Source organism: Tasmannia lanceolata, unplaced genomic scaffold, assembly GCF_043159265.1.
Source record: "Tasmannia lanceolata isolate RefF3 unplaced genomic scaffold, GAP_Taslan_0.1 ptg000008l, whole genome shotgun sequence".
In the NCBI taxonomy this organism is placed as follows: Eukaryota; Viridiplantae; Streptophyta; class Magnoliopsida; order Canellales; family Winteraceae; genus Tasmannia; species Tasmannia lanceolata.
In genome coordinates, this window is record NW_027518685.1 from 7,929,624 (window position 1) to 8,073,226 (window position 143,603).

General features: G+C 40.8%; 8 protein-coding genes, 2 long non-coding RNA genes, 1 other non-coding gene and 3 pseudogenes across 14 annotated transcripts; 11 read left to right on the forward strand and 3 right to left on the reverse strand.

Moving 5' to 3' along the window:
• Positions 1-3,539: 3,539 nt before the first annotated feature.
• On the reverse strand, positions 3,540-20,912 carry UBP25 (ubiquitin-specific protease 25). Its single transcript, XM_077387643.1, has 10 exons — positions 20,537-20,912; positions 19,976-20,453; positions 19,787-19,862; positions 19,611-19,703; positions 13,429-13,515; positions 12,495-13,303; positions 11,828-11,956; positions 4,462-4,595; positions 4,276-4,319; positions 3,540-4,155 (listed from the first exon to the last, which is right to left on the reverse strand). Exons 1-8 carry the CDS (start codon positions 20,700-20,702, stop codon positions 4,475-4,477), a joined length of 1,959 nt encoding a protein of 652 aa, XP_077243758.1. The 5' UTR covers positions 20,703-20,912; the 3' UTR covers positions 3,540-4,155; positions 4,276-4,319; positions 4,462-4,474.
• Positions 20,913-40,959: 20,047 nt separating this feature from the next.
• Positions 40,960-43,272, forward strand: LOC143884203 (putative glutathione S-transferase). The gene is made up of 2 exons (XM_077387646.1): positions 40,960-41,346; positions 42,750-43,272. Exons 1-2 carry the CDS (start codon positions 41,035-41,037, stop codon positions 43,092-43,094), a joined length of 657 nt encoding a protein of 218 aa, XP_077243761.1. The 5' UTR covers positions 40,960-41,034; the 3' UTR covers positions 43,095-43,272.
• A 2,221-nt stretch (positions 43,273-45,493) lies between these two features.
• Positions 45,494-48,175, forward strand: LOC143884205 (putative glutathione S-transferase). The gene is made up of 2 exons (XM_077387648.1): positions 45,494-45,954; positions 47,699-48,175. The coding sequence occupies exons 1-2, from the start codon at positions 45,640-45,642 to the stop codon at positions 48,041-48,043; spliced, it is 660 nt and encodes a 219-aa protein (XP_077243763.1). The 5' UTR covers positions 45,494-45,639; the 3' UTR covers positions 48,044-48,175.
• A 205-nt stretch (positions 48,176-48,380) lies between these two features.
• On the forward strand, positions 48,381-51,374 carry LOC143882637 (uncharacterized). Its single transcript, XR_013252286.1, has 3 exons — positions 48,381-48,694; positions 49,359-49,510; positions 51,106-51,374. It is a non-coding gene; the product is annotated as an uncharacterized LOC143882637 (long non-coding RNA).
• On the reverse strand, positions 50,051-51,082 carry LOC143885577 (malvidin galactosylase UGT88C3-like; annotated as a pseudogene).
• A 4,137-nt stretch (positions 51,375-55,511) lies between the features above and the next one.
• On the forward strand, positions 55,512-56,590 carry LOC143884204 (putative glutathione S-transferase). The gene is made up of 2 exons (XM_077387647.1): positions 55,512-55,936; positions 56,021-56,590. Exons 1-2 carry the CDS (start codon positions 55,622-55,624, stop codon positions 56,363-56,365), a joined length of 660 nt encoding a protein of 219 aa, XP_077243762.1. The 5' UTR covers positions 55,512-55,621; the 3' UTR covers positions 56,366-56,590.
• A 4,830-nt stretch (positions 56,591-61,420) lies between these two features.
• LOC143882638 (putative glutathione S-transferase parA) lies at positions 61,421-62,955 on the forward strand. Its single transcript, XM_077386101.1, has 2 exons — positions 61,421-61,879; positions 62,433-62,955. Exons 1-2 carry the CDS (start codon positions 61,565-61,567, stop codon positions 62,775-62,777), a joined length of 660 nt encoding a protein of 219 aa, XP_077242216.1. The 5' UTR covers positions 61,421-61,564; the 3' UTR covers positions 62,778-62,955.
• A 27,517-nt stretch (positions 62,956-90,472) lies between these two features.
• Positions 90,473-92,540, forward strand: LOC143882639 (putative glutathione S-transferase; annotated as a pseudogene). The gene is made up of 3 exons (XR_013252288.1): positions 90,473-90,757; positions 91,050-91,245; positions 92,137-92,540. The product of XR_013252288.1 is annotated as a putative glutathione S-transferase (transcript).
• A 7,619-nt stretch (positions 92,541-100,159) lies between these two features.
• LOC143884208 (putative glutathione S-transferase parA) lies at positions 100,160-101,341 on the forward strand. The gene is made up of 2 exons (XM_077387649.1): positions 100,160-100,613; positions 100,763-101,341. Exons 1-2 carry the CDS (start codon positions 100,302-100,304, stop codon positions 101,105-101,107), a joined length of 657 nt encoding a protein of 218 aa, XP_077243764.1. The 5' UTR covers positions 100,160-100,301; the 3' UTR covers positions 101,108-101,341.
• Positions 101,342-101,440: 99 nt separating this feature from the next.
• Positions 101,441-101,544, reverse strand: LOC143885685 (small nucleolar RNA Z161/Z228). Its single transcript, XR_013253550.1, has one exon. It is a non-coding gene; the product is annotated as a small nucleolar RNA Z161/Z228 (small nucleolar RNA).
• A 2,159-nt stretch (positions 101,545-103,703) lies between these two features.
• LOC143884206 (putative glutathione S-transferase parC) lies at positions 103,704-106,199 on the forward strand (annotated as a pseudogene). The gene is made up of 2 exons (XR_013252770.1): positions 103,704-104,667; positions 105,572-106,199. The product of XR_013252770.1 is annotated as a putative glutathione S-transferase parC (transcript).
• Positions 106,200-110,762: 4,563 nt separating this feature from the next.
• On the forward strand, positions 110,763-122,946 carry LOC143884209 (putative glutathione S-transferase). The gene is made up of 2 exons (XM_077387650.1): positions 110,763-111,297; positions 122,415-122,946. Exons 1-2 carry the CDS (start codon positions 110,986-110,988, stop codon positions 122,757-122,759), a joined length of 657 nt encoding a protein of 218 aa, XP_077243765.1. The 5' UTR covers positions 110,763-110,985; the 3' UTR covers positions 122,760-122,946.
• A 2,977-nt stretch (positions 122,947-125,923) lies between these two features.
• On the forward strand, positions 125,924-127,272 carry LOC143882640 (putative glutathione S-transferase parA). The gene is made up of 2 exons (XM_077386102.1): positions 125,924-126,342; positions 126,775-127,272. The coding sequence occupies exons 1-2, from the start codon at positions 126,028-126,030 to the stop codon at positions 127,120-127,122; spliced, it is 663 nt and encodes a 220-aa protein (XP_077242217.1). The 5' UTR covers positions 125,924-126,027; the 3' UTR covers positions 127,123-127,272.
• A 3,660-nt stretch (positions 127,273-130,932) lies between these two features.
• Positions 130,933-134,448, forward strand: LOC143884210 (uncharacterized). 2 transcript variants are annotated; one of them, XR_013252772.1, is made up of 4 exons: positions 130,933-131,265; positions 131,462-131,494; positions 131,561-131,595; positions 131,695-134,448. It is a non-coding gene; the product is annotated as an uncharacterized LOC143884210 (long non-coding RNA). The 2 variants fall into 2 exon arrangements; XR_013252771.1 differs by having other exon boundaries at positions 131,561-134,448.
• The last annotated feature ends 9,155 nt before the right edge of the window (positions 134,449-143,603 follow it).

Consider the following 143,603-nt stretch of genomic DNA (forward strand, 5'->3'; position numbering starts at 1 on the left):
GGGTTGCCCTAGCCGCTGCCTACACCTTGCCCTATCCGCCTACCCCTCCTTGTTGCTGCCCCGCTTATTATCCTTCTTATTTCTTAAGTTAAAAAAATTGCATAATTTCAAATAATAAATTACTTTGCTTTTATCCAATTCTTTTTTAATGGTCTATTTATATCCTTTTTTACTTTACATTTTATATGTACGAGGGTGATTTAGGAAAAAAACTGACTTTAACTTTTATAAACTAAATATTTTTTTTGTGAAAGGTGATTGTTAGTGTCAACAATGTGGATGCGGGTGGTCAACTCCTAGATGATAGAAGTTAGCATCCGTCATTTGGGGTGATTTCAATAAAGTTCGATCACCAGGGGATGAGAAGGATAGAAGCAAATGTCAGACTCATAGTAATAAACTTATTGGTTCCAGTAATAGCGGAACAAAGCACATTAGAAGACACCTGGATCATTGCAACAGAAAAAGAAAACATCTCTCTCTCTCTGTTGTTTTTTTAAAGGAAGCAGGATTCTTCCCTGGGAGCCTTCGATTCCTGTTTTCGATTCCCGCTCTGGCAACCTTTAGTAGGATTCTTCCCTGGGAGCCTTCGATTCCCGCTTTCGATTCCCGCTCTAGCAACCTTGGGTTTTTTTTTCCTTTTTCTGTTTCTTTTAGAAAAATCCTAAAATATCTCTCAAATCTCATCAGTTTCTTATCTTCTTTTTCTTTAGCCTTGGGTTTATTGCAAACCCTATTTTAACTCTCCAAATCCCTCAAATCTCTCTCTCAGATCTCCCTGTCTCTTGTGTCTGTGAGCAAAATCCCTAAAATATCTCTTGGAAACCCCATTTCTATGTTATCTACACACCCTACTCCATATTTTCTCGCATCTTCTGTGTTTTCTCTCCTCCATTTCTCTCGGTGTTAACGCATCTTGCGATTAACAAGATGTTTCTCTCCATGATTAATCGCATGATGCGATTATCATGCAGGCCCTTTCAAGCAATGTTAATTGCATGATGCGATTAGCTCTCTCTGTTAATCACATCATGTGATTATCAAACATTTCCATCTACGATTACTTCTTTTTTTGTTGCTATTACGCATTTTTGATGTATTTCTCTTCGTATGAGATTACCCATTTTCGATGTATTTCTTTTCAGATCTGATTCTTTCTCTCTTTCCAATCTCATATTCTCTAGTTTGAGTTACAATATGAAGAGTTGTATAGTGTTTTCTATGTCTTTTATGTAGTTCTTCAAGGCGCACACAGTATTTGCTCAAATGTCTAAGAGAGGTGTAGTGCCTTGTTTATCTTCGTTTCTTTGTCTTCTTTTTCAAGGCGCACACCAAGTGCTCGATGAAATGTCCGAGGGAGGTGTGGTACCTTGTTTGTCTTCATTTTCGTTGCAAGTTTAAAGTATTCGACCTCATGTTTTTCTTGGAGTTGTTCCTTTCTCTTAATGTTGACTTTTTCTTTGTATTGTCTTCTTGGGGGAGTGTTGTTATGTTATCATTTCTTGAGGGAGAGTGTTATCGTCTTCTCTTTATGGTCTTCGTCCGTCCCCTTGGCGGTTGTTATTATTTTCCTTGTTGTCTTTTCTTGTCTTGTCTGGGCTCATGTAGTCTCGCCCGAGGGGGAATGTTGTTGTGTTCCCTTATGTTCTTCGTCATATGTCTTCTCTTGGTGTAGTTTTATGTATTAGTTTCCAGCTTTATGCCTTATCTCTCTTATAGGCGACGGCTTCGTTTTTCCGTCGGCCACTCTTTTCCGAGGGATGGTGTCTCCATCGTTGGTCGGCTCTCTTACAGGTGACAGCTTAGTTTTTCCGTTGACCTCTCTTTTTCAGGCGAAGGTGTCCCCATCGTTGGTCGGCTCTCTTACACGTGACGGCTTCGTTTTCCCGTCGACCTCTCTTTTCCGGGCGATTATGTCCCCAGCGTTGGTCGGCTCTCTTACACGTGACGGCTTCGTTTTCCTGTCGGCCTATCTTTTTCGAGCGACGGTGTCCCCATCGTTGGTTGGCTCTCTTACGGGAGACGACTTCTTTTTCTCGTCGGCTTCTCTATTTCGGGCGATGGTGTCCCCATCGCTCTCTTGCAAGCGACAATTTCGTTTTTCTGTCGACCTTCTTTCGGGGCGGTGGTTTCCAACCGTTGATCGGCTATGTTCAGGCGACAGTTTCCCCATTGACCTCTCTTTAGGCGACGATGTTCATGCGTTCGACCTTGTCACCAGACGATTGTTTCCCCATCATTAGTTGGTTATCCTCTTTCTCTTCTTCTAATCTTTAGGCGACGGTTTCCCCGTCGACCTTGTATCCGATGGTTTCCCATTGGTTGTTATCTTTTATTGGCAAGGTGCCGCTTAGCTGGTGTTCCTGCTTGTGGTGCTTCGTCGTTTCTCATGTGCGCAACTTTGGTGTGCCTATTTTGCTCAATGGATCGCTGATATTTTCCTGCCGAGGTGTCACTGTTCGATCCTTCATGGTTTGCAGATGTATTTGCTGGGCTCTCATTTAGGGGGACGCCCTATTTTTTTATCGCGCTCGCCTTCGCGCTAATTTAGAGGGTTGCTCCGTTTTTTATGGCCGCTGATCTCGCTGCTATACTCTTAGCAGTTGTTGTGTTTTTTGTTATGTTTTCATTATGCATTTACCACGCCAGCATGAGGATGAGTGTTATACCAAGCTTGATGCGTATGAGCTTATTGTACTTTTTGATGAATGGTCCTTTTTGTTGTATTTTTAGTTGTTTTTTTATAGTTCTTTGTAGCATGCTGGAGTTTCATGATATATACACTCCAGCTTGAGGGGGAGTGTTGAATAACATGTAAGGATAGTTTAGGTATTACTTGTAGTCTTAGGGGTATTACAGTCATTGTACATTGGATGCCCTATTTGGGGCCTATATATACATCATATACATGAGGAGCTCCTTAGTGGAGACTCTCCATCTCTCCATTCCTCTTCTTCTTTCTCATTCTAACCCTAATCTCATTTCTAACAGCTTTCAAGAGGTAGTTTGTTCCCCTAGAAATTTAATAACTAGACAGAGGAAATACTAGACATGTGCTCCGTTATTGAAGTATTGTTCTAGCATGTGTTGAGAGAGCATAATGAGGCAGCAGATGCCTTGGCAAAGGATGGGTTGTGGCATGAGAAGCTAGTGGTGGAAGGGCAATGGCCCTTCTAGCTATTGTGACCTTGTACCTTGGTCATCAAATTACCTTTTTCTTATAATAATATACAAGTACTATGCACACACGCGCACACAGAAAAAAATGGTGCAAGCATGTCAAATGCAAAACCACAAACCTATAGAACAACGGGCAAAGTCTTCCATAGGAAACCATCATGAGCCAACTGCAAAGAAGAAAAGATCACTTTGTGGTGATTTAAGAGGATCGCCGGAACATGTACCATAAAAAATAGCAGAAAGCAGGGTGATGCAATTCTAAAACCAAGAGCTTGAAAAAGTTAATACGTTTACCTGATGGACCATTGATATCAACTCAGGACAAGAAATAGTGTGGTATAACTAAAATACTAAAATCATGCAGCCCAAGGCACTAAGAAATAATTTCATACACTGATATTGGATTCACCTGTCATTTTGTCTGGAGTTTCGACAAATAAAACAGAAACTGCATGATAATAAACCTAAAAGAACGCACCCAGCTCATGCATTCAAAACCAAAGCAGCGGCCAGAGAAAAATCACAGGTCAAAGGCAAGCCGAACTGCCGGTTCTAACAAAATAAGTAACAATGTGCCCCAAGAAAATACAATCTCACGAGTGATACAGTTCACGAAACTCAAAGATGACATATAGCCTGGAGATAATTGTATCTAGCAACATTTGATCAGAAAACATTGTCAAAAAGGATATCATACATAATAAAACTCATTCGCAGCCGAACCAAAGCTGCAGCCTTGAAGATTGAAGGAATTTAGTCGAGTATTAGACCTGCTAATAGAATGTGATGTCATAAAATCCATTGCAAAGATTGTCAAAAAGGATATCATACATAAGAATAAAACTCATTCGCAGCCAAACCCAAGCTGCAGCCTCAAAGATTGAAGGAATTTAGTCGAGTACTAGACCTGCTAATAGAATGTGACGTCATAAAATCCACCCAGTTTGCCTGTATGGACCTCAATTTGGTGTATACCTAATTCAGTACAGTTACCATGGATGAAGTTAATTACCTCCAAATGAGATGATGCGAGATTTTATGCTAACTCCAAAATTCCATACAAAATACAGTCTAGAATTGACTTCTGTTACATACCCATGGTTATTGTTTAACAGAAGAAAATGATGGCCGCTGAAATGCTGCAAAAATAATTAATAGAGATTATAAACCAGTCCAGGCAGCATACATATCAAGAGACTGCAAATATGGAATGTACTAGTGGATTAATGCCAGGATGCTACTTGAAATACTGGATTAATGTGAGTTGATTTCCTAGCATACCATCATCAGTTATTTAAGAATCCAGTAACTGATTTTCTCCAGAAAATGATCTAAGGCATGCAATAAGGTGCTCCTTCAATGATTCCGGAATTTGACGGATAAAAGTCTTTCTGGCATCAGCAATAAGTAGCTTCCTGCATTGCAAGAAAAGGAGGAAATTAGATACTAGTGTGAAATAAAAAGATAGGTGATTACTTATATCTCCAAGACCTAGCTACTACAGAAATTAGAAATTTAGAATACCATGAAAAAGTCTGACAATGGGCAGATAGAAGTGGGGCAAGAAAATCAGTGGTCAACGATAGGAAAAGAAAATTTCAAGGAGACAAGGGGATCCGATCCATGCAATCCCTTTATTGGATGAAAATGATACAATGGGAGAAATGAAATATATGATAGATAAAATAAATACTTATATAGCTGTGAATCCTACTGAGAAGAATCAAGAGGCACGCTATCTCTTCATTTAGTAAGTTTCACCAACCAGACCTAATATGCAATTGAATGCAATATTTATAAATGAAAGGACAAATAGTTATGAAGTAAAATATTGTGATTAGTTGAGTAATTGGTTAATTTCATCCATAGAGCAAGTGACAGCAAACAAACATGTAAACTGATATATATTTGTCAAAATAATTTAAGCACTGAACAGTGACAAAAAAGAAATCCAATATAAGAGAAACAATGATTTCAATAGTAATAGTTTTCCTCTGCCCTCTTACCCTAATCACGAATTACTCTTAAATTCTAACACCAAGAAGCTTACGCTTAGGTTCTTTGGGAGCTTTTATGCTTTGCTTTCCAGCTTTAGCTGTTGGTCAGAGATGAACAAGGACTGTTAGATGTTCAGTACAAAACTATACATCTTTTCTTACCTAAAACTCAACCCTCTGCCTTAATGCCCAACCTATAATCACTCACTCCTAAGTGGTGGCCTGTAGGTGCTATTTCAATATAATGCAAGGTTTTAAATTTCAGTTTCGGTCACCACCAAAACCGAAACGTTTCGGTTTCGGGCCGAAATTTTGGCCGAAATCATGTAAAAATATGATTATGATTATTATTTTTATTTATTTTTGATTGAAATGTCTAAAATTTCGATGTAAATTTTGGCTGTTTCGGTGAATATTTCATAAATTTCGGTGGGAATTATAACATTTCGGTGGACTTTTTGGCAAAATTTCAGAATTTCGGTGAAATTTCGCCGAAATCTTATAAAGAAACGACTTCATGTAAATTTCATTTCTGTTGCAGCCGAAACCGAAATATTTCGGCCAAAACAAAACGTTTCGGCCAAAATTTAAAACCATGATATAACGGTGCCCAAAGTATGAATAGATTTCAATGGTAAATGTAAATAAGTCAATTACAAAGGAAAACAAATAGACAAGAATGAGCCTAGAAGGCTGCACCCAAAATAAAAGATTTCCCAACCTTTATCTTCATTTACATATGATAGCTTCCCTGACCTGAGCATACAAACAAAACATTTGGAATGACAGACAGTTGGAAGTGCCATCAATTAAGTTGAAAAGACATTTATAAATCAAGAAAGGAGAAAGGTAGAGGATTCGGAGTCTCAAGGAAATGAATCAAGTTTAATCATTTTTTTTAAATTGTATATTTTTCCATGGTCCTTCTCGGTCCCTATCTTTTAATGAATCTATTTGTCATTCAAGAGAGAGAGAGAGAGAGGTCATCTAAGATGTGTCCAAGAACACAGGGTAGAGGGCTTCAAGAGCCTTAGAGCCATATGTAGGGTGCCGGAATAGTTTAATTGATGACAAGTTTTAGAGTGGTTGTGTCACGTGCTAGTTCTATAGCAGTGAGTTTGCTCTTTCCCTTTCCACTCTTAGGCCCTATGGTGCTTGAAGGAGAAGAGAAAAAAAGATGAAAGGAGGGTTAGGTGTTGGAATGACACCAACTAGGTTGGAGGGAGCATGGTTTTAAATTTCGGCCGAAACGTTTCGTTTTAAACGTTTCAGCTGAAATATTTCGGTTTCGGCAGAAAACGAAACGAAATGCACAGAGTTTCAGACTAGTTCGAAATTTCATCACCATTTCGGTGAAATTTCGGAAATTTCATTAAACTTTCGAAATTTTGATTTTACAAGATTTCGTCCAAGATTTCGTACCGAAACCAAAGCGTTTCGGTTTCGCTGATGATCGAAATCGAAATTTAAAACCTTGGGAGGGAGAAGGTGAGTTTCAAGAGAAGAAGATTGTTCTCTTGATGCCAAACACACAAAGAAAGTAGCCCAAGTTGTCATACTACTCAAAAACCCTTCAAATTTCACTAAAAAGCCTTACATATAAAGAAGATACATGGCCTAAAATATAGCCTATATTCCAAATCCGGGATTAACAAGACTTAACTAATCTTAGCTTCCCTAAGTACCACTAACACACTAACATAGGAAAAAGTAAATGTATTACATAATTCCAAAACAAAGAAATAAGTCCTTAGGGCATTAACTCCCATAGAGGAGATTTCCAATGTGGTCAAGTCTTTGTTCCAAGCTCCCTATGTAGAAGTAAATAACTAAAGTCCCAAGAAAGTCAAGTGGATAGGTAGTCACGTGGTCAAGCTTAGAATTCCAACAGCCCCCCTTAAGCTAGACCACTACCATGCCGAGTTTTGTCTTCATCTTGATGAATGTTTCGGTCTTCAAAGCCTTCGTAAAAATATCCACAACTTGATCTTTAGTTTTGCAGAAACGAACATTGACAATTCTATCATTTACCAAGTTTCGAATGAAATGATACTTGATCCTTATGTGCTTGCTTTTGCCATGAAAAACTGGATTCTTTGTAAGTGAAATCGCCTAACTATTTTCACAAAATAAACGTGTACCATGTTCTTGAGAATGATTGAGTTCTTCCAACACCCATCGTAGCCAAAGAGCTTGACAACCCACCGTAGATAATGAGATGTACTCCACTTCCGCCGTAGAAAGAGCAACAACCGATTGCTTCTTTGATGCCTATGAAATTGCACCCGAACCAATGTTAAAAACATGAAGATATTCAAGATCGAAGGATTGTGGATAAAATACTTAGAATTTTAACTCGAAAATTTGAGTATATTGTTGTTGCGATTGAAGAATCTAAGGATTTAGCTTCTTTATCCTTAGAAAGTTTATTGGGATCGCTCAATCCCATGAACTACGAATGAAGCAATTTGATTCTTTTCATTTAGAACAAGCTTTTCAAACTCAAGTCTCTTTTAAGGGAAGCTCTAGAGGAAGAGGAAGGGGAATAAATTCTTTTGGTGGAAGAGGGAGAAATGGTAGAGAAAGAAATCAATAATATGAAAAAGATAAAAGTGATTCTTCTACAATAGGAAGAGGTAGATGAAGACCTCTATCCCAAATTCAATGCTATCATGGTCAAAAGTTTGGTCATACCATGAAGTAATGTAGAAAGAAGATTGCGGAAGAAAGCAAGAAAGAATCTACCTTCATGCATGAGAAAGATGAAAGTAAAGAAGAAAACACTATTTTTCTTGCTTGTAATGTGCAAGAAGTTGCTCTTGATGAGACGTGGTATGTTGATAGTGGTTGCAGTAACCACATGACCGGCAACAAAGGCATACGTGTAAAGTTGGATGAATCTCTCAAAAGTGAAGTTCGAATGGGTGATGACAAGAGACTTTCTGTAAGGGGAAGTGGTGATATTCTCGTCCAAACAAAGAAAGGCGTCAAGCGCATCTCCAATGTTTTCTACGTTCCCGGTCTAAAGCACAATCTCTTGAGTGTTGGGCAACTTTTAATGAAAGGTCATGATGTCCATTTTAAGGAAGATGTATGTGAAATCAAAGACAAAAATCAAGTTCACATAGCCAAGGTGAGAATGACTCAAAACAAGATGTTTCCTCTTAAGTTTCAAAGTGAAGCTTTTCCTTGCTTCAACACCATTGTCAAAGATATGTCATGGCTATGGCATCTTCGCTATGGGCACTTGAGCTTTAGCACTTTATCTCTCATGAACAAGAAGCATATGGTGAGAGGCATGCCGAACATCGACCGCCAAGATGAAGTGTGTGAAGGATGTGCACTTGTAAAGCATCAAAGAGACTCTTTTCCCATTGGAAAGGCTTGGAGGGCATCAAATCCTCTTGAACAAGTGTCAACATCAATTGGAGGTAATCGATATTTTCTCACCTTCATTGATGATTATAGTTAAAGAAGCTAAATCCTTAGATTCTTCAATCGCAACAACAATATACTCAAATTTTCGAGTCAAACTTCTAAGTATTTTCTCCACAATCCTTCGATCTTGAATATCTTCACCATTAACTCTCAATTGAATCACAAGAGAAATAATTCCATTGAAAAAATCTTCAACCGATTCTGAATCCTTCATCCTTAATGCTTCAAACTCGCATCTAAGAGTTTGTAACCTCACCAACTTTATTTTGTCTTCTCCTTTGAATGATGTATAGAGTGTATCCCATGCTTCTTTTGCCAAAGTCACCGATGAAATTCGTTCAAAGGTGACTTCATCCACAGCTTGATAGATAAAGAACAAAGCCTTCTTGTCCTTCTTTCGACCGTCTTTCAACTCATTGAGTTGTTGTGGAGTGAGAGCCGCTTGATCTTCCGGTTCTTTAACGCCGGTCTCAACAATATCCCATAGATCTTGAGAACCATACAACACCTTCATTTGAATGCTTCATTGGTTGTAGTTCTTGCCGTTGAATCGAGGAAGTTGAGGTCGCAACATATTGTTGGAAGCCATGATCAACCTTCAACCTACGCTCTGATACCACTTTGTTGGAATGAAACCAACTAGGTTGCAGGGAGAAGATGAGTTTCAAGAGAACAATCTTCTTCTCTTGAAACTCATCTTCTCCCTCCAACCTAGTTGGTTTCATTCCAACATTAGGACGTGAGTAGAGAGAAGATTTGGATGGTTTAATTGGAGGAAAACCAACCTCTAAAGAAATCTCATTAATCAAATCTGATCTTCCAATTACAACCGATGATATTTATTTATTTTTTAATGGTACAACCAATGATATTTATATGAATGTACTAATAGTAATCCAATATAAACTAACCTCCTATGTGCTGTGCAATACTTCCCCTAAACATTAGCAACAAACATCCTATGAGCATACTCTTAAACAATAGCAAACTTTCCTAAAAAATTGAAAAGAGATAACAACCTACACCAATCGTATTGACTAAAATCTACCCAAAACCCATGTTGATTATCCCAACTACCACATCATCATGGTTATCCCAACAACTGCATCATATAGCAAGATCTGGAAATTGGGTTTTCAATTCTTCAAAGTTTTCCCAAGTACCTTCAGCCAGAGAAAGTATGTGCATGTGTACTAGTACCTCTTCATGTCTCTTCTTATTGCGACAGTTTAGAATTGCTTGAGGGGATGGAAGAATAGAACCATCTTCTTCTCAGACTCTTGGCAATGATGGCTGACAAAAAAAGTCATCGATGCAGAGATTGATAGCTAGTTCACGAGGAGCAAGTGAACGAATGAACTAACACGACTGCTTTTATTAGAAATAGGTACCAGCTTTCAGATGCAAAGCTCTTAGGCCTTATTCAGCTATTTAAAAAAAAAAACAACTAAAAAGGTGGACTTATTTTCCCAACATAAGGGTATTACGATCTTTGTTCAGTGCGGTGTTGTCCATCCTATGTTGGATTTTGTTACATGAAGTTGTCGATCTAATGAATGAGAACTTTACCATTCAAAAAGAAGCAAAAAATTGTATGAAAAGTTTGCACACTGACCCAGATCTGGAATCACATTCTAACAGTTTAATGTGAGAATAAGTAAAAATAAAACAACGTTAATCAAGCATATAGAATCCTACAAGACAAGCCCCAACCCCAAATTCTTTGCGTACAATCTCATCTCTCTCAATGTCAGGGTATCGCATATGCAAAGAGCCCCCGATGGGGACATCAACAATGGGCATGAATTCAAGGTTTACAAGCGCAAACGTGGACGAGACTGATCGTGGAGACTCTAACATGGGCCACAGACATGGGCGTCTTTTTTTTATTATTTATCTTCAATTTTCATCATTTTATTTGTAGCCTACTTTTTAGGCATCAAATCTCATCCGTTTGATGTGTTTTTGTATTATTAAAAAAGGTTTTTCAATTACCTATCTAATGAGCCCAAGATCACATGATTTGGAGGTGTTATGAGTGTTTTTAGGAAGTGGTATATGCCTATTATGGGATTACTATTTTAGGTAAGTTTTTATCTTTTTTTAGTTTACTTTGGATTAAATGAATGGTTGAGATTAGTTGATTAGGTTTTAAGTTATATTCTAGGGTTTCTTTTCTTAAAAATACATCTTATGAAAGTAATGTACAGGACTTTTGAATATTTAATAGAATTGATGGTTTTTTGTGTGAGAGCTATTGTGGCTTGGACTTCTTCTCTTCTCCTCTTGGTGGCTCAGAGCCATTCTTCTCAATCCCCTCTCATCTTCTCACTTCTATTCTCCTCTCAAATCATCCCCAAACAAGGTAAGACATCAAATCTTTCAATCTTTTGTGTTTCTTTAAACCTAGAGTTGAAAATCCTAAATTCCAAATAACTTCTTTAATCTTCAAGATCTCAACTTGAGACTTTGAAGGACTTTATTTGAAACTAAACCTCAGCCAAAGCATCTAAGATCCATAGCTTTAAACCCCTTTTGCAGCCAATTGAAAATTTGCCCCCTTTCAACCCTAGAACACGTTTTCTTGGAAATTGATGTTGCAACGGCCATCAAAATTGAACCCTAGGCCTGATATTGGTTTTTTTTTCATCTTTTAGATCATACCCTACGAACCACCAGCCCTAAATTCCGAAATTACAGATCTGTCTAAATTATCAAAATACCATTTTAGCCTAAAATGGACTGATTTGACCCCATTTTGTTGCTGCAGAAATTTATTACGAGTGTAGACTTGTAGGATTTTCCCCTTAGTCCTACAGTTCCTATAGTCTTTAATCCCATTAGGAGTGTAGGATTTTCCCCTTATTTAGGTATTGTCCTAGATCATACCCTACGAACCACCAGCCCTAAATTCCGAAATTACAGATCTGTCTAAATTATCAAAATACCATTTTAGCCTAAAATGGACTGATTTGACCCCATTTTGTTGCTGCAGAAATTTATTACGAGTGTAGACTTGTAGGATTTTCCCCTTAGTCCTACAGTTCCTATAGTCTTTAATCCCATTAGGAGTGTAGGATTTTCCCCTTATTTAGGTATTGTCCTACATCAGCGCCCCCCCCCCCCCCCCCCCCCCCCCCCCCCAAAGCAGAAAAGTTAGACGATATACAAGAATCAAAATATGATAAATGTTTATGAGATAAAGGGGTTACTTTAACTCTATGGTATCGGTAGCTTCGCCTGTTGCTTTTGCACAAAGCCTCTTTCGGGCATGCATGAAATCCTGTACTTTATCGACCCAGCCACATGATAGCAGATCTGAAGATGCATCCTTAGCAAGCCTGAGAGATCCATCAACATTACAATAAATATTTAATCAATCATAATCGATCAAGAATAATGTTCACCAAAAAAGATGTGGAACTCTGAAACAAATAATATTTGCCATCACGCAACTTCTAGGCAGTGATACAAAACACATGCCTTATCCAGGATATTAAACAAAAAAAGAGTATTTTAAAGATACACATTGGAGTTTATCTTTTGTCTGTGCAGTGCAGTATATAAATCAAGAAAAACTGCTACCAAAAAAGAAAAAAAACCCAGAATGATTTTTATTTTTTTTGAAATGCAGAAAAAAAAAAAAAAAAAAAGACCAGATGACCATCCAGAGAAGAATAACTGATTAGAATGTTCCATTTGGTCCAAACAATTCAAATCACCCAATGAAAAGTTAAATGACCAGACAAGTTTTTCAAGAAAATTAGTAAAGAATTAAATGACATCTGCAACCACCTTTACTTTTATTAAATTTTTTAATAAGTTTTCCATTTGAAAAAGCAAGAGATTGAAAGATACTTCAAGTAGAGTAGGGCTTACATGTCTTTAAACTTCTCTAGTTTTGTCCCTGTCTCACAATTTTCAGTGTCTGGTGATTTTCTCTTAAATCCTCGAACATCAAGGTGATACTTATCATTCTTGGCGTGTGCTGCACAATCAGAATCGGAATCTCTTCCAACTGCTACCACATTTCCAAAACCATTATCCTTGCAAACTTTTCCTTTCACTGGATCAGCATCAACCCTCTGGATTTCTCCATTTCCATCTGGTGATAGAATTGTACGGTTGCTTTCATGATCCCCAACTTCACCAGATTTATTTCCAACAGCACCATTACTGTGTGATGACATCTCTATCTTTCCGGTGACTCTAGGTTCCTCAGAACAGTTAGATAGCAATGATGTCCTTGCCTTTTCCATACCTGATGACTCCTTAACGTCACTGTGCTTCGTCATGGATCCATTATTATAAACCTTAACATTCGCATTTCCATTTGCATCAACTCTTTGGTCCTCGGTTTTTTTCAAGTTACCAAACTTTATACGTGAATTTGAAGGCACTTTACCATTCGTTGATATGGTTGGAATATCCTTTTCAGGATGATGTACCCCATTTGGTGTAGAGGTTGGCGGTTTCAATGCAGATGTTGCCTTCTGGTTAACTGATAGACCATTGTCATAGCTACCAGGAGACTTCAAACCATTGCAGGCAAAAGAAGTTTTGGTTGGCTTCGGTTTTTGATTGGTTCGAGAGAAAAAAAGAATATAAACCTTCTCTGACAAAACCTCATGTAGGGTTGACAGTGAAACATGAGAGTCATTGCAGCAATACCAGCGGCCAGTTGCATCCTGTAGACCATATGGAGAAATTAAAATCAGCCAAGTATAGCAGCTTATCTCATAGAAGAAAGTAGAAATATATCCAATACAGTAAGAAAAATAGGGCAGATCAACAGACGAAAGTAAGCACATACCTTGATGTATGCATAATAGTGTCCAGATTCCGGCGAGTATCCCGAATGGACAATACTGCCAAAAAGGTTATACTCTGGATGTGGGTCCTGCATTGCATCAGAAATGGTGAAGCAAAATACGGTCAGACATGAGAACTTTGTAATGGAATCCATCACACCAATAGGACCAATACTAAGATCAGAAGGATAAAGAATAAAAGCAAGAAAGACCCTACCGAGGTCAATGTACCAAACAACAATACATCAAAGAACGCACCACAGAATGCATAAATGCCAGTATCACAAGTACAAAGGTAGGTCATTGTTAGAATAATCTCAGGTGGACATGGGAGGCATGGAAACGAACATGTAATATTAAGGTGTATGTGCCATATGACACTTATTTCTTATATTTTACTTTGTTTGAATAAAAAGAAACTATATTCCTTTCCTGCAAGTTCTTTTGATCCCCATACTGCTCTTCAACTACTTACCATGTAGCTCATAATAGAGAAACTAGCTGAAAATGCCCGTCAAGGACATATCAGAAGCCACCTACGCCTTTTGATTTCTTTGATGCATTCTTTCATCAGTTTAACTTCAATGTGTCTATTGAAGGCCACCTGGCACTTCGGATTTCTTTGATGCATTCTTTCATCAGTTTTACTTCAATGTGTCTATTGACCATAAAAGTTACGGTTGTGAAAGGCCTGTGTGAGAGGCTGTCACTCAACAATTGTGAAGCACTAAATTTCCCTTTTCTAAAGCTAAGCAAATAAGATATTGCAATTCAGCCAAGGTCATGGTTTTAAATTTCAACGAAATCAACAAGAAACGACCGAAGTGTTTCCGTTTCCATCCCCACCAAAATGCATGTCGAAATCGAAAGCATACCAAAACCAAATTTTAAGCATATCAGTGGTATATTATATCAGTATTTGTTGCATAATTATATTTATATGAATTGATATGAAATGTGGCGTATGTATTATGTATAAATATTTATATGAATTATACTTTTACATACTAAATTATAAGACATCGGTGACAGTGCATGTTACTAGGTGTTTGATGTTGTTACACCATTATGGACGGTCATCTCACTCATGTGATGGTTTCTAAGTATGTATCACTGCATTTATGCTTATTATAACATTTCCTGGAGTTTCATCTTATAATTCTATCATTAGCATATGTCCATGTTGCTACACCATTATGGATGGTCATCTTGCTTATGTGATTGTTGCTAAGTATGTATTACTACATTTATGCTTATTATAGCATTTCCTAAGGTTTCATCTTAAAACTCTATCATTTGCATATGTTTCCATAAGTTTCATGATTTTACAAGATTCCCAAGGAAATTACTCACCGAAACTGGAATATTTCGTTTCTGTGGCGACTGAAACCAAAACCGAAATATAAAACATTGGCCAAGGTTGTCGGGACCTTGCTTGATGCAATAAAATGTGATATCATTTCTTGTTTTACCTTTTAGCAAGTCTTTCATGGGTGCTTAGATCGGTTGGATACCTCTGGAGGCCATAGGCATTGACTCGAAAAACTGAATTTCCACAAACAAACAACTGACAATAGTTGTTCAAATTCAGACCAAAGAAACTTAGGTACATTTGTGCTTCAAAGGATTTATAGAAGGAAAGAAATGCAAGGGCCTGCTCAAATTACTTTATTAGATATATTTGTATGTATAGTAACTAAATTGCGAGTTTTCAGGTTTACTCATAGAGGTTGGTTCAGGTTAAACCCAAAAGAAGTAACCCAAACAGACCCAGTTTGTATGATGATAAATAACAATGTTAGCTCGAAAAGTTTAAATAATATTCTATAAGTTGTTGGAAGATCCTTAAAATGATGTGTGTGTGTGTGTGGGTGGGGGGGGGGGGGGGAGATAGAAAAAAAAAGTGCATATCTGTGTGCGTGTGTGAGAGTATAAAACTATGTTACATGGATTCTTTTGAATGGGTGAAGTATCTCTGTTGGACACATCTCGGATTCCAATAGTACAAGATTCACAGCGACACTTCTAGGTCTCTTTTATTTGTTTTTCTTAATACTACTACCACAATTATATTTACTTAGCCTATTAAATTTTTTAATTTATTGCTATAATTAAAATTTAAGAATTGATTAAAATATTTTGGCAAATCCATGAATCTTTCTTTTTGAGGTTTGCAGAATCCGACACTAGATATCCGTGTCGGATCTCTTACCCATACTGATGCAACATAGATCCAAAGACATTGCTCACCCCCCCCCCCCCCCCCCCCAACACACACACACAAAAAAAACCCCAAACCACCACCACCAACAACGACAGCGATAGAATGGCTACAACTCTTTTTTTTTTCTCCGTGTGTGTGTCTTAGGAGTCCTATCGCCCAAAGATTATGATAGTAGTTGAATTATTGCTAGTTTGTGTGAAAAGGAGGTAACGCATTTTGGCTTCAACATACATGCATGGGACAACATTGCTCAGTGGAGAAATGACTCAAATCATGTATCGGTATCCTACTTGTCAATGCATTTTCATTTCGTCTGAAACAAATGAAATGTTTCGAACTAGTAGCAGAAACAGTACGCAAAGCATGAACAAAACGCAATGGTCATAATTTTGTTCTGTACTGATCCGTTTCAGACAAGAAGGGGCAAAATGCCATGCTTCTTCTATTTTTTTTCAAAAATTACAAAATAAGCTTCTTCTTTTTCTTTTTGTTCCTATTTCAGCCTCATTTTCGGCCCATTTTATAGATTTTCTAAGGGGATTTTATGTCTTTTTACCCCCCTCATACATATGAGAGAGTTAAAAAACATATGAAATGCCAACTACATCAAGATTTCCTAAAATACCCTGAGAGAAGCAAATCCAAAAATAAGATTTCCTTCTGTGGTGCTGCTCCTACAGGCCTGCACTTCCAGCGAGCGTCAGTGCCACACACATTAGTCCGACGACATGATAAATCACGGTCATAATATGATTCGAGGACTTGACTCTCCGACCACAAAATCTCATATTCAAGATATGAACTCATACGCTTTCCTTCCTCAATTCCACCCAATTCCACGCACAAACAAGCTAGATCGACTAGAGAGAGAGGCGATGGCAAGTTGTTGTGTCGAACGACCGTTGCAAGGACTGATGGTGATGGGTGATCGCATGTCACATGGGACATGGAAGGAAATTGACAAGTGACAGAGAGAGCAAGACCGGTGTTGTTGAAGGAAGAGATCCATGAAACTAACCTTTTTGGTCAGTTCCCAGTTTCAAATCAACTGAGAAGACAGTTTCAAATAAACTGAGAAGACCAGTTGATGATCTCTCCAAGCCACATAACAAGCAAGGGTTTGGTCAGCTTTCACACATGCGGTTTCTGTAGCGTGGCTCATTCATTAATCTGGTGAGGCAAAACATCAATGAAATGGGCCTTTGCAGGACCCATTGGAGTGGCCGACTCTAGCAAGGCGGAGGTACGGGCAATCTACCAGGGCATCAGGTTACTAGGGGGAGAAGATTTAGATAAAGTGGTGGTAGAAGGCGATTCTCTCAACATCATCCGTTGGTTGAGTGGATCTCATGCCTTCCCGTGGAGATTGGTAGACCTATTTGAGGAGATTGGAGACATCTTGGGTAACTCGAGTATCCCATTCGATATATCAGGAGATCGGCAAATGGAGTGGCGGATAGGCTCGCTAGGGACGGGGTTCGCCTGGAGGCCCCAAAGGATTTTGACTTTTTACCGCCTTGAGTCTTTCTGTTCTTTCGTTATCTTTTATTATTATTTGTCGTGTTTATCTTTGGCTAAATTTCTTCTTGTTTCCAATTGACCATCTCGGTCCTTCTCTTTTAATGAAATTTCAACCATTCAAAAGACACAAAAAAAAAAGAACAATCAAGACATCTACGACAACAAGGATGCCAACAGTGTGCCCAGCATGCAATGCTGTTAGACTTTCAAAGGAAGAACAATCAAGACATCTACGACAAAAAGGATGCCGAGAGTGTGCCCAACATGCCATGATATTATACTTTCACAGAAAGAACACTGAAATTATGAATCTAACAATATGATTTTGAGAGCAAGACGTCGATCAAAGAGGTTAACTCTGTAGCCAGTGTTTGCCACGCTGAAGTCATTTCAGGTTCAGTTTCAGCAACCAAAGAGAAGGCTACCCAGGAACCATAGGCGGAACTCTCTGTCGCCCAAAAGGGCCCGACGAGGAGAAATATGGGTTGAGAAAGATGGAAATTTTCCACAATTGGAGGGCAATGTAGGTTGGTCGAAGTCTCTGATTGGTGAATGTGTTGACGATGCTGACTTTGGATTCGCAATACAAGTCCGTTTCCAAGAAGGTTAGCTGTTGACAAAGGATGATGAATGAGGTTTCAATGATGGCGAGAGAGAAGCAAGGAAAAAGAGAGGAGAACTAAGATTTAGAAGAGGAAGAATCAAGTTTCTCAATTGCTTGATAATAAGGGATTCAGATGGACCCACATTCAAATCTTGTCATAATTGATAGTCGTAGGAGCATCCTCCAATATGTCCTCTTAGTAGAACCCTATTAGATATAAGGTGTTCACTACAGAGAGAATCATGTCTTGGGGAAAATGTGATTCAATTAGAGCCTTTCAGTGCCAGTTTCCCTGAATTAGCCTGAACAGCTATGAATAGAAGGATGCTTGTGTATTAGGGCACAAAGGGGTAAAATACTTAGACCCATCTTTCACGAGAAATATTCAAGATGAGGAAACTGAAACTCCTTGCCTTTGATGATGCAATCACTGAAAATTTACATTCTTGGCATGGGGGCAAATAGGAGGATTCAAAAGCAGGCGGCAGCGGTTCATTTTCTACTAAAACATTTTATAGGGTTGATCGTTTGAGGGATGGGGACTAGGAAGAGAATAGGTATCGATGAAAAAGGATTAGGATTTAGCCGCACCTCTTAAAAACCAAGAGTTAGTTCAAATTACACTCTTGGATAAGACTTGAACAAGCAAACCATCGTCAACCTCATAGCTTTAGATTCCTGAACATGTGTAAGCTTTTTGGCCCAAGGCAAAGGAAACTACTTAATTGCAAATTTGCTCAAAACACATCAAACTTCTTTGCAATTTTTTTGGGCTTTCTTGGCTCTTATTAGATATAAGGTGTTCACTAGAGATAGGATAAAGTTTAAGGACGATTATGTGATTTGATTTTGGGTGCTAGTTTCCTCGAACTAGCCCAAACAGCTATCAATTGAAGGGTGCTTGAGAGGGACTTTATGGGGAGGTGAGGGGTGGAATAGTTTTGAGACACACCATTCATGAGAAATGTTCATGATGAGGAGCCTGAGACTCCTAGCCTTTGATGATGCCATCAGCAGAAACTTGCATTCCTAGATTGGCTGCAAATAGGAGGATTCAAGAGCAGGAGGCAGTTGCTCATTTTCTACTAAATCATTTCATAAGATTGAGGGATAGGGAATGAGAAGAGAAATGGTATCTATGAGAAAGGTGTAGGACTCTTCCGCTCCTGCTAAAAACACTGTGTTGGTCCAAATTACACTGTTGGACAAGATTCATACAGCAAACCATCGTCAACCCCATTGCTTCTGATTTCCCCGATATGTGTAAGCATTGTCCCAAGGCCAAGCAAACTATTTATAACATCTTCATGGCAAATTTTCCGTTAACAAATCAAACTTCTTTGCAGATTTTTTGGGGTTTCTTGGATCTTTACAATTTCAGTAGTCATGTTCCTAGTGAATACGACTTCTAGGGCCTCTTTTATTTGGACGGAAGTCATTTGCAAAGTTTGTTCCTTATGCGTATGATGGAGCAATGATTCTAGAGGTCCAAACGCCCACATACAGGTTGTTCCATTACTAACAAGATGACATTAATTATCAGGAGAAAAGAAAAAACTTTAGAGGTTTAATGATAGAGGATAAAGAAATTAGACCAACAACACCACACAACAATGCTAACAATTATCAGCTTAAAATTTGCGCCAATTTTTGGCGATTAAAGTAAACCATTCATTAATTAAAAGATGTTCTTAAAAGCTTACACCTGCTTCAGTTCTCGTCGATTAACATATGGACTCATCAAAATGAAAGGAACTCCACATACATAAGACCAAAATTTTTTATCAACAAATGCGAAAAGAGAAATAGAAGGTACATTCGGCAACTGAACATACCTGGCTTCCTTTGGACATGTAATTCGAAAGCATCAAAACTTCCTCAAACGCAATTGCTCGATCAATCTTTCCACCATCAATACCCTCAAATCTCTAAGAAACCAAAGAACACACACTCAATGTGAATCTAAATAGAAAATCAAAACAAAAAAAAAATCAAATGAATAGATTCATACCTTCAACTGGATTACAAGTACATTAGGCGCTCGAAGAACAGACATTTGCTTCCTCGCAGCTGACAATTTCTTACAACTGAAAACACATTAACCCGCGAAAATTTAAGAAACCCAAAAAGAGATAGAGCAAAATTTCCCTACTAACAACTAAAATTGAACAAAAATGATATTAAAGAAAAAATTACTCACTTCTCACATTTGTACTTGTTATTCCCATCCAATACCTCAGGCTGGAAAAACCGACGCAGAGCTTCTTTCAAAGAGCTGCTCTGGAACAAATCAAGACTAATATCCATGATCTCATCCGTCTTATTCGATTCCGCCTCGCACGACAAACATTTCACCTGGTTCTGGAGGGCCCCACCAAATATCTCCTTCACAACAGTGTCATGATAATAGGTTTCCTTTCCACCTCCATTATTCCGATGCTTCGCATTCCTCTCCTTAAGCAACTTAACACAGGTGTTATGGCACGCATCGATTACATAGCGTAAAAATTCATGAGCATCCTCCTGCCTCCCGTACCTAAAGTGTTCGGCAAAAATCCTCAAAGAACTCTGGATCTTAGACGGAGCATCGAGCGGAATTTCAATGCTTAAAGATCGCACGATCCGCCGCTCTAGTATACAGAACGGGCAATCGCGTTTACGGTCCGTGCTAGAATCGCCTGAAAAATTATTTCAGAAATCAAGATTGGAAGAATTCAAGAAAATCAAATCAAGATTCGAATAATTCAAAAAATGAACTTACAGAGAGAGGAGTGTTGATTTTTGAGGCAGAAATTAGCGAGAGGAGGGGTATAGGTTAAGCACTGTAAAACGCTATTGAGATAACAGGTATTGCCTAAGTTTTTTAACCCTAGAGGGGCTGATTTTCGGCGAGTGAGATTAGGTTGCCAACTCATTTGCAAGGCCATTAACGAGCGGCATCGGGAGCTGAGCACCGGCGAGAGAGCATCGCCGTTGGATGGATTTTCTTCGGTTTTGATGCCGGCGAGGTAGGGGTAGAAATGGGGGTTTTTCTGACTGTTGGGGGTGATGGGAAGTTTCTCTCCCCGCGCGGGTTTGCCCGAGCGACGAGTAAAAGAGGGCTCAGTTTCTTGTCTTTTTCGCTACATATTGGAGTTCCACTTCCTAGGGCTGCTTCCCCTAGCCCAACTATTACTCTGCCCAAGATATTTTTGTATGAGCCCGTTAGGGTTGGGAGGAATGGGCTTGGGCTTTAAAGTTCCTGCACATATTTTGATAGTGGGCGGTCCATGTTTGGATGGGTCATGGACAACTCACTTTCTAATTCTCCTTTTTTGGACTTCTAGTTACCAGCACAGTATCAAAATATGGTTGTGGTAATATTATTTCTCATTTTAGAGGAGATTTTGTCTGATATGTGGGTAATTTTTAGAAAGTACGGTGGGCCCACTTCATATGATTATCCGAACTGTACATTTGTTGGGCCACAAGGAAAACAGGCTGTGTTTACAGATTTGTGGGGATATGCCAAAAAATAAACTCATTAGGATCATCCTAACCCTTCGATTTGTGGGGGAGGATGGACAGATTTGTGAAGGTTTATACCCGCATTTCCCAAAATCAAAATATGGTTGTGCTGACAGCATGATAGTATTTCCCATTCTATAAGAGATTTGAAATGATGTGTGCATGTGAAGACATGTATTTTTTAGAAAGTACGGTGGGCCTACTTCATATGATGATCCGAACTGTACATTTGTTGGGCCACAAAGTAAACAGGTTGTATCCCATAGATCATATCCTGTGGAGATGATCTACCCAACAAATGAACGATTCGGATCCTGATCATTCTATTAAATGGGGCCCATAATACTTTTTGAGAAATACTGGAATTCACAACACACCATATAAAATCTCATATTTATAGAACATTAAAATACATGCGGGCCATCTGTTGAACTTAAGATAATCCAGCCTCTAAATTTCTACCCTTTTGTAAAAAAGTTCAAGGTGCTTCGTGGGCTTCTAATGGGCCTAGGCCTCCAAATCTAAATGGGCAAGATTCACCACTAAACGCTAAAACTCAATCCATTTTGTGATTGGTTCAGTTTGTATATAATGTTCGTGTGGGCCCATCTTGTTTTAAGATCCAAACAATTTATTTGTAGGGCCCAAATAGGTTGTCCTATGTTATAAGTCAGGCTTAGCAACTTCTGTCTGATCCCAAGATGGCCCACTTAGACATTGCGAGGCAATTGACACTGTCCCTTGTCTTCGTACTTTGTGGATAGCATCTTAATATTTTATTATATCTATGATTTTGAAGTAACTATGAAAGATATTTTAAAAAAAAACATGTTTACTACCAACATCTCCCTCATCTATATTTTTTAGTACATGCGACCATTGCCCCTACATGCATGTATGATGAGATTGATGTACACATTATCTGCCATCCATAGGAAGTCTGGTTAGGACATCACACGAGCAGCATAGATCTCATCCGTGGATCAAGGACACCAGTCTCTTCTAAAAAATAAAAGGAGTCTTTATCCAATCCACATATAAGGGAGGCTGGTAGTGCTCGGTTAGTTTGCTTTTCCACCACATACTAGGTCCGTTGGACTTTGGAGGTACATAATATAAAAGTAGAAGGAAAGGAATATAGATTCTTTTTCTTTTTTCTTCACTTTCATATTTTCTTGGTTTGAAAGGAATTAGGGGTGCAGTTTGGCTCTGTGAGCCACGACCCACACTGAACAAGGTCTCGGTTGGATTTTCCAACCCTGAGGGCGGGTAAGGGTTCATTTTTTAGGCCCTGACTCAAGGTAGGGTCGGGTTCAGGGTTGATACATCGGGTCAGCCCGACCCGGCCTGGCCCTATTTTATATTATAGAAGTGAACCATCTGTGCATATTTCTTTTGTTAATGTTTTCTAGATGTTTCTTTAGATTATTATTATTAATTGTCTCTGGTGGCCCGTCATGTTGTTGAATTCATATTGTCTTATTTTGTTCTCTTTTTTTGTTTACTGATCATTTTATTCTATATGATATGTGGCTGCTTTATTTTTGCACTCTTAACAGGTATATGCACTAGGGTTAATTAGCGCCGGCCCGGTCCAATCAAGGCCAATAGGGCGGGCCAGGGCCGAGCTGAGCCCTGCAGGCAGCCATTGGGTTGAGGTTTTTTGGCATGACTTAGGGCGGGTCAGGGCCCAAATAATGGGATCCAGGGTTGGGCTAGGGTTTTGAAAAACCCGGCCCAACCCGACCCTGTTGCAGCCCTAAAAGGAATAATGTAATACGGCTTGCATTTGGTAAATTTATGGCAAACAAGTAATGACATGGGAATAGTATATGGCAACCAAGCAATTCTATGAAATGGAAAATGTATTGGGACCATCGTCGGACTTAGACTTCTTATTGTTGCTTGCCCTGCGCGACTACTACACCAGATACTAGTATTTGCCAATTAGGGTAGGTATGAATGGGCTTGAGTTTCAAAGTTTTGGCCCATATTTGGATGGGCCAATACTGTATTCTTGTAAATTTAGCCAACTAATAAAAGTGAGGCTCATCGAAAAACTTTAATCCATGCATTTTTATTCATTTAGATGCAGATTCTTACTCACTTTCTAGCTCTACTTTTTCCCACATTCATTTGCTAGCACCATCAATCCAATGGTTAAGATTGACTGATTAATATATTTTGTAGAACATGAAAATGTATGTGGGACATCTATTGGATTTCAGCTGCCTCTTAATAGTTGTAAAAAAACTTAGATGCTTCTGGGCTTCTAATGGACCTGGGATTCTTATATTTGGGCGGGGGAGAGATGCACCACTACACTCATTCATGTCGTGTTTGGTTATCCGTTTGAAGGAGAGCAATATAGATGTAGAAGGAAAACTGATTCACACTTCTCTACTCTCCTTTTTCATCTTTGTTTAAGAGAAATGTCAAATAGTATAAAAGGGCTTGCATTTGAACAATGTACAACCAACAAGCAAGTAGCATGAGTAGGCTTAAGTGGTTTGTAGTTCCTGAGCTTTTCAATAAGGGCCGAGAGTTGTCACACGTATGTGTTTGGCCTTAAAGGCTTTATATTCAGGGGACCAACTTGGGATTAGCTCGGGTTGGGCTTTTGCTAAAAAAATGAATTGGATTCAACCCGAACCCAACCTGTTCCCAAAAATCAACCCGAGTTGCACCCCTAGTTGCATTAACTGAAGCAGGCTTGCCTTAACATATTGTATAGGGCGCCACATGAGAGTGTCCTTGCCTGATGGTCATGGATGATTTTACTTGCTCATGCATCTTTTGTGACATGTATGCGCAGTCGAAATTGTTGATCTAATAGAACATCCTGAGGCAACTCACATGGTCTTGGTCTTACACCGGATTGGGCCAAACTAGTTTTAGGACCAGCCGATTACACAATGTTTTTTGGACCATGGGAAATCTAAGGTAAGCCCAACTAGGTCGATCAAGTTGAACCCGCATTTGAAACCTCAGTTTGTATTGGATCGCTGTTCTAAAATAAAATAATACCTCAAAAAGTTCTAAAAAGAGAAAATAATAAATGAAGCTAACCCATAAAAAAATGATAAAAGAGATCTTTGCAGGCAGTTGGAAAGATGAATAGGTTTGGACAACTTCTTTGAAAATCCATTCTTTCTTAGTCAGTATATTGGGAATCTATTTTCAAAGTATACTGAGCTTTCTCCTTTATCCATATGATTCTAGGCAAGGTATATGATAACATGAGAGGTTGGTAAGGAGAACTAGTTTGAGAAATGGGAAACGAAAGATGTTTGGAAAGTGGAGAATCCATGTTTCCAACCCCACTTTTCCAAAGATTTTCCCATCTACTCAAGCTTTGTCATCTCCCATCTCTCTTGGAAGTGGGTATCAACTCACTTATTGCGGAAAAATAAAGAGCATGGCCCCACTTGACCCTTTTTGATTAAAAGAATAGATTTGTTATTGAATGCCAAGTTGGCCACTGGCGAGCCTTATTACTGTCCAATCTAAATTGCATGATGACCAGAATCAGCCCCCACAAGGGGCCCATTGGATCTCATTCATTTCCTTAAAGCCCTCTTTGGATTACGGGAAAAATATATCTTGTTGAAAAAAAATTCTAACAATTTTTCGGTCTCCGTAATTCATAGTACTGTTTAAAGTATAAATGATTAAATAACACCACTAACAGCTTATTCCCTGTTCGTTTGGGATTATGACAACTTTGCCACCCCCAATCCGATTATTGGAACCCAAAATTAATGTAATTTTGGGTCCAATAATCAGAATTCTGTGCAGGGGGGTGGGGGTGGGCCGGTGGGGTCTACAATTGGTTGCCACAATCTCAAACGAACAGGGTCTCAAGCTTTTGGAGTAACTGATTTTTTAACATGGTATCAGAGTTTTTCCTTCAACTCCTTCAATTGGTTATGGCTTATTTTGACGGGTATCATTATAAATTGAAGGCCCCTCTATACAAAACTTGAACCGATACGTTCAAGTTACATAAATTACTTTTTTCGTATGTAATCAAACAATGAAAAAGCGAGTTCCTGAAAAATCCTGCAATCCAAACGGGGACTAAAAGTTGAAGCAAGTACAGCCCACTATTAAAATGCAATGTGGCTCAGATTGGGCTGAGCTTTTGCTAATAGATCAGATTTGATTCGAATACGACATGATTACAACGTCAAAGATTAGCAGAATTGAATATGTGCATCCCCTTGCTGCTTCTTGTAACCATTCGATCTTTGATCCGACGGCTAATAAGGACCAACTAAATTGAAGTTCAGTTTGGGAAGCTTTCACGCAGAGATATCAGTTGTCTGTGGGCTAAAACAAAATTTTGAAGGGAATGTTTGGCATGCCTCCCTTTCTTTTGCTAGGAAAGCTGGAAAGTGAAGTTTAACTAACGAGGTTATGCAAAAGCTTTAAGTCCAGGCATGCCTATGATTTAGATATGTATCCAACACCAACTAAAAATTAAAGCTTTGACCCAATCTGATGTTAAACGCTAACTTTATTATTGGTGATCAAACATTAGATAATGGATAGAAGCGGGCCTCACAGAATCCTAAAATCCACTAAAAGTGGGTCCACCTCTTATAACCGTTTGATCTAGGATGATGACAAGGATCGACCAGAGTGATGTTTTTCTTTCATGTACTGTGGGCTCTTGTGGTTAGCCCAAATAACACCACTAGAGACGGTCAGGCCACTAGACGAACGATAATGATTTGCTCCTACTTTTGCGACAAACTGGCCGAGTGTGTTTGGATTGCCGGAATCAGGTGCTGGAATCAGCATCTGAGTCCGATTCCGATGTTTAGTTCAAAACAATAACAGAATCAAGGGAACATAATTGACACTGGAGCGGTATTAAAGGGGGAAATGTCCAACTCTATTTCCTGTCCCAAATAGGTGGTATTTTGATTCCGTCCTTAGTCAAAATGGAATTTTTATTATAATTTTTTGAATTAAAATTTTTATTTTAATTTTTTTCTCATGTTTCAGGGAGAATCGGAATAGGAAATTGAATATGATGTCTATTCTGATGCCTAATTCATGAAATCCAAACGCTGCCTAATTTTTTTAATTTATTTTTCCCCACCTGGATTTCAAATGAAATGAGATTAAAAACAAAAGCTTTAGGGGCTGTTTGATTGTAAGATAGATAGTCTTCGATTAGGCATATTCCAAGATAAAGGTTATTTATTGTTTGTTACACAACTATCCATGATAAGATCTAGTTATCCCATAAAAACACCATCTTTAAAAATTAAGATAAATGTGACTCCTACCAAAAGATTGTTAAACATCCAATTACTCCGAAAGCTTAAGCTGTTAGAGTTGGTGTTATTTGATCATTTGTACTGTTAACTCTCCCCCTTATGTGTGACCCCATTTTTTCTTGTTCTTTTGAGGGTTGGCAGTACATGTGACGCATATGGCCCCTCTTTTGTGTTGGCCGATACACATGAATTTTTAATATCAAGGAGTTGTTGGGTTTTGAACCTAGGACATGTTATCTGGCTATTACTTTGGAAACAGATGGAACAACCAATAATTCTGAAAGCTTAAGCTGTTAGAGTTGGTGTCACTTTAGCAATATTTTTTCAGAGATAACAATCATATGGGTAGAACATATCCAGACAATCTGTCCTGGAATACAAGGAAATCCAAGATAAAGTCTCATCCACGTAAACCTATCCTAAAATCAAACAACCTATTACGGTCCATGCGTATCTATTATGGTGACTCTAAAATACGTGTTGCCAAGTCAAATGGACTTCGACGTTTACCTTATCCGTCTTACTAATTCTCCACTCCTTTGAGCTCATAAGTTTATTTCGATATAAGTTTTATTCTGCCGTTCACGGCTCTGTTTGGTTAGATGGGATTTTAGTGGAAGTAGTAGTAAAAAAGGAGGTGACAAGGGTGGGATATGTGTAGACTTGTCTAGAGAAGATTAGAGGGAATTTTGGTAGTGTGTTTGGTTAGATGTCAAAGCATGTGGGAGAATGGAGGGGTGTCATTAACAAAATAAATAGTAGAAGAGAGAGAAAGAGGAGAGAGAAAGAGAGAAAAAAATAATGATTACACATGGCATATCATATTCTACTCTTCTCCCCTCTAAAATTTACTAAAAACAAGGTTTGGCATTGGAAAAGTATAGGAGGGGACAATCCTGCCACATAGGCGCCACCTAAGCAAAAAGTTAATAATGATGTCTCTTCCATGTCTAGTAGTCCAATGGGATTTGAGATAAAAAATGACAACCAAACAACATTTGGTATTTCATACTTTTTGCAACCAAACAGAGCCTACCATGGGAATTCCTTTAGACTGCATTTGGATTGTAGGAATCATGAATCATGAATCGGAATCGGCATTGTATTATGATTCCTCTAAAATGGAATGGACAAATTAAAATAAAAATTTAATTAAAAGTTCTAAAAAAATTTGTTTCATCTGAGCTAGGCTGAATCAGAGAACCACCTACTGGGGCTGGAAATATATTCCTGCATTTCCCCCCTTTAATTCCGGCCTGATGTCATTTCCACCCTTTGATTTTGTACATTTTTTAACCAAATGCCGGAATCAGGCAGAATTGGAATAGGATATGCTGATTCCGGCCAGCAATCCAAATGTACCCTTATTATATTGGTTTGTACTAAAAGATAGAGAAATTATATGGTGCAGGGCCTTTGTACGGTGGAAGTACCACCTTGACATTTGATCCAACATCAGCTCCTCAAAATGTGAGCTGCTGTTGGATCAAATATCAAGGGTGGTACCCCTACCGTTGTTGTAAGCCCTTACACCATATAAAATCTCAGATAGAGGTATATCTATAAGGAAGATCGACTCGGAGAAAAGTACAAGATAATGTAATTGTTTGATTCATTGCTAATACATTTGTAACCGTCAAACCCTAACTTATTATTAATTGAAAAAGAGAAAAGGAAAAGAGGGGAGAGACTGACATGGCCCATACTGCCGCCAATTAGTGTAGGTGGAGTTTAGTTCGGACCACTTGTCCTTATGATCTGTATCACTTTTGTTTAAGAAATAATTAAATAAAAGAAAGTGATTAAGCAAAACATATTATTAATAATAATTGATTGTATCCTTGCAAGGGTTGCACAGAAATCTAGGTTTAGTTGGTGGGGGAAGGGTGATAAAGAAGAGAGAAGAAAAAATGAAAGTAAAGCAAGTGAAGCTTATAGTTCCAAAAGAATGGATTAGATCTCTAAAGAAATTAACTAAAAAGCTTCAAGGATAAGAAGATGATTGAACTTTATTCCTTTGTCTCTTTAGTAGTTACGGGGGCAATGTTGCGTTGTCGACCTTACCGAGAGAGAGAGAGAGAGTTCCACAATGTATGATTATTAGCTTTATTGCTCTAGTAGGAGACCATCAATGATTCTAATGGCCTTTTGATCAACATCTTCTAAAAAAAGTGGCGATTCCTTTTAATGAAAGCAATAACAGACCCTGTCGTCGTGTCATTATTCCTTCTAAGATGATAAAAGTGAGAGGGAAGGATTATCAGTTGAGAACGATATAATGGAGTCGATTGAGAACGTGGGTTGTTCAAACCAAATGATTTTGTTTTAGTTCCGTCTCTTGGCAGTATAGCATGGTGTGACAGCCTCCAACATCTGATAATCTAATCCTTCTCATGTTAATTAGTTCAAGTGAAAAGAAAAATGTAATGGTAAAGAACCCTTTTGACATGCCAGCCTAGCCAAAATATGAAGGACACATGTCTCAATGATATTGTACATGAGATGGGGAGTGTGAGTGTGTGTGTATATATGTACATGTGCCTCTATGGGCTGGACCATAGTTAGCAAAACTCAGTTTTAAACTCTGTTTTTTCTGAAAAAATGTGTTTTATTGGTGTGCCGTTTAAAACTTTCACAACGAGTAAAACTCCGTTTTTTTAGGCACACGTTTTAAACACGTTTTTTGGGCTAGCTTTCCAATTTTACCCCCACCATATTTTGTAAATGACAAAATTCTAAACTCATTTTCTTGTGTTCCTGTTTTTTTTTGAACCATTACCGTATTAAACTCGAATTTTTGCCGTCCCGTTTTTTGGCAAATCACGTTTTGCTAACTATGGGCTGGACCATAGTTTGACTTGAGCGTGTCTAAGATCATCAAGTCTCTCTCTCTCTCTCTCTCTCTCTCTCTCTCTCATGTTCTTCCCAAATAAGTCTCCCACCAGCTAGGGTGGGAGACCTTTTTTTTTTGTTTGAAACGGTTATATGTAGTTTAAGCCTAGGGAGTAGATAAGTTATCTACTCTAGGGAGTAGGAACTCTTTTCTCTCTCTCTCTCTCTCTCTCTCTCTCTCTCTCTCTCTATATATATATATATATATATATATATATATATATATATTAACAGAAAAAGAAAATCCTAGACTAAGGCGGTCAGGAGATGAGTACAACACTGGTGAGATAATACAAGTAAAAGAAAGAGATAAATCAAGGAGGAAGAAAATAAAAAATCTTCAGACCCCGTCCCTAGCTAATTGATCCGCCTCACTATTAGTCAAACAAAGGATGAGATGGAAATGGACGAGATGGCCATCCACACGATCACGAATCTCGTCGTTAAATCCGCATATCTCCACGGGTACTGCCTATTGCCATCCAATAATTTAATGGTGTTAAGGGAATGACCCTCGACAATCAGCCTATCTAAGAGGCAGTAATCTACTATCCTCATTCCCTGGAGAACTACTCTAATCTCTGCCTCGCTAGCATCCTTGTCCCCAATCGGACCTGAGAAAGCCCATTTAATTGCACCCTCCTCATCTCTAGGCAAGCCTCCCACATCAGCTTTTTCTTGGTGACATCAGCAAAATCTTGTCTTGAAAATGGTGGTCTCTCTTTCTTTCTCTACCCTCTCTGTCCACTCATCATAATATCTTTCTCTAATTAATGCTTGTCCCCTCTTTTGTCTCCTGCCTTTACCCACATAAATCCCACGAAAAAAAAAACCCGGCAACCAAACGGAGCAGGGGGCAAGTAATCGAAAACCAGCTATCCAAGATATCTGATAATCCACGGGGAAAACCCAAAACATTCCAAATTTATCTAAAATTCTGCACCATACCTCTCTAGCAAAAGAGCAATGAAGCAAGATGATCATTAGATTCTCCACTTCTCAGACATAAGGCACACTGATCGACAGTCTGCATGTAGTTGCTATAGAGGTGGTCAATCGTTTGGATTTTATAACGGTAGGTTATCCACCCAAATGCCCGGACCCTAGGAGGGACCGAAATGCTCCATACAATCAATCGATTTTATTTGGGATAGATGGGAGGGATGCAAGGAGGATGCAATATGGGAGGAGATAGATTTTACACTAAAAATTTCTTACTTTTTTTTACACATGAAAAAGGATAACTTGAACCAATCATATTCATTTTTTTTTTTGAAATTGTGAAATTTTATTAAATAGGCAAGGCCATGACAGAGATAGTCATGGGCTCAAAAGGACAAAAAGATTAAAAAAAAAAAAAAAACACTACTAAGCGGTGGTGGAGCCAGGATTTATGCATAAGGGGGCAAGCTTATACATGCTTATACATAAGGGGGGGGGGGGGGGGGGGGGGACAAGCCTTCAAATTTTGAAGGGGGCTGGGCCCAATTAAGTTGGGCATATTAAGGATTTGGCCCAGCTTAACAGGCATAACTGCCCCCCTTATCCTACATGTAGATCCGCCCCTGCTACTAAGACAACATAGCTTAGGGAGGTACAAAATCAAAGATCTCTAACGCCGATCTAGACACTCTTGTGTGAGCTAGCCGGTCCGCTTCCCCAATCAACGACCTCCTCACATGATGGAAGCGAATCATGTGACCCTCCACACGATCGAAAATCTCGTCTATGGTCTCTGAAAATCTATAGGGATGGGGCCTATCCAGCCATCTGATAATGTTGAGGGGTTGGTAGACTCATTCTCATCTCTAAGGACCACCAATTTCTACGAGTCCTGGGTTACCCAAACTAGGAACATTGGAATTTAACTTTAACCAGCCAGGGTCAAGGGATTTCCATCTTAGGGCGACGATCTCCTCACAGTCCCTACTAAATTTATGATGATATCCTACTAAATTAATCATAATAATATCATTTCCCTCTATATTGTGGAATGAAAAATACTTGGCTCCAGAACGGTTTGGAAAAGAAATAACTTCCCATAGAAACAAATCGAAAATGTTTTTCTTACAATCCAAACAAGGTCAAAAGGAATGCAAATTTAATATATTTTTACTTACTTTTCAGCACTTCTTTGATTGACTATTGAGAGCGCGTGCGGTTAAAAAATATAAAACCAGTTAAGTTTGTCCCATTATCAAAACATGATCTGGCGAATATCATACCCCTTTTCCTCATCATAACCATCACCCGAAATCCTTAAAAAACTGGGTTTGGAGGACAAAGAATATTCAACGTATGACTTTTGGCCAAACGAATTCTGGAGTTCCAATCCAAACACGGAATAAGATTGAATCAAGCGCGAATCTCGTAGCCATTGGGTGCACCATGGTCCCCCAGCACTCATATTAATTTATCCAAATCCTTAGCCATGTCTTTTTTTTTTGCCTGGATCCTTCTCTACCATATCTCTTAAACCATTATTATAAGTTTACTACATAGATAAAATCAACTAAACTAATGAGAGATAGCCAACCAGCAAAAGCAAGCACATAAAATAGGTGCGAATACACTTGTTTCACACATAAACAAGTTCCCTGTTCCCAGTTCTTTTTGTATAAAAGATACTCAACAAAGTTTCAAAAGCCAGACATGCAGTGCAAGGAAGCTTAACACGGAAGAAACACAGGCAAGAAAGCTCGTATTATTGAACTAAAGGAGGTCTCAAGTTTTAAAAATGGAAGCTATTGGTGATGGGTCCCACTCGCCCACCCCAACAACCTTTATCTCTCTTAATTGGATGAGTGTAAGATTTATGGACAACGAACTTTACCTGAAAGTCCCCATGTCCATTTGACCATTTCTTCTCACTTGGAGAAAATACCCCACGAATGTTAGGAGGATTATAATTCTAGGGAAATAATTTGTAGACCTCATACACGACTATTGGAGTATCTCATACACGACTAGGATGCGGTTTTTTTAATCTTAGAGATGATATTCTCACTCCCCACTTTTGATACTGATACTCCTCTTTTTTTTTTCATATCAGCACTACTGTACTTTGATGATCGCACACCTTTGTTAAAAGTACGGTATGGCTTGCAGCATACGATGATCCAAACCGTCCATTAGATGGGTAACACCCAAAATAGGTTGTGCCCCAAAAATCATTTCCATAAGTTGATCCTAGCCCTCCGATCTTAGAGGGACTGATCGGAGGGTTAGTGGATCAACCTATGGAAATAATTTTTGGGGGCACAACCTATTTAGGATGTGGCCCATCTAATGGACGGTTTGTATCATCCTACGGTGTGGGCCATACTGTATGTTTAATAAAGTGAGGAGTGCGATCATCAAAATACAGTAGTGCTGACAACATTTCTCAAAAAAAAAAAAAAAAAAAAAAAAAAATAATTCTAAATCTTCTTTGATTTCATGCTGTTACCTTATTAATTGTGGTTGAAGAGAGCTGTAGGAAGACACACCCCGTGTCAGGAAGCTTCCTAACACCCCACTCTATTGTGCCACTTACCCATGTATTAGTGATTACTTTTAAATGATAAAAGTACCCCTGTATCTTTGGAGAAATTATGTGGTGGTGGACGGCCATGCAGCCCAAAAATACAGTGGGGCCTACATTATTTGGGTGATCCAAACCATTCATTTGTTGGGGCCTAGCCCCTAGCGCAGATAGAGTTTGTCTAGAAAATCTTCGATCTCCATAGGATGATCCGAACCCTTCGATTTGTGGAGGTTTATAATGGATGGCACATTATGGAAACATCCACAGATTGGAGGGTTAGAATGCTCCAATGGAGAAGATATTATGGGCACATTCTATCTATGTCAGGGCCCAAGAAATGTAGGGTTTGGATCACCCAAAATACGTGTGCCTCTTTGTATTATTGGGCTGCAAATGAATGGTTCAGATCACCCGAAAAATGTGGGCCCCATTATATTTTTGGGTTTCACGTGCATGCGGGGCCGTCCGCCATATAAATTCCCGTTTCTTTGATAAAATATGGCAAAGATGATAAGGACATGGCAATCTTAGGATGGCTGTTTGGGACAAGCCTAACACAATAAATGGGTTGAATAATTGAACACACGCTCAATTTGTATTTGGATGAGAAATGCTTCAGTAGGACCCAACCTCATTGTATATTATGACAGGCAATTATCTCGATTTTTTGGCCATAAGAGACCCAAAGCAAGGCCTATAAAATGGATGGTTCGGATCATTCAAAGCTGGGATCCACTCAACCGTAGCCGACACACACATTCTACTTTTGAGTATCGGCTCCCACCTGATGAACTAAAGAGGTTTGTGGACGTAGGGAAAAAATTATAGAAAATAAAATTTTCCATGGAAAATATTATTCTATGAAAAAAGTTCAAAAGTCTATTTGGTGTGTAATTGCTTTTTTAATTTTTTTATGGGCAAGCTGAGTTGGTTTGTTATTTCTCTCGAAAATAGGAAACCTTTTCGATTTTGGAGAAAATTTCATGGAAAATGAGTTTACCGGAGACACTGATTGTATAGTCTATAATACCCCTTTCACTTTTATTTCAAAAAAAATACCCCTTTCACTTTAAACCTCCTCCAAATTAGTATTTTCCAGGGAAAATAAAATCATGTTATTTTTCCATTTTCAGGAATGTTTTGTTCCCATATGTCGTGGCCAAATTTGTGAGTGTGGGACCCATCATTACGTGAATAGATGGTCAACGCCTCAAAAAACACCCTCCGTTGGATTCAAATTCAATCAGCCATATTCATCACCATCCATTTGCAGGCCACTAATCGGATGGCTAATATTGTCCGATTGGGATGATTGTTGGGGAATTTCCAATCCACTGTATCAAGGGCCCCACATTTTCCTATTCCAACCCAAAAAATCACCTGCTCCCTACGTGTCAAGCATAAGACACAAGTGGCTACTTTTCAGTTCCCCATTGGGCTCTGTTCACTTGTTTTCTAGCTGCAGGAAAAGAACAGAAAGGAAAAAGAATTTGACGTAAAAAACTGGAAAAGAAAGGAAAAGAAACTGTGAGAAAATTCATTTTCTGATAAAATTATGTTGTTCACTTGACCGAGAAATGAAAAGAAAGTATGCAGGCAGAGTGATTTTCTCACAAAAATGATTTTCTCATTGGTGAAAAAATTTAGAGGGAAAGTGCAAGAAAGTTAGTTTTCAACATCATTATTTATATTTTCCACTGTGTAATTTTGCTTTCTTGAGAAAACGAGTGAATTGCATAATATGTCAAATCACGAAAAAATTTAGCTTACTTTCTTCTCCTTTCCTTTTTCAAGAAGGCAAGTGAACAGAGCCCAAAGAAATCAGGGCTGTCTTTGTAATTTTCCCAAAGAAAAATGGCATTTTCTAACAAGTGCTTCAATTATTTGCCTTTGTGATTTCTCACTTCCCCTGCCTATAAAAACTGCCACCACTAAAAACTTGTACCAACTTCCCAAACACAACAGAAGCAAAAACCCTCCAAATTTCCCTTTCTCCTTCCTCCTAAAACATGGCAGAGCCGGTAACTTTACTGAAGCCCCAAACCCTCTCAATCTCTAACACAAAGACAAAAATATCACCCTCTGTTTTTCTTTTCATTATCTCCTTCTCACTCCTATTCTTCTCTCTCCTTTTTCTCTCCTTCGAAGACACCAAATTCTGGTTCTTATTCTCCAACGCAATCATCTTCTTTGTCGCCGCAGATTCTGGAATCTTCTCCTCCTCTAAATCTAAATCAGATCTCTACGAAGAGTTTGTACAATACTCCAAATCCAAAAATACGTATTCAAGTACGTATCCCATCTCCCAGTCGCCGGATAGTTCCCGGAAAAGTGATATTCCGGTGGTAGGAGAGAGATATTATCGGAGCAAGTCGGAGAAAGCGATAGTTGTGGATAAGAAGATTCTCCGGCGATCGGAGACGGAGAATGTTGGTAGGAGTTTGAAAGAGAATGATGATCTTTCGGCCATGTCGGATGAAGAGCTGAATCGAAGAGTTGAGGAATTTATAAAGAGATTTAACAGAGAGATTAGGCTTCAGGAGATGAGAGAACGAGAAACAGAAATTAAGAGAATATAAGAAGAAATATCTCTGTTTTCTGTTTTCTGTTTCTTGTGTGCAACACTTTTGTAAAGAACAGAGTAAATAGACGTTGTGAAGTTATATATCACTCCAGTGTATTTATGCCTACTCTTTAACAGTACAGGGAGCTATCCCAGGGTAGAAAAACGGGTGATTATATCATTTCCCTAATAAATTAATGTCTGTAAGAAGGTGGGTCCACGAAAATACCTAGCAAATCCCTTTGCTTTGTTTGGTTGCCAAAAGGCTAGAAACTCTGCTGATCTTCTAGACATCTTCCGAAGCATGTTTGGTTGCCAAATTTGCAATGAAACTCCTTGCCATAGTTTAAATTAAGTTTTTCTAAATAAAAACATTCTGAAAAAAAAATTCTTTCCCAAACTTTTCCAAAAAATTCGTACAATCCAAAATGGCTGGAGTGGAAGGTCTTGAATTGCCAACTCCCTTGGACTTGGTCATAGAAATTGACGAACCACACATGTGTTTGGTTGCAAAAAAAACTCGGATGGCCTAGCGGTTTTGCTTGGCATTTGGGTTCCACATCAGCAAAACCTTGTTTGGTTGGCGATATAACATTGACATCCTACCTGACTACCAGGAATGTCACCTTGTTAATCAGTGCATGTCTGCTGATGTGGCACCCTCATCCCCTTCTTACAAACTTCAAGCCAAAATTTACAAAAAAGTGAAATTTTGCTTGGATTTTTTGGGAATTATGTTTTCCCCCCTCTGTCTCTCTTCTCTCTATATTGGTAATGACCGTGCCTACCAATACTTTACGAGGTCGGCAACCAAACACTACTTACCACTATTATACATGTAAGTAGCAAGAGGTGTGGAAATATCAATTTCTTTTGAAAATAAAAAGTAGCCATGGATATTGATATTTCCAGACCCCCTGTTATTATTAGAGGGGCTGGAGGTCTACAAGGTAAATACATACAAGTCACTAGTCATACATTTCATTAATATTTTAATTATCTTAACATCAATGTTCGGTTCATACTCTGCAGTTGCCTTGTTTGTAGTTCACATTCTTGAGATAAACAACATTAGCAAGCTGGTTTTATTTTATCCGACGAAAAAAGATTCCAAGGCTACTACAGTTGATGGTTTACAGAAAGTTGAAACAGATGTCTTGAGCGATGAACATCCACCCGCAAATATATGATTATGCCTTACTATCGGGGGCTCAAGATCTTTAATGAGATCTTTGATGTCATTCGTTACCTAAAGTTGTCTTGCTTTTCATTAATAGTTCTCTAAACAAAAGTTATGGATGTTAATTTGCCTCTTAATATTTTTGGTCTCTTGGTTGTCTTCTACTTCTTTTCTTATCCCCATCATTAATTTATTTGGATTGAAGTTTCTTAAAACAACATAAGAAAAGAACAATATGCATTTGCTTAAACTAGTTTACCATTTTTTACTATACCTACATGTGCAATAGATCATCTCCGTATCCAATCCACCTATGGGATCTCTATCCGTCAGAACCTTTTCAAGGTGCTTCTTAGGTTCCTACTTTTGAGTTTTGGGTCACCATCCAATTCAAATCGAACTGTCCATTGGACCGTGTCAGGTCTTTCTTAGGTTGCACATAGTTAGGCCTTAGGGTTAGGGGAGAGAAGAAAAACGAACCCCAAAAGGAGAATTGTCATCCAAATGACAAGTGAGAAAGTGAAATGTGTTCTGTCATTTTCATTAGGGTTTTTAATTTTACGAGATTACGATTTTCTTAACTATAATTTTACGAAAATATCGGTCATAAGTAGACATAAGTGAACAAAATATGAATATCTTACATTAGGACCGTCCATTCGGACCTAGGATGCTTCATCTCATTTCTATTGCCAAGTCTGGGTTCACAATCCTAAATAATTTCGGATCGTAGGATATGGATCCAATGGACAAGGTTCGGATCCAACTACTATGCCCAAATTATCTCCACTGAAGTTAGGACAAGGTCCCATTAATACCTCTAGCAAATTTCCACCTTTTCTTTGTTAATTAATTTTCATGGCTGAGGATGTTCATGGAATGAATATTGGCCACGTTTCCACCAACCGCGTCAATCACTACCTACTTTCATTTTCATCTTTGATTTATCACTCCAACAAAGTGGCAACTAAGACAAAGATCTCCACCAAAGAAATGGAAGCTTTCATTATGTTTGGTGCAAATACACGAAAAGACTGCAACCGTTACACGACACACATGTAACTTCCCCACCGCCCCCTATCACTCACTTTAGCTGTGATTCTTTTCCTTTCCATTTTTTTTATTCAGAGGCGGATATTGGTACCCATAAAGTTACTACTCTTCTATACAATTCAGTTTGATAACAAGTGGCAAACATATCAAAGAGGACAAAAAAATGTGAATAGAATGTCACAAAAAAAAGAAAGGAAGCATTCGTGGAACTGCCGTGTATTAGGTGTGGTAATGCCACCCTTCTTAGAAATGAGTGACTGAATTAATAATATCTTCGCTATCCAAGAAACGCGGAACATAAGGATTAAGACTGAGTAGAAGATGATCGTTCTTGATTAGCGGAGATGGCCACGAATTGCTTGACATGTGTAATTGTTTTTGTAATCGGGCCCATTGGTTGGCAAAGATGCCTACATTCCTAGGAAACCGGAGTCAGGCCATTGTAAGGGACATAATGTCTACTTTATTTGGATTTTGTTATTACACACATTTTCTAGGAGTTGGGTATACTCCCAAGAATTCTAGGGGAGCCCTTTGATGCGACCAATTATGTATTCCTCATAGTCACACAAAATAAATATCACTTAATTATATTTTTTGTTATAGGGGTAGAAGGGGTCCCCCGCCCCATTTTTTTCTTTTTAACGGTTTTTTTCCCTTGTATCATGTTGGGTTAGAGGCAAGGTCCTATATATCTTGTAACTGTTCTTTCAAATTAATAAAATTTTAAGGTGCCGCCCCGTATTCCTAGATAAATTCTGGGTTAAAAAAACAAACAAACAAAAAGATTCCTACATTCATAGGATAGAAATACTATCTTTTTCTATATAAGAATGAAATAAGTATTACAAAGAGATTCGCGCCAATGACATAAACACAATCCTCACGCTCTCATTCTCAGAACTAGCTTGTAGATTGTCCCAAGCTATCATCACGTCCTACAGAACCGCCCTCTCTCTCTCTCTCTCTCTCTCTCTCTCTCTCTCTCTCTCTCTCTCTCATGCACTTAGGTTAGGTAAGCCCTATGGTTTTAGACACAGCCCATCCCCCCACCCACCCCAACACACGCACACACTCTTTCCTAACGTAATTAGAAAATAACAAGAGATTCCCCTTGAGCGAAAGCAAGAAAATAATTCCAACCTACCTTTTGGTTACTTTTTACCCACTATGAAGATTTTTCATTGGTGTTTCCACATGTTTGTCATCACTGCGAAAAACTACTGGCCTTCTAGAAGTCATTAACTAAACTCACCACAATATCAGATGGTTCTAATTCCGTCCGTCTCAATCAACACGGCCAATGCATATTTCTCTGAGTTAACTCGCATAGTCAACTTTAAAGAGAGACATAGATCTGTCTCTTCTTATTGCAAGAACTTTTGCCCCCTCATCATTTTCTTTACCTTGAAAACATGTCATAGCTCCAACAATAAAGTGACCTTGCATACACATACATCACTCTATTCCAAAATATTCAAAATTCAATCGTAACCATATTTCAGACGATCGATATATATCTTTATACTTATGTCCTTTTCATTAGAAGTATAAAGCAATATGTGATTTTTTTTACTTCAATTAATGCAATTGAATACCTTCTGCCCTAGAAGTTCAATTGTCCTGCACTCGGCTATTGTCTTGAATAGACTTCCTCCTAATCTCGTTTGATAAGAAAGACGCAGTTACTTCTTCTAGCTTCACATATCATTCATGTACAATAATATGTAGTCACTAGATTATCGTAATAATTATGAAGTGAAGAAATACGCAATAAGGTTTTGTAGTTTCCTATCATGTTCCCATCCCTAACATGTGTAGATTCACCCACAATTTTGGCATTCTTTTCTATTTCAATAATGTTAATCATATGGCTATCATTCAAACATAGAGTCCAATTGCATGTGTTGACCGCCTTGAACTCAAAGTCCTCCAACTTGGCATCCTTCATCTTCTGTGGCATGTCATCCTTTCTCTTCAACACTTTAGCCATATCTTGTTTAATTGGCATGTCCTTCACTCTTCTCTGCCAAAGACTGAAGTTTCCCTTTCCTAAGTTTATTAATCTAAAACAATGAGTTTAAATAGCCTGTAGTAATTTTAGACCAGCTTGTGTGCTTTGGAGGGAAAATATCAATTTCATGCTCTCTAAAAAATCGATCAAAAGGGATAAAAGCCATCTCGCGGCTCACTTTTTCAAAAGAGAAACACCACGTAGCAGATTTTGTCCTATTCATTTAATTCATCTAGGGTGGATGTTCACTCTTGAAGAAGTGAGACGGGAAATGGCTTTTGACGGAATTACCTTTCCCAAATCCCTTTGACGTTGATAAGAACCTTCCATTTAGCAGCACCTTAGGATGGCATGGCATTAACGTGAATGACAAGGTTCAAACGAGGAAAGACTTACGGTGGATACCTAGGCAAGTAAGCTACGAAGTCCTATTGGACAACGACTTAGATGCATTTGGGAGACTCGATTTCAACAAGGATGTATTTTAGAGTTCTTCGAAAAAGCTGGCTACAACAAACACAAATATGAGGGGCGCGACTCTTGAAATACAATCATATCATACAAATGGGTACAATCAGTAGCATACAAATGGGGTGACTAACCCCGGACCAAACGGTCTTATTCGTGATTAGTGCAGTTTACATGTCGATCGAGTGTTTAGTCTATTGATCATCGTCCTCAATGGAGAAATTGCTTGACTTTTGAGGGACATCTTTTCAGAAGTCACTAAGACTAAAGTCTTCGAGAGCTGCTACGAAGACACGCATGTGTCACGAACGTACTAACTTGTCTTCATATCATTACATTATTTGTAGCATAGTGAATCCCTCTTGGCTCCGACTCGATCACGAAAAGATTTAAATTCCATTACTCCCCTTGGAAACTTCTTTGACTTTTGACCTCCTCTTTAGGAGTCCCTAGACTGAAAGTCTTTAATTTAGAGAGCTGCTACTAAGACACTCCACGTCTCAAGAACGCCCTAACGTGCCTTCATATCGTTTCCTTATAAAGATAAAAGATAATAGAACTCCCTCGAATGTCTAAATTTAGGAACTACTAGGAAGGCACGCCATGTGTCACGATCCTCCTAACGTGTCTTCATATCTTTTCCTTACTTTTGTCAAAGATAATCCCCTTGGGCTTTGACTGACCTCAAAAAATGCAATAAATTTCATACTGCAGCTCAAACACCACACTATCCTTTCTTCCTTTAGCGATCATTTTTGGAGTGCAATGGCGGGCAAAATTCTTCTCTTGAATATGTGGGCTAGCCCTTTTGGGATGAGAGTGATAATAGCCTTGGATGAGAAGGGTGTCAAATACGAATACAAGGAAGAAAATCTCCGAGAAAAGAGTCCCCTTCTCCTTAAATCTAATCCCGTTTATAAGAAAATTCCTGTACTGATCCATAACGAAAAGCCCGTATGTGAATCTCTCATCATCGTTCAATACATCGACGAGGTTTGGCCTGAGAAATCTCCTCTGTTGCCCAAACATCCTTACGAACGGGCCCAATCCAGGTTTTGGGCTGGTTTCTCTGACAAGGTGAGTTTCTGTCGTGTTGATTAAATGGGTAGGATGGTTTAATCATTTTGGGGTTTTAGATTGAATTGTTTGGAACATTGGATCAATGAGCATGAGATCTGATTGGACGCTAGAGATTAATGATCAGTAGGCCCTATAACAGATGGACGGTCCAAGTTCTCCTAATCACATCTTTGAAATTTTTTCATTTTCTCATTGTCGTAGTAGAGAATTCTGTACTTTTTTAATCATTATAAACATTATTTTTCACCTTCTGATTAACTTCCAAAGAAGTGAGAAATTTAGGAGTTTTTATACTGTGTGGGCCGTTATAGTCCCGTATTTTTCAAAAAGTACTATACGGGCCACACCATTGGATAATCCAAACCTTCCATTTGATGGGATGGGCCACAAAGTAAATTTGTTGTGCCCAAAAAATCATTTCAATAGGACGATCCTAACTGTGTGCATCTATAGAGACCTCTATAGATAGGAGGGCTGCGTTCATCCTATAGAAATGAGTTTTGGTACACAACCTATTGACGTTGTGGCCCATTACATGGTTGGTTTGGATTAGACCTGGCAAAAGCGACCCGTGCCCACGGGTCGACCCGACCCACCCGCAAATTTGCGGGCACAGGTCTGAGTTTTAGTGACCCGTCAAAACTAACCCGCGGGTGACCCAACCCGCAAAAACACGGGTCAGGTCAACCCGCGTCAACCCGCGGGCACCTGCAAGTCACTTAGCTTTTTTAAGGGTGGTGATTTTGTTATGCTAATCTAGTTAGATGGCTTTTTTTTTTTTTTTCTAATGTAAAGGATGGTGATTTTGTCATGCTAATCTATTTTTTAAGGGTTTGATGCCTGAATAGGTTATGGCTGGCACCATAGAATATAAATAAGTTGTGGCAAGCACCATAGGTTGATCCCAACCCTCCGATTTGAATGTTAAGGGTTGATCACTTGATCCTAACCCTCTATAGATCAGAGGGTTAGGATCAACCTATTGAAATGATTTTTGGGGCACAACCTATTTAGGCTATGGGCCATCTAATGGACGGTTTGGATCATCGCACGGTGCCGGCCATACCCCCCTCATCAAAATCCAGTGATAATATTTTAAAAAATAAACAACTGTTTGAATTTGCAGGTGACCCGCGGGTTGACCCGGCCCACCCGCGGGCCGCACGGGTCACCTAAATTCTGACCCGCAAAATGCGGGTCATCTCCTGACCCGACCCGTGTGACCAGCCCCACATCCCCCGCGGGTTGACCCGGCCCGACCCACCCGTTTGCCAGGTCTAGTTTGGATCATCATATGGTGTGGGTCGTACAGTACAATTGAAAAATACTAGACTATACGAGCCTACACGGTACGTGTTATGTTACATGAAAGTGCGACATTAACGTTTTCTTTTCCACAGATATATGAAAATGGGACGAGGATATGGAGGAACAAAGGAGAGGCTCGTGAGGAAGCTAAGAAGGATTTTATAAATTGCTTGAAGCTGTTGGAAGGGGAGCTTGGAGACGAGACGTATTTTGGTGGCCACACCTTCGGCTTTGTTGATGTTGTTGTCATTCCCTTCGCATCCTGGTTTTATGCGTACGAGACTCACGGTAATTTCAGTGTGGAGAAGGAGTGCCCTAGGCTTATGGCTTGGGTGAAGAGGTGTATGGAGAGGGAGAGTGTCTCCAAGAACTTACAAGACCCCAAAAAGGTCTATGAGTTTGTTTGCGAGTTAAGGAAGCAGTTTGGAATCGAGTAAGAAAGGGAAATATGTAACTAAACCAAGTGGAAGAGTCTTGAGTATGGAATAGCAGAGATAAGGAAGTGTTCTTGTTTTTTTGTTTTTGTATGTATTTGTGTAACTTTTTTGAGCTTGGACCTTGGAGTTGAGATGTCGCCAATAACTTATCTAATAGTATATATTACCTTCAGCTTTCTGTTTTTTTTCTCACCTTATTTGTACATGTGAGAGAGAGATCGAGGTAGGATGTTTCCCACTTGATTTTGATAAAACACAACTGGACATTAAGAAAACTCAACTATCCATTATCGTAATTCAACTACAAATTATTGAAACCTAATTTCAAATTACCGAACATATTACCGAAATTCGACGACACATTACTGAAACTCAACGACACATCAATTTTTTCAATCTGTCGTCGGGATTTTAGTTTTATACTGGAAAATCGTTCCAAATTTTCTTAAAAGTATCCACAATCCAAAAATAAATGTTGGATACACTTGGGGTTGGCAATCCAACCGAAACCAAACTGAAAATTCGGTTTCTGTTTGGTAAAACCAAACCGATTTAAATTTCGGTTTGGTAGAACCAAACTGATTCAAATTTTAAACCGAACTGAAACCGAACCGTTGCCCCCGATTTCCAATGATTATGAGTAAGGGGTGGCGAAATTGGCCGAACCGAAGCCGAACCGAAAATTCAAATTTCAGTTTGGTAGAACCAAACCGATTCAAATTTCGGTTTGGTTCGGTTTGGGGTTCAACCCGAACCGAAACCGAACCGTTGCCACCCCTAGATACACTTTAGTACTTTACTCTTTATCTTCTGAATATACGAAAAATATCAATTATAAGTTATGTTTTTAATTATGTGATGATGTTTCATCTTTTAAGTAAAACGTTGTTGAGTTTTTAGTTTTATATTTAAAAAAAGTTTTAAAAATATTTTAAAAATACCTAAAATCCAAAAAACTGTAAAATCAAAAAACTTGTAGGAGGCAGGCTCTTTATTTATATGATAAAAATATAAATTTATAAATTAATTTTTTTATTATGTGATGATATTTTATCTATTAAGTGATGTGTCGTTGAGTTTCTCAAGGTTTTTGTTTTATATTTGAAAATTGGTACAAAATATCTTTAAAATACTTAAAATTTTAAAAAATCTTCAATTTATATGATAAAAATAACAAGTTGTAAATTATTTTTTAATTATGTGAGGATATTTTATCTTTTAGGTAATGGGTCGTTGAGTTTTTTTATTTTTTATTAATAATTTGTAAATTCTTTATCTTCCATTTATATGACAAAAATACCAATTTATAATTTACTTATTCAATCATTTGATGATATTTCATCTCTTAAGTAATGTGTCATTGATTTTTCTCATTCCGTGATTGAATTTCTTGTTTTATATTAGTGCCAAAAAATTAGTAATAATATATATTAATGAGGAAAAGGATTGTACGCTCGAGCGTACCAAGCTTATGGTACGCTCAAGTGCCCAATCACATATGGGCCCTCTTTGTTAGGATGATCCAAAGCATTCATGTGAAAGGCTCTATCATAGATAAGGTGTGCACCAAAAATTAGCTCCATAGGATCATCTTAACCCATCCATTTGTGGAGGGCAAAATGGACAGACCACAAATCTGCTCATTTTTGCCCTCTACTTTTGGAGGGGTTAGGATGATTCAATAGAGCTGATTTTTGGTACACACCCTATCTATGATAGGGCCTTGCAAATGAATGCTTTGGATCACCACAAAAAACGTAGGACCCATGTGATTGGGGCACTCGTTCGAGAGTACAATCCTTTTCCTCTGTATTAATATATATTTCTCATATCATTCTCCCAAATGCATTATTCATGAGTTTTCTGGTTGTTAATAAATCCTCTTCCTTCTCATTACTATCAATTTTTTGAGTCAAAAAATTGTTTTTAATAATATATTTCTGGTATCCTTCTCCCAAATGCATTATACACTAAACCCCAGCTTACCCATCAAAAATAAAAAATAAAAGATGCATTATACACGAGTCGTCTGGTAGTTAATCAATGAAAAAAATGATCTCTCTTTCAGCAATAACAAAAGTTGAATTACAATTTTGGGACGAGAAAATTCTAAATGAGCATTGTTTTTCATTTTATGATTAATGGGTGTATGGATATTGAGGTCCATAAAAAATCAGGCATTGACATCTTTTCAGAACTCTCTAGGATTAATTTAAAGAAGTGATATATCCCCCCACCTTTCTTTCATGAGCCACCCCCACTATTGTATCTATGATTAGACTACCCTTTTGAAAAATACATGAGGGTGTCTGGGAAGAACAGGTGGAGAATATATCATTTTATCAAAGATGACCCCTCTCGATTCACAAAAGGCTATAAATTCCACCACTCTCTCTGTTGCCCTCCATCTCTAACAGTCCCAACAACAAACTCTTGAGGCATAAACGCCTCCCCCATCTTTCCTTTAGCCATCGTTCTTTAATCATCTCTCTCTCTCTCTCTCTAACAATCGTTTCTTTCTTTTTTACAACTTTTTCAGTTTCAAATGGCGGACGAAGTCATTCTATTGAATTTTTGGCCCAGCCCGTTTGGGATGAGAGTGAAAATAGCCTTAGCAGAGAAAGGGGTCGAATACGAATATAAGGAAGAAAATATCCGAGAAAAGAGTACCCTGTTCCTTAAATCAAATCCCGTTCAAAAGAAAATTCCTGTCCTGATCCATAACGGAAAGCCCGTCTGTGAATCTCTAATAATAGTTGAATACATCGATGAGGTTTGGAATGAGAAATCCCCTCTGATGCCGAAAGATCCATACGAACGGGCCAAGGCAAGGTTCTGGGCCAATTTCATGGAGAAGAAGGTTAGTTTTTTGACTTATTTCGGGAAGGAAATTGACCGTGTTTATCAGAATGTACCCTGAAATTCGTTATAAGGTCCATCTCTAGTATCATGGGAACCTCTTCACACACACAAACACATATGAGAAAAGTGTTCCTTCTCATCGAGTACTTAACATATCTACTCCATTGCCCAAAATACAGTGGCGACCACATTGTTTGGTGCAAATCATTCATTTGATGGGCCCTGATATAGATAGGGTCGATTTGTGGACGTTAAAATGGACGGGTATAAACCTCCACAGATCTGTCCATTTTTTACCTCCACAAATTGAAGGGTTAGGATCATCCTGTGGAGCTGATTTTTTTTGGGCACACCCTATCTATGTCAGGGTTTATCAAATGAATGTTTAAGATCATCCAAACAATATGGGCCCACTACATTTTGGACCAACGGAGTAGATAAGTTATTTACCCGATCAAGTAGAAACACCTTTCTCTATGTATGTATGTATGTATCATTGGTTTGATGGTAGGAACGTTTAGACGGTGCGAGTTTAGAGTTTGGGATTGAATTGGTTGGATATTTAGATCCATCATAAAGAGAACTGATTAGACACTAGAGATGTTTATATATCGAGTTTAGTATATATCTGGTTCATAGACAAGTGTCTGAGGTTAGATTACCAGGTGTGATAACTGGTCGGTAAATCCGAGTGGTGTGTGAATTGTGATGAATGTGAGGGTTTGCCAATTGTAAAAAATCTAAAATTCAATTATATGGGCAACCCACATCCGTCCCATGGGATTGGATTTTAGGCGATTGAGAAGAGTAGGTGAACACCTCATCTTCGTTGTGCTCTAATTCCTTTTTGAAAAATGATATAGAGACCGAGAGTACCACCAAGCAGGGGACCTACAATGAGAATGAGCCATGTGTGCAAAATTTTTTTTAGTTTTTGTTGACTTTCCTAAAGCTAAGGGATTGCTCACGTCGCTTGTGAGGATGTGGCGATAATTAATGTGTTCGGTCCCCTTTTCGGTGGTGCTCTCGGTTTCCTTAGCATTACTCTTCCTTTTTAGATAAAAAGAACTTTCCAATGACGCACGGCCAAAGTGACTTCTTTTATGTAGACACACGTAGAATGTAAACGACACGTCAATACACACAGATTGTAAAGAGCTTGCGTTAAGGATGATGCTCATAGAATGCAAACGACAACGTTGATGAGAAGGCAAGGGACTAACCTCTTAATAAAACAACACAAACAAGTGCTAGTGCGAAGGATAGAGAAACTACAACTACTGATAAATAAAAGTAATTAAAGTTGAAAAAGTAAATGAAGCCTTTCACAACAAAAAAGAAGAAGAAGAAGAAGAAGAAGAAGTAAAGTTTGATGTTGGTTCTGGAGCCCTTCCATTTTATAGCTTTCTTCTGTATACACAATTGCCCCACGTCCTTTAAGAGGGAATTCATTACAACTGCCAACTTACGTTTTGAAATTTGAACTTCCACTTGTTTGAGAATTACTGTTGCCTCTATCCTCTAGAAAAAATGACAGTTAAAAAAACTGCTTTGATTCCAAAGGGCAAATCATCAACCGATGATTCGGTCTCACATGACCGATTTCAAATTCAAATATAAGTCTAAAGAACAAAATGCTATTTTCTTTGTTTCTTTTTCCTGTTTTGTGATTGGTTTCATTTGAGATAACAGGTAATTGTATTAAATGAGCGTGATGAGGGCTTCATGTTTTCATTCCACAGATACATGATTCTGGGTCGAGGATACTGTGGAAGAAAGGAGAGGCTCAAGACGAAGGTAAGAAGGAATTTTTAGATTGCTTGAGGCTGTTGCAAGGGGAGCTCGGAGAGAAGCCTTATTTCAATGGCGATACCTTTGGATTCGTCGACATATCCTTCATCCCCTTTGCCTGCTTGTTTTACTCGTACGAGACGTGCGGGAATTTCAGCATAGAAGAGGAGTGCCCTAAGATTCTTGCCTGGGTGAAGAGGTGTATGGAGAAGGAGAGTGTCTCAAAGTCCCTTCAAGACCCCCAAAAGATCTATGAGTTAGTGGGTGTCTTCAAAAAGCTGAATGGAATCGAGTAAGAGACGGAAAGATACTGTTAGAATTAGTAGAAGAGTCTCCAGAAGTATATAGGAGATTTAGGGATGAATTGTTCTTTCATCCTTTTTATGGTTTGAATGGAAAAAATATATTACATTTTCTGCTTTACTTCTTCCCTTTTTTATGTTTTAGTTTAGTTTGTCTCTATGTATAGGAGTTTTGAGTTTTCTTCCATGGACTTCTGTACTTTGGATTAAGAACATTGACGAGGAAAAGAGAGGCGGATTCTATACTTATATATAGGTGATTCCCAAACGATGAACTCACTACAAGAAATGTTATTTTTAGTGGCAGTCAGTTACCAGCGGTCATAGAAATCGCTGGTAAAGATATACCTATACGAGCGGTCTTTTAGTAACCCGCTGCTGAAATCAGATTTTATAAAAGACACGAAATCGTGCCCTATGCCTCGCCCACGAACATATCCCGCGCAGGAACTTTTCCCCTTTTCCTTCTCAATCGTGCCCTAACCCTTTTACTCAGAAATCGATCTTGCACTCTTCCCTTTTCCGGCTACGTACTCCGGCGGCAACCTCTGACCACCTCATATTTTTCCTTTCCCTCTTTTCCGTTTACCCATTTTCTCCGACAAGCTCGTCCGGCAACAAACTCCGGCTATTTCCACTGGCAAGGTATGCCTCGTTCCTCTCTCTTTATCACTCATTTTTTTATTAGGGTTGTAACTGGTTTTACAGATTTTGTGTGAAATTTTGGGTTTTTGTTTCTACTCTATTGATTTGGGTGAATCCATTTCCACTGAGCCAAATCCACGTTTTTTGTGTGCTTATGCTCATGTTCTTGCCTTTCTCTCATGGATTCTGTTCTCTGTGTAGATTTTGTTTGAAATATAGAGTTAAATAGATCCATAGGCTCAAACCTTTTTCTTTCTTTCTTTTTCCTTTTGTTCCTTCTAAGGCCCTGTTTGGATTACAAAAATTTTCTGCAAAAGTTTGGAATGGAAAAATAGTTCTTAAAATTCGTAGTTTGTTTTACACAAGAACACAGATAACTTGAACCAACTCTATTCAGTTTTTATTTAGAGGAACCTTCAATTTATGATGATATCCTTTATATTAACCATAAGAGAAATCATATTATTTCCCTCTAAATTGCAAAAAGAAAAAATTTCTGGAGAAAAAAGTTTTCACCAAAAATGCTTTTCTAGCAACCCAAACAGGGCCTAAAACAAAAGTTGCAGATGGGTTTTTCTTTATAGCTTTCGATTTGTTTTAATTCTAGTTGAGTATAAAAGATGTATTTTGACCTTATTTGACATGGGCTGATGTGGTTTTGCAGTTACAACAACAAATCAGGCAATCAGGGCGTTGGAGCTGTTGAGGGAAAACAAAGACAAATTCGACCTGGTTATTAGTGATGTCCACATGCCAGACATGGATGGTTTTAAGCTTCTGGAGCTTGTGGGTCTCGAAATGGACCTACCGTCATAAGTAAGTCATGGACTACTTGTGAGAGTTTTTCATCTGTTTTCGAAGGAGTTTTTTGTTTGTTATTTTTGTTTTTCACGATTTAATGATTCCCATGTTTTTAAATTCCTGTAATTGAAAGATAAAATGAACATTTGGTTCTCTGATATGCTCACAGAACAGATTTCAATTATAAGATTTCCTCATTTCCACTTCTTTCAGACAACCTTTGGGATTAAAAATCAGATCTTTCTCATTCTTTTCATTGTTTTGGGTAATTTATTTACGTAGGAAAAATCTTTCTGAGTGTAGATTTGAGTCAATTTGATTCATTTGTAGTGTTCTTTCAAAACTATGAGTGGATGTTGACATTTCACTACTTATCACGGGTACATACATTTCACGATCCACAAGCTCTCACACCTGGAAATCTCCAATACCCATTTTAGCAGTTACGGGTTTGCACTTCATCTACTATAAGGGAGGTTTTTCTCGGTTCAATTTTTCCTTGGTGGTTCTTGTGTTTTTTTGAAGTTCTATAATTGAAAGAGAAAATATCAAGAGGCTGACTCTTTAGCTAAGGAGGGGTTTTTGTTGTCTGACACCGTTAATTGGGGCATATGGTATTCCTTTGACGTAGCAGTTTTACCCATAGTTTCAAAACTCCCCCATGCCATTGTTGACTCGCCCAAGTCGACTCCTTTTAACCTTGGCCGCGTTCTTTTCCAAGTCCGCATTTTGCCCTACAAAGTCAATTAAAATTCATTTGACTCTCTCAAGTACTCGACCGGTCAACCAAGTACTCGGCGGCGTCAACCGAATACTCGGCCTTCATTTGACTCTCTCAAGTACTCGACCGGTTAACCCTTCCCCTCACCTTCATTCCTTCCTTGCTGTCCCCCATCAAACACCTCACTCCCCTCTCCACCTCGTCCGCACTAACAAAACCCCCTCCCTCATAATCCAATTTCAGCTCCCCTGCCAAACCCAATTCCCTCACCAGCTGAAACCCATTCAGCTTCTTCTCAGCATACAGCGGCCATGCCAGAATCGGCACCCCATACCACAAGCTCTCCAGAATGGAGTTCCACACTTCCACCCACAGTGTGAAACGAAACCCCCCACAGCAGGGTGTGCCAAGATCACTGTTTGTGGGACCCAAGATGGCCATACCAATCCTTTCTCTTCGGTCCATTCTAAGAACCCTTCCGGTAAAACCTCATCCAGATTCACATCCGCCAACATGCCAAACTCTTCTCCAGAACGGCACCTCAATGACCATAGAAACCGAGACCCACTTTGTTGTAACCCAAGAGCTATCTCCTTCACCTGAGGCTCAGGGAATGCGCCATTACTCCCAAAGCACAAGAACACCACCGACGCCGGAGGCTGCTTGTTTAACCATTCGATACATGGGTTTTCCGACAACGATGACTCGTCATTGAGACTGAGCAAGGGTCCGACTGGGTAAATGGGTGGAGTCGGATGGTAAGGCAAGCATCGACCCTCATTGATTGCTTCCAGCACCGTGGATTCTAGCTCAACTCTCTCTGTCTCTCTGTATATACACTTCTCTTGATTAAACTGACGCTGACAGCTTTTTGGATTTTGGTTAACAGAAAATTCCAATATGGTGGAGATGGTATTATTGGGCTTGCCCTGTTGCTTGGTGGGAAAATCAGACGGAGTAAAGAAGATGTTGAAGTTCCAGAGAAGATGAGAAGTTCCCCTTTCTGTGCAATGAATCCTTTTGAATGGGTTCCAGGAGTATCTGTATAGACTATAGACTCTTATCGTCATGGTATTCCATGCTTAGTCACCAGGTTTGCAACATATAGATGATATATCCCAATATATAACGATTTATTCTGATGAGAGAAAAATCATTCTATAGCCTTATTTATCATATCACCTATATACCACAATATATTATTGGCTATGTTGTCTTATATTTTTCTTTTTGTACCTTTTTCACGGATTCATGCAATATTTTTGATGTGGTCCTATCGCTGTTGTATCGACCATTTCGGTCATGGGGGTTTCCCCTCCTTTTCTTTTAATAGATATCTCTGTCATTCCAAAAAAAAAAGACTATAAATAAGGAACAAGACTATTTTTGTTCTTTTCATGGGAGATACTACTTTTAGAGGTATGCCTGAATTTTTATTCCTTATTTTGTTATGATGTATGAAATGCAAGAGGTCAGGTCCTCTTTTCTTTTGCATATTTTTATATTTTGATTTTTAGAGAATTAAGGTGAATCTCTAAACTTATATGTCAAGAAATTTTAATAACTTTCTTTTTCAGGGAATTGCAATGTATGGATTGGGGAATTGGACGGAAGTTGCAGAGCATGTTGGTACCAAGAACAAGGCACAATGTATTGACCATTATACAACACAATACATGAACTCCCCTTGCTATCCTCTTCCGGTACTTATTTTATTTTTCCATCTTGAAGTTTTGTTGTGTGAATTGTCACCTTTTTTAAAAATAAGATGTGTAACAATAACATATCTCTACTTTTATGCATGTATATAGATTTGCAGGACATGTCTCATGTTGTTGGGAAGAATAGAAAGGAACTTCTTGCTATGGCAAAAGTGCATGGTGAGGGCAAGAAAGGTTTGTGACGTTGATGTTGATAAAGAAACTGTTCATTCATTCTAGTTTTGATCTTTACTCTGTTCAATGCACATATTTGGGCAAATACATAGCTTAACAGGAGCCCTGTCCCTGCCATTTTTTAAGAAACCTTCCATGGTTTTGATGCCATATCTTTCAATGCTGGGCCAATCCTAGAGGATAGATGCATCTTCGTGCGAAAGATCCATACTAGTGAAAATTCAAATGATATGTTAACAAAGACAGTTAAGGAAGAGAAGCTTTATCTCTTGGACGTTCTTTCTGGTGAAATGTACAATGTGTCTTCAAGTGGGAGTGTTAGGAAGTGAAGACCATGGAGATCCACTCATTAGGAGTCTCGTTTTACACATGTGGTGTCTTTACTTTTTCAACAATGTTTTGTAGTGGGACTTTAATGGGGTTGTTAAAGGCACTTGCCAATTTTTTCTTCTGTAGAAGAAAACCTGTCGAATTTTTCTATAGTGTACCCGATGACATTGATGAAGACGACCTTATGGGCGGTAATCTAACTACATATTCTCGTTTGGGAGTTATTTCCATATGTAACTTGCATCAGAACTAGTTTCATTTATGGGTTTATGATGGTCATGGTCAGGGGCTCTTGGATTCTGTACATTTTGATTCACTCTCTTTGTTTCGCTTTCTCTTTTGATAACATGATTTCAGAGCTTGATGCCTTGGAAGCTGACATGGGAACGGAGATTGAGCATGATGGCATGCCCTCATATCTTGAACCTGATCTGGAGGCTGAACTCAATTTGCCTTCAGCACCTTCAGGCAATGCAGCAATGCCACCTGGTAGATATAACGCACAGGTAGCATTCATCATCTCCATTACCTTTGTTAAATTGCTAAAAATTCACACAGGCGACTCTGATTGGTTTAAAAAATAGAGTTACAAAACAAACAGGTTCTAAATGCAATTATTGAGCCCAATTAGAAGGCTGCAAATCATCAAAATGAGGGTTGCAGTATTGGATTCATTTCAGCATTTGAATAACTCGTGCATTATGATGACACACAAGGATTTTTACTATAAAATGAAATTGTTTGTTTTCTTTTTTCCTCTGTATTTTCATGTAATTTTCTTGTGTAACAGGCTGAAGATGAACTGGGTTTACCTGCCGTGCCTCAAGCATCAATTCGTGGTTAAGAGGGAGCGGATGTATTGTATGTAAAATTCTTGGTTTATATTGGTCTATAATATCGAAGAAACCAGTTTATTGGAAATATGGATGGTATTTTCTCATTAGAATGGAGCCTCATTTGAGTGTGCTTGGTAATCAACAAGAATGAATGAAGGCGAAAAGTCTAGCGATGTAAACACATTTTTTTTTAATGTTGATGTAAACATTGATCGATTGAAATAGTATAGTTTTTGGTTTTTATAAATGTGATGTGTATATAACATGTTGTAATTGTAAAACAGGTTATGTATCAAACAAATTTGTTATTCCCGTGTTTTGGGATCTGCTGAAAATTAATTTTTTAAAAAAAAAACTGTAACTTTTAGCAGCGGTCATGACCGCTGCTAAAAGTTCCAGATTTAGCGGCGGTTAAGACCGCTGCTATATTGGCGACCCTAGACACTCCTCAGAGTCGAAAACAGTAGCGGTTATAACCGCTGCTAAATAGTTTCATACACAAGCGGTCTATTTAGCAGCGGTAGTGACCGCTGCCATAGTATATAGCGACGCGATATTTAGTAGCGGTTAAAAAACCGCTGCTAAATGTAATGGTAGCGGTTTATCCTTCTTTCAGCAGCGGTCTTGCCCGCTGCTAAAAACCATTTTTGTTGTAGTGACTAGAAAATCCCTTCCCAATATAGCAAGCGAATAACGGTAACCATTCCGGCCAATGGTCTTAAAGTAGTTGGTCTCGGCAATTTTGGAAGTTGGAAGGGTAGCCTGGTCCCAGGTAGACCTGACAAACGCGACCCGACCCAACCCACCCACAAATTTGCGGGCACAGGTCGGGTCAACCTGCGGGCACCCGCGATTTTTTGGATTTTTTGTAACATTTTTTATTTTAAAATAGAAAATGAGATCAAGGGCTAAGAGCATCTCACCTTTTGAGCTGAAATAGTGCACTTGTGTTTGGAAATCAACCCTTCTAACAGCATCTCACTTTTTGAGGGCTCCCAACTTCCAGCAGCTCATGAGCATTACTAATTTACTATGTACGAATAAACTTCCTATTTTTCAAAATGAATGATTGGAAGGTACAGCCCACACCATAGGATGCTCCAAACCGTGCATTTGATGGGTGATAATGTAAATAGGTTGTGCCCAAAAAATCATTTGCATAGGATGATTCTAACCCTCCGATCTAAAGAGGGACTAAAAATATGGAAACTTCTATAGATCGAACGGTTGAGATCGTCCTATGGCAATGATTTTTGGGGCACGATCTATTTACGTTGTGGCCAATCAAATGGACGGTTTGGATCATCCTATGGTGTAGGCTGTACCATCAATTTTAAAAATTAGGGAGTGAATTCATACATAGAAGGGGGTGAATTTATCATTGCCCAAAAAAATTTTTGTTCTGGAAAAACATGCGGGAAACCCGCGGATCGACCCGACCCACCCGCACTGGGTAAGGGTCACATGGTTGCTGACCGTAGGAATGCGGGTCATTTTGACCCGCAACCCTTGTGACCCGCACCCGCATGACCCGCGGGTTGACCCGACCCGACCCGACCCACCCATTTGCCAGGTCTAGTCCCAGGTGTGTAGTTTAGAATTCAAGTCATCTTAAAAGGGAATTAGACTACAAATGGGCAAATTTCTTGTTACTCAATCGGGATTTGCTAGGGTCCATCACAAAAGGCATTTGGCAGCTGGTCTGTCGCATGTATGACGACGCACCTCGTGAATGGAGACAAAATGACAAAACGCTATTGTCTCATTTCACGAGGTGGATGGATAGACAGACTAGCTGCAAAATGCCTTTTACGATAGACGCTAGCAATTCCCTACTTAAGAATGTTATTTTGGACTTTTGAGTCATGACGCGAGCAGTGACATCTTTGGAAATGATATATTAAATTGGCCCCCTTTCTTTCCTGGCCAACCCCATTACTGTATTTATGAGTTATGAGTTATTTTTTTATGGGTTACGAGTTTTGACCGTGGTTATAAATTTCGGCAATTTCGGATTTCGGTGGGGACCGAAACCGAAATTTCCCGAAATTTCGAGAAAATGTCCTTTAAAAAGAAAAGAAAAGAAAAGAAATGTTACAAAATTTCGGATTTCGGTGGGGTCCGAGATGGAAACCGAAATTAAAACCTTGGTTATGACTACTCTTTTTACACTAATTTGGGTTGGCCAGGGAAGAAAAGAGGGCTAATTATCATTTTATCAAGACGACCCTCTCGCTCCCCAAAAGGCTGGGAATTCCATCACTTCCCCTCTGTAGTTCTCGATCTCAAACGCTTGAAGCACAAACACCTCCATCATTTCTCTCTTCTTTTTGTAAAATTTCTCATGGCCGACAAAGTCATTCTCTTGGATTCCGGGTACAGCCCTTTTGGGATGAGAGGGAGAATAGCCTTGGCAGAGAAAGGGGTCCACTACGAATACAAGGATGAAAATCTCCAAGAAAAGAGTCCCCTTCTCCTTAAATCAAATCCCGTCCATAAGAAAATTCCTGTCCTCATCCGTAACGGAAAGCCCATATGCGAATCTCTCATCATTATTCAATACATCGACGAGGTTTGGAATGGTAAATCTCCTCTGTTTTCCCAAGATCCTTATGAACGGGCCAAGGCCAGGTTCTGGGCTGATTTCGTTGACAAGAAGGTTAGTTTTCTAACATGTCTAGAAGGAAAATCATCACGTTTATTAAATGGGTGTGTTAATGGACTTGATGTTTTCTTTCTACAGATATATGAATGTGGGACGAGGATATGGAAAACCAAAGGAGATGCCCGAGAGCAAGCTAAGATGGAATTTTTAGATTGCTTGAAGCTGTTGGAAGGGGAGCTTGGAGAGAAGCCTTATTTTGGCGGGAATAACTTGGGATTCGTCGATGTGGCCTTAGTCTCGTTTGCCTGCTGGTTTTACACATATGAGACATATGGGAATTTTAGCATAGAAGAGGAGTGCCCTGAGATTATGGCCTGGGTGAAGAGGTGTACGGAGAAGGAGAGTGTCTTCAAGAGCCTTGGAGACCCCCAAAAGATCTATGAGTCAGTGGGTCTCTACAAGAAGTTTCTTGGAATCGAGTAAGAGAGAGAGAAAATACTATTGGAATTAGTAGAAGAGTCTACGAAAATGTGTAGTAGATTTAGGTGAGATTTTGCACTTTTCTTCCCTAATAGTCCAGATATCACAATGACTTTCTGTTTTATTTCTTCCCTTCTTTTATATCAGTTTAGTTCGTAATTTCATATCTGTGTTGGAAAAAAAAGGTTGATTTTGATAATACATATCATTTCCTTGTTCTTGCTTTTAGTGGTTTGTTTTAGTTTTAGTTGTAAGATCAAGTCCTTGTGTTACTTGTGTGAGATCAAGTTGTTGTGTTAAGTTTGAGATTTAGTAGGCAGTTGTATTTAGTTAAGTTTGTTTCATGGTAGACTCTCACTGGGTGTTGAGAGTTGTCCGTTGTCACAATCATCCGGCATCCACTATTCTGACGCATGCTTCAGAACTTCCTCTCATCTACCATCATGTGGTTCGAACAACCTGGATCAACGATCCACACTTTAGCGTCGTCAACAGTTGCTCCCCTCTGGTCATGCAATTTGTGAATTCTGTAGTGGCTTCCTATGGCAGTATACATTGCAGACAGTGGCTGTCAAGGCTAGCTAGCTCTTCAACTACTTTTGTCGTTTGCTCTGTGACATTAGTAACAGACATGTAATTGGCTTAAGGGCCAAGGGCCCCAATCCTCATTATCACTTGCTCCCCCTCGCTCACTAACTCTAGCACGCCGTGAGTCCTCGATAGCCGGATTACCTTCAACAGGAACAAGTTTCACTTCACAATCACGTGCAAAATTACCATGCTTTCCACAATGATAGCATGCATTTTTTTTGCTTATCATGTGCGTTCTTGTTATTTTTATCTTTATTGTTGTTGTCTTCTTTAGATCCGCCTTTCCCATGCCTTGGTTTAGACTTGTTTTGCCGCTTACCTTTATCTCCCTTGGAGAACATGGCCTCCTTGTCTTCAATCTTCAAGGATTCGGTTTTGACCAGCACCATCTCGTGGCTAATGACTAGACTCTCTAACCCAACCAGCGCAACGTATGCTGCATACTCTAGCCGTAGATTGTTGATCAAGAGTCTTCGCAGCTTCGCTTCTAAAATCTTGTTCTCTAAATCCAACAGGGACATCTCTCTACACAAGATCTTCATCTTTTGGAATGCTCAAATATGGATGATTTCTCTTGATCCAAGATTTTTTTCTCTTTCTCCAAGAGTTGAAGCCGGTGTGTGTTCTTCTTCGCGAACAAACTTGCAAAAGTGTCCCATGCCTCCTTTGGTGTCTTCGCATCTAAGATGCGAACAAGCATGTCATCTTCAACCGATTGCTTGAGTGCCCTTCCAGCCTTGGCGTTCGTCTTCTGTCCGGCATTAGTTGGCGGCTCCGTGCTTTCTCCACAAGTCACGTCCTACAAATCGTGCCCTTGCAAATACGACTCCGTACACGATTTCCATAAATCGTAGTTGTAGTTGTTGAGCTTTCTTGAAAAAGAGAAGCCCGAGTCACCGGCCATCTTCTTCTTCTTCTATCAAATCTCGATCCTTCCGATGTGTAGGATCAAGATTGCCTAGTAGCGAATCCTTGATCAGATCTTCAAGATCGAATCCTCTCATGTTACTCTGATACCAATTGTAAAAGTAGAAATCAAAGCACAAAGAAAGGATATCAAAGCAACAAAAAAACTAGAAAAGCGAAACTCAAACACAGAGTACCGGAAGAGAGAGTGAAGCTTTTCTCTTGAATAATAAAAAAAAAATAGAGACTTACACCACTTCTCTACAATGCCTCAAGTTTTGCACTTCTCCTTATACAAGCAAAAAGTGGAAAATCCTATTCTAATTCTAACCAACCAATCACAAAACAACCTATTTAAAATAGTTTTCCTGTCCTAATCAAACTCAACTACCTAATGGTTAAGATAAAAATGAAACTAATCTTCTAGAAACAAAAATACCTAACCTAATTTAAAACAAATTCTAATTTAATCTAGTAGGCCCCACGGGCCCTACCCCTCCGGTGGATCAGTAAGAGTCACGTTGACTCTCAACACCCCTAACACACTAACAAATGTAAGGTAAATGGCTAGTAGAATTCTAGAACAAAAAATTAAGTCCCAAGAACATTAGGGTGTGTTTGGCAATGATTCTGATTCTGTTTCTTGATTCTGTTTGGTAACTGACATAAGAAAAATGTTTTTTTTCATTTTTGAAACAGAGTCACAGAATCACATGTGGCTGATAAAATTTATTATTTTCTACAAGTAATAGACAATTAGCAGTAATACAAAGCATTGTAAGAGCGATGTATAAAATGAAGTTATACTAACCAAGTATTAATAAAAGTGTCAGGAAGGTGATGTATGACACAGCGCAAGTGCGCGAAAGCGTCCTTTGATGCAAAAGTCACCCAAGGAACTGTCGCGGTGGTGGAAAGAATGATCTTGAGCTCAGCTTTCTAAAGTTGCAAGATTTTGAAATGGCTAGTTGTCCTCTGTCTTTGATGATCTTGGATTTTGAAAGAGTGATCTTGATCACGCCACTCAATGTGAAGCTCGGATTGATCCAACCCCCTCGACACGATTCCGTAAAAAATATGTTTCATTTTGGCCTATCCTAAATTGAAAAAAAAAAAAAAAAACAAAAAAATCGATTCTCTTGAAAGTGTTATACCATGCCAAACATGTTTTTCTATTTTTCTGCTTCTAAAATCCAAAAAAACATCAAAAACGTTTTTAAAAAATGTTGCCAAAAGAGTAGATTTCCAATGTAGTATTGTCAATGTAGCAAGCTCCCAATCTAGTTGTCAATGTAGCAAATTTCCAGCTTAGGAACATTCAATGGGTGCATCTCCATGTAAGTAGTTTCCAAAACAATGAGCGGTCAAATGGTCGAGTGGATTAATGATCAAGCTCAGATTTTCAATAGCCCCCCTTAAGTTAGAACAACAATTTGAAGGACCATGAATTCCACCAATTCACTCACACCGCTTGGATTTTGATCTTGGTAGTGCCTAAGACATCCCTCTTAGCATCATCATAAGCATGCACTGAAATCTCCGACGGCTCCAAGGCTTATCTTCTTTAGTCACAAAACTTCTTCCAATAGATCAATTAGGTGGAAGGTTCATGCTGCTCACTACTTGGTTAGGCCTGGACCCTTTCTATTATAACGGCCGGCAACATTGAACGCACTACCACTAGCACTACAAAGTAGGGCTGCAACTCGAGCCGGGTTTTACCCGACCCGCATCGACCCGACCCGAAAATACCCTGGGTTGGGTTCAGGTTTCATGGGTTTCGGGTCGAGCCGGGTTGAGCATTCAAAAGCCTGCATGAATCTTGGGTCAAGCCGGGTTTGAAGGGGCCCGACCCGACCCGACCCGAGTTACATAAGTTATAGTATGTACATTTTTTTTCTATTGTTAGTTAAAAATTAAAAGTGAAAACCCACGCACCCACTGTTACTGTATGTGAGTGTAATTTCTGCTTCTATGAGTTGAGTTGATTCAAGTGTTTGATTCAGCATTGTTTGATTGTAATTACAACATTGTTTGATTACAGCATTGTTTGATTCAAGTGTAATGTGAGTGTAATTACATCATTGTTTGATTCAAGTGTAATTTGAGTGTAATTGCTGCTTCTATGAGTTGAGTTGCCTTGCCAAACAAGAATTTTCCTTAAAAAATTGCGTCAACGTGAAAAAACCCGACTTGACCCGAACCGACCCGAGATTTATCATGGGTAGGGCCGGGTTTGGGAATCGTGGGTTTTCCGAAAAAAAACCCGACCCGACCTGACCCGAGATATTTCTCGGGTAGGGTTGGGTTCTCCAAAACCCGACCCGCCCGACCCGAGTTGCAGCCCTACTACAAAGTGGCCATTATCTTCTTTAATAATTCGGATATCACACTCGACTTTCTAATTTATTTCTTCCCTTTAGTTTAGTTTAGTTTGCCTCTTTTATGCAGTGGAAAGGAAAGGTTGATTGTGATAATACATATTGTTTCCTTGTTCATGCTTTTAGTTGATCATAATTTTCAATAAATTTCATGAGACTTTATGAAAAAAAAAAGAGCAAAATGTATAATCATACGTTTGATATTGTACTATATTAAATTAGGAAAAAGGTTTATGAGCTCGAGCTTAGAAACCACTGCTCCCATAGTTGGTTGAGTCATCCAACCCATTTAGTTTATAGGTTATGCTTAGGGTTATGGTTATGGTTAGGGTTATGATTTGTGGAGATTTAGAATGGATGACTAGAAATTATGGTCTTATAGATCGGATGGTTAGGATTATGGTATGGAGTTGGTTTGTTAGGGACACCCTATTTATGTGAGGTAGCGTAAAATGAATGGGTTGGATGATTCAAACTACTATGGGAGATGGTGTATTCTAAGCTCTAGCTCAGAGCTCAAAAACCATGCCCGCCTATTAAATATGTATCTGTTATATTGAGGATCGACAATGGTGCTGTAGTGGATGCATTTCAAACTTTGGCATCATTTGAAGATATTGGTCATATATATTTTGAGAACGATTCCTCTTTCCTTTTCAAATTTGGTCTTTTAGCAAGCAAGAATCGCATCATTCTGAAGTCTGAACACAAAATTCCACTTTAACAAGAGCATCCCCACCACGGACTAATGCCAAAATAGTTGGAGGCAGCTTTAAATTTGGGAATAGTTCTTGTCCAGTACTGCATTCTGCGTGGGTCTTCCTTTTTATTACTAACAATTTTTGTGCATGTACGGCCGGCCACCGTATAATTCTCCTATTTTAAAACGTAACAGCTAGATAAGTAATGGGTAGTTTTGTGATTTTGAAAAATGCCAACGGAGAAAACTAAGTAGGACTCTTTTTAATAAATCGCTAGGAAAGTTTAGGCGTTTGTATAGGCAGGGACTAATCGGCAAAAATCCCAAGTTCTTTTGGAGTTTTGAGTCATGACGCTAGCAGTGACATCTTTTGAAATGATATAATCGCCACCTTTTCTTTGCTGGCCATCCCAATTAGTCTATTTATGAGTTATGAGTCTCGTGACTACTTTACATTACGTTGGGGTGGCCACAAAAGGCTATAAATTTCATCACCCCCCTCCGCTGCTCTTCATCTCTAACCTTCTCAACAACAAACGCTTGAAACACAAACCTCACGCACTCTCTCTCTCTCTCTCTAACATTTTCACCCTATCTCTCTCTCTCTAACATTTTCTGTTTCTAATGGCGGATGAAGTCATTCTCTTAGATTTATGGCCCAGTCCTTTTGGGATGAGAGTGAGAATCGCCTTGGCAGAGAAAGGGGTCGAATACAAACAGAAAGAAGAAGATATCCGAGATAAGAGTCCCCTTCTGCTTAAATCAAATCCGGTCTATAAGAAAATTCCTGTCCTCATCCATAACGGAAAGCCCATCTGCGAATCTCTCATCGTGGTTCAATACATTGATGAGGTTTGGAATGATAAATCTCCTCTTTTTTCCCAAGATCCATTCGAACGAGCCAAGGCCAGGTTCTGGGCCGATTTGGTTGACAAGAAGGTTAGCTTTCGGACATCTCTTGAATGAAAATCATCATGTTAAAAAAAAATGCACACTGAAATTCGTTATATGATCTATCTCTATTTCTCCAGCATTATGGGAACCTCTTCCCAAATGTATATTCATTGGTTTTATGATAGGATCGTTTAACAGTGCTAAAAGCTAGCCGTTAGAGGGAGGGTGCTCATTCCCTTATAACCCATCCCCATCCACTTCACTTATCTGAGGACGTTGAATCTAACCGGGTAGAACTCACCCCTAAAATCTAGCCAGTAGAGGGAGGGTGTCCATTCCCTTATAACCCATCTCCATCCACTTGACTTATTCAATGTGGGACTATTTGTTTTGTGTGGAACCCCCAACAATTTTGGATTGAATTGGTTGGATTTTTATAACTGATTAGATGCTAGAGATGGTTTGCACATCGAGTTTAATATCTGGGTTTACATACACACGATACCAGTTTCTCTGTTTTTCTTTTTTGTTTTGTGATTGCTTTCATGTAATTGTATTAAATGGGTGTGTTAATGGGCTTGATATTTTATTTCCACAGATATATGATTGTGGGACGAGGATATGGAGAACCAAAGGAGATGCCCAAGAGCAAGCTAAGAAGGAATTTTTAGATTGCTTGAAGCTTTTAGAAGGGGAGCTGGGAGAGAAGCCTTATTTCGGTGGCAATAACTTTGGATTCGTCGATGTCGCCTTTGTCCCCTTTGCTAGCTGGTTTTACACGTACGAGACATGTGGGAATTTTAGTATAGAAGAGGAGTGCCCTAAGATTATAGCCTGGGTGAAGAGGTGTATGGAGAAGGAGAGTGTTTCAAAGACCCTTCCAGAGCCCCAAAAGATCTATGACGTAGTGGGTCACTTCAAGAAGTCTCTCGGGATCAAGTAAGAGAGAGAAAGATACCGTTAGAATTAGTAGAAGAGTCTACGTAATAATCAGGTAAAATTCTCTTTTGCCTGGAGATGTAACTGTGGAAACTTGAGTAATCAGGTAAAATTCTCTTTTGCCTGGAGATGTCACTGTGGAAACTTGAGTTTTTAGCGTCAACTAATAAAATATCTCTTTCAAGTAAGAAACTTAAAAAAAGGCCATCACTTTATTGTCCTTTTATCTTAATTTTCCTTTTACACAACCATTTCAAGTGAATTGAACAACTAGACAGAAAACCTCCAACTCACAAAATACCCTCCACGGGACAGATATGCTGGCAGCAGCAGAATGATGTTAACACTCCCTAGTATTGATATGAAAACCCCGCCTTCTTAAAAATAGGACAACTAAGAAAGTCACCATTACAGTCATTGGTAGGATGATTTTTGAGTCCTTTGAAGTGTTGGCCCCAAGACCCCAATAACATGGATCGATTATATTGTGATGTAATCGTAAGATCATGGTAAGGGAGCTTTGGAGATACACGGCCAAAGGGCACGTGTAGAGCTCCACCAAAAAACAAGTGTAATACCAAAACAAGAACTCTTTTCATATATCAAAACAACTTACAAGAGATTACCACACTTGTTTTCCCTTAAGCCTTCACCCTTGAAGCTTCTCTAAACTTTCCTAGAAGTTCTTAACCTTACATTCTGTACACAAAGACTCCATACTTATAGACTAAAGATACACCTAAAAGTAGCAAATACATTAACCACATAGTTGTAGTTCCCATGAGTCATTTTAGAATACTAATCAACAACATAAATCACTATTTGACTCTTTGATAATCCAACTAGACATAAAGACTCTAGGAACACAAATAGGGGTGTAAACGAGCCGAGCCGAGCTTGGCCAGGCTCGGCTCGGCTCGTTAAGCTCAAAGGCTAGGCTCGGGCTCGAACCAGGCTCGGTCAGGCTCGGCTAGGCTCGCGAGCCTATTGAGCTTGGGTTATATTCTGGAATATCCGTATCAAATGGACGGTTTGGATTATCACAGTGGATTATCACGGTTTGGATTATCAATGCGCGAGATTCGCACATGCTAATGTGGGTAGCAAAGGTTGCTAGCAAAAGGAAATAATAAAAAAGAAGTCATCATTACGAAAAATTAAAATATATGTGCGAGATTCGCACATGCCAAGTGGGTCGCAAGGGTCGCAAAGGTTGCTAGCAAAAATAAAATAATAAAAAAGAAGCATCATTACGAAAAAGTAAAATATCTGAATGCGTATATAGTTTTAGATGAAAAATTACCAAAAAAGAGTAGGAAATTATGACATTTACCGAAAAAATACAATCAAAGGGTACGAAGTTATGACAATTACTCAAAAAAGTTAGGATTACGCTTGAAAAAAAGTCATGATTACGCCTCGCCGGCTGCTACTGTATTATATATATATATATATATATATATATATATATATATATATATATATATATATATGACTGTTTTTCTTAACGAGCATTAACGAGCCGAGCCGAGCCGAGCCGAGCCGAGCCTGGCCTAATTCGGACTCGGCTCGTTAAGCTTAACGAGCCTAGCAAGCCGGCTCGGCTCGGCTCGTTAAGGATTCGAGCCGAGCTTTTTTCGAGCCGAGCTAGATCGAGCTTCCGAGCCCGAGCCAAAATTGACACCCTTAAACACAAATGACACTATATATTTTTCACATACAATAACTTCCTAGAAGACTACAATGACTATTCGAAAACCCATGTACATTCATTTTGATTTATAATTTCCAACATGAAGGTTCATGTAGGTGAAATTAAGACTGTTGATCTTCTAAAACTTCATGATGTGACCCACATGATGTTGGTCCCATCTTTGGCATAACCCTAAATGAGATTTGGTGGATAAGGGCATGGGATTGTACGACCAAGGTGTTCTTAATCGCAATTGTCAAGAGTTGTGATTCGTGTTTGGATCAACGAATTTCATCACATGCATGACGCAAAAGTGGGCCCCAATAGATGCCTTTCGACCAGTTATTAGCCACTTTTCTTAGTAGTTATTGAGAGCATCTTTAACATCCCTTGAAAGAAGAAAATTAGAAGAGAAAAAGAAGTAAAGATTTCAGCGTCAATATCAAAACTAGAGAGTATTGATATCATCAATTCCCTTCCACAAGTGTAAATTGTAGTCTTGTAGAGGGGAGCAGCACTGTTAAAATAAGGTGTGTCAATATCAATTCCCTATGTTAATTGTAAGAGGAAGATGTTCCAGTACAGAATAGAGAATAGCCGCACAATGTGCTGATTTCTTAGAGGCTGTATCTTTGAGAAATTAGGATAAGTTAGCAATATTGCATGATTGGGGTATTTTTTGAGGCTACGAGATCTAAAACAAGACATAAAATACACGGTTCAGCTCATCGAATGGTAGGATGCATCCTCTGTTTTAATACGTTAAGTCATACGGCATAACTACATTGCACATATGTACCCACCTTTGGTTGATCTAGACCGTTCATTGGTTAGAAATTATCTTAGATCACAATCATCCAGAACTTTTATCAAACAAAAAAATTGTGAATGACGTTTTTTTTTTTATTGAAAGCAATTTGAATAGTGATGGGGTCCGGACTCAGCACTGAGGGAATCCGGACTCAGCACTGAGGGGTCCGAACTCAGCATCCAATTAGCTGCTGGCACGTGGCCCTCACAAGGACCGTTGGAAGGCCAACACCTGTCTCCACTAGGTGTGGCACCTGGACCAATCAGGGACCTCCACCTGCCCTTCTTAGGTATGAGACCTGGTCCATACAGAGCCCACCACCTGTCTTGGACAGGTGGCTCAGAATCACTATAAATAGCCTTCACTTGTACTAAGGTGAGGGTCCTGAAAATCTGAGAACCAAAACTCTAAGCTTTTGCTCTGACATTGCTCTGCACTCCTGCTCATACTGACTTGAGTGTCGAAGCGCCCGTCCGGAGTATCACTCCGGGTTGGTCCTCTGACCCTTTTCTTTCTTGTCTGTACTCTTGTGCAGCGCAGGACTCAACCAGCCCCTCAGTCGTGGCTTGTTAGCTCGGACCACCCAGCCCTACCATAACCTGTTACCGATTTTAGGCCTAACAGATTTGGCGCCATCCGTGGGACTACGCAACAAAAAGCTGTTCGAAATCTCACTCAGATAAAAATGGTAGGACAGACCGGCAAGCGAGCACCTCCGACCTCTCGGGCTACTCGGGCTACGGCCCCCCGTGAAGGACGAAGTGAGCGGCTGGCCTCGCAGGTGGAGGTCGGGGCGGCCGTGGAGCGGACTTCGCCCCACTCGGACCGTTCAGACCCTACCCCGACCCCAAGGGAGATGCGGGCCCTTTTTCAAGAAATGACTGCTGTAGTTGCGCAGTTCAGGAATGCGGCCCCCGCACTCCAGCAACACCCAGTCGAGGTTTCTCGACCCGTTCAGAGGGGAGAAAGCTCCCGCAGAGAACGCGCATCTCCACCCCGGGACCAAACTCGTCACTCCACAAGAAGAGACCACCGCTCGCGGGACAGGAACGTGCGTTCTGAGCCTCGTCAGCATCACCGGTCACGATCTCCCTCCGTGCAGAAACGTGGCAGCAAGAGAGACCCCATGCACGGAGAGGGATCGCGGCACCGGCGAAGGAGTCCCCTCAGCCAGTCCGGATCCGCAAGGAGCCCATCAGCCGTAAGGAGTAGACCTGCCCGTCTGGCCGAACAGAGGGATGATCCGATGTTACTGAGGATCCAGAAGATCGATAATAGAATCGAAGAACTGGCTAGAGATCATGGCCGCCCTGCTTCAAGGATCTTCAGTAGCAATCCCCCTTTCACAGACAGGGTACTCGGTGCGGCAGTCCCCTTGGGCTTCAAGATGCCGCAGATCCCGCAGTACGATGGGACCACCGATCCCGTGGATCACCTGCAGACCTTCAGGACCACGATGCTTCTCCACGGGGCGTCGGACGGGTTCCTTTGCAGGGCACTCCCCACCACATTAACTGGAGCCGCGAGAGACTGGTACTCACGGCTGAAGCCCAAGTCTGTGGACAATTTCGACGACTTCGGGGACGACCTGGCCCGGCATTTCATGAGCTGCAGAAGACCTCGAAAGACAACGGCTTCACTGATGGCCCTAAGGCAGGAAGACGGTGAGGCCTTAAAAGCGTTCGTTGGCCGGTTCAACAGGGAGGCCCTGCAGGTACCCAACCTGGATCCCTCCGCGGCAACGAATGCTCTTCTGGCCGGAGCCCGGTCCACTGACTTCAGAAGAGCAGTCGCTCGACGCAATCCGCAGTCCTTGGCAGATCTGATGACCGGGGCGGAAGAGTACATTTCCGTCGAGGAAACTCTCGCTGCCCTGGATTCCGTCAGCAAGAGAAGACCAGAGGAGAAGAACCCCGCCAAGCAGCGTAGGGACGACAGACCCCAGAGGAAGGAGAGCAGCCCGTCCCGGAAGGAAAGGAGCTCCCCCCGGCCTCGAAAGGAGAGGAGCCCCCCGACGAGGGAGCGCTACACGCCGCTCACCGCATCCAGGGCTCAAATTTTGGCAGCCATTCGGAAAGAAGACTTCATCCGATGGCCGAAGAAGCAGACACCAGAGGCGGGCACGCAAGATATGTCCAGGTATTGCCGGTTCCATAAGAGCCACGGCCACGACACCAATGCCTGTATTCATCTCAAGGAGGAGATCGAGCAGCTGATAAGCAGAGGGTACCTTGGGAGGTACTTAAAAAATAATGACAACAGAAGGGAGCGCCAGGACAACCCGAGGCCCAGAGACAGAAGCCCTCGAGACGCCCAACCCCTGGGCGACCGCATCCAGGCTCCTGCCCCGGCCGTTCTCCCTCCTCAGGTACCTCAACCTCAACCTCAACCTCATGGTGTTATTGGTACCATTTCAGGAGGGCCGACCGCGGGAGGGACCTCTTCATCGGCCCGCAGGACCTATGCCCGGCAGGTCAACGCCGTCCATGCCTGCAGCAAGAAGGCCGAGCCAGAAAATGAGATATCCTTTTCGGAGGCAGATCTTGACGGTCTGATCCTCCCGCACGATGATGCCCTGGTCGTCACAATGCTAGTGGCGAACTGGGAAATGAAGAAGGTCCTGGTCGACAACGGGAGCTCCGCCGACATCCTCTACTATCACGCCTTCGAACAGATGATGATCGGAGCTGACCGTCTGAAGCCGGCCAACTCAGATCTGTTCGGGTTCTCAGGAGAAGTTGTCAAGGTCGAAGGGCAGATTGAGCTTCCAGTTCTTATCGGGGAGCCGCCCCGCCAGTCCTTTGCCATGGTGACCTTCCTGGTGGTTAAGGCCAAGTCAGCCTATAATGCCATTCTAGGACGCCCTGGCCAGAACCTCCTCCGAGCTATTCCCTCCGCTTATCATCAGAAAATGAAGTTCATTACGCCAGGAGGCGTAGGTGAAGTCAGAGGGGATCAGCCTCAATCGAGATAATGCTATGGGGCAGCGCTGAGAGGGAAGAATGCGTCTGAGTCTCTTCCAATCGAGCTGTACGATCTGAGAGACGAAGCGCAGGTCACAGTCAACGAGCCCGCAGAGGACCTCATCTCTATTCAATTGAACAACGGTGACGAGCAGAGGGTTGTCCAGATCGGCTCTGCCCTGCCAGAGGCCGCGCAGCAGGATCTCGCTCAGTTCCTCAGAGCCAATGCAGATGTCTTTGCCTGGACTCCTTCAGACATGCCCGGCATTGACCCGTCGATCAGCACCCACGAGCTCGGTGTCGATCAGACCTGCAAGCCCGTGAAGCAGAAGCGGAGACACTTTGCACCAGAAAGGCGGAGAGCCATCAGAGAAGAGGTGGAGAGGCTTTTGAAGGCCGATTTCATCCGTGAGATCCAGTATCCGGACTGGCTCGCGAATGTGGTGATGGTGAAAAAGTCCAACGGGAAGTGGAGGACCTGTATAGACTTCACAGACCTGAATAAGGCCTGCCCAAAGGACAGCTACCCACTCCCAAAAATAGACCAGCTCATTGACGCTACAGCAGGTCACGAGCTGCTCAGTTTCATGGATGCTTTCTCAGGATACAATCAGATCAGAATGTACGAGTCAGACATCCCGAAGACATCATTCGTTACCGACCAGGGGACTTATTGCTATCGGGTGATGCCTTTCGGACTGAAGAATGCAGGAGCCACTTACCAGCGGCTCGTCAACAAGCTGTTCAGAAATCAGATCGGTCGGAACATGGAGGTCTACGTTGATGATATGCTAGTGAAGAGCAGAAGTGCTTCCAACCACGTCTCCGACCTCGAAGAGGCCTTCCAAGTCTTGAGGGAACACAACATGAAGCTTAATCCGACCAAATGTACGTTTGGCGTCGGAGCAGGCAAATTCCTGGGCTTCATGGTAAGCCAGAGAGGAATAGAGGCGAATCCGGAGAAGATCAAGGCAGTAATGGAGCTGACTCCTCCCAACACTATCAGAGAAGTACAGCGGCTGACCGGGCTGGTGGCAGCTCTGGGGCGGTTTATTTCTAAATCCGCCGAGAGATGCCTCCCGTTCTTCAATGCGATCAAAGGTATAAAAACCGCGCCCTGGACTCCGGAATGTCAAGCAGCGTTCGAGGAGCTGAAGCAGTACTTATCCTCCCCCCCCTTGTTGTCCACGCCGGAGCCAGGAGAAGAGCTGATTCTGTACCTCTCAGCGGGACCCTTGGCAGTTGCAGCAGTACTGATCAAAGAAGAGTCTAACCAGCAAAAACCGATCTACTATGTCAGCAAGGTCCTCCACGATGCAGAGACCAGATATCAGCGAGTAGAGAAGCTCGTGTGCGCCCTCATTATGGCGGCCCGGAAGCTAAGGCCGTACTTCCAGGCGCACACGATCAAGGTCTTGACAGGGCAGCCTCTCAGACAGATCCTCCACCGACCAGACACTTCGGGCCGACTTGTCAAGTGGGCCGTGGAGCTCAGTGAGTTTGATATCAAGTATCTACCCAGGCCGGCGATCAAAGCTCAGATTCTCGCTGACTTCATAGCCGAGTGCACAGTTCCGGACCCAGACCCCGGGCTGGTAGCAGTTCCGTCTCCAGAAGCAGAGCTGGCTGTACCGGAGCCTCGAGTCGTTTCCAGAGCATCACCGCCCCCCGGGACTGAGTCCGTCATCGCGCACCCAGTTTTTGACGAAGAGACGCTCTGGGAAGTTTATGTGGACGGGTCATCGAACAAGACAGGGTGTGGTGCAGGACTAGTTCTCACTGGACCAGACGACTTCGTCCTGAACTATGCCCTGAGGTTTGGTTTCCGTGCGTCCAACAATGAAGCAGAATATGAAGCGCTCATAGCCGGGATGAATCTCGCTGTGCAGACCCGTGCTCAGAGGTTAAGGGCGTACTGCGATTCACAGCTGGTCGTCTGTCAGATCCAGGGAGTATATGAAGCCCGTGAAGAGCGAATGATCAAGTACTTGGGAAGGGTTCGCAGTCTGGCCGTTCATTTCAAGAGCTTTGAGGTCGTCAGAATCCCACGAGCAGAGAATGTAAAGGCAGATGTGCTATCAAAGCTTGCAGCATCAGGTTACACCGCCCTCAGAGAAATTCGCATGGAGTTTCTGAAGAGGTCCAGTATCGATGCCCAGTCCGTCGTGGTGATGCAGATTGACGATGAGCCGTGCTGGATGGATGAGATAATCAGGTATCTGCGCAGCGGAGAGCTCCCGAGAGAGAGAAAGGAGGCCCGTAAGGTCACGCAGAGGGCAGCGAGGTTTTCACTGGATGGCGGGACTCTATACAAGAGGTCGTATACCCTCCCGTATCTAAAGTGTCTTCGCCCCAGTGATGCCTTGTTAGCCCTGCAGGAAACCCATGAAGGAATCTGCGGAGAGCACCTCGGGGGCAAGGCCCTGGCCATTAAAATCCTCCTGAGAGGTCTGTACTGGCCTACATTGAGGAAGGACGCGCTGAGCCTTGTGAAAAAGTGTGAGAAGTGCCAGAAGTTCTCTCTGACCGTCCACCAGCCACCCGTTCCGATGGCCCCGATCATCAGTCCTCTTCCCTTCGCAGTATGGGGAATGGATATTCTGGGCCCCTTTCCGCCGGCCTCGGGAGGCCGTGAGTTCGTCGTTGTCACCATTGATTATTTCACCAAATGGGTAGAAGCAGAGCCTCTGGCCAAGATCACAGAGCAGAATGTACAGAACTTCTTCTGGAAATCAGTGGTGTGCAGGTTCGGAATCCCCCGGGTCCTCATAACGGACAATGGCAAGCAGTTCGACTCGAGGAACTTCCGAAAGTTTTGTTCTGACCTGCACATAGAGCAGAGATTCACATCTGTGGCACATCCTCAGACGAATGGGCAAACAGAGGTGACGAACAGGACCCTCTTGCAGGGGATAAAGAAGAGACTGGATGGCAAGGCCGGGCGTTGGGCAGACGAACTGTATCATGTGCTCTGGGCGTATCGGACTACTCCGCGTACGGCCACAGGCGAGTCACCCTTCAATCTCTCCTTCGGAACAGAAGCAGTGATCCCGGTTGACATCGGCGTCCCCTCCCCAAGGATCGTCCATTTCAGTGAGCAGCTCAACGGGGACGGACTCCGTGCCAACCTTGACTTGCTTGAAGAAGTCCGTGAGGAATCTCAGATCAGGTCGGCGGCCTATAAGCAGAAAGTATCCAGATATCATGACGTCAAGATCCGACCAAGAGAATTCCGTGCCGGCCACCTAGTCCTGAGGAAGGCCTCCGTTTCCCAGCCAAGAAGCGTGGGCAAGCTCTCTCCGACCTGGGAAGGACCGTACCGAATCAAAGAAGTCATCCGCCCAGGAAGCTATCGGTTAGAGTCCCTCGACGAACAGATGCTACCACACGCCTGGAATTCTAGAAATCTTCGGATCTACTATCAGTAATTTTGTTTGCCTTCATAGGCTTGTAAAGAACTGCTGTAATCATCCAAGTTCTGGAATGAATAAAATAAGTTTCCCGAACAAGTGTCCCTCTTTGAGTCACTTATATAAACATCAGCATATAGTAGTGGTGCACTCCGGCTCATCCTAGTGGCTTGGAGATCAGTTCCAGCCAGGACGCCTGCAGTGGAAACCACCTTCAAATATTTCCTAAGTGTTTGAGTACCAAGCTTCCAGCTCGATTCTCGCAGACTTAGGACGAGCAGTAGTGGTGCACTCCGGCTCATCCTAGTGGCTTGGAGATCAGTTCCAGCCAGGACGCCCGCAGTGGAAACCACCTTCAAATATTTTCTAAGTGTTTGAGTACCAAGCTTCCAGCTCGGTTCTCGCAGACTTAGGACGAGCAGTAGTGGTGCACTCCGGCTCATCCTAGTGGCTTGGAGATCAGTTCCAGCCAGGACGCCCGCAGTGGAAACCACCTTCCAATATTTCCTAAGTGTTTGAGTACCAAGCTTCCAGCTCGGTTCTCGCAGACTGAGGACGAGCAGTAGTGGTGCACTCCGGCTCATCCTAGTGGCTTGGAGATCAGTTCCAGCCAGGACGCCCGCAGTGGAAACCACCTTCAAATATTTTCTAAGTGTTTGAGTACCCAGCTTCCAGCTCGGTTCTCGCAGACTTAGGACGAGCAGTAGTGGTGCACTCCGGCTCATCCTAGTGGCTTGGAGATCAGTTCCAGCCAGGACGCCCGCAGTGGAAACCACCTTCAAATATTTCCTAAGTGTTTGAGTACCAAGCTTCCAGCTCGGTTCTCGCAGACTTAGGACGAGCAGTAGTGGTGCACTCCGGCTCATCCTAGCGGCTTGGAGACCAGTTCCAGCCAGGACGCCCGCAGTGGAAACCACCTTCAAATATTTCCTAAGTGTTTGAGTACCAAGCTTCCAGCTCGGTTCTCGCAGACCTAGGACGAACCGTAGTGGTGCACTCCGGCTCATCCTAGTGGCTTGGAGATCAGTTCCAGCCAGGACGCCCGCAGTGGAAACCACCTTCAAATATTTCCTAAGTGTTTGAGTACCAAGCTTGCAGCTCGGTTCTCGCAGACTTAGGACGAGCAGTAGTGGTGCACTCCGGCTCATCCTAGTGGCTTGGAGACCAGTTCCAGCCAGGACACCCGCAGTGGAAACCACCTTCAAATATTTCCTAAGTGTTTGAGTACCAAGCTTCCAGCTCGGTTCTCGCAGACCTAGGACGAACCGTAGTGGTGCACTCCGGCTCATCCTAGTGGCTTGGAGATCAGTTCCAGCCAGGACGCCCGCAGTGGAAACCACTTCTAAAGAATCTATGTGTTTGCATACTTAGTTCCCAGACTCGGTCAACGACGCAGCACAAAAATAATGCGTACAAAAAATAAAAATGCCGTACAGACAGTTGAACAAAAGTGTATTTGTATTCAGTATTCATATTACAAAATTGCTCTCTTCGCCGAGCTGGCTTACAAAGAATGGGCATTACAAACTGTGCAAAAAAACATATCACCAAAAAGAAAGAAGGCTGCTACTCAGGCCTCCTCGTCGGCCACCACCTCGGTGACGACCTCTGTGGGAGTGAGGGTTGCCAGCTCGCCGCCCTCAGCAGAGGAGACTGCGGCCACAGTCACTTCCGCATCCACCTCAATAGGCCGGGAGGAGTCCGGTTCGTCTTCCTCTTCATCTTCCCCCTCCGGAGGTGCATACGGAACGGTCAGCCCGTCCAAGGAGATGCCGGGGTGAAGCCTCTTCACCTGCTCGGAGCAGAGAAGGAAACCCGCCCTGTAAGCCTGGAGGCCTAAGTCGAAGTGCTGAGCCTCCTTCCTCTCCTCGGTTTCCTTCACGGCCTTCTCCACGGCCGCCTTCTCCTTCCTTCCGGCCCTCTCTGCCAAACTTAGGAGATCCTGCACGGCCTGGTTTTTGACCCTCTGCAGTTCGTCCTGTAAGCTGTTGAGTTCGGCTTCTTTGATCTGGACGGCTTCAGTGAGCTCGCCGTTCTCCTTCTGGAGCTGGGCCTTTTCAGACTCGATCCTTGTGATCGTCTCAGAGAAGAGATATCGCTTCTTAGCCATATCCCTTGAGTAGACTTGGAGTTGATAGAGGGCGGAGCTTATTGCCGCTTCGCAGGTCTCCGGCACCTCTTTTTCGACTTCTAACCAGTCGCGTGGGAGGACGCCCTTGTACATCAACTCTGTGGCCACCCGGGTATCCCCCAGACCGGTGTCCGTTTTCTGCACGGCCCAGTTCGGGCGGAAGACGTTGTCGCCTCCAACCGATGCGGCGGTCGGAATACCCAGTACTGCCCCGCCGTGTTTTGGCCCTGTCGCCGTTCCGGACTTGGAGCTCTGACCCGGGGTATCTGCCCGGCTCGATAGGGCAAGCTTATGCGTCGCCCGACTGCTTTTCAGAGGCTTAGCCAGTGCGACCATCGGTGGAGTCGACTCCGGCGCCTTCCTCTTCTTGCCCTTTGTTTGGGGCTGCTCCTGCGCTGGGGACGCGCCAGAGGTCTGCTTGATTCTGTCCAAAAGGGACATCTGCTTCACCATTTCTGCAAAAGAGAACGGAGTGCAGTCAGAACTATGAAAACTGAAGAACACTTCAGAAAAACAAAATGTTATCCTAAAAAATCTACGTACGTGCCGGCGTCGCACGACTGACCCCGAGTGCGACCAGCTCGGCCTCATCTTCGAACTCTGAGCAGTGTATTGGACCTCGCTTGAGCTCTTCTTTGATCAGAGCGAAGGTCATATGGTCATAGTCCTCGAGGGCTGGTTTCTTACTAAGGCGGCGAGTGTCCGGCGTTCTCCATTGTAATGAGAACGGCCAGTGCGAGCCCGGCACGGTGTCCTTTACATAGAAGAACCTGTTCTTCCATGTGTGAATGGAAGAAGGTATCCCAGTGATCATCCTCATTTCAGCCCTCTGGCTAATGTAGATCCAGCCGCCGTCCTTATGCCTCTTCAGGTGCGCACACATCCTGAAGACGGGATTTTTCCCGCTCTTCGCAGCCTCTCTATAAATACCAGCGTTCTCCAAGAGTTTGGGACGACCTGTGTAACTGCCAGCCCGTAGTAATTCAGTACGTCCGCAAAAAAGGGGTGGAAGGGGAGCCTAAGCCCGGCCCGTAAGGCCTCTTCATATACGCAAAGGTCTGCACTATCGTTGCTGGCCCGATCCCCTTCGACAGCCGCCCTCAGAATGTACCGGCTAGGAATACAGTATTTGTCCCTGACGATCTGAAGCCTGCTCGGCGACAGATGGTTCACCTCGTATAGGGCCCCGATGTTATACTGTGGGTTGGCTTCCATCTGTGCCTCCGCTATCACCTCGACTGGCATGCGCGACGATCGAGGAACTGCCGCTTCGACGTCCTCTTCATCGTCGCTGGTTTCTACCCGGTCTGGTTCGTCCCCACAGGCCGGGATTGTGTCTAAGTCCACACTCATTTCCTCACCGCTCTCCTCGTCTATTACGATTACTAGCTCTTCGCCCTCAATACCGGCCTCCACTATAGGTGAGGCCGGCACCGCCCTCTCCGACGCCCCGGACCCCGTGGTGGTACTGGTCGAACCGGACTCCTTTGAGCTGGAGTCCGTCTCCGAACTAGTGCTAGACATAAAAAAGGGAAGAAAAGAAAAGCTAAAAAAGATTACCGAACTGAAGTGTTGGACGAGGACCTCCGGGCTCACTGATCCGAAGCGGGCAGAAAACTTGAATAGCCGAACAGAAGAGGAGGAGAGTAAAAGATGAAAAGTAAGAAATGAAGAGTAAACTTCAGTATTTATAGAGAGGCTGCGAAGAGCGGGAAAAATCCCGCCCCTTTCCCGCCAGCCGGAGTGCGCCACGTCGCCTGTCGCATTAAATACGCCGTTCGCATTAAATGCGCCGTCCGCATTAAATGCGCCGTTTGCATTAAATACAAGGCACAGGTCCCGAAGCGCTAGAAGACAAAAGACCTGTCCGGTTGTCCGGACAGGATATGGCGCATTCAGAAGACAAAAGACCTGTCCGGCTGTCCGGACAGGATATGGCGCGTTTGCTAGACGACAAAAGCGCTAGAAGACAAAAGACCTGTCCGGCTCTCCGGACAGGATATGGCGCGTTCGCTAGACGACAAAAGCGCTAGAAGACAAAAGACCTGTCCGGTTGTCCGGACAGGATATGGCGCATTCAGAAGACAAAAGACCTGTCCGGTTGTCCGGACAGGATATGGCGCATTCAGAAGCCAAAGACCTGTCCGGCTGTCCGGACAGGATATGGCGCGTTCGCTAGACGACAAAAGCGCTAGAAGACAAAAGACCTGTCCGGCTGTCCGGACAGGATATGGCGCGTTCGCTAGACGACAAAAGCGCTAGAAGACAAAAGACCTGTCCGGCTGTCCGGACAGGATATGGCGCATTCAGAAGACAAAAGACCTGTCCGGTTGTCCGGACAGGATATGGCGCATTCAGAAGCCAAAGACCTGTCCGGCTGTCCGGACAGGATATGGCGCGTTCGCTAGACGACAAAAGCGCTAGAAGACAAAAGACCTGTCCGGCTGTCCGGACAGGATATGGCGCGATCGCTAGACGACAAAAGCGCTAGAAGACAAAAGACCTGTCCGGCTGTCCGGACAGGATATGGCGCGTTCGCTAGACGACAAAAGCGCTAGACGACAAAAAGCGCTACAAGCAAAGACCTGTCCGGCTGGCCGTTCACAGCCTTAGCCGAACAGGACCGCATAACCTCCTGAACCAAGGACGTCCAGGAAGCCTGGCCGCCCAGACCTCTAGTCAAAAATTTAGCCGTACTGGATAGCCGAAAGCCTTCTGCCCGGCCTTACTCCTTCAGGCCAAACTCCAAGGCCAAGCCAGGGCGCCCGGAGTCTCCTGTCCGGCCACTATTTCTCCTAGCTGAGTCTGAGCCCGGCCTAAGCTGCCTGGAGGCCTTAAGGCCGGCCCGACGCTGTCTTTACCTTCTCTTTGCTTCTTCTAGCCACTTTCATGGCTTGAAGAACCAGGGGGCAACTGATGGGGTCCGGACTCAGCACTGAGGGAATCCGGACTCAGCACTGAGGGGTCCGAACTCAGCATCCAATTAGCTGCTGGCACGTGGCCCTCACAAGGACCGTTGGAAGGCCAACACCTGTCTCCACTAGATGTGGCACCTGGACCAATCAGGGACCTCCACCTGCCCTTCTTAGGTATGAGACCTGGTCCATACAGAGCCCACCACCTGTCTTGGACAGGTGGCTCAGAATCACTATAAATAGCCTTCACTTGTACTAAGGTGAGGGTCCTGAAAATCTGAGAACCAAAACTCTAAGCTTTTGCTCTGACATTGCTCTGCACTCCTGCTCATACTGACTTGAGTGTCGAAGCGCCCGTCCGGAGTATCACTCCGGGTTGGTCCTCTGACCCTTTTCTTTCTTGTCTGTACTCTTGTGCAGCGCAGGACTCAACCAGCCCCTCAGTCGTGGCTTGTTAGCTCGGACCACCCAGCCCTACCATAACCTGTTACCGATTTTAAGCCTAACAAATAGTAATTTGTATGATATTTTTTTGTTACATTATGAAAATTTATTAATTATTGTATAACAACCATTTGTTTACCCCCAGCAAATTCCTGGATCCGTCCTTACTTAAACTAATGAAACAAATGATCTATCTTTCAGCAATGGCAAGAGTTGAATTTCATTTTCGGGTTGAGAAACTTTAAATAAGCACTGTTAATCATTCAGGCTCGCCGTTTCTTTCTACTGTAAAATGTAGACAAAGTTAGAGCCACGTCCACTAAAAGACAAAGTTAAGGGGCTCAAATCCCCATAAAAGCAATAAAGATACCTTAAAAATGTCAAATAAACGGTGGTGTCACTCATGGTTTTAAATTTCAACCCAAATCCGAAATTTCGGTGGAGACCGACACCGAAATGGGTAAAAACCGAAACGGTCATTTATTTCGACCGAAATTTAGGAATTTCGGTTTTTCCAAAATTTGACCCAAAAAATCTTTTTTTTTAAATATTAATTTAATATTTCACCAAAATTTAATATTGAATAAAATATTTGTTCCGGGTTTGGTACCAGATTTCGACCGAAATTTTGAATTTTCGGTTGAAATTTCAAAATTTCAAGGTCCGAAACCGGTACTGAAACCGAAAATTTAAACCTCGGTGCACTCCCGTTTTTATTTTCCAAACCGAATTTCGTTTTCAAAATGTAATCCAAATAGTTAATACTTTTTTTAGTAGGTAAGTTCGGATTGAACCTCCGACCTTGGGGTAGAGTATAAATGTGCATAAAATTTGTTCTTGTCTCCATTTTACCTCATCCATCTTACGTGGAAAGAACGGGAGCGGATAAGGACCATGTGGGCCATAATACGTCAGGTCTATTGTCCTTGATACCCCGGCCTATAAATAGTTATTACATTTTTAGTAGGTAAGCTAGGATTGAGCCAGGGACCCTGGGGTTGAAAAATCAAAGTCTTTACCAATTGAGGTAGAGGCTCAACCCCATAATTTGAATTACAATCTCTAGATGGGAAGAAGAAGGGAAAAAAAGGGGAAATGATAAATGTGCCCCTTTTCATCACTTGGGACACTTGTACGTGGCAATCAGGTGCGTTCACTCCTTCAAATGTGAAGTACATCAGTCCCTTTGCAGTCATTGACACACTATAGCTAGGTGTCCCAAGTAATGAAAAGGGGCGCATTTATCATTTCTCAAAAAAAAAGCCATCAACGGTGATAACAAAGATAACGTTTAAAACCCATCAAAAAAGAGAGAAAGATGTCGTTTAAGGGGATTGAGCCTCTTGCTCAATGGTAAAGGCTATGCTCTTCAACCTAGAGGTCGGCTCTTCAATTACAGCCTACCTACAGGGGAAAAAAAAAAAAAAAGGAAACGAAAAGAAAAAAAATATCCTGTTGATGAAGACTTGTCCAGTGCTGTTGACTATTGTTTCTTTCCACACCACAAGCTTGTCCGTACGACATTTTAATGAGGATATCCATAGATCAACGATTAAGGTCTCTCCACTGATCTCAGAGGTCGAATAAGCACAACCGTGTAAACTAATTTGGATGGGCATGAATCAATCGTATGAGATGAGACATGGACCCAAAACATAAATTTACAAGCATTTTACTTTGGGCGCTGATATTCCCCTCACCCCCCACTTGACGGCTGGCTAACGTATTCTCTCTCTCTCTCTCTCTCTCTCTCTCTCTCTCTCCACACACAACAGGAACAGTTGATGGGCCCAACAGAAACCATTTGTGGAATGGTGGGCCCATCTTTGAACAATGTAGGCCCCGCCCATACCACACCATAGGATAATCCAAACCGTCCATTTGATGGGCCATAAACGTAAATAGGTTGCGTCCCAAAATATTTTTCCATAGGCGGATCCTAGCCCTCCGATCTAAATAGAAACTACATCTTATGCAACCTCTATAGATTGTAGGGTTGTGATCATCCTATGGAAATGATTTTTGCGGCACAACCTATTTACATTGTGGCCCATCAAATGGGCGGCTCAGATCATCCTATGGTCTGGACGGTACACTTCATTTTCAAAAATATGGGTGGGGCCTAAATTGGTACGAAGCACACCATAGGATGATCCAAACCATGGACGGCTTGGATCATCCTATGTTGTGGACGGTATGCTTCAATTTGAAAAATATCGGTGGGGCCTACGATTGGGCCTTAATGTTAGTGTACGACCAACTCCATAGGATTATCCAAACCATGGACGGCTTGGATCATCCTATGTTGTGGACGGGCCTTAATGTTACTGTACGACCCCACCAAACCATTCATTTGATGGGCCAACCCTTTTGGGAGCACAACCCATTTACGTTATGGCCCATCAAATGGACGGCTCGGATCATCGGATAGTACACTTCATTTTCAAAAATATGATTGGGGTTACTGTACGAACCACACCATAGGAGGATCCAAACCATGGACGGCTTGGATCATCCTATGTTGTGGACGGTACGCTTCAATTTGAAAAAAAATTGGTGGGGCCTACGATTGGGCCTTAATGTTACCAACTCCATAGGATTATCCAAACCATGGACAGCTTGGATCGTCCTATGTTGTGGACTAGCCTTAATGTTACTTTATGACCAACTCCATAGAATGATCCAAACCATTCATTTGATGGGCCACAATGTAAATAGGTTGTGCCCCAAAAATCATTTCCATAGGATGATCACAACCCTACAATCTATAGAGGTTGTATAAGATGTAGTTTCTATTTAGATCGGAGGGCTAGGATCTACCTATGGAAATGATATTATGGGACGCAACCTATTTACGTTTATGGCCCATCAAATGGACGGTTTGGATTATCCTACAGTGGTATGGGCGGGGCCTACGTTGTGTAGAGATGGGCCCACCATTCCACCAACGGTTGGGCTCACCAACTGTTCCTGTTGTGTGTGTGGAGAGAGAGAGAGAGAGAGAGAGAGAGACCGGTCAAATGGTGGGAAAGTGACATATCCTAACGTTTAACGTTAGCCAGCCGTCGAAAAGGGGGGGGGGTGGAATATCAACGCCCTTTACTTTTTCTTCATGACTGGCCACATAATGTAATTTCTACATTTCTTTATAAGATATATATTAATAATTAGGGAATTGCTAATGTCCATCGCAAAAGAGTTTTCGCGGCTGGTCTGTCGCACGTCAGACCAGCCACCTCATGAATGGAGACAAAGCTGTTGTGGCTAGTCTGACGTGCGACAGACCAGCCACGAAAACCCATTTGGGATGGAGCTTAACAAATCCCTAATAATTATAAAATATATGAAAAGTACTTTACTTTTTTAATTACAAGTACATGACACATGTGATGGGCTCATCATATATTTTCTTAAAATAATGTTATGTTTTCCTTGTGTAAAACTACTAGGTACTCCAAAAGATTAAGATGTTCGAGATATTTAATCTTTTATACCTTAACACTCCCCCCCTACGTGTGGCCACTCTTTCTAGGGTTGGTCCTCTTTTGGGTTTAGCCATTGCATTTGGAGGTTTGAACTCAAGACCTTTGGCTCTGATACTATGTTAAACTACCGGGTACTCCAAAAGCTTAAGCTGATGGAGATGGCGTTATTTAATCTTCTATACTTTAACACCTTGTTTATTTTTCATTTTTATTTTTTTGAAAATTTATATGAAATTGATTTCTAATTATATTATAAGTTACATAATAATTTTATAATTTTATGTTATAAAAAATGAATTTTGATATCTTATTTATGTCTGACAATATTTTCTGTATTTAAATTTTTACACTACTTTAAAAAAATAGAAAAATATTGGCCGAGATATCATACTATTAGCGATATCCCAGTAATGGATATGATCTAATCGAATTTTATAATTAAGGATCGTAAAACACTGGATTCAACAAGCTAGACCTGGGTTGTACATTTTTAGGATTGTAAAATTCAAACTTTAGCTTATAAAATCATGGTCTCAACTTATAAAATTAGGTTTTACTTTGTAAAATCCGATTATAAAACCCATGTATCCAATGCCATTAAGAAAAACCCATGTATCCAATGTTTTCCTGTTTGGCGGAAAAAAAGTTTCTACTCTCCTCTATTCTTGCCAACTTATTGGTTGCCACTAGGGGTGGACATGGTTCCGGTTCGAACCGAGGAACCGAACCGAACCGGCACATATGGTTCGGTTCGGTTCGGTTCTATATGTATATGGTTCGGTTTTGGTTCCGAAATCCGGGAACCGGTGCAGATTCGGTTCGGTTCTGGGTTTCGGATTCCGGAACCGAAAACCGAACCGAGAACCGACCCTCACCTTAAGTTCTTAAAATCACCCCCCGCCAATTTGATAAAAGCACCCCACTATCTATATAAAGTTATAAACACTCTGGACTGCCAGAAAAATGGAAAATGGTACAATAAAAAAGTGCATGAGAGGCCTGATATGCGCCCACCCATGTCAGATAGTGTGATCTGAACCCTTTATTTGGTAGACCCTGTTGTGAACATGACATGATCAGAAAGTTAGTCTCACCGGATGATCCCAAACATCCAATCAATGCCTACAAACAGACAGCTGCAAAAACAGAGTAATATCCACAATCAGGTTGTATGAATGAATTGTTAGAAATTAGGGGTGGACATGGCCTAATAAACAGGGCCATTGGTGAAGGTTGGGTAAACCCAGAACCGAACCGATTATATATGGTTCTGGTTCGGTTCGGTTCCATACATATATGGTTCGGTTCTGGTTCCAATTTCAGGGAACCGATTATATATGGTTCGGTTCTGGGTTTAGCCCAAAACCGAACCGAACCGAACCATGTCCACCCCTAGTTGCCACATAAATTGTGCTTCCTTGAAAAGAGGGTGAAAATGACGTCATTTTGTTTCTAGGAATGGTTGGTTGTCGTGCAATCCTTAGCCGAAGGGAATTTTTGCAAAAATAGCAGCTTTAGTTTACTCCTAAATAGAGAAAAGAAAAAGTATAATGAATTTTTTACTTTTACTTGATTTTTACTGTAAACTTTACTTATGCTGCTAAACAAATAACATATAGCGGAGTTCAATGCAATATTAGCAAACAAACGACGAATGTCATCTCAAATCCAACCAAATTATGACGGCTGGGGATATTTGGTGCAACCAAACTCACGGTAAGCAATTTTCTTGGTCACCGTTGCCAAAGACGAACCACCCATATTCTTATTTCATATGATTTCACTCCCACGTAATGTGTAATGTATACACGATCTTAACAGAAATTTATTCTATATAAGATGGAAAAGCCACACCAGAAGTAGTTTTGCTTGCATTAGTCAAGTCTGCCTTTGTTTTCAAGTCTACATCTCGTTCTTTTACAGGTTTAAATGTCTCGTCGGAACTGGAATTAAATTACTGTAAATTTCTTGTTACTCTGGACGGTTCTTTTGAAGATTTTAGTCATGACGCTAGCAGTGACATCTTGTTAGATCTCTTTAGAATTAATTTAGGGAAGTAATATATTCGGCTACTTTTCTTCCTGGGCCACCCCGTTAGTATATGTAATTTATTTATGACTCCACTTTTTACACTATAAGGGGTGACCAATAAGTTTTTTTTATATAGAAAAGTGTTTATTTTGGTGTTACATTTGTGTTTTGGTGGAGCTCTACACGGGCCCTTTGGCTATGTATCTCCCGAGCTCCCTTCTTATGATCACAACACTGCATAATCGATCCATCCAATTTGGGGCAACAATTGAATGAAACTAATGGAGAGAGGACATGAGATTCAAGAGAAGAACATTATTTTCTTGATGCCAAACACACAAAGAATAAAGCTAAAGTCTTACACTAGTCAAGAGACTTCAAAATTCACTAAATTGGCTTACAAATGAAGAATATACAATGCACAAAACATAGGCTACATTGTTATTCTAAACATTAACTTAATGAACCCTTTGGGTCTTGGGCAATGAAAATCAAAGAAAAACTTGACTTAAATGAGATAGGTTTGATATATCTTTCACCATGACCGCTACTTTGAAGCTTGAAATCCAACGAGTCTTTGATCTTTTTCCAAGCACAATGAATGCCTAGAAACTCCTATTCTTCTTCTCTTACCTTGCACGCCAATAGGTCTATGGGAAACCTCTCAAAAATGAACTCTATCTTTTTCAATGAGTTCCAGTGTTGTGGTGTGTGGCAAGAGGGACCAAGGTTCTCTTTTAAAAGAAAAGCTCCCATAGAGCTTTCCTAAAGTGCCCAAATCCGTCTGGCAATTAAACCCTAATTAGAAAGTGATATTTGAGCTTAGTTTCCTTCACCAAATATTTCCAAAGTTGAGATATAACCCTATGAACATCAAAGGTTTCTAAAGATGCAAGGCCACACTCAAATTAGCAAGCCTAAACATAGCAATCATTGTCTTTTAGGGATTCTATCAAGTTTAGAAACTCTAGACTTTTAGAAACTTTCCAACATACATGTCAAATTCAAGATTAACATCTACACTTGATGAAGTCTCTATCTTTAACTTTGCAATTTCGCCTTTAAAAAATTTAATACGATTCTTCAAATCTTTTACTGTAAAATCCGAGATTAACATCTACACTTGATGAAGTCTCTATCTTTAACTTTGCAATTTCGCCTTTAAGGAACTCAATGAGATTCTTCAATTCTTTTACTTGTTCTTTAATTTCTCAAGATTGAAAGAATAAGTATCCTTTTTTGAGTGACAGGAAGTTGCTCCCGAGATTCTCATCAAGCCGTTTCGCCTGTTTTTTCCTCCGGAGATTGAGAAGCCTTGCCAAACACAGCCATAGTTTTTCTGTATTATGTATTGGAAAGGAAGGATTGAATCGGATTATACATATCATTTCCTTGTTCTTGCTTTTAGTTGTTATTTTTCCTTTCAGGGGTCAAATCATGTGCTTGCGATAATACGTATACAATATGTATTTAAGAGGAAGTCTAAACTGAAGGGAGCCCTTGCAAAAAAGAGGTGAAAGGGCTCTCCCATTGGCTGCACATCACCATCATACATTAATAACTGCCGAAAAGTCAAACATGTTGGTGATTTGCAGCCAATGGGGGAGCCCTTTCACCTCTTTTTTGCAAGGGCTCCCTTCAGTCTAGAATTCCTCTGTATTTAATAATATTATTGTTTAGGATCGACAATGGTGGTATGGTGGATGCATTTCAAACTTTTGCACCATTTGATATTGTACGAGATTAAATATGTATCCTCTTTCCTATGTTGATCATTTATTTTTTCAGAAAGATTAGCCGTTCCCTTTCAAATTTGGACTTTTAGAAAGCAACTATCCCATCATTCTGATGTCTGAATAGAAAATTCACTTTACAAGAGCGTCCCCACCACCGGCTAATGCCAAAATAGTTGGAAGCAGCTTTGAATTTGGTAACACTTCTTGTCAAGTAGTTGTTTAACTACCCACGACTAATTTATGGTGTCCAATAGAGTTGTCTTTGACTAAGTAAATTCTTGATATATACCATTAACTCCAGTAATTTTCTCATCCAATATCCTTCCCCGTTCATTCTGCGTGGGTCTTCCTTCCTTTACTAACAATTAGTAATTATATTTTTCTCTTATACGTCTCCTAAATGTATCATTCACAAGTCTTCTGGCACTTGATCAATCGGCCAAATGAACTCTTTCAGCAATATCAGAAGTTAAATTTCATTTTCACGATGAGAAATTTCTATGCTCCGTTTGGTTGCCAGTAAAATTTACTGGCCAATGGGAGAGCTTTTTCGGGAAATGTAATAACTTCTTGACGGCTCTTTAAATACTAAAATACAAGATGGGTTATTAAAAATATTAAAATATGGTTGTGCTGATATCATTTCTCATTTTCTTATGTCCATTTTACTTGAAAGAAAACGAAAGAGGTATGGAACTTGTGGGCTATAAAAAGTAAGGTGTCTTCTCCTTATGCGTACCTTCTATGAATGGTTGATACTTGATGAAGAATGATGACAAAGACGATATTTAAGATGACTTCAATAGTTGATTCTTTTCACCCCTCAAGCATGTTATTGGGAATAAGATGGGGGAACCCATCAGATCAATGGTTAAAATCTCTCTCCTTATCTTTGAGCTCCAATAAGCACCACCCTCCAAACTAATTTTGATGAGCATGAACCTATCTTACAGAGGCACGCTTGACAAGTGATTGAGACCGTTTGTGTGCTTAGGCATCATGATACTTGATACGACCCAAAACTTTACTTTTTCAAGTAATTTACAATATTTTCATTAGTAATGAGCAGTGGTCCATAATGTGACTTTAAATAACTACAGGTATGGCACCCATACATAACAGTTATTTTACTTTTTTAACTACAGGGATGGGCCGTATGTGTAAAGTACCTTCGGTAATTTTATAAGAAGAAAATAATATTGGAAACAAGAGAGTCGGGGGTGACTCATGTTCTAAACCAATCTACTAGAATCCTAATAAAAAAATGGGCAGTGATAAATCGACTCCCCATGTGTCTATCTCTCTCCTATTTCTCTATCTAACCCAGAGGAGAGAGAAAGACACATGGGGAATCGATTTATCACTCCCCTAAAAACATACTCTTAATTTATCTAATATATTATTAATAAATTCAAACTCTAAAACAAATCAAAACAGTACTCTTAAGAGAGTCGATGGTGACTCACGTTCACAGTATGGCACCCTGTGATGCTCTCATCATATCATTTTTCTCTTGCTATAATGCTACGTTTTCCTTGTTTATTTTTAATTTTTGACTCTTTTTTTTAAATTCATAGAAAAAATTGATTTATAATTATAATATAAGTTGCCAAGTGATGTATTTACCCATTTCTTTTACTTGGGACAACCCTCTCTAGTGTACTTATGACAACCGTCCAAACTAATTTGGATGGGCATGAATCATTCATACGGTGGCGCAAATGACAATTGATTAGGGGTGCAACTCGATCGGGTCGATTTTTCAGAATTCGGGGAGAGCTTTTTCCTTAAAATTGGAGTCGAGGTTGGGTTGATTCCAATTCACTTTTTAGAGAAGGCTCAACTCAACCCGACCCAAGTTGCACCCCTACAATTGATTGATGTCGCTTATGAGGAGACACGGACCCAAAACATAACTTTTACAAACATATTACTTTTTCCTCACAAGTGTGAATGGCGAGGGGTGTCAATGGATCCAGATGGTACGATGGATGCTCCGAATCCGAACTTTAATGGACAGGACATGGGCATACTAGAAAGATCCATGGACATGTTTTGGATCCTCATCATAAAGAAAATCCTTGCCAACTTATTGGTTGCCAACATAAAGTGTGCCTTCTTGAAAAGAGGGTGGAAATGATGTAATTTTTTCTCTTTTCTACAAATGGATGTTTGTCGTGACAATCTTACCCGAAAGGAATTTTTGACAAAATGGCAGCTTTAGTTTCCTCCTAAATTAGAGAAAAGACAAAGAAAAATGAATTTTTACTTTTACTTCATTTTTATATTAAACTTTACTTCGGCTTCTAAACAAATAACATAGAGTGGAGTTCAATGCAATATTGGCAAACAAACGAAATGTCTTCCTAAATCCAACCAAATTATGACGGCTAGGGATATCTGCTGCAACCAAACACACCGTAAGCAATTTTCTAGGAGTCTACAAATTGGGTCAAGTCACCATTGCCAACGATGAACTGCTCATTGGAGATATAGCCCATATTCTTATTTCATGTGATTTCACTCCCATGTAATATATAATGTATACACGGTCATAACCGAAATTTTATCTATATCAAAGATGCAAAAGCAGCACCAGTAGTTTTGCTTGCATTATTCAAGTCTGCCTTTTTTTCTTCAAGTCTACATCTCGTCCTTCTACAGGTTTCAATGTCTCGTCGGAAATGGAATTAAATTACTGTAAATGTTTTGTTACTCGAGATGGTTCTTTTCAAGTTTTTAGTCATGACGCTAGCAGTGATATTTTGTTAGATCTCTCTAGAATTTTAACGTTTTTCACGTCAAATCACGTTGTAAGAGGAGCGTGTGTGTAATGCCCGGGGGGGGGGGGTGAAAATATCATTTCCTTTAATTTAGGGAAGTAATATATTCGCCTCCTTTTCTTTCCTGGCCCCCCCCATTAGTATATTTATGACTCCACTTTTTACAGTATAAGAGGGTGACCAGTAAGTTTTTTTTATATAGAAAAGTGTTTATTTTGGTGTTACATTTGTATTTTGGTGGAGCTCTACACAGGCCCTTTGGCCATGTATCTCCCAAACTCCCTTCTTATGATCACAAACACTGCATGATCGATCCATCCAATTTGGGCCAGCAATTGAATGAAACCAATGGAGAGAGAAGATGAGATTCAAGAGAAGAACATTATTTTCTTGATGCGAAACACACAAAGAAGGAAGCCTAAGTTCTTACACTAGTCAGTGGTGCTATGGTGGATGCATTTCAAACATTGACATCATTTGAAGATATTGAACCTATATATTTTGAGAAAGGTTCCTCTTCCTTATATGGATCATAAATATTTTGAGAAAGATTCCCCTTTCCTTTTCAAATTTGGACTTTTAGAAAGCAAGTATCCCATCATTCACACGTAATTTTTTTTTCTGGGTAATGTTATCAGGACAACCATATTTTGATATTTGCACAAACCCAGCTGTCTTTTCTTCTTTAGCTTGCTCATGAGGGAGCTTTTCGGGAAATGTAATAACTTCTTCACAGCTCTTTAGGGGCGATGATATTTTCACTCCCCCTGCAGTACGCAAGGGGACGTCAAATCATGTTAATGAGGGGAGCTAATGCGTACTGTAGGGGGAGTGAAAATACCATTGCCCTTCTTTAAATACTAAAATACAAGATGGGTTATTGAAAATATTAAAATAGGGTTGTGCTGATATCACTTCTCATTTTCTTATGTCCATTGAAGGCGTATGGAAGTTGTGGGCTATAAAAAGTCAGGTGTACTGTCGTTAAACCCTACAGTACAACCCCATTTTCTTATGTCATCCTAAATCCAACCAAATTATGACAGCTAGGGATATCTGCTGCAACCAAACACACCGTAAGCAATTTTCTAGGAGTCTACAAATTGGGTCAAGTCACCATTGCCAACGATGAACCGCTCATTGGAGATATAGCCCATATTCTTATTTCATGTGATTTCACTCCCATGTAATTATAATGTATACATGATCATAACCGAAATTTTATCTATATCAAAGATGCAAAAGCAGCAGCAGTAGTTTCGCTTGCATTATTCAAGTCTGCCTTTTTTTCTTCAAGTCTACATCTCGTCCTTCTACAGGTTTCAATGTCTCGTCAGAAATGGAATTAAATTACTGTAAATATCTTGTTACTCGAGATGGTTCTTTTCAAGTTTTTAGTCATGACGCTAGCAGTGACATCTTGTTAGATCTCTCTAGAATTAATTTAGGGCGATGATATTTTCACTCCCAACGCACGCTCCCCTTATAATGTGATTTGATGTGAAAAGTGGCCAGTAAGTTTTTTTTATATAGAAAAGTGTTTATTTTGGTGTTACATTTGTATTTTGGTGGAGCTCTACACGGGCCCTTTGGCCATGTATATCCCAAGCTCCCTTCTTGTGATCACAAACACTGCATGATCGATCCATCCAATTTGGGCCAGCAATTGAATGAGACCAATGGAGAGAGAAGATGAGATTCAAGAGAAGAACATTATTTTCTTTATGCGAAACACACAAAGAAGGAAGCCAAAGTTCTTACACTAGTCAGTGGTGCTATGGTGGATGCATTTCAAACATTGGCATCATTTGAAGATATTGAACCTAGATATTTTGAGAAAGGTTCCTCTTTCTTATATTGATCATAAATATTTTGAGAAAGATTCCCCTTTCCTTTTCAAATTTGGACTTTTAGAAAGCAAGTATCCCATCATTCTGAAGTCTGCACACGTAATTTTTTTTTTCCGGGGAAATGTTATCAGGACAACCATATTTTGATATTTGCACAAACCCAACTGTCTTTTCTTCTTTAGCTTCCTCATGAGGGAGCTTTTCGGGAAATGTAATAACTTCTTCATAGCTCTTTAGGGGCGATGATATTTTCACTCCCCCTGCAGTACGCAAGGGGACATCAAATCATGTTAATGAGGGGAGCTAATGCGTACTGTAGGGGGAGTGAAAATATCATTGCCCTTCTTTAAATACTAAAATACAAGATGGGTTATTGAAAATATTAAAATAGGGTTGTGCTGATATCACTTCTCATTTTCTTATGTCCATTTAAACACGCCCCCCCCCCCCCCCTTTTGGGCTATTAATTGAATGAAACCTTCAATGGAGAGAGAAGATGAGATTCAAGAGAAGAACATTATTTTCTTGATGCGAAACACACAAAGAAGGAAGCCAAAGTTCTTACACTAGTCAGTGGTGCTATGGTGGATGCATTTCAAACATTGGCATCATTTGAAGATATTGAACCTAGATATTTTGAGAAAGGTTCCTCTTTCTTATACTGATTATAAATATTTTGAGAAAGATTCCCCTTTCCTTTTCAAATTTGGACTTTTAGAAAGCAAGTATCCCATCATTATGAAGTCTGCACACGAAATTTTTTTTTTCTGGGTAATGTTATCAGGACAACCATATTTTGATATTTGCACAAACCCAGCTGTCTTTTCTTCTTTAGCTTGCTCATGAGGGAGCTTTTCGGGAAATGTAATAACTTCTTCACAGCTCTTTAGGGGCGATGATATTTTCACTCCCCCTGCAGTACGCAAGGGGACCTCAAATCATGTTAGTACTTGATTTGACGATGACAAAGACGATATTTAAGATGACTTCAATAGTTGATTCTTTTCACCCCTCAAGGATGTTATTGGGAATAAGATGGAGGAACCCATCAGATCAATGGTTAAGATCTCTCTCCTTATCTTTGAGCTAGAATAAGCACCACCGTCCAAACAAATTTGGATGGGCATGAACCTATGGTACAGGGGCCCCGAATTTATCATCTCCCATTATATTCAATTTTGGTCCCACATGGTATCAGACTAAGCTAAATTTCTTGTTACTCAAGAAAGTTCAGTCAAGACGCTAGCAGTGACATCTTTTTGGAGCGCTCTAGAGTCTAGAATTAATTTAGGGAATTGACATAATCACTCGCTTTTCTTCCTTCAGGTCACCCCTTTCGTGTATTTATGACTCCACTTTTACACTACAAGGGATGACCGGGGAAGAAAAGTGAACAAAAATTTAATTATAACAAAGATGATCCCTCTGCATTAACAAAAGCCTATAAATCCCATCACTCCTCTCTGTAGTTCTCCATTTCTAACCTTCTCAAGAACAAACGCTTTAAGCACAAACACCTCCCTCATCCTTCCCTCCTTTTAGCTATCATTCTTTGATCATTTCTCCTCCTTTTTTTTTTTTTTAACCTTTTTCAGTTTCTAATGGCTGATGAAGTTATTCTGTTGGATTTCTGGCCCAGCCCTTTTGGGTTGAGAGCTAGAATAGCCATGGCAGAGAAAGGGGTCAAATACGAATACAGGGATGAAAATATCCCAGGAAAGAAGAGTCCCCTGTTAAAGTATAAAAGATTAAATACTGCCTTTCTCCAACAGCTTGAGCTATTGGAGAAGTTGGTAAGTTAACATGGTATCAGAGCAAATGCCTGGGTTCAAACCTCCTTGATAGCAAAATCCACATGCAATGGCTAAACCCAAAAGTTGGGCGCCACATGTGCCGTGGGACCACATGTGCCACGTGTAGGCCAACCCTAGAAAGTGGGGCCACACGTGAGGGGGAGTGTTAAAGTATAAAAGATTAAATACTGCCTTTCTCCAACAGCTTGAGCTATTGGAGAAGTTGGTAAGTTAATATCCCCTTCTCCTTGAATCAAATCCCGTCCATAAGAAAATCCCTGTCCTCATCCATAACGGAAAACCCGTTTGCGAATCTCTCATTATCGTTCAATACATCGATGAGGTTTGGAACGATAAACCTCTCCTACCCAAAGATCCTTACGAAAGAGCCAAGGCTAGGTCTTGGGCCGATTTCGTTGATACAAAAGTTAGTATCTAGAACGAAAATAATCATGTTTTTCAAAATGTACAGTACTGAAATTCTTAATATGATCTATCTCCAGCATTATGGATTAGAGGTAGGGCTGCAACTCGAGCCGGGTTTTACCTGAAACGCATCGACCCGACCCGAAAATAGCCTGGGTTAGGTTTAGGTTTCTCGGTTTCTGGTTGGGTCGGGTTTAGGATCCAAAAACCCGGATGAATCTCTGGTCGAGCTGGTTTTGAAGGGGCCGGACCCGAGCCAACCCAACCCAACCCAACCCGAGTTACTTAAGTTAGTATATATTAGGGGACAAGTTATTAGTTAATGCAGTAAAGACTAAAGAGCTTGCTGTTTATATCACATGAGTATAATCATTTTCATTTGGTAATGCATCAATTTGTTATATTTGAACTAGTTATTAGGTAATGCACTAAAGAGTTTGTCATGCTTTAGTTTTCTGCTTCTATGAGTTGAGTTGCCTTGCCAAGTAAGTGTTTTCCTTGAAAAATTTATTCAACTTGAAAAAACCCGACCCGACCTGAGATTTATCATTGGTATGGCTAGGTTTGGAAATCGTAGATTTTTCGAGGAAAAAAAAACCCAACCCGACCTGAGATATTTCTTGGGTAGGGTAGGGTTCTTCAAAACCCGACCCTCGCGACCCAAGTTGCAGCCCTAATTAGAGGCAAGAGATGGTTTAATATCTTGTTTATATTTAGGATGAAATGATTTTTTTGGCACACACTAGTATAAGCAATACAGTATTTTTTTTATAAAAAAAATGGACTATACGGGCTTACTCTATATACACAAATATGCCATTTTCTCTGTTTTTCTTTCTTAGTTTGTGATTAGTTTCATGTAATTAATGGGGTTAACGTTTTTTACACACAGATGTATGATTGTGGGACGAGAATATAGAAAACAAAGGAGAAGCTAAGAGCAAGCTAAGAAGGAATTTATAGATTGTTTGAAGCTTTTGGAAGGGGAGCTCGCAGAGAAGTCATATTTCGGTGGTGATACTTTAGGATATGTCGACGTGGCCCTAATCCCTTTTGCCTGCTGGTTTTACTCGTACGAGACTGAAGGGAAATTCAGTATAGAAGAGGAGTGCCCAAAGACTATGGCCTGGGTGAAGAGATGTATGGAGAAGGAGAGTGTCTCAAAGAGCCTTCCAGAGCCCCAAAAGGTCTATGAGGTTGTTTGTTTCTTAAAGAAATTGTATGGAATCGAGTAAGAGAGGAAAAGATAGTTTTAAAATTAGAGGTGAGCCTATGGTATGTAGTAGATTTAAGTATGTTTTGTTCTTCGTTTTCTTTTCATGGTCTGAATGGGTTTGTGTGATAAAGCTTTTGGAGCATGGATTTTGGCTATATCTCATAGCCAAAATGCGATATGGCCATTATCTTCTCTAATGGCCACTATCTTATCTATGGTCTTAATAGTAAAGATATTACATTCGGCTTTGTACTTTTTTTTCTTTCCTTTTTTTTTTCTGTGTCTATTTGTCTCTAATACATGTTGGAAAGGAAAGGTTGATTATGATAATACACATATTTCCTTCCAACCGCCCCCCACGGCTGGCTAACGTTAAACGTTAGGATTTAACTTATATGTTACTTTCCCATAATTTGACCGGTCTCTCTCTCTCTCCACACACACTCAACAGGAACAGTTGGTGGGCCCAACAGAAACCGTTGGTGGAATGGTGGGCCCATCTTTGAACAACGTAGGCCCCGCCCATACCACACCATAGGATAATCCAAACCGTCCATTTGATGGGCCATAAATGTAAATAGGTTGCGTCCCAAAATATGATCCTAGCCCTCCGATCTAAATAGAAACTACATCTTATGCAACCTCTATAGATTGTAGGGTTGTGATCATCCTATGGAAATGTTTTTTGAGGCACAACCTATTTACATTATGGCCCATCAAATGAATGGTTTGGATCATTCTATGGAGTTGGTCATAAAGTACCATTAAGGCCTGTCCACAACATAGGACGATCCAAGCCGTCCATGGTTTGGATAATCCTATGGAGTTGGTCGTACAGTAAAAATTAAGGCCCAATCGTAGGCCCCACCGATATTTTTTCAAATTGAAGCGTACCGTCCACAACATAGGATGATCCAAGCCGTCCATGGTTTGGATCATCCTATGGTGTGGTTCGTACCAATTTAGGCCCCACCCATATTTTTGAAAATGAAGTGTACCGTCCAGACCATAGGATGATATGAGCCGTCCATTTGATGGGCCACAATGTAAATAGGTTGTGCCCCAAAAATCATTTCTGTAGGATGATCACAACCCTACAATCTATAGAGGTTGCATAAGATGTAGTTTCTATTTAGATCGGAGGGCTAAGTTCAGCTTATGAAAATAATATTTTGGGACGCAACCTATTTACGTTTATGACCCATCAAATGGACGGTTTGGATTATCCTATGATGTGGGAATGGCGGGGCCTACGTTGTTCAAAGATGGGCTCACAATTCCACCAACGGTTTCTGTTGGGCCCACCAACTGTTCCCGTTGTGTGTGTGTGTGGTGAGAGAGAGAGAGAGAGAGAGAGAGAGAGAGGTCAAATGGTGGGAAAACGTTAGCCAGCCGTGGTGGGGGGAGGATATCAGCGCCCTAATACATATCATTTCCTTTGTCTTGCCATTAGTAGTGTTTTTGGTGTCGGTTGTCACATCATGTCCTTGGAGTCCCAAAATAATTGATACATCACATTCATTATTGGGAATTCCTATCTTTTGCATAAGGGTGACACTCGTTATGTATGCGCTCTCTTCTAATAATGACACTCTTTATTTTTGCACCTTTCCTTTCTGGGGTTGCTCGGATGAAATAAGTATCCTGTAATTGTAAGCGGAGAAATGTAAAACACTAAAACAGAGTGAAGAATGCCATTATCAAAACAAGAATGGGGTTATTAAAAGCAGGGGCGATGCCACTTGTAAGGAAAGCGGGACAATTGCCCCCCTTATTTTTTGGAAAAATATATATATATATATACCTTTATTTTTTAATATTTTTTTATACTTACCCATTTTTAAAAAATATGCCCCCCTTTCCAATCATCCCTAAGATAGAAAACAAGTTTAAAATTTTAATGTTACCATTTTTATCTCCCTTCTTTGTGCAAAATTTACTATAATTTTTGCCCCCTTCTGCAAAATTTTAGATAGAATTTTTTTCTATCTTAATTTTAAGATAGATAAAAAATTACTATAAATTTTGCCCCTCCTTTGTAAAATTTCTGGCATCGTCCCTGATTTAAAAGAGGCGGCGGAGGCGATGAAAGAAGCGCTTGCATGAAAGGTAGGGTTTTGAGGTCTTTATCTAGAAGTTTGAGGATCATAGAGTCAAATCTATGTGAGGATTTCCGTAGGCTTACTAAAAGAGGCGGAATTATTAAGGTACGAGGGCAGGACTTGGTAGCCCGCTTGGCAATTGGTAGGAGCGAAACCGGAAGATACATGTTTTGGCAGCTTTCAAGAATTAATTTAGGGAAAGGAGGTTTGGCAGAAATCTATTGAGATTGGAATAGATCTAAGTAGATTTCTAGAATTTGTAATCCAAATAGTTAATGCGTTTTTTAGTAGGTAAGTTTGGATTGAACCTCCGACCTTGGCGTAGTATATAAATGTGCATAAAATTTGTTCTTGCGTCCATTTTACCTCATCCATCTTACGTCGAAAGAACTGGAGTGGATATGGACCTTGTGGGCTGTAAGATGTCAGGCCTATTGTCCTTGATCCCCACCGTCTATAAATAGTTATTACATTTTCAAGTAGGTAAGCTAGGATTGAACCTCGGACTTTGGGGTTGAAAAACAGTCTTTACCAATTGACGTAGAGGCTCAACCCCATATTTTGAATTACAATCTCTAGATGGGAAGAAATAGGGGGAAAAAAACCATCAACGGTGATAACAAAGATGTCATTTAAGGGTAGGGGGGCAGCTTGGGTCGGGCTTGACCCGAACCGGACAGGTTCAACCCAATTTTTGCTCAGGTTGGTTTGGCATTTTCTTGGGTTGGGTTGGGTTGGGTTTGGGTGAATTGGGAAAAGCCAATCTGATTTAATTTTGGGTTGCGTTAGGGTTGAGGCCTTGGCTACTCGATCTGACCCGAACACGACCTCCGTCGTCTAATTTTATTAGGATTTTCTTAGGATTATGTTTTTTTCCTTGTATTTTTCTGTTTGGCCTTATATGGGTCCAAATCCAACCAGACTCAACCCGACCCGATTTAGAAGCGGGTTGGGTTAGGGTTGACCATCCTCAACCCGACGCTCGGGTTGGGTCGGGTTAGGGTTGAGGGAATGCTATCTTGAGTTGTTTTAGGGTTGGCCTCAACCCGACCCAACCCGACCCGAGTTGCACCTCTATTTAAGGGGATTGAGCCTCTAGCTCAGTGGTAAAGGCTATGCTCTTCCACATAGAGGTCAGCTGTTCAATTACTGCTTACCAAAAGAAAGAAAAGAAATAAAAGAAAAGGAAAAAGATGTTGCTTAATAAGACTTCAACCATTGGTTCTTTCCACGCCTCAAGCTTGTCTGTATGACATATTTATGAGGAAATCCATCAGATAAATGGTTGAGGTCTCTCCATTGATCTCTGAGCTCGAATAAGTACAACCGTCCAAACTAATTTGGATGGGCATGAATCATTCATACGGTGGCGCAAATGACAATTGATTAGGGGTGCAACACGATCGGGTCGATTTTTCAGAATTCTGGTAGAGCTTTTACCTTAAAATTGGAGTCGGGGTCGGGTTGATTCCAATTCACTTTTTGAGAAAGCTCAACTCAACCCGACCCAAGTTGCACCCCTACAATTGATTGATGTCGCTTATGAGATGAGACACGGACCCAAAACATAACTTTTACAAGCATATTACTTTTTCCTCACAAGTGTCCAGACTGGATACTCCGAATCCGAGCTTTAATGGACGGGACATGGGCATACTAGAAAGATCCATGAACATGTTTTGGATCCTCATCATAGAATCTGAAATTTTCTAGGATTGGATCCAGACATGTAAGAAAATCCTTGCCAACTTATTGGTTGCCAACGTAAAGTGTGCCTCCTTGAAAAGAGGGTGGAAATGATGTAATTTTTTCTCTTTTCTACGAATGGATGTTTGTCGTGACGATCTTAGCCGAAAGGAATTTTTGACAAAATGGCAGCTTTAGTTTCCACCTAAATTAGAGAAAAGACAAAGTAAAATGAACTTTTACTTTTACTTCATTTTTACATTAAACTTTACTTCGGCTTCTAAACAAATAACATAGAGTGGAGTTCAATGCAATATTCGCAAACAAACAAAATGCCATCCCAAATCCAAATATAACTGCTAGGGATATCTGGTGCAACCAAACACACCGTAAGCAATTTTCTTGGAGTCTACGAATTGGGTCAAGTCACCATTGCCAACGATGAACCGCTTATTGGAGATATAGCCCATATTCTTATTTCATGTGATTTCACTCCCATGTAATGTATAATTAATGTATACATGATCATAACAGAAATGTTATCTATATAAAAGATGCAAAAGCCGCACCAGTAGTTTTGCTTGCATTATTCAAGTCTGCCTTTTTTTTCAAGTCTACATCTCGTCATTTTACAGGTTTCAATGTCTCGTCGGAAATGAAATGAAATTACTGTAAATTTCTAGTTACTCGAGACAGTTCTTTCAAGTTTTTATTCAAGACGCTAGAAGTGACATCTTGTTAGATCTCTCTAGAATTAATTTAGGGCGATGATATTTTCACTCCCCACGCATGCTCCCCTTGTAACGTGATTTGATGTGAAAAGTGGGGCAACTTTAACGTTTTTTCACATCAAATCACGTCATAAGGGGAACGTGCATATAATGCGGAGGGAGTGAAAATATCATCTCCTTTAATTTAGGGAAGTAATATATTCGCCTCCTTTTCTTTCCTGGGCCACCCCATTAGTATATTTATGACTCCACTTTTTACAATATAAGGGGGTGACCAGTAAGTTTTTTTTATATAGAAAAGTGTTTATTATGGTGTTACATTTGTATTTTGGTGGAGCTCTACACGGGCCCTTTGGCCATGTATCTCCCAAGCTCCCTTCTTATGATCACAAACACTGCATGATCGATCCATCCAATTTGGGCCATCAATTGAATGAAACCAATGGAGAGAGAAGATGAGATTCAAGAGAATAACATTATTTTCTTGATGTGAAACACACAAAGAAGGAAGCCAAAGTTCTTACACTAGTCAGTGGTGCTATGGTGGATGCATTTCAAACTTTCGCATCATTTGAAGATATTGAACGTAGATATTTTGAGAAAGGTTCCTCTTTCTTATATTGAACATAAATATTTTGAGAAAGATTCCCCTTTCCTTTTCAAATTTGGACTTTTAGAAAGCAATACCCATCATTGTGTCCGCACACGTAATTTTCCCACCCACTCTCCGTTCATTCTGCGTTGGTCTTCATTCCTATTACTGAGAATTTTTGTGTCAAAATTTTTGTAGTAATTATATCTTTCTCTTATCCTTCTCCGAAATTCATCATTCACGAGTCTTCTGGTAGTTAATCAATCGGCCAAATGAACTCTTTCAGCAATATCAAAAGTTAAATTTCATTTCCAGGATGAGAAATTTCAAAAGGAGAACTGTTTGGGTAATGTTATGAGGACAACCATATTTTTTGATATTTGCACAAACCCAGCTGTCTTTTCTTCTTTAACTGGCTCATGAGGGAGCTTTTCGGGAAATGTAATAACTTCTTGACAGCTCTTTAAATACAAAAATACAAAAATATTAAAATGTGGCTGTGCTGATATCACTTCTCATTTTCTTATGTCCATGTATTGTCGGGTGTATTGTCGTTATACCCACCGCCTTCTATGAATGGTTAATACTTGATGAAGGACGATGACAAAGACGATATTTAAGATGATTTCAATAGTTGATTCTTTTCACCCCTCAAGCATGTTATTGGGAATAAGATGGAGGAACCCATCAGATCAATGGTTAAGATCTCTCTCCTTATCTTTGAGCTAGAATAAGCACCACCGTCCAAACTAATTTGGATGGGCATGAACCTATCATACAGAGGCATGCGTGACAAGTGAGTGAGACCGTTTGTGAGGTCAGGCATCACGATAGGACCCAAAACTTTACTTTTTCATGTAATTTACTTCTTTTTTTTCATAAGTATGAGCAGTGGTCCATAATGTGCTTTAAATAAGTACAGGTATGGCACGGTGGCGTATGTGTAACTACAGGTACATCACATGACAGTAAATTTACTTTTTCAACTACAGGTATGGGCCGTATGTGCAAACTACCTTAGGTAATTTTAGAAGAAGAGAATAATATTGGAAACAAGAGATAAAACTAAAGAACTAGAGATGTGCAGAAACGTTAAAAAATTAAATATACACGAGAAGTTTGAATAATAAAAAAACTCCAACTAGATAGCAAGTTTAGCAACTAGCTATCCAGGATTAAAAAAACAAAACTATTCTAAACCAATCTTCTAAAATCCTAATAAAAACAAACTCTTAACTTATCTAATATATTATTAATAAATTCAAACTCTAAAGCAAATAAAAATGGACTCTTTATGCTCTGTTTGGTTGCCGGGTTTTTTTTGTTCCCGGGAGTTATGTGGGAGAAAAAAATACCCTGGTAGATAGGTGGGAAAAAAAGAGTCCCGGAAGTATCCTGGTAAAATAAAAATCCCATGTTTGGTTATGTGGGAGAAAAAAATACCCTGGGAGATATGGTGGGAGAAAAAAAAACCTTTGTTTGGTTGCTTGAACTGTTGGGTAGAAAAAAATTCTTCTCAAGCTTATTTTTGGTTCCTGAGTTTATTTTTGTTCCTGGGGTTATCTTGGGATGGGATGAAAAGGCAATCATTATAAAAGTGGGATTAAAAAATTCACCCCACAAGTAATAGTGGGGTTAAAATAAACCTAGTGCTAAAAGGCAACCAAACATGGGATGGGACCAAAATTTAACTTACTCTCCCACAAAACTCCCAGGCACAAAAAAAACCCGGCAACCAAACAGAGCATTAAGGAATGGTTGGCTGTCGTGAGTCGTGACAATTCTTATCAACAAGGAATATTTTAAGAAAAATATCAGTTCTATTTTCCTCCTAAATCCCATTACAGGATTTGCTAGAACCATCCCAAAAGGCATTTCACGGACGGACTGTTGCAGGAGAGAGCAGAGGCAAAGCCTCACTTTTCGTCTTATTCATTTAATTTATCTGATGTGGCAGCTCTCCCATTCACGAAATGCCTTTTGTGATGGTCCCTAGCAAATCCCATAACAGAAAAGACAAAGTAAACTGATTTTTTACTATGGCTTTATTTTTACTCAGAAAATGTAGTAATTTTACTTGGGCTTCTAAACAAACAACAGACGAATAGTGATATCCTATAGGACAATTCGCACCCCTTGCAACTTGATTTGACGTCAAAGAGCATTAATGTCTGCCGCAAGTAACGTTACACGGTATGCGAATTATCCTCCAGGGGGTGCGAATTTATCATCTCCCAATATATATTGCCTAAATATATGCAATTTTGGCACGTTGTCCCGGTCCCACTAGGTGTGTTGTTGTAAATTTTAAGTCGTCGCACATGGTATTAGACTAAGCTAAATTTCTTATTACTCGAGAAAGTTCAATCATGACGCTAGCAGTGACATCATTTTGGAGCGCTCTAGAATTAATTTAGGGAATTGACATAATCACTCGCTTTTCTCCCATCAGGTCACCCCTTTCGTGTATTTATGACTCCACTTTCACACTACAAGGCGTGACCGGGGAAGAAAAGGGGAACAAAAATTTAATTATATCAAAGATAATCCCTCTGCATTCACAAAAAGCCTATAAATCCCATCAGTCCTCTCTGTAGTTCTCCATCTCTAACCTTCGCAAGAACAAACGCATTAAGCACAAACACCTCCCTCATCCTTCCTTCCTTTTAGCTATCATTCTTTGATCATTTCTCCTCCTTTTTCTTTTTTTTTTTAACTTTTCAGTTTCTAATGGCTGATGAAGTTATTCTGTTGGATTTCTGGCCCAGCCCTTTTGGGTTGAGAGCTAGAATAGCCATGGCAGAGAAAGGGGTCAAATACGAATACAGAGATGAAAATCTTCGAGAAAAGAGTCCCCTTCTCCTTAAATCAAATCCCGTCCATAAGAAAATCCCTGTCCTCATCCATAACGGAAAACCCGTTTGCGAATCTCTCATCATCGTTCAATACATCGATGAGGTTTGGAACGATAAACCTCTCCTACCCAAAGATCCTTACGAAAGAGCCAAGGCTAGGTTTTGGGCCGATTTCGTTGATAAAAAGGTTAGTATCTAGAAGGAAAATAATCATGTTTTTCAAAATCTACAGTACTGAAATTCTTAATATACACAATATGCCATTTTCTCTGTTTTTCTTTCTTAGTTTGTGATTAGTTTCATGTATTTAATGGGGTTAACATTTTTTACACACAGATGTATGATTGTGGGACGAGAATATGGAAAAACAAAGGAGAAGCCCAAGAGCAAGCTAAGAAGGAATTTATAGATTGTTTGAAGCTTTTGGAAGGGGAGCTCGCAGAGAAGTCATATTTCGGTGGTGATACTTTAGGATATGTCGACGTGGCCTTAATCCCTTTTGCCTGCTGGTTTTACTCGTACGAGACTGAAGGGAAATTCAGTATAGAAGAGGAGTGCCCTAAGACTATGGCCTGGGTGAAGAGATGTATGGAGAAGGAGAGTGTCTCAAAGACCCTTCCAGAGCCCCAAAAGGTCTATGAGGTTGTTTGTTTCTTAAAGAAGATGTATGGAACCGAGTAAGAGAGGAAAAGATAGTTTTAAAATTAGAGGAGAGTCTATGGTATGTAGTAGATTTAAGTATGTTTTGTTCTTCGTTTTCTTTTCATGGTCTGAATGGGGTTTGTGTGATAAAGCTTTTGGAGCATGGATTTTGGCTTTATCTCATAGCCAAAATGCTTTTGGAGCATGGATTATGTTTTGTTCTGAGATGTTTCTTCCGTTCATTTAATTATATCGGTCTATTTATTTTCATCATCATCATGCTCTCTCGAAATAAAAATTCAATAAGTAGAAAACAATAGAACAAAAAAAAAAAAAAAAGGGGGAGAGAGAGTAAAGGAAAAGACAAAAAAAAACCATCAGAAAGATCGGATCTGTTATCTGTATCAACCTCGACACTAGAAAGTGGCTCAGATGACCGTCGTGAGAATATAAAATTCACTTTCATCATACGGTTTCTTCTACCTTTCTAATATTTGCACATAATAAAAGTAAAACCAGAAATGAGAGAGAGAGAGAGAGAGAGAGAGTCAAAGTGTGCGAGGGAGAATTTATAAGGATGCTGAGGAATTTTTAGGGTGTTCTTTTGACATTCATGCCCTTAATCACAAACAATTAACTAGTGACGTTTCATAAAGGCTTTGCTCTGTCTCACAGGAGGTTCAATCCCACCTATCAAAAACAAATGGGAGCAGACCACATTTATTTCCAACTAGGTCATCTTTTGGCTGACCTAGACCATCTATAGTAATCCGAACCCTCCACTAGATCTCGTGTAGCCAAAAAATAATGTCAATAACTCAATTCTAACGTCTAATAATGTGTATTTTTACTGCACAATATCTAGTGGAGATCAAAAGCAAGGCCTCTCAAATGAACGGCTTGGATCAATCAGAGGGGAGAAGCAGTGTCTAGTAGCGGTAGGAGTGAAACTCTGGGTCGATTTTTTGGAATTTGGGTTGAGCTTTTACCTTAAAATGGGGTCGGGTTCAGGTTGATTCCAGTTCATTTTTTGGCAAAATCTCAACCCGACCCGGCCCAAGTTGCATTCACACGTAGTGGGTGCACCACATTATATTAAATGAGGTTCTGCTCTGAGATATAGCCAAAATCTCATAGATATGGCTACGTTTTCCTTGTTTATTTTTAATTTTTGACTCTTTTTTTAAATTCGTAGAAAAAATTGGTTTATAATTATAATACAAGTTGCTGAGTGATATATTTGCCCATTTCTTTTACTTGGGACAACCCTCTCTAGTGTATTTATGACTACTCTTTCACACCAGAGGAGGCTGTTCCCAAGTAAAAAAATGGTTGAATATATCATTTCCCTATAAGTTATATAATATTTTTATAATATTATATGATTCAAACTGATTCTTTTCCAAATTTTCCAACCTTATGTATCATAGTCTATGATATATTATATCATAGTCATTAGTCTATGATATATCTCTTGATATCTTATTTATATCTGCAATAAAAATTTACATGAAATTAAAAACATAAAAAATATTGGCCGATATACCAGAGTAAAGCAATATCAGTAAGGTCTATGATCTGATATGGCCTATGAATATGTAGGTTCTCTTCAATCTTTGGTGCAGAGTGCAAAATTTAAGCTAACCATTGTTAACATAGAGGTTCATGTTTCATTTACAGTTTGGATACAAGGATTTTACAATCCGGGATTTAAAAGTTTGAGATTTTAGAAGCTAAAACCTGGATTTTATAAGCTAAATCTTGGATTGAAGAGAGCCATCTGCACCAAATTGAAAACTCTAGAATATGTAAGATCCCACTATTGGATTTGGTGTGGATATCACCGTTGGGTCATCTTAGTGGTGGATCAGGCAAGTTGGTTGAGAAAGATATTATGATGAGTAGAGAGAGAGGGTAGAGAGAGAAAGAGAGAACACCCTTTTCAAGACAAGATTTTGCTGATATCAGCAAGAAAAAGCTGATGTGACCACTAAACCTTTACCCACATAAATCCCAGGAAAAAAAAAAACCCGAGTGTACATGAATATAAAATCCATGTATCCAATGTTTTCCCATTGGGTTTACAAAAAGTTGCTATTCTCTAGGATTCTTGCCAAGTTTTTTGTTCCCTGCAAAGAGGGGAAGAAAAGGACAAAAAAAAGCGGTCGTTTTTTTTTTTTTTCTCGTTTTAAGGTATGGTTGGCTGTCGTGACAACCCTTATCAACAAGGAATATTTTAAGAAAAGAATATTAGTTCTATTGTACTCCTAAATCCCATTAGGGATTTGCTAGGAACCATCCGAAAAGGCATTTCACGGAAGGACGGGCTGTTGCAGGAGAGAGCAGCCACAAAGGCTCACTTTTCTTCTTATTCATTTAATTCATCTGATGTGGCAAATGTAGTCATTTCACTTGGGCTTCTAAACAGACAATAGACCAATAGTGATATCTAAAGGATATTTCTTGTAGCCTAGGCAAAATATATGCAATTTTGGCACGTTGTCCCAGTCCCACTAAGCTAAATTTCTTGTTACTCGAGAAAGTTCAGTCATGACGCTAGCAGTGACATCTTTTTGGAGCTCTCTGAATTAATTTAGGCTCTGTTCACTTGTTTTCCAGGGAAAGGAAAAGAAAAGGTTTCTCGGGAATCTGATGTGGCATTAGGAAAAGAAATCCAGGGAAACTGTGTAGGAACTGGAACTGTGCAGGAAAAGGTTTTCTGAGAAACTGGTTGCCCACCTTTTTCACTAGTATTTCTGGAAAGCAAATCCGACTAAAATAGTGGGATTTGGTTTCACACACTTGTGAAACGAGACATTTCCACATCATTTTGGCAATTTTCATGTCATTATTTGACATTTTCCACCTAGGCTTGTTACTTTCTCAGGAAAGCAAGTGAATACCAGAATTCTGTCTTGTCAAGGAAAAAAGAGGCTGTTTTCCAGGAATTTGCTTTCCTCGGAACGCAAGTGAGAGCCTTAGGGGATTGGCATAATCACTCGCTTTTCTTCCTTTAGGCCACCTCTTTCGAGTATTTATGACTCCACTTTTACACAACAAGCGGTGACCGGGGAAGAAAAGGGAACAAAATTTTAATTATATCAAAGATGATCCCTCTCCATTCACAAAAGGCTATAAATCCCATCAGTCCTCTCTGTAGTTCTCCATCTCTAACCTTCTCAAGAACAAACGCTTTAAGCACAAACACCTCCCTCATCCTTCCTTCCTTTCACCTATCATTCTTTGATCATTTTTCCTCCTTTTGGTTTTAACCTTTTCAGTTTCTAATGGCGGATGAAGTTATTCTGTTGGATTTCTGGCCCACCCTTTTTGGGTTGAGAGCTAGAATAGCCATGGCAGAGAAAGGGGTCAAATACGAATACAGGGATGAAGATCTCCGAGAAAAGAGTCCCCTTCTCCTTAAATCAAATCCCGTCCATAAGAAAATCCCTGTGCTCATCCATAACGGAAAACCCATTTGCGAATCTCTCATCATCGTTCAATACATCGATGAGGTTTGGATCGATAAACCTCTCCTTCCCAAAGATCCTTACGAAAGAGCCAAGGCTAGGTTTTGGGCCGATTTCGTTGATAAAAAGGTTAGTATCTAGAAGGAAAATAATCATGTTTTTTTCTAAATGTACAGTACTGAAATTCTAAATATGATATATCTCCAGCATTATGGATTAGAGGTAGGGCTTCGAGCCGGGTTTTACCCGACCCGCATCGACCCAACCCGAAAATAGCCTGGGTTGGGTTTAGGTTTATCGGGTTTCGGGTTGGGTCGGGTTTAGGATCCAAAAACCGGATGAATCTCGGGTCGAGCCGGTTTTGAAGGGTCGGATCGGGGCCGGACCCTACCCGACCCAACCCGAGTTACTTAAGTTAGTACATATTAGGGGGACAAGTTATGAGTTAATGCACTAAAGACTAAAGACCTTGCGGTTTATATCACATGAGTATAATCATTTTCATTTGGTAATGCATCAATTTATTTTATTTGAACTAGTTATTAGTCAATGCACTAAAGAGTTTGCCATGCTTGAGTTTTCTGCTTCTAAGAGTTGAGCTGCCTTGCCAAGAAAGAGTTTTCCTTAAAAAATTGTGTCAACTTGAAAAAAACCCGACCCGTCCCGACCTGAGATTTATCACCCGTAGGGCTAGGTTTGGGAATCGTGGGTTTTCCGAGGAAGAAAAAAAAAACCCAACCCGACCCCGAAATAATTCTTGGGTAGGATTGGATTCTTCAAAACCCGACCCGCCCTACCCGAGTTGCAGCCCTAACATTTAAAGGCTAGAGATGGTTTAATATCTTGTTTATATTTAGGATGAAATGATTTTTTTGGCACACACTAGCATAAGCAGTACAGTATGTTTTCTTTTAAAAAAAAATGGACAACACGGGCTTACACCATATACACAATATGCCATTTTCTCTGTTTTTCTTTCTTAGTTTGTGATTAGTTTCATGTAATTAACGGGGTTAACGTTTTTTACACACAGATGTATGATTGTGGGACGAGAATATGGAAAAACAAAGGAGAAGCCTAAGAGCAAGCTAAGAACGAATTTATAGATTGTTTGAAGCTTTTGGAAGGGGAGCTCGCAGAGAAGTCATATTTCGGTGGTGATACTTTAGGATATGTCGATGTGGCCTTAATCCCTTTTGCCTGGTGGTTTTACTCGTACGAGACTGAAGGGAAATTCAGTATAGAAGAGGAGTGCCCTAAGACTATGGCCTGGGTGAAGAGATGTATGGAGAAGGAGAGTGTCTCAAAGACCCTTCCAGAGCCCCAAAAGGTCTATGAGTTTGTTTGTGTCTTAAAGAAGGTGTACCTAAAGAAAATGTATGGAATCGAGTAAGAGAGGAAAAGATAGTCTTAAAATTAGAGGAGAGTCTATGGTATGTAGTAGATTTTAGTATGTTTTGTTCTTCGTTTTCTTTTCATAGTCTGAATGGGTTTGTGTGATAAAGCTTTTGGAGCATGGATTTTGGCTATATCTAGCCAAAATGCGATATGGCCAGTATCTTCTCTAATGGCCATCATCAGTAAAGATATTACATTCGGCTCTGTACTTTTTTTTCTTTCCTTTTTGGGAAAATGACCAAATAGAAGGGGTTTCTACTGACTATGACATTTGAAGAGGGGTGTTTTGTAAATCACCAATCAAGAGTGCATATGACTAAAATGCTCTCTCTCTCTCTCTCTCTCTCTCTCTCTCTCTCTCTCCCCCTATCAAATCACCTTTTTGAAATGATTACATTTAGAATACAAATCCCAAAACCCACCTTTTTCTCTCTTCTTCCTCCCACCTACGTACGTATGAAAACCCCAAAAACCTTCATTTTTGAAACCCAAAAACCTCCATTGTTGGATGCCAAAAGCTCCATTCTATTGCTGAAAACCTCATTTTTAGATGTCAAAGCCTCCCTAACCCTTCATTGCATTGGAAAACGCCTCCATTTACAACAACTATTGCAAAAAAACGTTATTAGATTTCGAAATTGCAAAAATCTTCACTAGAAACCATCATTCCATTGCACGAAGCCTCCATTCAATGGAAATGTGTGTATTTCTAACTCTCTCCCTTCTCTTTCAATTATAAGGCATGTTTATAAACTTGAATGAAAGTTTTCCATGTTAAACTACTGTTTTCCACTTTATAATCATTGTTATTTTACTGTAAACCACTAATTTCTTAAGTTAAACTACTATTTCACTATGATAAACCACTACTGAAGTGTGTGTTTATAAGTGGTTTATAGAGCTTCTTTGGTTAAGAATCCTCAGTAGTGGTTTATAATCCTTAGTAGTGGTTTATTAAGGCTCACAATTGGTTTAGAGTGTTTATAATTGGTTTATAAGGATTAACAATGTTTTAAAGTGTTTATAAGTGATTTATACAGGGTGAACAATAGTTTATAGTGTTTATAAGTGGTTTATACAGGCTTATCAGTGGTTTAGAGTGTTTACAACTGGTTTATATAGGGTAAACAGTGGTTTATATAAGCCTATCAGTGATTTAGAGTGTTTATAAGTTGTTTATATAGGCTTATCAGTGGTTTAAAGTGTTTATACATGGTTTATACAGGGTAAGAAGTAGTTTATAGTGTTTATAAGTGGTTTATATAGGCTTATCAGTGGTTTAGAGTGTTTACAACTGGTTTATATAGGGTAAACAGTGGTTTATATAAGCGTATCAGTGATTTAGAGTGTTTATAAGTGGTTTATATAGGTTTATCAGTGATTTAGAGTGTTTATACATGGTTTATACAGGGTAAGAAGTAGTTTATAGTGTTTATAAGTGGTTTATATAGGCTTATCAGTGGTTTAGAGTGTTTACAACTCGTTTATATAGGGTAAACAGTGGTTTATCTAAGCCTATCAGTGGTTTAGAGTATTTATAAGTGGTTTATATAGGCTTATCGGTAGTTTATAGTGTTTATACATGGTTTATACAGGGTAAACAGTGGTTTACAGCATTTATAAGTATTTTATATAATCGTAGCAGTGGTTTAGAGGATTTATAAGTGTATAATATATGGTAAACAATGGTTTAGAGTGTTTATAAGTTGTTTATATAAGCCTAACAGTGGTTTAGATTGTTTATAACTGGTTTATATAGGCTTAACAGTGGTTTAGAGTGTTTATAAGTTGTTTATACAGTATAAGCAGTGGTTTATATAGGGGTAAGCAGTAGTTTAGAGTATTTACAAGTGGTTTATATAGGGTAAACAATTGTTTAGAGTGTTTATAAGTTGTTTATACAGTGTAAGCACTGGGTTAGAGTGTTTATAAGTGGTTCATGTAAGCCTAGCAGCGGTTTAGAGTGTTTATAAGTTTTTTATATAAGCCTAAAAGTGGTTTATAGTGTTTATAAGTGGTTTATATAGGCTTAACAGTGGTTTAGAGTGTTTATAAGTTGTTTATACAGTGTAAGCAATGATTTATAGTGTTTGTAAGTGGTTTATATAGGGGTAAGCAGTGGTTTATAGTTTTTACAAGTGGTTCATATAGGGTAAACAGTGGTTTAGAGTGTTTATAAGTTATTTATACACTGTAAGCACTGGTTTATATAGGGGTAAACAGTGGTTTAGAGTATTTACAAGTGGTTTATATAGGGTAAACAGTTGTTTAGAGTGTTTATAAGTTGTTTATACAGTGTAAGCAGTGGTTTAGAGGATACCGGAGAGAGGTGCACGAACCTGCGGAGCATTGTGACCCTCTAAGGGACGGTTGGGATCATCCCATGAGAGAAAGAGGGCATTGTGGCCCTCTAATGGACGGTTGGGATCATCCCATGAGAGAGAAAGGGGGATTGTGGCCCTCTAATAGACGGTTGGGATCATCCCATGAGAGAGAGGGGGCATTGTGGCCCTTTAATGGACGGTTGAGATCATCCCATTGAGAGAGAGAGGGGGCATTGGGGCCCTCTAATGGACGGTTGGGATCATCCCACGAGAGAGAGAGAGAGAGAGAGAGAGAGAGAGAGAGAGAGAGAGAGAGAGAGGGGCATTGTGGCCCTCTAATGGACTGTTGGGATCATCCCATGAGAGAGAAAGAGAGGAATTGTGGCCCTCTAATTGATGGTTGGGATCATCCCATGAGAGAGAGGGGGCATTGTGGCCCTTTAATGGACGGTTGGGATCTTCCCATGAGAGAGAGAGAGGGGGGGCATTTGGGCCCTCTAATGGATGGTTGGGATCATCCCTCTAATGGACTGTTGGGATCATCCCATGAGAGAGAGAGAGAGAGGTGACGGTATTTTAAAAATGAGGGTATTTTTGTCCTAAACCCATGCAAACCAGTCACCATCACTGTATATTGGTTATTTCCAAGTCTTCTCTCTTCAAATGTCATAGTCAGTAGAAAACCCTTTCATTTGGTCATTTTCCCTTCCTTTTTTATCTCTGTGATTATTTGTTTATGATAATACATATCACATCCTCTGTCTTGCCATTAGTGGTATTTTTGGGGTCGGTTGTCACATCAAGTCCTTGGGCTCGGAGTCCCAAATTAATTGATACATCACATTCATTATGGGGAATTCCTATCTTTTGCATAAGGATGACACACGCTATGTATGCGCTCTCTTCTAATAATGACACTCTTTATTTTTGTACCTTTCCTTCTTGGGTGTTGCTCGGATGAAATAAGTATCCTGTAATTGTAAGCAGAGGAGTGTAAAACACTAAAGTGAGGAATGCCATTATCAAAACAAGAATGGGGTTATTAATTTTTTTTAATTGAGTGCTAACTGCCTTCTGTGTCAAGGAAAAAACAGAGAGATGTAGGGCATGTTCTGCAATCACAAAAAAATATTCATAATTAATATGTCCCGAAAAACTGGTTAACGGATTCAAATAAAGATCTTATTTCCTTTCTATCTGAAACCTTGGTGGGGATCTAAACTACAATTTCATCATAGAGATCCAATGAAAAACAAAGGAAAAAAGGAAAATTTTTGTTTTTTAACGGTCTGGGGAATGGAAATTGAATCATGATGACTTGACGTTATTCTCACCTTCCTCCGGCTTATCACCGGCAGTCTGTTCAGGGTTCCAAACTCAATGGTGGCAACTAAACACGAGGGTTGCGCTCGTTGCGGGACTTAACCCAACACCTTACAGCACGAGTTGACGACAGCCATGCACCACCTATGTCCGCGTTCCTGAAGGCACCCCTCTCTTAAGATGGGTGAGCTAGAGAAAACCAGTCAAGGCAAATCTGATATAATCTTACACAAAAGAAATGGAAAAGTAAAAGTAAATATTGACCACAATTTGACCACGGAGATTTAAGTGCTTCGGCCAAGAAGCCTACATTAGGCGAGAACACATCTTCCACTGTGAGAAAATAAAACACAAGAATTATAACTAGATTAATCCGCACACCGCAACCCTTCCCTTGTTTTATCAACCAAGACTGTATAGGAGATGAACCCCTTCCCTTATTTTCTCAACCAAGATTGTATATGAGATCAACCCGAGAAAAACCCAAGAGGAACATGAGAAAACAACCAAGAGAACCATGTATCTCTTTTGATCTCTTTTTCTCTCAAGCCCCCACACTTAATCATGTGATTTTTTCCTCCTTTATAAACCTATGTCTTCTCTCCTAATTATTGTAGGAAACAAGCACCAATAGAAACCTTAATCAAGAGGAAATCAGGACAACTTTCCCAACAATCTTTGCTTGGCTTTTTTCTTAGCCAGATGAAGATTCTATTATCGCCGCAAACCATCTTTTGGCCTTTCGAAATACGAACTCGTTTCTGGATCAATATGGTCAGTGAACATGAGAGAGGAGGTAGAAGCGATGAAATAAGCGCTTGCATGAAAGGTAGGGTTTTGAGGTCTGTATCTAGAAGTTTGAGGACAGGGTTAGAGTCAAATCTACGGTGAGGATTTCCGTAGGCTTACTAGAAGGGCAGGACTTGGTAGCCCGCTTGGCAATTGGTGGTAGCGAAACCCAAAATTGGCAGAAATCTATTGAGATTGGAATAGAATAGATCTCAATAGATTTCTAGAATTAATTTAGGGAAAGGAGGTTTCGCAGAAATCTATTGAGATTGGAATAGATCTAAATAGATTTCTGGAATTAATTTAGGGAATTGACATATTCACCCCCTTTTTTTCCTGGGCACCCCTTTCATGTGATTCTCAGTTTTTAACATCACTTTTTACACTACGAGGGGTGACAAGGGAAGAAAAGGAGACGAAACTATAATTATCAAAGATGATCCCTCTCCATTTACAAAAGGCTATAAATTCCATCAGTCCCCTCTGTAGCTCGCCATCTCTAACCATCTCAACAACAAACGCTTTAAGCACAATCACGTTCCCCATCTTTCCTTCGTTTTAGCTATTATTCTTTGATCATTTCTCCTTTTTTTTATACCCTTTTGAGTGTCTAATGGCGGATGAAGTTATTCTCTTGGATTTCTGGCCCAGCCCTTTTGGGTTGAGAGCTAGAATCGCCATGGCAGAGAAAGGGGTCGAATACGACTACAGGGATGAAAATCTCCGAGAAAAAGGTCCCCTTCTCCTTAAATCAAATCCCGTCCATAAGAAAATCCCTGTCCTGATTCATAACGGAAAACCCGTTTGCGAATCTCTCATCATCGTTCAATACATCGATGAGGTTTGGAACGATAAACCTCTCTTTTCCAAAGATCCTTACGAAACGGCCAAGGCTAGGTTTTGGGCTGATTTCGTTGATAAAAAGGTGCGTATCTAGAAGGAAAATAATCATGTTTTTCCAAATGTACAGTACTGTAATTCTTAATATGATATATTCCCAGCATTACGGATTAGAGGTAGGGCTGCAACTCGAGCCGGGTTTTACCCGACCCGCATGGGTTGGGTTTAGATTTCTCGGGTTGGGTCAGGTTTTGGATCCAAAAACCTGGATGAATCTCGGCTCGAGCTGGTTTTGAAAGGGCCCGACCCTACCCGAGTTACTTGCACTAAAGAGATTGTTGTTTATTTCACATGAGTATAATCATTTTCATTTGTTAATGCATCAATTTGTTCTCTTTGGACTAGTTATTAGTTAATGCACTAAAGAGAGCCATGCTTGAGTTTTCTGCTTCTATGAGTTGAGTTGCCTTGCCAAACAAGAGATTTCCTTTAAAAAGTGTGTTAACTTGAAAAAACCTGACCCGACGAGAGATTTATCATGGGTAGGGCCGGGTTTGGGAATCGAGGGTTTTCCGAGAAAATAACCCGACCCGACCCGAGATATTTCTTGGGTAGGGTTGGGTTCTTCAAAACCCGACCCGCCCGACCCGAGTTGCAGCCCTAATTAGAGGGTAGAGATGGTTTAATATTTTGTTTATAATTTGGATGAAATGATTTTTTTTGGCACACACTAGTATAAGTAGTACAATATTTTTTTAAAAAATGGACTTTACGGGCTTACAGCATATACACAATGATGGGGTGTGAAAACACCAGCCTCTCACAGGCCGCCACCTGTCCCAGAGTAGGTGAGCTGCAGCCTCTCACAGGCCGCCACCTGTCCTGGACACCTGTCCAGGACACCTCACCAGATTTTCCTATAAATAGAGGATCAAAGCTCAGACCAATGGGTAATGCGAAAAATCCCTTCTTTCCCTAAACTCTTAGACATCTCCCCTTCACTCCTGCTCATACTGACTTGAGTGTCGAAGGGCCTGTCCGGAGTAAAACCCGGTCTGGTCTTCTGACCTCGCTTGCCTTGTGCAAGACTCAGCCCTCATAGCAGGACTCTTTCTCGACCACCTCACTCCTCGTTCACTCCGGTCCTTCAGGACTCAGCTCCCCTAGTCATCCAGCTCAGCTCTTACATCACTGCTGTACCTGTTACCGATTTTAGGCATAACAGATTGGCGCCATCCGTGGGACCCCAGAACTAAAAGCTGTCCTTACACATCCCACTCACAAAAATGGCAGGACGCAAGAGTACGCGGATGCCTACTGCGCGGGCACGGACTACCCAAACCGCGCTACCCCGCAGGACCCGGAGCGAGCGAATTGCATCACTAGTAGTAGCAGCTTCTGCTACAGCAGAGCAGAGCCCGGCTCGCTCAGAACATCTGAATCCCTTGCCCACCCCGGAGCAGGTTCAAGCTCTATTTCAGCAGATGACAGCCCTCGTTGGGCAGTACCAGCAACTACTTCAACTGCCCCCTCAACCTCCCCCAGAGGCTCCGCGATCTGTCCAAGGAAGGCCAGACGTCCACAGGGGAGAGTCATTAGACCATGGTGAGGGCCGAACTCATCATTCCACCAGACAAGTCCCTCACCCCACGACGAGGCATGCCCAAACAGAGCCTCATCACCGTGAAAGGTCACGGTCCCCCTCCGCACAGAGGCGTCGAGCTCATCAAGATCGTGCGCCACCAGCGAAACCTCGACCTCGTCGTATGAGTCGGGAGAGCCAATCCGGCTCCGCGGCGAGCCAGTTTGTGGAAAGGATCAGGTCCTTGGACCATAGGACGGATCCACTGCTACAAAGAATGGAGGAGATGGATCATCGGATAGAGGAATTGGCGAAGGACCAGAGCCGGCCAGTCTCCAGGGCGTTCTCAAGCAGGACGCCATTCACTGATGATGTTCTGAGTGCCCCAGCACCCAGAGGGTTTAAAATGCCCGCCGTCCCTCAGTATGACGGCACTACAGACCCCGTGGACCACTTGGAAACGTTCAGAACAATTATGCTCCTCCACGGAGCCTCCGATGGCTTTCTTTGCAGAGCGTTTCCAACGACGCTGACTGGCGCGGCAAGAGACTGGTATTCCAGGATCAAACCGAACTCCATCAACAATTTTGATGATTTTGGAGAGGATCTTGTCCGCCACTTCATGAGCAGCCGCAGGCCAAAGAAAACAACCGCTTCCCTGATGGCCTTGCGACAGGACGACAACGAGCCTCTGAAGGTGTTCGTCCGCCGATTCAACAGGGAGGCACTTCAAGTGCCAAATCTAGATCCCTCAGCAGCAATGAATGCGCTCCTCACAGGCGCCAGGTCTAATGAATTCCGTCGAGCGGTGGCTCGACAAAATCTGCACTCACTAGCGGATCTTATGGCCGGAGCAGAAGAGTACATAACGGTGGAAGAAACACTGGCAGCTCTTAATTCAAATCGGAGGATAACCTCTGAAGAGAAGAATCTCCTTAAGCAGCGCAGGGAGGATAAACCTCCCAGGAGAGAGAAGTCTCCGCCTCCTCAGAGAAGAGAAGAAAACTTCACGCCTCTCAACACCTCCAGAAAGCACATACTGGCGGCGATCAGCTAAGAAGAGTTCGTGAAGTGGCCTGCTAGAATGATCTCCAAGGGAAACAGGAGAGATCCCTCAAAGTACTGCCGGTTCCACAAGGACCACGGCCACGACACAGATGATTGTTGGCAACTCAAGCAGAAAATTGAACAACTCATCAGCCGGGGCTATTTGAAAAAGTATATCCGAACTGACGGCCGCAACCAAGAGCGCAGAGGAAAGAGCCCCCAGGGCCGCAGCCCTCGAAGATCACAGCAGCCCCCTGTTTGGGACAAAACCCCTCAGCTGGGCAATGCGCAGCCTGAGGCACCCCAACCTCAGCCAAGGGGGGTCATCGGTACAATTATGGGTGGGCCTGCAGCTGGGGGCACCTCTTCTACCGCCCGCAAAGCATATGCACGGCGAGTTAACGCCGTGCACACAACCAGCAAAAAGACGAGAACGGAGAATGAGATCTCCTTCTCAGATGCAGATCTGGATAATCTTATCCTGCCCCACGACGATGCACTGGTTTTAACCATGCTCGTCGCCAACTGGGAGGTGAAGAAAATCCTCGTAGACAATGGGAGTTCGGCGGACATTCTATACTACCACGCCTTTGAGAAAATGATGATAGGCGACGACCGTCTGAAGCCGGCAAACTCAGATTTATTTGGCTTCTCCGGAGAGGTCGTGAAAGTGGTGGGGCAGATCGAGCTCCCTGTTCTTGTCGGAGATCCACCTTGTCAAGCTTTCGCCATGGTCAACTTTCTAGTAGTAAGGGCCACTTCGGTCTATAATGCTATCTTGGGACGGCCTGGCCAGAACCTCATCCATGCAGTAGCCTCGGCCTACCACCAAAAAATGAAGTTCATAACCCCCAATGGTGTGGGGGAAGTTCGAGGAGATCAGCCTCAATCCAGAGAGTGCTATGCAACGGCACTCAAAGGCAAAAATGCAGTGGAGTCACTGCCAATTGAACTGCTCGATGTAAGGGACGAGCTCAGAGGGACTCAGCCTGCTAAAGACCTCCTCTCCATCCCACTGTGCCCAGACGACAGTGAGAAAGTCGCTCTGATCGGTTCCTCCCTCAGCACCGACATTCAGCACTAGCTCACCACTTTTCTCCAGGACAATGCAGATGTCTTTGCATGGGTTCCCGCCGATATGCCCGGCATTGATCCAGAGATCAACACACACAGGCTCGGTGTTGATTCAACCTGCAGACCGGTGAAGCAGAAGAGACGACATTTCGCCTTCGAAAGGCGGCAGGCAATAAAAGAAGAAGTGGAGAGGCTTCTGAAGGCTGACTTCATTCGCGAGATTCGATACCCGGACTGGTTGGCAAACGTAGTCCTAGTCAAGAAGACTAATGGGAAATGGAGGACCTGCGTCGACTTCACCGATCTGAATAAGGCTTGTCCTAAGGACAGTTATCCACTCCCGAAGATCGACCAACTCATTGACGCCACAGCGGGTCATGAACTGTTGAGCTTCATGGACGCCTTCTCCGGATACAATCAGATCAGGATGTACGAGTCGGATATACCAAAGACCTCCTTCGTCACAGATCAAGGGACTTACTGCTACCGAGTTATGCCCTTCGGCCTCAAAAATGCCGGAGCCACTTACCAAAGGCTTGTGAACAAACTTTTTCAGAACCAGATCGGCCGTAACATGGAAGTCTATGTAGACGATATGCTGGTCAAAAGTCGGAGTGCGCAGGATCATGCGTCTGATCTCAGAGAAACATTCCAGGTCCTGAAGAAGCACAACATGAAACTTAACCCCACCAAGTGCACATTTGGTGTCAGCTCGGGGAAGTTCTTAGGATTCATGGTGAGCCAGCGAGGGATAGAAGCAAATCCAGAAAAGATCAGAGCCGTGATGGAGCTTACTGCCCCAAAAACCATCAGGGAAGTCCAGCGGCTCACGGGAATGATATCGGTGTTGGGTCGCTTTATCTCCAAATCAGCGGAAAGGTGCCTCCCCTTTTTCAGTGCGGTCAAGGGACTCAAGACCGCGCCCTGGACGGAAGAATGCCAGGTCGCATTCGAAGAGCTGAAAAGATATTTGTCCTCTCCGCCATTATTAACAAAGCCGGAGCCGGGCGATGAGCTATTTTTGTATCTCTCCATCAGCTCCACGGCTCTGGCAGCTGTACTCGTCCGTGAAGAGCACCGCCAGCAAAAACCTATTTATTATGTTAGCAAGGTTCTTCACGACGCAGAAACAAGGTACCAGCGGGTCGAGAAATTGGCTTACGCGCTGGTAATGGCCGCTAGGAAGTTAAGGCCGTACTTCCAAGCTCACACTGTAAAGGTCTTGACTGATCAGCCACTTCGACAAGTTCTCCATCGATCAGATATCTCCGGGCGACTTGTGAAATGGGCTGTAGAGCTAAGCGAGTTCGATATTCAGTACGCACCCAGGCCAGCTATCAAGGCCCAAGTACTGGCAGACTTTGTAGCCGAGTGCACTATCCCCCAGCAGGTCGTCGACCCTGAAGCATTGCAGCTCCCAGTTATAGAGAAAGTAGTCCCTGAAGAGCGTATGACAGAGGAAATTCGGACGGAAATCAGGCCACCTTCAGCCAGACAGGACTCCATAACCAGCACACCGACTTGGGAAGTATATGTCGACGGATCTTCAAATAAAAACGGCTGTGGAGCTGGCCTCATCCTCACTGGGCCTGATGAGTTCACTGCGGATTACGCCCTGAGATTCGGGTTCCGTGCATCAAATAATGAGGCGGAATATGAGGCCCTCCTTGCCGGAATGAGCCTGGCGATTCAGACCGGCGCCAAAAATTGAAAGCGTACTGCGACTCGCAGCTGGTAGCAAATCAGATCCAAGGGGTCTACGAAGCCCGAGACGAGCGTATGATTAAATACGTCGCCAAGGTTCACCAACTTTCCAGCCAGTTTGCAAGTTTCGAGGTCATCAGAGTGCCAAGAACAGAGAATGCCAAAGCTGACGTGCTGTCAAAACTGGCTGCCTCTGGATATACCACTCTCGGAAGCATACACATGGAGTTTCTACAGAGGTCCAGCATCGACAGTAAAGCCATGGAAGTCATGCAGGTGGAAGATGAGCCGTGCTGGATGGATGAGATCATGGGTTATCTGCGCGATGCTAGACTCCCGGAGGATAAGAAAGAAGCTCGTAAGGTGATACAGAGAGCTGCCCGATTCTCCCTCAGTAGTGACAATCTATACAAAAGGTCATATACTCTCCCATATCTGAAGTGTCTGAGGCCGAGCGACGCCGCGTATGCACTACAAGAGACTCATGAAGGAATTTGCGGAGAACATCTGGGGGGCAAAGCCCTGGCGATAAAGGTGCTGCTCAGAGGACTGTATTGGCCTACTATCAGGCATGATGCCCTGGATCTGGTTAAAAGGTGTGAGAGGTGTCAGAAGTTCTCTCCTACCATCCACCAGCCTGCCGTAGCAATGGCTCCAATTATTAGTCCGCTTCCCTTCGCAGTATGGGGGATGGACATCCTGGGCCCTTTCCCACCGGCCTCTGGAAAGCGCATGTTCGTGGTAGTGGCGATTGACTATTTCACTAAGTGGGTGGAGGCAGAACCTCTGGCCCAGATCACTGAGCAGAATGTGCAGAACTTCTTCTGGAAGGCAGTAGTCTGTAGATTTGGGATTCCCCGTATCTTGATCACAGACAACGGCAAACAGTTCGACTGCCGGAACTTTCGAAAGTTCTGCTCGGACCTAAAAATTGAACAGAGATTCACTTCGGTTGCTCACCCCCAGACCAATGGGCAAACGGAAGTAACTAATAGAATCCTGCTTCAGGGGATAAAGAAGAGGCTGGACGAAAAAGCTGGCCGTTGGGCAGATGAGCTCTATCACGTTCTGTGGGCTTACCGCACTACTCCTCGCACGACGACTGGTGAATCGCCATTCAACCTTTCCTTTGGTACTGAGGCTGTGATACCAGTCGATATAGGCGCTCCGTCTCCCCGAATCACCAGCTTCAACGAGCAGCTTAACGGCGACGGGCTCCGTGCCGATCTCGACTTACTAGAAGAAATCCGGGAAGAATCTCGAATCCGGGTCGCCGCTTATAAGCAGAGGGTATCAAATTATCACAACTCCAAGATTCGCCCCAGAGAATTCAGGACAGGAGATTTAGTCCTGAGAAAGGCAGCCGTCTCCCAACCGACGAAAGTCGGGAAACTCTCCCCGACTTGGGAAGGGCCATATTGAGTGAAAGAGGTTATCCGGCCAGGAAGCTATAAACTGGAGACACTGGAGGAGCATTTATTACCTCACGCATGGAACTCCAAAAATCTCAGGAGATATTATCAATAGACAAAATGTACAGCGTAAAAAGGTGACTTTGTAAATTTGTCAATTTGTTGTTATAAATAAATAATCTTTTTTGCAGACTTTGTTTCACTCTTACTCTCTGGAAACCCAGTTCACAAAACTCGGGTACTCACTGGAAACCCAGTTCACAAAACTTGGGTACTCATTGGAAACCCAGTTCACAAAACTCGGGTACTCACTGGAAACCCAGTTCTTAAACTTGGGTACTCACTGAAAACCCAGTTCACAAAACTTGGGTACTCACTGGAAACCCAGTTCACAAAACTTGGGTACTCACTGGAAACCCAGTTCTTAAACTTGGGTACTCACTGGAAACCCAGTTCTTAAACTTGGGTACTCACTGGAAACCCAGTTCACAAAACTTGGGTACTCACTGGAAACCCAGTTCTTAAACTTGGGTACTTACTGGAAACCCAGTTCACAAAACTTGGGTACTTGTTGTTCCTGAACTTGGGTACTTGTTAGAAGACCAACTCGTCACAATTCGACTATCAACAGCCTCAGTCCCAGGTTATCAAAATTAAAAAGACAAGTCGAGCAAATCACTCAGTTGAGAAGTATCAGAGACAGACAAATGTGATTTCATTGATCAGAATATGTGGGGCCTCGAGGGCCATTACAAAATTCACTTTAAAGAGGCTGGTAAGAGCTGTAGGGTCTCAAGGACCATTACAAAAAGAGGTCAAAATAAACAAAAAAAATAATAATAATACTAAGCATCTGGAAGAGAGGTGATGTCAGCAGGAGCATCAGTAGGAGCATCTGGCTCCTCATCAGTAATCTTCGGCCTGGCAGGGAGAGTCATGTTCTGCATCAATAAGTTTGGATTGCAGGCCTGGAGCTCCTGGAGGCAGTCGTAGTATCCAAGACTATAAGCCTCGCTCGACAGGCTGAAAAGTTCAGCCTCCTTCGCCTCTGTGGCCTCCTTCACTGTCGTCTCCTGCCTCTCTTTGGCTCTTCCTCTTTGAGCCTCCATGGCTTCAGCAGCCTTGACCAGTTTCTTCTTCTCTGCGGCCAGATCCTCCATCAACAACCTCTTCTCCTCCTCTACTCACCCGATGCTCGTTTGAAGCTCTTGCACCTCAGCGGCCAACTTTCCGTTCACTTCTTCAGATGCAGTAATAGCTTGGGAGAACTTCTTACTCTTCTCCTTGAGGTCATTATAGTAAAGCAAGATCTAAAGAAAGAAACAGGCATCAGTATGGTGAAAGGAAGAAATGGGCAGAAAGTTAGCAAACGGATCACCTCTTCCTTACCTGGTAAGCTGAGGATAGCACAGCCTCCTCTCCTGTAGCTGGCGGCTCGTGAAGGATCTGTTGCTTGTCCTTCCGCAGCAAACACTTGCTCATGATCTCTGCTGCTACTCGGCTCTCGCCTAGGGCAGTGTCATCCTTCAGAACGGCCCAATTGGGTCGAAAGACGTGCTCACTAAGCCCCGTAGGAGGACGGGCCCCAGAACCGGTTCCGGTAGAAGCACCACCGGACTTAGAAGAGCCACCGCCCTGAGCAAAGGGGCCTATTAGCTTCACCGTAGTCTTGGGCCTCTGGGATGGGGGTGGAGGAGTGCCCTGTGACGGGGCCGGACTCGCCAGTACAGTCGCCTTTCTCTTCTGGCGCTCCTGTTGCGCCTGTGCAGCACCCTCCTGTGCCCGTGGCTGGGCTCCCTGTCTTATCTTCTCGACAGTCGATTGTTTCTTCATTTCTGCCAGACAAGCAAGCAGTCAGAAGCAAGCATATAAAAGTAAACATATTCTAAAAGACAAGTCTAGCTACATACGTTCTGGAGTCGCGGCACTCACGCCCAGTCCAACTAGCACCTCCTCTCCTGAGAACTCTGCACAGCGGATAAGGCCTGATTGCTCAATCTCCTTCCGCATCAAGGCGAAAGTCTCTCTGTCCTCACTCTCGAGGAGCGGCTTTCGACTTAATTTGGAAGTGTCCGGAGTGTCCCACACTAGAGGGACAGGCCAGGGCTCACTGACCTCCTTATCCTCGACGTAGAAGAACCTATTCTTCCATGAATGTATTGACGAGGGGATACCGGTAATGATTTTGAGTTCAGGGCGCTGGCTGATGTAGATCCAGCCCCCTTCCTTATGCCTCTTCAGATGTGCACAAGCACAGAATAGCGACAAGCTCACGCTCCTCTCTAACCGGCCGTGGACAAGATACAAGAACCCAGTCAGTAGTCTCCATGAGTTCGGAGCTACTTGAGCTGGGGCCAGTCCGTAGTATCGAAGCACCGCTGCGAAGAATGGGTGCAGAGGAAATCGGAGTCCCGCCCTTATCGACTCCTCATAAATACAGAGATCTCGACTCTCGTTACAGGCTCTGTCTCCCTCTATAGCTGCCTTCAGTTCAAATCTTGGAGGCACACAGTACTTATTCCTAATGTCGCCTAGCATGGACCTGGTGAGGTAGTTCTCTTCGACTAGAGCTCGCAGGTTGTATTTTGGGTTGGCATCCATCCGCGCTCTAGCGACTACCTCCACCGCCTGACCAGGAGGGAATGTTGTAGACGCCTCAGCAACGTCACTTTCAACACTCCCTTCTGCTCGGGAGAGACTAACAGTGGGGAGTGGAGTGGCGTTCAAGTCTAAAAACACCTCCTCCTTGTCCCCTTCGTCGTCACTATCTACAAGATCTACTCTAGCGGACGTCCTAGCCATTACAGGCTCCTGCGGCGGCCTAAATTCTGAACTACTGCTAGTGGAGGACTCCGTACCGGACTCGGAACTCGAATTACTATCAGACATGTAGTAAAGAGAAGGGCTGAGAGGAATACCGGTGAGCGGAGCTCGTCAAGTCCTTGCGCAACTCGAACTGCGAACTGTGAACTGCGAACTGAGAACTAAGAAGTCGAAGCTCCCAGAGCAAGAAAAGGAAGAAAAGATGAAAAGTAAAAAGTAAAAAATGAAACGGGGTAAAACCTCCTTTTATAGCTTTTCAGAGGCGGTGGGGCATTAAATACGACGCACGCATCTCGAGGACACTCGAATGGCGCCACGTGTCCCATATTTATGACGGACACATTCTCCCACTAAAAAATACGATCAAGCACGCGCGTGTTCCTACGTGCATGAAAATTCACATCTCCGCTCCGCACTACATGCTCCGCACTCCATGCTCCGTACTCCGTACTCCATGCTCCGTACTGGATCTTTAAATCCGAACTGGATATAACACGTTTCAACAAAACGACAAAAACCAGTCCGGTCCGAACCGGACTGGCCGCAAGACGACAAAAATCAGTCCGGGAAAATCCGAACTGGATATAACGCGTTTCAACAAAACGACAAAAACCAGTCCGGTCCGAACCGGACTGGCCGCAAGACGACAAAAATCAGTCCGGGAAAATCCGAACTGGATATAACGCGTTTCAGCAAAACGACAAAAACCAGTCCGGTCCGAACCACTTCCAGCCGGACTCCGGACTGGACCTCCGGACTCAACTTCCAGCCGGACTCCGGACTGGATCTCCGGACTCCACTTCCAGCCGGACTCCGGACTGGATCTCCGGACTCCACTTCCAGCCGGACTCCGGACTGGATCTCCGGACTCAACTTCTAGCCTGACTTCGGACTGGATCTCCGGACTCAACTTCCAGCCGGACTCCGGACTGGATCTCTGAACTTAGTTTTCTGACTCACTCCCAGACAATGCCTACCCGTTAAGAGAATCGATTGATCACACTTTCCCAAGTCTCTCAATGACTTGGAAAACTGGGGGGCAACTGATGGGGTGTGAAAACACCAGCCTCTCACAGGCCGCCACCTGTCCCAGAGTAGGTGAGCTGCAGCCTCTCACAGGCCGCCACCTGTCCTGGGCACCTGTCCAGGACACCTCACCAGATTTTCCTATAAATAGAGGATCAAAGCTCAGACCAATGGGTAATGCGAAAAATCCCTTCTTTCCCTAAACTCTTAGACATCTCCCCTTCACTCCTGCTCATACTGACTTGAGTGTCGAAGGGCCTGTCCGGAGTAAAACCCGGTCTGGTCTTCTGACCTCGCTTGCCTTGTGCAGGACTCAGCCCTCATAGCAGGACTCTTTCTCGACCACCTCACTCCTCGTTCACTCCGGTCCTTCAGGACTCAGCTCCCCTAGTCATCCAGCTCAGCTCTTACATCACTGCTGTACCTGTTACCGATTTTAGGCATAACACACAATATGCCATTTTCTCTGTTTTTCTTTCTTAGTTTGTGATTAGTTTCATGCAATTAATGGGGTTAACGTTTTTTTGCACACAGATATATGATTGTGGGACGAGAATATGGAAAAACAAAGGAGAAGCCCAAGATCAAGCTAAGAAGGAATTTATAGATTGCTTGAAGCTTTTGGAAGGGGAGCTCGCAGAGAAGTCATATTTCGGTGGTGATACCTTGGGATATGTCGATGTGGCTTTAATCCCCTTTGCCTGCTGGTTTTACTCGTACGAGACTGAAGGGAAATTCAGTATAGAAGAGGATTGTCCTAAGATTATGGCCTGGGTGAAGAGATGTATGGAGAAGGAGAGTGTCTCAAAGACCCTTGCAGAGCCCCAAAAGGTCTATGAGTTTGTGGGTGTCTTAAAGAAGATGTATGGAATCGAGTAAGAGCGAGACATAGTTTTAAAATTAGAGGAGGGTCTATGGTATGTAGTAGATTTAAGGATGTCTTGTTCTTTTTTCTTTTTATGATTTGAATAGGTTTGTGTGATAAAGCTTTTGGAGCATGGATCTTGGCTATGAGATGTGACCATTATCTTATCTGATAGTAAAGATCTTTCATTCGGCTTTGTAATTTTTTTTTGTCTTTCCTTTTTTTTTCTCAGTTTATTTGTCTCTATTAGGTGTTGGAAAGGAATGGTTGATTATGATCATGGTTTGAAATTTCGGACCTGGCCGAAACCGAAATTTAAGAAATTCAGTAACGACGGGCAAAATGTCGGTTTTCTCGGCCGAAATGTCGGTGAAATTTTTTTAAGGAATAAAAAATTAATATTTTGTTTGAAAATTCACCGAAATTACCTAAATTTCCGAAAATTTTGGTTTCGGATGAGGCAGCATATGGCAAGATAGCTAGGATGAGGCAGCATAATGCTAGGAATTTGCAGGGTCCAAAATTAATTGATCTATCACATTCATTACGGGCAGTTACTATCAATTTCATAAGAGTGACAATGTCTGCTCTTTCTTCTTCTAATATTGGCACTCATTATTTTTCACATATCTTGGTTGGGGACTTGGGTGTTTCAGGGTTGGAACTCCAGTAGCCTGTAACAGTTATCAGGTAAATGTAAAAGTAGGGGAGGAGTGCCGTTATCAAAACAAGGATGAGGATATCAATTTTTTTTAATTGAATAATGAGTTAATGACTACCTTTATTTCAAGGAAAATACAGGAAAATGTAATATTCCAAGGAATATTCATTGGGAGATCATATTTTCACCCCTCTGCAGTACGCATTCGCCCCCATTCAACGTGATTTGACGTCAAAAAGCTTGAAGTTGCCCACTGTTCACGTTAAAAGGGGTGAAAATATCAGCTCCCTATTCATTATTCATGGTTCCAGCTGTGAGTGATGGTAGGTACAGAGCGAGACTTTAGTGGGTGGGTGGGAGGGGAGCAAGAAAAGCCCCTGAAAATAGAAATTTCTCATTCTCTCACCACTCTTGGCCTGTTCACTCTGCGAGACTTGCGTGGGTGGGTGCGAGCGGAGCAAGAAAAGCCCCTAAAAATAGTAATTTCTCCTCCTCTCTGCACTCGCGCCCTCTTCATTCACTCCTTCTTGCTTTTCTAAACACTTGGGCGGGCCTACAAATAATATGTGGAATAATTTCTCATTGTTGCCAAATATGCTTTTTATTCCCTTTTCCCACAACTTCCATTTTACTGCATATGGAACCAAATTGTAATACATCTTCCCAATGGTGCAAATAGCTCTGAAGGTCAAATTAAGGAGTGGAATCAATGGACTTTAGAAAGTAGAGGCACAACTCTTGTCGGGTTGGGTTAGACCCAGGGGCGGAGCTAGGAATTTACACTTGGGGGGGCCAAACTAATTTACACTTGCCCTCATTGGTCATTGGGGGGGCCATGGCCACTAAACTAGCTTAAAATGCATATACAGCCAAAAACCATAAAAGAGATTTTGCAACTCATTGGGGAGCCGTGGCCCCCCTCATGCTCTATGTGCCTCCGCCCCGGTTAGACCCTAACCCTAACCCTAACCCAACCCGAGATAGTATTCCCTCAACCCTAACCCAACCCAATCCGAGCCTCGGCTTGAGGATGGTCAACCCTAACCCAACCTATCTCTAAATCTCCCAGTTTGAGCCTCGGGTCGAGTCAGGTTGGTTCAGGTTAACCTGAAAATTTCAATAACCCAATGGAAATCAAGATAAAATTAGAGGAAGGATGTCGGGTTAGGTTGGGTTGCCGAGGCCTCAACCCCAGTCCAACCTTTTTGATAGAACACCGTTCTAGGAAAAGAAAATAGAGAAGATGATGATAAGAAAAGATTGAGTTAATTCGAGGAAACTCAGGCCTCCAATAAGTTAATTCGAGGAAACTCAGGCCTCCAATAAGTTAATTCGAGAAAACTTGACCTCCATTGTGTACCTACACTAATTGGGAAACTCGACCTCCAATGTGTACCTACACTAATTGTGATTAATTCTCACTAAATAGCCATACCGCATCTACATTATTTAGAAAATAGCGAAAGCAAAATAAGGAAATAGAAATGAGCAGAATAGAAAAAAGAAAATAAGGAAACTTAATATAAGATGACAATAAGTAAAGCATCTAAATAAGAAAATTTATTTCTAGCACTTTTTTTTATGGGTAAGCTGGGGTTTACCGGGACCTCCAATGGAGGCACCCTTTCACCCCATTTCTGCAAGGGCACTGCTAGGGCTCCAAACGAGCCGAGCCGAGCTTTGGGGTGTTCGGGCTCGGCTCGTTTAGTTTTTAAGAAGGCTCGTGTTTGGCTCGGCTCGTTTAGTTTTCGAGAAAGCTCGGTTCGGCTTGGCTTGTTAAGTGGAACGAAGCTCGTCTCAAGAATGATAAAAACATACATTTGGGTGATTTGAACCCAAGCCCCCTCTAAATCCAGCTCCTTAACCACTCGGCCAAACCTTCATTTGTGGTAAACAACCCACATTCTTTTATTTTATATATAAAAAACAAACATAATCCAAGCTTTAAAGCTCGGCTTGGCTCGGCTCATTTATGAACCGAGCCTAAAAAGCTCACGATCTTTTCCGAGCCGAACTATACAAAGCTCAAGTTCGGCTCGTTTATTTTGGCGAGCCTAATTTTTGGGCTCGGGTTCAGCTCGTTTAGTAAACGAACGAGCCCGAGCCGACCTTTTAACCAGCCGAACCCAAACATGTTCGCGAGCCGGCCCGGTTCATTTGCAGCCCTAAAGGGCACCCTTCAGTTTAGAATACCTTGTTAAAAATTGGTTAGTTCAAGTTGTCTTTTTTCGTGTTTCAAAAAGCTAGGAGCCTATAGAATTATTTTCCTTTCCAAACTTTATCATAAAATTCCTAGCAATCCAAAGGTATTTGGTAGCCAATTTCCCGGTCTTGCTACTGGCTTTGTCGTGTTTCTATTTGAAAGGCATAGATTACTGTAAGTAGCTTGCACATGAAGTTTTGAATCTTTGACTCCACTTCGTCACTCGAGAAAATGCTTTGAGTTTTGAGTTAAATGACGCACGCAGTGACATCTCTCTCAGCTCTCATACCAAAGCCTATAAATTCCATTACTCCCCTTAGGTATCTCTACATCTCTCACAGTCCCACCATTACCATCTTTTCTTCATTTACATATCCTTGTTAGATCACTATTTGTTTTAGAGCTTTTTAAGATTAAAATGGCAGATGAAGTCATTCTCTTAGATTTCTGGCCCAGCCCTTATGGGATTAGAGCAAGAATCGCATTGGCAGAGAAGGGGATCCACTATGAATACAAGGAAGAAAATCTCCAAGATAAGAGTCACCTGCTTCTTAAATCAAATCCTGTCCTTAAGAAAATTCCTGTCCTCATACATAACGGAAAACCCGTCTGCGAATCTCTCGTCATCGTTGAATATATCGACGAGGTTTGGAACGAGAAATCGCCTCTGATGCCCCAAGATCCTTACCAACGGGCCAAGGCCAGGTTCTGGGCTGAATTAGTTGACAAGAAGGTGAATTTTGTGTCTTCCTCTACAAGGAAAATGATCTTATTAGACAAAACTCAAAAGGGTTTTGCTAACGAGTGCCCTAAGGGCACTTTGGGGCACTTGTTAAGCATCATTTAATTTTGGGATCTTGAATTTACTTCATAATTTGAGGAAAAAATCTAAAACCATGTGTAAAAGTCTAAAAGTATGTGTAAATTCAAATTTCGAAGGGCAATTAAATGATAACAAGTGCCCTAAAAAAAGGTAGCAAAACGGGATTTCGTTTGGAAGATAAAGACGAAATCCTAGGTTGTGAAATTTCATTTTCAGTACACCCCAACGGGGGCACATGTTAACAAAACCCTTTAATCTTTTATACTTTAACAGTCACCTTATAAAAACTCTCCAAGACATGCACCAAAAGTCGTGTCGGTATTAACGTTTTGTGTTGCACAGATTTATGAATCTGGGTCGAGGATATGGAAGAAGAAAGGAGAAGCCAGAGAGGAAGCTAAGAAGGAATTTTTAGAGAACTTGAAGCTGTTTGAAGAGGAGCTCAAAGAAAAGTCGTATTTCGGGGGCGACGCCTTGGGAATCGTCGATGTTTTCTTACTCTCCTTCGCCGGCTGCTGGTTTTACACATACGAGAAGTTCGGAAATTTCAGCATAGAGGATGAGTGCCCTAAGATTATGAGTTGGGTGAAGAGGTGCATGGAAAAGGAGAGTGTCTCCAAGAGCCTTCCAGAACCCCAGAAGATATATGAGTTTGTGGGTGTTTTTAAGAAAGCAAATGGAATGGAGTAAGCCAGGGAAAGACACTTCTAGTCAAACGAAGGAGAAGTCCATGTGTGGGGGTACGTAGTAGAAATAAGGTTGGAGTGCTATGTTTCTTTTTTGGTTTGAAATGTTATTTGTAATAAACATTTTGGAGCTTGGATTTTGGCCTTTTCTTTCTTTCTTTCTTTCCTTCTTGTTTTGTTTTTTTAATTTTTTTTCTTCTTTTTTTTTTTTTTTTGCTTTCACCTTTCACATATATAGTCCAGTTCTTGAATTCTCCACGGGCTGGGCAGTAAGCTGGCCACTGAATTGGATGATCCCAAAATCTTTTATCCTTCTCAATCCTGGAGAATCCATATATGGTAAGAGCGATGATATCACCCCATATATCTATCTACTATAATAAGCTGGGAAGAAAAAGCCAAGCTTTTTTTAATATTTTAATTTCATAGGTGGAATTTTGTGGGCTTTTTTGGTCGTTTCATTCCCGTCAGACCCTCAAAACAAATTTTGATTTCCTTCTGTACCCCATTTAACTAGGGTTGCAACTCGGGTTGGGCGGGTCGGGTTTTCAGAACCCTACCCAACCTGAGAAACTGTCTCGGTCGGGCGGGTCGGGTTTATTTTGGTAAAACCCATGATTGATAAACCCGGCCCTACCCGAGATAGTTTCTCGGGTTGGGTCGAGCGGGGTCGGGTTTTTTCACGCCCTCGTAGATTTCAATTCATCCAAAATATGTACTTAAAATGTTAAAAAATGGCTATAAAACTATTCCTCCACGAGACAACTGGAAAATTAGGAATGGGCATGTTCTGTCTTCTCCTCCTAGCTGGGGTAATATTTTTCAAGATGTTTTTTCCAACAAGATCCTTGCATCGGACCATCTAATGCCCTTCCTAGCTAAGGTACACACGGTATTTCATCAAGTTGAGACTGACCAACGAAAACAGAATACAGGCCACTTCACATGATCCCTCTCGGAAATTTCATCAAACAGTTGACCCATGAGTGCTGTGCTACTTACTGGAACACCCTGCTTCTGCTTCCATTGGCGCTACTAAACCTCTTCGCAAATGCGATCCAGCTTATAGATAATTGATGAATAGGGTATGAAAATCATACTTATTTACTTAGAAGGAGAAATAGACAATAAATGTAACTAGTTAGGCTATTTAACTAAGAGCATATTAGCATGCCTGTGTACTAAATCCCCAAACATCAACATAAAGCTCAACCTCTCGGTAATAATGTCCCCTCTATTAAGAAATAAAGACATAAAACTGGTCCATGAACTGCAGTCCAAACATAGAAAATACATTAGGTATTCAGACAGCACCAAATGGAAAGACATGGAACAAGAGAGCCATATACTGGGTGAAATAGATGATAATACAAATGTCTGTCCAATGTCCATGTCCAACATAGTAACAACTACCTATGTTTCAAAACAAATATGTTGAAATCTAAACTTCATAACTCCATTTTGAGGCTTAATAAAGAAATCTGAGCTTTACTGCACATGTCCAAGTATAAAGTATTTGTTGGGGATATGGGATAGGCCACTGCTTCAGCTTCCATTATCGCCGGTTTCATCAAACCTTTGATGCAGGGATTTGATCTGCTTCTCCATTTCGATTCCCTATTTCCATTCTCCACTAGCCCAAACAAGAAAGGCATGTAGCGGGAGACCCAAAAGGAGACTAGGAATGTTGGTATTTTCATAATTTCAGAAGATCCTAATCTACTACAATAAGCTGGGATGAAAAGAGGAGAGTTCTTCCAATTTTTTTTAAAATCACGTGAGATTTACACGTCACATTTTTTGACTTTTTTGAACAAACGCACCCGTTCAACTCATATAATTTCGATCTTACCCCTCATTACATAAATACCTCTTATGCCCTTGAAATTAGAGAATATTTTGATTTTATGCAAAATTCTATCAATTTAACACGTCCCTGTACGTGTCTTTTAACAAAGGCACCCATTGAATCATATAATTTCAATCCTACCCCTCCTTTATGCTTTTAACAAAGGCACCCATTAAAGCCGTATAATTTCGATCTTTTAATTAAAAAACCATAAAGAAGGGGGGTAAGATCGAAATTATACGGCTTTAATGGGTGCCTTTGTTAAAAGCATAAAGGAGGGGTAGGATTGAAATTATATGATTCAATGGGTGCCTTTGTTAAAAGACACGTACATGAACGTGTTAAATTGATAGAATTTTGCAGAAAATCAAAATATTCTCTAATTTCAAGGGCATAAGAGGTATTTATGTATTGAGGGGTAGGGTGATCTTAACCATCCGATTTAAGATAAGAGGAATTATGGAAACATCTATAGATTGGAGGGCTAGGATCAGCCTATGAAAATGATTTTTGGGGCATAACCTATTTATGTTGTGTTCCATCACATGGACGGTTTGGATCAACCTATGACGTGATCCATACAGTTCTTTGTCGGCCCGTGCATCGCATGGGTTTTTTACCAGTCTACTATATAGCAGGAGAGAAAAGAAGAGAATTTTTTGAAAATTCTATGAGAATTTCACATCACTTTTTTTTTACTTTTTTTAACAAATACACCCATTCAACCCACATATTTTCAATCATACCCCCTTCTTTATGCTTTTTAACAAAAAGAAGAGCGTTTTTTCTATTTTTTTGAACAAATGCACCCATTCAACTCATATAATTTCAATCCTACCCCCCTCTCCTTTATGCTTTTAACAAAGGCACCCATTAAATCATATAATTTCAATCCTACCCCCTCCTTTATGCTTTTAACAAAGGCACCCATTAAAGCCCTATAATTTCAATCTTACCCCCCCCCACCCCTTATGGTTTTTTAATAAAAAATCTATAAGGTGATATTAACCATCCGATTTAAGATAAGAGGAATTATGGAAACATCTATAGATTGGAGGGCTAAGATCAACCTATGGAAATGATTTTTGGGGCACAACCTATTTATGTTGTGTTCCATCACATGGACGGTTTGGATCAACCTATGACGTGATCCGTACAGTTCTTTGTCGGCCCGTGCATGTTTTTTTACTAGTCTACTATATAGCAGAAGAGAAAAGAAGAGAATTTTTTGAATTTTTTGAAAATTCTATGAGAATTACACATCATTTTTTTTGACTTTTTTAACAAATGCACCCATTCAACCCACATATTTTCAATCCTACCCTCTCATTTATGCTTTTTAACAAAGGCACCCATTAAAGCCACATAACTTCAATCTTACCCCCCTCTTTTATGGTTTTTTAATAAAAAATCTATAGGGTGATCTTAACCATCCGATTTAAGATGAATTATGGAAACCTCTATAGATTGGAGGGCTAGAATCAGCCTATGGAAATGATTTTTGGGAGACAACCTATTTATATTGTGTTCCATCACATGGACGGTTTGGATCAACCTATGACGTGGTCCGTACAGTTCTTTGTCGGCCCGTGCATCGCACGGGGTTTTTTACTAGTATTTAATAGCCTAGCCAAGTGTCAACGGTAAAGCTTGTAAAGCAGTTTCCCAAGCTGTGTGTCACTGTGTCATCTACCTTTTATGAAGTATAAAAAGCTATAAAAAGTAAATTTAAGCCGGGTTTTTGGGTTTTTCACATGCAAACCCAAACCGACATGAGATTGCCTCGGGTTTTGGAATTGCAGACCCGGCCCATACTTTTTTAACCCAACCCATGAATTTTTCGGGTCGGGTTGATGCGGTGGAACCTATGGGTTCCACCGCAAACTTAGGTCGGTCCCAACCCAAGTTGCAACCCTACATTTAACATGAGTGAGATATTTCTATTTTTTTTTTTTGCCAGTAAGAGGTATTTCTTTTCCTCTAATAGAGATACGTCTCCTCTGTTCTTCTCTCTCAATTTTCATCATTGCTTTCCATTACTCTCCGTCTTCCCACGTTTCTTCTCTATCTCCCTCACTTTTGCTAGAGACCGCCTTCCCCTCTAATGTGAACCCTAAACGGCAAAAGCCCCTGCTCTGCCCTAAGCCCCTAATTTCTCTTCCCCTCCCAAGCCACTTTCAATGCCTCCAAATCCACGGCCACTTCTCTTCCTTTCCATTGACTACCAAAACCACAACCACACCCTCCAAATCCATCGTCACCTCTCTTCCTTTCTACACAACCCCTTTTCATAGAAGGGTAAAACCTTTTCTTTCTTTATCTATGTTTTTTAATTTGATGTAATCACTTCCTAATCTTTTTTTTCTACGATTTTCTTCTTACTGATTGCTTTAGTTTTCCGTGGAAATTTTTCGGGCTTTCCTTTTTTCTCGACCTCCATGCTTTTTAGGTTTAATCACAATCCACTAATTGTAATTTCTTCTCTTTTTTACAGGTTTTAGCTGCCAATTTTACATGCTCTTTAAAGGTACAAATTTCTTTCATTTCACAATTTCACAATCATCTGATAGTAATATCTTACTTTTTTTTACAGGTTTCAGTTGCTGATTTTACCATCGTCTTTAAAAGGTAATGTTTCCTTCTTTTCCACCAACATGCTCTTTTGGTTTAATTAAAGCTTCTTTCATTTCACAATACTCTGATTATAATTTCTTCTTATTTTTACAGATTTCAGTTGCTGATTTTACCATCCTAAATGTTTTATTTTTTCTATACCCCCTGGCTCTTTAGGTTTAATTAAAGCTCCTTTCATTTCCAAATTTCTCTCATTTTACAATCCTTTGATTATAATGTTCTCACTTTTTATAGTTTTCAGCTGCTGCTTTTACCATCCTCTTTACAGGTAAATGTTTTCTTCTTCTCTGCCACTACGTTCTTTAAGTTTAATTAAAGCTTCTTTAATTTCAATTTTTCTTTCATTTCACAATTTGAGCAACTTGCTTTGTGAAGTTATGCGTCTAACATAATTTTTTCATGTTTAATATAGATTTTGCATCTGATGTTGTAGACCCAGTTCATCCTACACGCTTATTTTTTGTGATTGCCTGTTGTCATATTTCTTTGCAGATCTAACCGATACAATTAATTCCTAATTCCATATGAGTTCAGTTTCACATACCCTCATAAAAACTTCTCCTCTTCATGTAATATTTGTAGTATATAATTTAAGGGTGATGATTGTGTGCACGGCGAGAGAGAGAGAGAGAGAGAGAGAGAGAGAGAGAGAGAGAGAATGTAGTTAGAAATATATATTTTTATGAGAGGTATGTTGTTTCTATTATGAAATCTTTTTTTATTGATTTGAGTACCTATTTCGATGATATGAAATTAGCCATTCGCCTTTTTTTTTTCCTTCCGTTGTCCATCATGGAATCTTTTCTCATTAATTTGATTACCTATTTCGTTGATATTAAGTTCGCCATTCGCCTTTTCTTTTTCTTTTGTTGCCTATCATGAATTCTTTTGTCATTGATTTGATTACTGATTTCGATGATATAAAATTCGCCATTCACCTTGTTTTCTTTGATTGTCTGCTGTCATTCACCTTTCTTTCGTTCTCCGCTAACTTTCACCGATGAAGCAAAAGTTAAAAAATAATACCTCTCAACCTAACACATTCATCGTTATAAAGTTTGAAGGCCTATTTTCGCTTATTTTCTCACTCCTCTCGGTTTGGACATATCCAACATAGGCCTTTGGATGCTCCGGTGAGAAGAGGTGACTCGTGCCAAATTGAGGGAGTAAAAAGAGGTAGGGGTCGACCGAAAATAACATGGGTAGAAACAGTGATGATAGACTTGATAGCTAGGAACATAACAGAGAACATAACCTTAGATAGGATAGAATGGAAGAAAATGATCCACGTAGAAGAACCCAACTAGAATCAGGATTAGAGTCGGGTAGATCCCTTTTGCCTTCTTCATGAATATTTTTCTAAAGGATTCATTTAGCCGACCCCAACTAGCTTGAGACAAAGGCTTTGTTGAGTTGAGTTCTCATTCCTCTCGGGAATGAACTGAGCTTTAAGTGGTAATTTCGATGATGTGATTTTTTGCTCCTCTGTATTGGGTTTTTCCTTCTTTTTTTCTTCTTTACTTTTAAATGCGTGTTTCTTTATCTGGGATGTTTTGATCTTTTCTCTATTACTTGTCTTATTTGCATTGTCCAATTTGCTTTGTCGCTCAAACAGTCTCTCTTATCTAATATCAGTACCGCTGGTATATGGCAGATATATTTCTTGGGAGCATAAGAAAGATGTTTATGCAATTACATCCGTTTTTATTGGTTTTAACATTATAGACTTTGTCAATAGTGAAGAAAAAGTAATCAAGAAATAGGCTTTCCTAATCTTTATGTTCTTTGATTCATCTCTGAAATTACATTGGTTCTTTTCTTCTTCCTTTTGCATTTTCTTGGGTTTTTAATCGTGTCTTTCGTTCTCCTTCTATTCAAATAGTGATCTACTCTAGGAGGGAGATTCATATACTAAATTGTTTGGCCTTTCATTTATTGAGTCTTAGTGCAGACCTATTTACATGGCATTTTGTTTCTGTTTATGCATAAATTTCTTGCTTTATTGTTTGAGCTTTCTTTTGGCCACTGCACTTATATGTATGGTTTGATTGTGAGACCTTAGTTGGGATGAAATATGCCCAGTTTCTATCAAGATCCTAAACCCTCCCAAGGTGAAGTTAAAGATCATTGTAGTTGTGTTTTCATTGTGTGGCATAAAAATAAAAAAGGGCGGCCGATTACACGAGGCACCCGCCATTAAGTGTGTGACATAATTATCACAAAATTTTGAGGGTGGAGTATGAGATTTCTTAGCGCAGCTTATTTTTTTGTTTTTTTTTTAATGGTAGAAATTGTCCAGCTGTGGGGAAGGAAAATTAGTCTTATAGGAATCTAGAGATTTCATTATGTTGTAGCGGCCTTATTTTCCAATTGCTTGATTAGAAATGAAACACTGAGTTGCTTCAGTGTCCAACGGAAGGTTTATTTTTCACTTTTCTTTGATTGGGAATCACCTTTTGTGTGACAACATGTTCTAGCCGTGTGGTTGCAGACACAGCTAATGTTCACTGTGTTTCTTAAGTACTACTCTTTTCAAAAAAAAATATGTACAAAATAAAAAACCGTGGGACATGGTATCTTCAGGACATTATTTCTCTTCATGAAGGTAATGTTTAAGATCATTCTCAACATTATTTTCTACTGGTTGGAGGGAATCTTGGTGCTCAACTTGGTGTTGTACTCCTCATGTTCCATTTCAGGAATCTACTAATGGCTGATTGGAGGGAACATAGTGCGACTTTATCGGATTCAAGATCTGGTTTAGCCAAGGATGTGTACTTCTATCATTTGTTGCAATCATTCGATCATCCCATAAGTATGATCATTAAAGGATACCTATGGAACTTCTATCCTGCTGTGTTATTTCCACCCATGTCTATTTTTTTTTGGCAATTATATAATACTATGTTTCCAAAAAATAAATCTTTCTTTTCTTAATCTTCTATTTTCTAATGCTATCAACATCTTCCATGATAACATTGACTCCGGGGGCAGGTTATCTTTAAGCTATTCACCAATCCTCAGGGAATGAACTGAAGACATGTTTAGTATAGATTTTGCATCTAATGTTGTAGACCCAGTTCATCCTACACGTGTATTTTTGTGATTTCCTGTTGTCATATTTCTTTCCGGATCTAACTGATACAACTAATTCCTAAATCCATATGAGTTCAGTTTCACAGACCCTCATAAAAACTTCTCCTCTTCATGTAATATTTGTAGTCTATAATTTAAGGGCGATGATTGTGTGCACAGAGAGAGAGAGAGAGAGAGAGAGAGAGAGAGAGAGAGAGAGAGAGAGAGAGAGAGAGAGAGAGAGAGAGAGAGAGAGAGAGAGAGAGAGGTTTTAAATTTCAGTTTTGGGGTTAACTTCAGTCCTCACCGAAGGTAAAGGGGCTCGAAATGTCGGTATTTTGGGCCGTAATTTGGTAAGTTTCGGTAATTTTGGACTTTGGTTGTTTCGGTTTCGGTGTTGACCGATATCCAAAATTTAAACCTTGGTCTCTACATAGCTAGAGAGAATGTAGTTAGAAAGTAATATTTCTAAAATCGATAATAACACTGCGACACTTTCTTTGATTTCGATTTGATGTCGATTTTACAAGAATCGGGCTTTTTTATTTCAATCTCAATCATTTTGGTGGTGTTTCTTTTTAGACACAACTCTTAAGAACAATCATCAATGGAATAGAGAATTGATGATTTTTATCCTGAAACTTCTGACGCTTTCTGAAAATTTCCTTTCCAACAAATAAAAAGAAAAACTGCTCATTCATTGTTTTGTACAAATTTTATATACACTTGATTTAGAGTTTGATTTTATTCTCATTTTTTCAAACTCTTCCACCCCCTTGAAGTTTTAACTATTAAATTCTCCGTTTCCTCCAAATTCACTTATGCTATGTTTGGATGCTGGTAGATGTTGGGGGGATTTAGAGAAGAAGAAGTCAAAATGAAATCAGTCAACGGGGAGATTGTGAGCAAATCTCCCCGACGTTGTTTGCTTGGGGGTAGGAGATGTGTTGGAGTTTTTTTACCGTAGTTTTTAAGATTTTTTTGGGGAATGTTATCAGCACTACTGTTTTTTTATGAGGGCACTCCTCACTTTATAAAAAGTACGGTATGGCCCGCACCATAGGATTATCCAAACCGTCCATTAGATGGGCCATAGCCTAAATAGGTTATGCCCCAAAATTATTTACATTGGTTGATTCTAACCCTCCGATCTATAGAGGGTTAGGATCAACCCTCTAACATTCAGATTGGAGGGTTAGGATCATGCTATGGAAATGATTTTTGGAGCATAACATATTTAGGCTATGGCCCACTAATGGACGGTTTGGATCATCCTATGGTGTGGGTCATACCGTACTTTTAATAAAGTGAGAGTGCCCTCATAAGAAAACAGTAGTGTTGATAACATTTTCTTTTTTTTATAGGAATTTGCTAGCAAACTTCTCCTATGCCACTTCTCGGCATGTGGCCATCCTTGTGCAAAGATGCGCACATGGGCAAAGGTTGCTAGCAAAAGTAAAAATAAGCAAAAAAAGTAATCATTACAAAAAAAAAAAGTAAAATAGTAGAAGTTTTAAATGAAAAATTACTTAGAAATGGTTATAAAGTTTGAAAATTACGAAAAAAATACCAACAAAATGTAATAAGATATGACAATTACGGAAAAAACTACAAGCAAAAGTAGAAAGTTATGACAATTACGGTGAAAAAGAATTTTCCTTAGAAATTCTCACATTTTTCCTCCGATTTGGAGAAATTCGTCCGGCGAATTTCGAGGGTTCCACGTCACCCGACAAGCGCCCGACATAACCGGCGATCAAAATTCCAATTTATGCTAAATCCCTACCAAACTCCCCTCGGGTAATTAGGAGAATTACATTCCCTGCTATTTTACTCAAAAAAAACGTAACCAAACAGAGCATTAGTCTCTCTCTCTCTCTCTCTCTCTCCATTTTAATAACAATTGGATCTTTATTTTGTGTTAGCTGCAAGCTTTGGTATTTTTTTCATTGTGTTTTCTTTATCTCCATGTTTTTTTATGAATCGGGTTTTTACTAGTATACTGTATAGCAGAAGAGAAAATGAGAGAATTATTTGAATTTCTCCCAAAATTCTATGAGAATTACACATCACTTTTTTTGACTTTTTTTTAACAAAGGCACCCATTCAACCCACATATTTTCAATCCTACCCACTCATTTATGCTTTTTAACAAAGGCACTCATTAAAGCCACATAATTTCAATCCTACCTCCCTCCTTTATTCTTTTTTAATTATGGAAACCTCTATAGATTGGAGGGTTAGGATCAGCCTATGGAAACGATTTTACGGGCACAACATATTGATGTTGTGTTCCATCACATAGACGGTTTGGATCAACCTATGATGTGGTCCGTACAGTTCTTTGTCGGTCCGTGCATCGCATGGGTTTTTTTACTAGTATATATATATATATATATATATATATATATATATATATATATATATATATATATATATATATATATATAAAGAGAGAGAGAGAGAGAGAGAGAGAGAGAGAGAGAGAGAGAGAGAGATGAAAAGGATTGTACCCACTAGTGTACCAACCTTATGATACAATCGAGTGCCCAATCACATGTGGGCCCACATTTTTAGGATGATCCAAAGCATTCATTTGAAAGGCCCTTATATAGATGGGGGTGTGTACCAAAAATCAGCTCCATAGAATCATCCTAATTCATCCATTTGTGGAGGTCAAAATGCACAGACACTGTTTGTCCACAAATCTGCCCATTTTTGCCCTCCACTTTGGAGGGGTTAGGATGATTAGCTGATTTTTGGTACACACTCTATCTATGATAGGACCTTGCAAATGAATGCTTTGGATCACCACAAAAAATGTGGGACCCATGTGATTGGGCACTCGAGCGTACCATAAGGTTGGTATGGTACGCTCGAGCTTACAATCCTCTCTCTCTCTCTCTCTCTCTCTCTCTCTCTCTCTCTCTCTCTCTCTCTCTCTCGTGCCATAAGGTTGGTTTGGATCATATATATATATATATATATATATATATATATATATATATATATATATATATATATATATATATATGACTCCTCCGGAGTTGTCTATACTCAGTTGTAATTGTTCCTTTTCTCTATTTATTCATCGGGAAATGATATTTACGCCCCTTTTGATCACAGGGACACCCAGCGTCAGTGTATAAGTGGCAAAATGGAGGCAATGTACTTTATGTCAGAAAAATCCAGTGGCTTTGATTGAAAAGTACACTGGCAAATGGGTGTCCCCGGTGATAAAAGGGGCGTAAATATCATTTTCCTTATTCGTCTATGGGGGTCTGCCTTACCTAAAATTACCTACAAAAAAAAAAGGGAAATGTTATCAGCACTACTGTATTTTGATGAGGGCGCTCCTCACTTTATTAAAAGTACGGTATGGCCCTCACCATAGGATGATCCAAACCGTCCATTAGATGGCCACAACCTAAATAGGTTGTGCCCAAAAAATCATTTCCATAGGTTGATCCTAACCCCCCGATCTGAATGTTAGAGGGTTGATCCTAACCACCTATAGATCGGGGGGGTTAGGATCAACCTATGGAAATGATTTTTGGGGCACAACCTATATAGGCTGTGGCCGATCTAATGGATGGTTTGGATCATCCTATGGTGAGGGCCATACCGTACTTTTAATAAAGTGAGGAGTGCCGTCATCAAAATACAGTAGTGCTGACAACATTTCCCAAAAAAAAAAGAAAGAAGAAGAGCAAGATTGAGGCTAGTACACAAAAAAAAATCAGGTTATGGCATTGATAACCACCTTAGTCGTTGCTCAAAACTTTTCATTCTGATTTTAAATAAAGGAAAAAATTAATTGGTGAGTTCTTCTCACTATCAAAAAATGGTGGCGCCAATGCCAGTGGTCTATTTTTAATATCCAATATACTCGAAAATTTCAATTTTTGTCATTTGTTAAAAATGTTAAAGGTTAATTTTCTCTTTGTAGAAAATACTCAGCTTTTAGGCGAGAGACCAGACTTGCATGGCAAGATGAAGCTCTCAAAATGCGATTGGCTGCACCATAAAATATCCAAGGTTACTTCTTTGACCCACCAAACACTGAATACTTAATCCTTAATAGGTTCAACGAGAGCTTCTCTGACCTCATTGAATCCTAAGGCATCCTTAATAAATAAGATCAATGGAGGTATGTGATCATATGACTATTATTTTTCCTTCATTTGATTTTGAATTATTTGAAGCCACCTTTTCATTATGTCACAACCCCACATGCATCTCATTCTAAATGTATTTTATTGATAATTCATTTAATTATTACAGTCCTTTGGACTTTAGATCAAGTCTTCTTTAATTTTTATATACACATTGATCTTGATCAACTATCATTTGATATTTTGATTCAACGCTATTTTGGACTTTTTTATTTAAGGCTACCCCAAATCACTTCCCATTTACCCTAGGGCCCATTTGGATGCCGAGAAGATTTTGATTTGGATTTCTCACATTTGCAGCCCTTTTTGCATTGTAATTTGGATCAGATCAAATTACTGGATTTCTAATTCAGCAGCTGACAGTGAAAATAATTAGTTTCTAAATTAGCTGTAGAAATAAGAAATTGGAAATCCACAGATGTGGCAGTTTCCTTCACCCTCTATGCTCCTCAACCTCTCCCCTCCACTAGGAAGTACCCCCTTCCCCTCTCTGTCTCATTCTACATGAGCTGGCAGATCTATTCATTTTGTACTCAAAACTCAATTCCAAATCCAAAGATCTATTCACTTTGTACTCAAAACTCAATTCCAAATCCAAATACAAAATCTGAGGTATCCAAACGGGCACAAAGGGAAATCTTTACTACAAATGAAAAATTGTATCACGCCCATCTGAATCTCCATAGTCATATTTGTGCCATAGTCATATTTGTGTTATTTCAAAGCTATGATTGAGTTTGAGCCTACCAAATGAATGGTCCAGATTGAATGGAAACATGCTACGTGTTGATGGACGTCCCTTAAGGACACGGTACGGTTTTTAATAGATAAAATCCAAGTGGGAGAGTTTCTTATCTAATACTTAACTAGGGTTTTATGGTTTTGTTCCCTACGTGATACCTAGGGAAGATGTATTTTTACTTCCGAGCAATGAGATCTTGGTACGTCGTAGGAAAGCATCTTTTATAAATACTTGGGAAAATAAGATAAATAATAATGCTTGTATATAGAGTTGCCCAGCTAAGCTAGCTTAGCTGCACTCGAGCACAGAAACAGGGTGGGGCCACATTTTGGGTGGGATCCAAAGCATTCATTTGATGGGCCCTTTCATGGGTAGGGTGTCTACCAAAATTCAACTCCATTGGATCACCTTAGGGTGCCCATTTGTGGGGCAAAAAATGGACAGATTTGTGGACAAACAGTATCTGTCCATTTTTTGCCCCACAAATGGACACCCATTGGTGATCCAATGGAGCTGATTTTTGGTAGGCCCTCCATCCATGATGGGGCCTTCCAAATGAATGGTTAGGATCACCCCCCACCCCCAACAAATGGCTCCTCCCCCCTGTTTCTGTGCTCGAGCGTAGCAACCCTTTTCTCATATATATATATATATATATATATATATATATATATATATATATATATAGAGAGAGAGAGAGAGAGAGAGAGAGAGAGAGAGAGAGAGGGGTTTCTAAGCACGTGCTTAAGTGGCTTAAAAAGCCACCGATTGGTCGCTTTTTGTGGACCCCGCAAAGGTGGACCCGCCATACGAACCAATCGGTGGCTTTTTAAGCCACTTGTGCTTAGAAACACTTTTCTCATATATATATATATATATATATATATATATATATATATATATATATATATATATATATTAAACTAAAATAGCGTGATAAAATCATAAGCATGTAATTGAACAAATATAAACGTGTGAGGCAATTGGGAATAAATACCTCTATTTGATCCTTCAATGATTGATAATGCTTGATCTTACCGTGATTCCGAATTCTGCGAAACAAAGAATGTTATGGGGCGGTCTTCTACTCTCTCCACCTCCTCATGTGTATTCCAATGGGAAGAAATAAAAACCTTATGTGTGAGAGCAGGGACCAATATTGATCACTAACCGTATATGAACCGATCTGGATTACTCTTTACCATAATCCAACATTCTCTACAATCCGATTTTGCAAGCTAAAATATGTACTATGCAAGTCCATAAAAATCTTACATATTATAGATGTGCATATCAAATAGAGTAGTATTATCAAAACAAGGGAACATGGATATCAAATTTTTTTATCGAAAAATAACTACCTTTATCGCAAGGAAAAGGAGAAAGATGTAAATAAATAAGAACAGAACTACTATATGGCCAAGATGTCAGAAAAAAAAAGATACAAAATTTAATGAGGGACAGAATTCCCAATTATGGGCACCTTCCTATAATCCTATTTACTCCTCTCTAAGCCAATTCATTTGCCATTACGTTTTGTCGATCTTTGCATACGAGTGTAGAATGGAATCAAACTATGGCAAATCAAGAAGTTGCCCACCCTTTAAAGAAACTAAAAACACACCCCGTTTTGATGGTAAGAAGACTATCTTACTCTTCTTCAAATTCTCAATTTGTAAGTTTTCTATTGAAAAAGAAGAAAAACTGAAAAGACCCATAAAATTCAATCAAGAATAAGAATAGTAAAAATAATTGGGAAAAATAAAAATAAGGAAGAAGAAGAAAAACGAAAACCCCCCCAAAAAAATAATAGATAAATACCCAAAGATCGGAGAATAATAAGAAGACGGAGAAGAAAAAATGAAAAAGAAATAAAAACAATACAAAGAAGAAAAAGGGGAAAAATGAGAAAATATGAAAAAAAATTACCTGAATAAATCGATGAATTTCTTGAGAATCCTACAAGATGAATTCGTTCTTTTTTTTCCTAATAGAATAATAGATGGTCAGAAATTAATCAAGGTTTGAATCCTACTCAGAGGTTCACTACAGATCATAATTTATAGAAGAAACAGCAACACGTTTCTTTGGTCCGATGCAAGCAATCAGAAAATGAAGAAATGGGACGTATTTAAGAAATATCGTCTCAATTCATCCAATTTCATTAGATCTTGGAGATGTGATATGGTTCAGATGAGCGATTTCAATAAACGATGGATCTATTCACGCTAATATTGAATCACCATTCTCTGGCTAGAGTCTCCACCAATGCATACTCTAGGTAGAGTTGCATGTCTTCGTAAGGTCACAATAAGAGAGCCCATTAAACAGAAAAAAACTTGGGTACGCAACGTTATTAGGGGGTGTGGCAAAATCAATTCCATGGTCTGCTATTTCCACAGCCCCTGTTTTCTCTTGATTTTAGTGCGCTGTGCAGTGCACAACGTTGCGGAGCCAAGTATTGTTCCATTAAACATGGGATTCCTTCAAAATTTTAACAACTAAAATAGTTTTATGTGAGAAAATTCTCATTTAATTTTGAGTGTTGCTAGGGTCATTTAATTTTGAGTGTTGCTAGGAAGACCTGTCGGTGTCAGGGATGCCCCGAACAACCCTCCTTATACTACAATTTTCAGTTATACATATTTTTATGACAAAGTACTCTCACAGACTCACAGTCTCACTTCTCTAGCATTACATATGTTATTTTCTTTCTCCTTGTGGAGTGGCTAGCAAGCAGCCTAGCATGCCGAGAATTCAAGGACATGATTTGACAACCGAACGTCGAAAAACCACTAAAATCAAGAGCAAGGAAATGACATACATTTTATCGCAATTTTCCTTTCCATCTTGTACGTAGAGACAAACTGTGAGGGAAAAGAAGTAGAAAGAAAACAAAAGGGGGCTGAGTCTCCTCATGAAGATGAAGACAAACCTACCAAAATAGACACCAAAACGTGTCTCCATCTTTGTTTAACCTTAACCCATTTTAAACTAACCACAAAACACATGCCACTCCTAATTTAACTGGGACTCTAATTCATGTGTGGTTAAGTGGTTGAGCGACTCTTAACACTTCCCTTCAGTGCTGACTCTCTACTGGTTATGACAAGTTCCTTACTGAACTCTGCAAACTTTCACTATTTAAATTTACATATGGTTGGTAGTTTCCACTCTATTGACCCTGTAGGGTCCTAAAGGGTCATTATACCATCCAAAAGACCATTATGCCTCTCTAGGGTCTTATAATTTTTCTATTTTGCCTCTCCAGGGTCATATAATTTTTCTATTTTTTATTCTCCACCTTATTCGTTGCACCACTGATCGACGCTACAAATCGTAAGAAGAGGACGAAGAAGCAGAAGTGAAAAGAAAAATAAAGAGGAAGAAGACGAAAAAAAGGAATAAGAAGAAAGAAAAAGAAGAATCGTCATCGTAGAAAGAAGGAAATTCTTCTTTTTCCTCTTTTTTTCATTTTTTCCAGCACCACTTATTCCTCTTCCATTTTTTCTTATTTGTTGTTCTATTTCTTTTCTTTTTTTTTCCTATTCCTCTTCTGCGTCAATGGATGGCGATGCAATGAATCCAGTGGAGACTAAAAAAATTTAGAAAAGGACCATCAAGGGCAAAATGGTCTTCTGAACAGGACAGCACGCCTCTGACCTCAATAGAGATGAAACTACCGTTCATTTCCAAACTCGGCTCAAAATGTAATTACTTTGTCTTTTGCCGTTATTATAAATAGTGTAAAGTTAATTTAAGCCCAGGAATTGGGTCGAGCAACTATACTTTGTCAGTGTTCCACCGAAATGAGTAGTTTCAAGAAAAATTATATGGCCCTTGGGCCATGACATACAAGTGCAGCCCAAAAATACAGTGGGGCACACACTAATTGGGTGATCCAAACACTCTTTTTTCTAGGGGTGCAACTCGGGTCAATTTTTTGGAATTCAAGTCAAGCTAAATCGGTCGCATACGGGTTCATTCCAATTCATTTTTTAGCAAAAGCT

Coding starts and splice junctions, on each gene's coding strand:
- LOC143884204 (XM_077387647.1), top strand. CDS start 55,622: ATGGCCGACAAAGTCATTCTCTTGGATTCCGGGTACAGCCCTTTTGGG. Junction 55,937..56,020: donor CTGATTTCGTTGACAAGAAG/GTTAGTTTTCTA, acceptor TTCTTTCTACAG/ATATATGAATGTGGGACGAG.
- LOC143884205 (XM_077387648.1), top strand. CDS start 45,640: ATGGCGGACGAAGTCATTCTATTGAATTTTTGGCCCAGCCCGTTTGGG. Junction 45,955..47,698: donor CCAATTTCATGGAGAAGAAG/GTTAGTTTTTTG, acceptor TTCATTCCACAG/ATACATGATTCTGGGTCGAG.
- UBP25 (XM_077387643.1), bottom strand. CDS start 20,702: ATGGCCTTGCAAATGAGTTGGCAACCTAATCTCACTCGCCGAAAATCA. Junction 20,454..20,536: donor AAATCAACACTCCTCTCTCT/GTAAGTTCATTT, acceptor ATAATTTTTCAG/GCGATTCTAGCACGGACCGT. Junction 19,704..19,786: donor TACTTGTAATCCAGTTGAAG/GTATGAATCTAT, acceptor TTGGTTTCTTAG/AGATTTGAGGGTATTGATGG.
- LOC143884203 (XM_077387646.1), top strand. CDS start 41,035: ATGGCGGGCAAAATTCTTCTCTTGAATATGTGGGCTAGCCCTTTTGGG. Junction 41,347..42,749: donor GGGCTGGTTTCTCTGACAAG/GTGAGTTTCTGT, acceptor TCTTTTCCACAG/ATATATGAAAATGGGACGAG.
- LOC143882638 (XM_077386101.1), top strand. CDS start 61,565: ATGGCGGATGAAGTCATTCTCTTAGATTTATGGCCCAGTCCTTTTGGG. Junction 61,880..62,432: donor CCGATTTGGTTGACAAGAAG/GTTAGCTTTCGG, acceptor TTATTTCCACAG/ATATATGATTGTGGGACGAG.
- LOC143884208 (XM_077387649.1), top strand. CDS start 100,302: ATGGCTGATGAAGTTATTCTGTTGGATTTCTGGCCCAGCCCTTTTGGG. Junction 100,614..100,762: donor CCGATTTCGTTGATAAAAAG/GTTAGTATCTAG, acceptor TTTTACACACAG/ATGTATGATTGTGGGACGAG.
- LOC143884209 (XM_077387650.1), top strand. CDS start 110,986: ATGGCGGATGAAGTTATTCTCTTGGATTTCTGGCCCAGCCCTTTTGGG. Junction 111,298..122,414: donor CTGATTTCGTTGATAAAAAG/GTGCGTATCTAG, acceptor TTTTGCACACAG/ATATATGATTGTGGGACGAG.
- LOC143882640 (XM_077386102.1), top strand. CDS start 126,028: ATGGCAGATGAAGTCATTCTCTTAGATTTCTGGCCCAGCCCTTATGGG. Junction 126,343..126,774: donor CTGAATTAGTTGACAAGAAG/GTGAATTTTGTG, acceptor TGTGTTGCACAG/ATTTATGAATCTGGGTCGAG.